The sequence below is a fragment of the Miscanthus floridulus genome, chromosome 1 (genome assembly GCF_019320115.1).
Source record: "Miscanthus floridulus cultivar M001 chromosome 1, ASM1932011v1, whole genome shotgun sequence".
NCBI classification, from domain to species: domain Eukaryota; kingdom Viridiplantae; phylum Streptophyta; class Magnoliopsida; order Poales; family Poaceae; genus Miscanthus; species Miscanthus floridulus.
The window spans coordinates 5,274,433-5,398,962 of record NC_089580.1 but is presented as its reverse complement, the minus strand read 5'-3'; the positions used below and the strand labels follow the sequence as shown (position 1 = coordinate 5,398,962).

At 47.3% G+C, this 124,530-nt stretch overlaps 8 protein-coding genes across 9 annotated transcripts; 3 read left to right on the top strand and 5 right to left on the bottom strand.

Moving 5' to 3' along the window:
• Window positions 1-30,623: 30,623 nt before the first annotated feature.
• On the bottom strand, window positions 30,624-34,472 carry LOC136471573 (metal transporter Nramp6-like). The gene is made up of 4 exons (XM_066469322.1): window positions 33,835-34,472; window positions 32,860-32,996; window positions 32,013-32,665; window positions 30,624-30,953 (listed from the first exon to the last, which is right to left on the bottom strand). The coding sequence occupies exons 1-4, from the start codon at window positions 34,470-34,472 to the stop codon at window positions 30,741-30,743; spliced, it is 1,641 nt and encodes a 546-aa protein (XP_066325419.1). The 3' UTR covers window positions 30,624-30,740.
• Window positions 34,473-38,504: 4,032 nt separating this feature from the next.
• LOC136525511 (uncharacterized) lies at window positions 38,505-46,424 on the top strand. The gene is made up of 6 exons (XM_066518675.1): window positions 38,505-38,850; window positions 42,076-42,281; window positions 43,178-43,466; window positions 45,289-45,396; window positions 45,567-45,817; window positions 45,898-46,424. The coding sequence occupies exons 1-6, from the start codon at window positions 38,641-38,643 to the stop codon at window positions 46,013-46,015; spliced, it is 1,182 nt and encodes a 393-aa protein (XP_066374772.1). The 5' UTR covers window positions 38,505-38,640; the 3' UTR covers window positions 46,016-46,424.
• A 5,473-nt stretch (window positions 46,425-51,897) lies between these two features.
• LOC136451433 (leucine-rich repeat receptor-like protein FASCIATED EAR2) lies at window positions 51,898-54,428 on the bottom strand. The gene is made up of 2 exons (XM_066452140.1): window positions 54,133-54,428; window positions 51,898-52,396 (listed from the first exon to the last, which is right to left on the bottom strand). Exons 1-2 carry the CDS (start codon window positions 54,426-54,428, stop codon window positions 51,898-51,900), a joined length of 795 nt encoding a protein of 264 aa, XP_066308237.1.
• Window positions 54,429-55,306: 878 nt separating this feature from the next.
• LOC136471564 (cyclin-A3-1-like) lies at window positions 55,307-57,724 on the top strand. Its single transcript, XM_066469314.1, has 7 exons — window positions 55,307-56,246; window positions 56,339-56,414; window positions 56,520-56,596; window positions 56,699-56,735; window positions 56,850-56,999; window positions 57,087-57,221; window positions 57,315-57,724. The coding sequence occupies exons 1-7, from the start codon at window positions 55,663-55,665 to the stop codon at window positions 57,399-57,401; spliced, it is 1,146 nt and encodes a 381-aa protein (XP_066325411.1). The 5' UTR covers window positions 55,307-55,662; the 3' UTR covers window positions 57,402-57,724.
• A 16,392-nt stretch (window positions 57,725-74,116) lies between these two features.
• Window positions 74,117-75,249, bottom strand: LOC136471554 (zinc finger protein 7-like). Its single transcript, XM_066469304.1, has one exon. It carries the CDS (start codon window positions 75,010-75,012, stop codon window positions 74,242-74,244), a length of 771 nt encoding a protein of 256 aa, XP_066325401.1. The 5' UTR covers window positions 75,013-75,249; the 3' UTR covers window positions 74,117-74,241.
• A 6,325-nt stretch (window positions 75,250-81,574) lies between these two features.
• LOC136451422 (uncharacterized) lies at window positions 81,575-83,538 on the top strand. The gene is made up of 2 exons (XM_066452131.1): window positions 81,575-81,670; window positions 82,897-83,538. Exons 1-2 carry the CDS (start codon window positions 81,575-81,577, stop codon window positions 83,536-83,538), a joined length of 738 nt encoding a protein of 245 aa, XP_066308228.1.
• An 11,130-nt stretch (window positions 83,539-94,668) lies between these two features.
• On the bottom strand, window positions 94,669-96,633 carry LOC136451405 (uncharacterized). Its single transcript, XM_066452110.1, has 2 exons — window positions 95,761-96,633; window positions 94,669-95,046 (listed from the first exon to the last, which is right to left on the bottom strand). Exons 1-2 carry the CDS (start codon window positions 96,631-96,633, stop codon window positions 94,669-94,671), a joined length of 1,251 nt encoding a protein of 416 aa, XP_066308207.1.
• Window positions 96,634-115,277: 18,644 nt separating this feature from the next.
• Window positions 115,278-119,161, bottom strand: LOC136471541 (WD40 repeat-containing protein HOS15-like). 2 transcript variants are annotated; one of them, XM_066469283.1, is made up of 4 exons: window positions 118,935-119,161; window positions 117,680-117,793; window positions 116,123-116,256; window positions 115,278-116,037 (listed from the first exon to the last, which is right to left on the bottom strand). In XM_066469283.1, the coding sequence occupies exons 2-4, from the start codon at window positions 117,753-117,755 to the stop codon at window positions 115,621-115,623; spliced, it is 627 nt and encodes a 208-aa protein (XP_066325380.1). In that variant the 5' UTR covers window positions 117,756-117,793; window positions 118,935-119,161; the 3' UTR covers window positions 115,278-115,620. The 2 variants fall into 2 exon arrangements, with proteins under 2 accessions (XP_066325380.1, XP_066325386.1); XM_066469289.1 differs by lacking the exon at window positions 118,935-119,161 and adding an exon at window positions 118,182-118,307.
• Window positions 119,162-124,530: the final 5,369 nt, after the last annotated feature.

Here is a 124,530-nt window from a genome sequence, read left to right as displayed (position 1 = left end):
CGGCAATTTCACTTTCCATACCAAATCTCCTTCAAACAATTGCTTATTCTTGACCCTTTTATTGTAATATTTTGCAACCCTCAGTTTATTGGCTTTAATATTTTCGAGAGCGCGTAGCTGAAGGCAACTCAAGTCTTCTAAGTCGTCCATCATAAGATTTTTGTAGACTTCAGCTGTCAAATCATTCTGTAACATAACACGCCTCGATCCGGTCTGAACTTCCCAAGGAAGGACTATGTTATGGCCATACACAAGCTCATAAGGTGATGTTTTAATTGATCCATGATAGGCCATCATGTATGCCCATAGTGCCTCATTAAGCGTCGAATGCCACTTCCTGAGTTGTTCCTCAATTTTATTCTTGATCAGCTTAATCATAATCTGATTGGACGCCTCTGCCTGACCATTAGCCTGAGCATAGAAAGGAGATGAATTTAGCAGCTTGATCCCCATACTGGCAGCAAAATCTTCGAATTCCTCTGATGTGAACATGGTCCCTTGATCGATAGTGATGGTTTGAGAAATTCCAAAACGATACACAATATGCTCCTTGACAAATCAACCATGTTTTTTGAAGTTACTGTTTTCAAGGGGATCGCTTCAACCCACTTGGTGAAGTAATCTGTTGCTACCAATATGAACTTATGTCCTTTGCTCGAGGGCGGAAAGATCTGGCCAATTAAATCAATTCCCCAGCCTCGAAACGGCCATGCCTTGATTATTAGGTTCATGGCCGATGCAGGCGACTTCTGGATATTACCAAAACGTTGACAGTCTTGGCATCCCTTGTAATATTCAAAACAATCTTCTAATATTGTTGGCTAGAAATATCCAGTTCTGCGGATAATCTATTTCATCTTATAAGCCGATTGATGAGCTCCACATATCCCTTCATGCACCTCGCCCATCAACACCTTGGCCTCTTCTTGATTTAGGCATTTGAGTAAGGCCCCATCGATCATTTTGTAATACAGCTGATCATCCAGCAAAACGTATTTAGTCGATTTATACCTTAGCTTTCTGGTAACTTTTCGTTATGGATTTCTAAGGTAGTCGACTATTTCAACTCTCCAATCATTATCCAAGGTTTCATTGCTCAAGATTTCTTGAATTACTCGATAACCTGATGCACTTTGAGCCAAACGGTTAGCTTCTTGATTCTGTGCCCTCGGAATGTGCTGAAATGAGACATGAGGAAACTCTTTGAGCAACCTCTGACACTCGTCATAATATCTCCTCAAAGTGTCTTCTTTGCACTCATATAGGCCGATCAACTGATTAATAATTAACAGTGAGTCTCTAAATATTTCAATTGCTTCGGCCTTTACCTCATGAAGAAGTTGAATCCCTCTTAGAATAGCCTCATATTCTGCTTGATTGTTGGTAACCATTGGCTCGGTTGAAAAGGCAAACTCAAAATTTGCCCCCGAGGCGAAATAATAACAATACCAATGCCACCACCTTGCTTGCAAAATGATCCATCAAAGAGTAACGTCCAAGGCACCGGCTCTACATAATTCATGCTTGGTTTATGATGCTAGGTGACAAAATCGGCTATTACTTGCCCTTTGACTGCTTTAGCCGATTCGTACCTCAAGTCAAACTCTGATAATGCGAGAATCCATTTTCCCACTCTCCCATTTAGTATCGGCATCGATAACATGTGCTTGATTACGTCAGCCTTGGAAACAACCGTACATTCGGCCGACAATAAGTAATGCCTCAACTTGGTGCAAGAGAAATATAAGCACAAGCATAACTTTTTGGTGGGAGAATATCTTGTTTCTGAATCTAGAAGTCTCCTGCTTAAATAGAAAACCACTCGCTCCTTTCCTTCAAACTCTTGTATCAGGGCCGATCCAATTGTTTTGTCATCGGCCGATATGTACAACTTATAAGGCTTACCCTGCTGAGGAGGAACTAGCACGGGTGGACGCTTCATATACTCTTTTATCTCTTCAAACGCCTTCTGTTGTACGTCACTCCATCTGAATTCTTGATCGTTCTTTAATTTCAACAAGGGAGAAAACAGAAGAACCCTTTCTGACAAATTTGAAATAAACCTTCTGATGAAATTAATCTTGCCAAGCAAAGATTGCAACTCTGTCTTAGTGGTCGGGGGCACCTCATCGTCAATTGCTTTCATGCTCTTCTGACTGACCTCAATCCCCTCTCGTGGACCATAAAACCCAAGAATTGCCCAGCTGATACTCCAAAGGCACACTTATTAGGATTCATCTTCAGACCATGCTTTCTTGTGCATTCCAGAGTCTCCCTCAAATCAGCTAGATGCTCTTTGTACCCTATTGATTTTATCATCACATCATCAATGTAGATTTTGACAATCCTGCCAATCAACTTATGAAAGATATAATTCATTGCCCTTTGATAAGTGGCACCAGCATTCTTTAGACCAAAGGTCATCACAACCCACTCGAACAAGTCAATCACGTCGGGGCACCTGAAAGCGGTCTTCGCTATGTCCTCTTCAGCCATGAAAATTTGGTTATACCCTGCATTGCCGTCCATGAAGCTAATAACCTTGTGCCCGGCTGCTGCATCTACTAACATATCGGCTATTGGCATCGGATAACCATCCATGGGTGTGGCTTTGTTCAGATCCCTAAAATCAATGCAAACCCTCAATTTTCCATTCTTCTTGTATACAGGGACAACGTTCGATATCCACTCTGCATATCGGCATGGTCGGATGAACTTCGCCTCCAGTAGCCTCTCAGTCGCCTTTTTAATATCATCAAGCACATTCGGATTGAATCTCCTTGGGGCTTGCTTGAATGGCCGATATCCAGGTTTGATTGGCAACTGATGTTCAACAATTGACCGGTCTAAACAGGCATCTCATAGTATTCCTAAGCAAAGCAGTCTTTAAATTCCTTCAATAAATTAGTTAATTCCCGCCTATACTCTGGACCCAATTTAGCACTTACGTACGTCGGCCTAGGTCTGTCTCCAGAACCAATATCCACTTCTTCCAATTCATCAGCCGATGTGAAACCGTGCCCTAGTTTACCATCTGTACCATCTATTGGATTATCTATTAACATAAATTTTCAAAGCCGTCTGCTTGAATCGGCTGTGGGCTTTCACCATTGATTCTGAATTCTGATGGCAACAGAAAAGCCATTTGGATACTAGCCGATGGTTGCTTTCTATCGACTGTTTGTTTGGTACGCCATACTTGAGTTTTACTGGATGCCTGAGCCTGTTCCATCTCTTTATTCCTTAGGCGTTGTACCCTTCTCTTCTGGCTTCTTGTCAATCCTCTAGGGCACCATTGGCCCTCTTACTAGACATGTTCCCTCTGGTTGCTTCCTTCTTCATGATCAGCCCAGTCTTGGTCAACAACTCTTTTTCCCAGCCGATCATGAATACTTTTATTTTTTAAGCGCTGATCCATGCTATTATGACGATATGCATCCTGGGCATGGATAGATCGGCGGTTGATTTGAGATTGCCTAAACTCCCAATATTGATTGCTGTATTCTGGACAATCATGTCTGGTAGGTAATTTCAAACCTTTGTTCCAGCAGTATCTGAAGAAAGGACAATTTCAGTGCGATTCAGCTTGCTTCCTTTCATACCTTTCTTCTTCCAATTGATGCTGGTATTCTTGATCCTCTAGCCATCACTGATAATCTTTTCCTTTCTGTCGCCGCCACTTATTCAACAGGATCCGAGACGTGACTCGCAGCTTCGTTGCTTCATCCTTTGATGTTTCCCCCTGCTCATATCGGCTCTTCTGTTGATCACGATGTTTTCTAATCTCTTTATATTCGTCAGCCGATATTTGCATCTTGGGATCAACTGTTCTAGCTTCTCTCGATTTGGCCAATGTTAGGACCTTAGTCTTTCCTTTGAATATCCCAACATCAACCATATTTTGATCTCCTATGAAAGGATTATCATCAACTTTCATCTTTCAAGGCGTATCAAACTTGAGCCTCCCTTGTTGAATAGCCCTCTGTATGTGCTACCGGAAAATTCTACACTCATTAGTGGAATGAGAAGTAGCATTATGGAACTTGCTGAATTTCTTATTCTTCAACTGTTCAGGGGGTAACATAACATGATTGTTCAGCAATTTGATCTGGCCTTTCTCAAGTAAGAAGTCAAAGAGCTTGTCCAATTTTGTGACATCAAAGTCATAGCTCTCCTCGACTCCTCTTCCCTAAGGATTTGGCACCATCACTGTTTTCTTGCCCCAATTCCATTCAGCTGCAGCAACCCCCTCTTCTTCATCTTCATAGCTGTCTTCAATTGAGTATAGATCATAAGCTTCGGCTACTGTGGTGCTCTTTTGGAATCGGGTATCTCTGCGCATACTCTGGAATTGGCTATTGAGCGCTGCCACCCATTGAGTCAATTGTCCCAAGTTGTCAAACTCTTGTCCTAGCAGCTTTTCTTTTTACATTGGCAGCATTCCTTGGATGGCTAGAGCAGCTAGCTGATCATTGGCCAAGCTCAATGAGAAACACAAATTCTTAGTCTCTCGGAATCTCTAAAGAAACTCAGTGCCCGATTCATTAGTCCTCTGTCTCATGGTTGTCAAATCGATTATTTTCTTCTCTCTAGTCTCGGTGTAAAAATATGTATGAAATTTCTTCTCTAGGTTAGCCCAATTAGCAATGGAGTTGACTGGTAGTGACGAGAACCAAGTGAAGGCCGGCCCTAACAGGGTCAAGGAGAAGAAATGAACCCGATGGGCATCCTCAACTAATGCTTCGCCCAATTATGTAAGATACCAACTGACATGTTCTCTTGTGCTTGTACTGTCTTGACTAGTGAACTTGGAGAATTCTGGGATCCTGTAATTTGTAGGAAGAGCGACTAAATTATACCATTCTAGATATGGGCGTTTGTACGAAAAAGTCATTCCTTTTGGCTTCAGACCGAACTGATTCTTCATCATCTCGGTCACCTTGAGCAGCAACTCGTCAGCTTGTGGATTTGGATTTCTCAGTACTTGCTGACCCATCTGTGGATTGAAATCCCGCATGCCTTGATATCCTGGATTTGCTATCATGTGGAGGGTGTTATAATCTGTGCCATAGTGATAGCCTTGTGGAAGCTCAATCTGTTGGGTCCTTTGCTGGCTTGCTGCTCGAAGTCTCTGATTATAGACATAAGGATCTATATCTCTATGGATCCTTTGAACTGATGGTGCTATCTTCTGAGCCGACGATGGTATGTGGCCTGATGTGCCAAAATTGATCATCTGGTTTTGACTTTGCCTCGTCGGCTATTGCACATGATGTATTGACGGTCCAGGATTGTACTGTATCTAATTTGTAGTAGTACCTGAAGTTTGTTCAGATGAACCTTGAAGTGTTCGGACATCACCATTACTAGCTGGTGCTGCCTCTTGATGGCTGGTATCGACTTGATTAGTCCCTTGAGTCGATGGATCTAGAATATTATACTAAGTCGATCCAACCTGACCAACTGAAATTCCATAAATCGCCTCTTTCATGGCTGTGGCAGAACCACCCAAAATAGCGTACTTACGGAGGCGCTCATCTTCCATCAGACACTAAGCACCCCGAAAGTAACTACAGCGAGCGGTGTCCGTCGGGCACACCCCAAGGGAGAACCCGAAGGATCCACGTTTTTCCCAAGGATCCAACAATGAAAATGAATTACAACACAAGTTCATTTCATACATTAGAGTTTCTTGAAAAGTACATTATTACAATACCAAATACAGAGTGCGAAATGATAAATAGCAGAATATTAAAAGATGACATCTAGCGATAAGATAACGAGGATTGCGTCTGAGCCCACCAGAAGAATCCTCCACACAAGGTACTCCTCAAGCATCACCTGCAACAGGGGTAAATAAACCCTGAGTACACAATGTACTCGCAAGACTTAACCGACCAGTGGGAATACCTTCCCGACTCCAAGGAATATGCAAGGCTTTATGGTTTGCTGGTTCTCTTTTAGCAAAAAGCAATACTAATAGTGAGTCCTTATTGATACATTATTATCATCAGCCGTATTAAGTTTTCAGCTAGTCAATCTATATAAGCACCTGTTCTACTTTCAAGCAAGGGTTGAGCAATCGATACTGTTCCTTCTCTTTTCCACTTCTAGTTCTTACTATGATGCTAAACAGCAGACAAGCCATACCGGATAACCCGGCGATTCGCGAATCAATGTGCCCAGCTGGGTGCCCCGAAGACACACGCCCCGCTTGTACCCTAGGCACAAGCAAGACTAACCCACCACTCTCCTGTCCTGGGTGTCCAGGCCCCCGTCCAAACTTGGACTCCAAGCCCTCGCCTCTGAGTCCCAGACTCAGTGCGGTGCAAGGACCTCCACCACCTCCTCTTCCCATCAGTCGATCCAGAAAGAGCCGGATCCACGACAAGAGAGCAGCAAGCCTTCCCTGCGCCCATACCCAAGTATGTGCTCAGGACAATAATCTGTGACTTGCCTAGAGTCATATGCAACGACCGGTCCTTAATTGACACAGATAGGGAAAAAGTGTAACCGGGCTATGCCCTGTTGGCCACAGGACACAACCCCTCACACCCACCAGTACCACAATCCACATCCCTATCTGGTCACCATTTTCCTTTCCATTATTTCATCATGATATCGTATTTCATCATGATATCGGCTTTCCACAATGCTTAGGAGAACATGGCGAGTCTGTGGTTGCACCGAATCGCCACGAGGTGTACTGAGGAACTGGCACGCCGCTGGAGGGCGTCGGCTCGACCTTATGGAGCCGGTGACGTGGAATTATGAAATTCCGGTCATGTGCAAGGACCCCCAAAGTAAGGTGGGGACGGGGCGCAGCCAGACGCCTAACGGAGCCGTGCCTAAGGCGAATTGAGACCTACGGCTATGGTTAAGGCGAATTGGGGAAAATCGCTTCGGCGACAAGGAGACAGTGGAGACAGGGGAGATCCTGGCGCGGCATGGCTCGGACCAGCGGTGGTCGGCAATGCAATTACTGACCTGCACGGCCATGGGGAAGCAGTAGGGCGTGGCTCCAGGCGCCAGCCTGTAAGGCGTGGTAGCAAGCCGACAAAGCAACGGTATGGCGACGCAGCGGGCTGCGTCCGACAAGGTACACAGCGCGAGTGCGACGCGAGGTGACGGTGGGCAGACTGTCATCCAACGAACAAACAACCAAGGCGATGTCAACGGCGCAGAACCACCGTGGCGACGGGCGACGTGCAGCGTGGGACCGGCGCGCCCCCGGCCAAAGCAGCGCAGAGCAAGACGTGTGCGTCGCGTCCCGATGGCAAGGAAAGCGTGGCCTGAGCCGGCGTGCTGGGCGAGCCAGACGTGGCGGCAGGCGAGCAGCAGCGGGGCAGAGCGCGCAGGTGCGCAGCAGCGAGCAGGTGGCCAGGACGCATGGGTCATGCGCGTGCACGGTGTAGCGAGCGTAGCCGGGCGCGGCAGTGGGCTCTGGCCCACGCGGCAGAGCGCGCTGGCAAGCCAACCAGGGTGGTGACTGCGCCCAGAGCTCAGCCAGGTGGCATGCACGATTTTTAAAGCAGCTAGAAAATGCGTACGCCATGTTCCAAACGCTAAGCTAATTGCTCGATGCGAAAAGGGGTACACCGAGCCATCACCCTCAGTCACGACATTGCGCTACTTCTTAAGCCAATTGTTCTACAACTAATGCCAAGATGGCTTCGTCGACCACTTCAAAGACTTACGCGAAGGACGTCGATTTGAATGGTTTCACGTTGAAACCCCAAACCCAACCCCCGGGACGTACGCGCTAGCCATCCATGTCATCGACCGCACCTTTTTATCGCCATTCGCAAAACATTTTATAACATTTTGCGTTAACAAGAATTTGATTAAGATAATAAACACGTTATGTGACACGAAACATAACCTTTTGCTTTCCTGTTTCGTAAAAATGTTTCAATGCCCCACACTGATTATAAAGCCTATCATACACAAATGCACATAAATCAGATGCTTACGAAATGTTTCAGCAAAACATTACAATGTAACACTAGGGTGTTACAAATCTACCCCCCTAAAACAAAATCTCGACCCGAGATTTCATATGCCTAGTGTGAGAAAGAGGTAGGGAGTACATTATGTGCAAAACTAAATATCCGACCTAGAGAGGAGATGGGGGTAATGCTTTGATAAGTAGCTCTCTTGCTCCCAAGTGGCTTCGTCCTCTGAATGGTTTTGCCATTGTACCTTATAAAACTTTATCACCCTGTTCCTGGTCACTCTCTCCTTCTCATCCAAGATTTTTATAGGATGCTCCACATAGGACAGATCAGGTTGGAGCGGAAGTCCTTCTATTTCCACCAATTCTTTAGGAACTCATAGGCATTTCTTCAGTTGTGAGACGTGAAATACATTGTGAACTGCCGAGAGAATTTCAGGGAGTTGGAGACGATAAGCAACGGGGCCACACTGCTGCAACACCTTGTATGGACGCACATACCGAGGGGCTAACTTGCCATGGACACCAAACCGATGTACCCCTCTCATAGGAGATACCTTGAGATACACATAATCTCCAGCTGCAAATTCTAAAGGCCTTCTTCGCTTGTCTGCGTAAGCCTTCTGTCGACTCTGAGCTGACTTCAAGTGTTCACGAATTATATTTACTTTCTCTCGAGCCTCCTTTATGAAATCAGGCCTGAAGTACCCACGGTCTCCTACTTCAACCCAGTTTAGTGGCGTCCTACACTTCTGCCCATATAAAGCTTCAAATGGTGCCATCGGATACTCTCCTGATAGCTGTTATTATAAGAAAATTCGGCCAGTTTCAAACACTGATCCCACTTCTTAGGAAAAGAGATTGTACAAGCCCGCAGCATATCCTCGAGCACCTAGTTCACCCTTTCAATCTGACCATCAGTCTGTGGGTGGTATGCCGAGCTTCTGAGAAGACGAGTACCCAAGCACTCCTGGAGCTTCTCCCAGAAACGAGAGACAAAAACTGACCCTCTATCAGAGATGATGGTGAGAGGAACCCCATGTAGGGTCACAATCCGATTAAAGTATAACTCCGCATACTTCTTGGCATTGTATCTAGTGTCCACCGAAAGAAAATGGGCAAACTTGGTGAGACAGTCCACAATGACCCAAATAGAATCATAGCCCGAAGAGGTGCGGGGTAAACCCACAACGAAATCCAGGGAAATATCCTCCCATTTCCAAACAGGAATAGGCAAGGGCTGTAGATACCCAGGAGTACGCATATGATCTGCCTTGATTCTACCACAAGTGTCACACTCTACAACGAACTGGGTGATATCTTGCTTCATGTAAGACCACCAGTATAGTTGGCGTAGATCATGGTACATCTTGTTGCTACCAGGGTGGATAGACAGCTTGGAATGATGGGCTTCTTCTAAATCTTACTTTTTAGCTCTTCTTTAGACGGAACCACCAGTCTATTCTTGTATCTCACAACTCCCAGCTCATCAATGCTAAAATGAGGTCCACGTCCTTCAGCTAGCAACTTCTTGATGTGAGGAATCTCTTCGGGGTCTTCCTTTTGTTCCCGAATAATTTGCTCCAGCAGCTCTGAGGCTAAAGCAATCTGAGCTAGCACCTCTGTGTGGTGAAGTGACAAGGGTATTTCCTCAACCTGATGCGACTTACGACTTAAGGCATCAGCTACCACATTGGCTTTTCCTGGATGATAGTGGACTTCCAAATTATAATCCTTGATCAACTCTAACCATCTCCTTTGCCTCATGTTCAACTCAGACTGAGTGAAAATATACTTAAGGCTCTTGTGGTCAGTGAAGATATGTACTTTGTTGCCCAACAAATAATGCCTCCAAATCTTCAGAGAGTGAACTACAGCCACTAGCTCTAAATCATGGGTAGGGTAGTTCACCTCGTGCTTCTTCAGTTGGTGCGAAGCATAAGCTATCACACGCCCCTCTTGCATAAGCACACACTCCAATCCTGTCTTCGAGGCATCACAGTAAACATCAAAGGGCCTCTCAATATCAGGTTGAGCCAATATAGGAGCAGTGGTCAGAAAAGTCTTCAGGGACTGAAAAGCTTCTTCACAAGCTGGACTCCAAACAAACTTAGCTTCTTTCTGGAGCAGCTTAGTCATGGGCTGGGCTATCTTGGAGAAATTAGGAATGAAACATTGATAGTATCTAGCTAGTCCAAGGAACTGACAGATCTGGTGCACAGACCTAGGAGACTTCCAATCTAATACATCTTGCACCTTGCTGGGCTCCACAGAAACGCCCTCAGGTGTCAACACATGTCCCAAAAACTGCACTCGATCAAGCCAAAACTCACACTTGCTGAATTTGGCATATAGCTGGTGCTCTCTGAGTCGAGTCAGTATTATCTGGAGGTGACGGGCATGCTCTTCCTCATTCTTGGAATAGATTAAGATGTCATCAATGAAAACTACCACAAACTTATCCAGCTCCAGCATGAAAACCGAGTTCATTAGGTACATGAAGAAAGCTGGGGCATTGGTGAGACCGAAAGACATCACTAGGTACTCATACAACCCATACCTAGTAGAAAAAGCTGTCCTTGGTATATCTTATGGCCTGATCTTGATCTGATGGTAGCCCGAGCGGAGATCTATCTTCAAGAACACCTTGGCACCAACTAACTGATCAAACAAAGTATCTATGCGGGGCAAGGGATACTTGTTCTTGACTGTTACCGCATTGAGGGGGCGGTAATCCACACACATCCATAGAGTACCATCCTTCTTCTTCATGAAAATCGCTGGGCAACCCCATGGTGAAGAACTTGGGCGGATGAAACCCTTGTCCATCAACTCCTCCAGTTGCTTCTTCATTTCTGCCAGTTCTCTCGGAGCCATGCGGTACAGACGCCTGGAGATAGGAGCAGTACCAGGCTCAAGCTCAATGGAGAATTCTACCTCACGGTCCGGTGGCAATCTAGGAAGATCTTCAGGGAAAACATCTGGGAACTCACATACTACTAGAATGGAGGTAAGATCAGGAACGGCTTCAGCATGGGCAGCAACAGGTAAGACTGGTTCTGAGGGTATGATGAGGGACATCCTATCCTCAGAAGACGGAAGCCGTAACTCTACACTTCTTCTCTTCATATCCAATACTACCCCATACACCCGCAACCAGTTCATTCCAAGAATAACATCAATGCCTTGCCCAGGCATTATCATGAACTGTAGACGATAAGTGTGGGTGGCTAATACCAAACTTACTGTATCCGTGCGGGTATTGATGAACATCTGAGAACCCACAGTACGGATCTTATAGGCATACGGTATAGCCACTAGTGATAAGTTGTGCCGCTCTACAAACCCCATGCTCATAAAGGAATGCGATGCACCAGAATCAAACAACACCAAAGCTGGATGGGATTCGATGGTAAACATACCAGCCATAACTGTCTCCTGCTGCACAACCTGCTGAGCATCCGTGAAGTGCACCTGACCAGATCTGCTGGGCACCTTCCTCTTGATGAAAGTCCTTTTAATGAGCCTGGAATTTGCAGACGACTGAGACGACTGAGTTGCCTGCTGCTGAGGACACTCCCTGGCATAGTGGCCATCCTTGCCACACTTGAAACAAGCACCAGGCTTGTTCCCGAATCCCTAATGGGGTGGGACCTGCTGTCCCTGAGCCTGCTGGGGCTGCACCTGCTGTGGAGGTGCCTTGTACTGAGTAGCGGAAGTCTGTGATGTCTGCTGGGGTGACCAGAATGGAGGCCCGCCGGATGGTTGATAGGGCCCCCACCTAACAATCTGCACCTTCTGAGTATGGGGATGGCTGGAGGATCTAGCTGCCACCTGCTTCCGCTTCCAATCTGCCTGAGATGCCCACTAAAAACCCTCAAGAGCAATGGCGGCGTTCATCAGTGCCCCAAAGGTCAGATAGTTCCCCAGGTATAGTTTCTCCTAAAGAGCAGGAGTGAGACCGCGAAAGAAGCGATCCCTCTTCTTGTCATCCGTGTCCACCTGACTACCAGCATACTGAGCCAAGTGGTTAAACTGGGTCACATACTCCATGACCGTCCTGCTCCCCTGACACAGCTCCATAAACTCGGTCAGCTTCTGGTGGATAACACCAGCAGGTATGAAGAACTCGCGGAAGGCAGTGGAGAACTCCTACCATGTCATCGGGTGATTCGACAGCTCCGTGGCCTAGAAAGTCTCCCACCAGGCACCTGCGGACCCCAAAAGCTGCTGGGACGCAAAGTGCACCTTCTGCTCATCGGCCACTCCGAGCAGCCGAAACTTCTGCTCCAGCGTGTGAAGCCAGTGCTCTGCCTCCAACGGATTGTCCGACGGTGTGAACGTGGGCGGGTGGGTCTTGAGGAAGTCCTGGTAAGAGGACTGTCCATCAGGACGGCGAGCACCACCCCCATTCCCACCGTTGCCTCCGGGGCCTCCATGGGCGAGACCCATGACGGCCTATGCCATAATCTCTAAGGCACGAGCAGTCTCCTAACGAGCAGTGGCTGACTCCTGACGAGCAGCCAACAACTCTACCATAACCTCCGTGGCGGACAGCAGTGGAGGCGGTGGCGGCGGCTGAAAAGGCTGAGGAACCAAGGGTGGAACCTCACGAGCTCCTTCGTTGTCATGCTCAAAGGCCCGAGCACTGTCACCATGGCCCTCGTTGGCCGCTCCCGAACTGGTGCTCCCACGTCCGGACCTCAGATTCATCTGTAAGAGAGACGAACCATCCATTAGGACACCCTTTGATCAGAATCCAGGGCTTAAAGAGATGGCAGCACATTTATTAAAGCATTCATTAAGTTAGTCCTGCCAATTTACTACTTTCATTATACATGAAGGGGGATTCCTAGTGCAGGTAAGATGCTATAATATGATGCATGCTTCGACCTATACGTTCACTCAAGCCGGAATATAGCGGCGTTCGTAAAATTCTCGGCACATCGTACACTCACTTTCCGTATACTAAGCGATTTCGTACGCAACGTAAGTCAGTGTACCTGTAGAAAACTGATTAGATAAAACCAGTGCCGCTATCCTAGATATACCATATAGCTAGGGCTGATACTTATATAATTTACTTAATCGCATCCTACTTTTCGCAAACTTTTGTTGGTCAACTTTTAGTTTTGTAAAAGAGTGAGGAACTCGTGACCATTATTGGCTCTGGTACCAACTGTGGTAGAACCACCCGAAATAGCGTACTTACGGAGGCGCTCGTCTTCCATCAGACACTAAGCACCCCGAAAGTAACTACAGCGAGCGGTGTCCGTCGGGCACACCCCAAGGGAGAACCCGAAGGATCCACATTTTTCCCAAGGATCCAATAATGAAAACGAATTACAACACAAGTCCATTTCATACATTAGAGTTTCTTGAAAAGTACATTATTACAATACCAAATACAGAGTGCGAAATGATAAACAGCGGAATATTAAAAGATGACATCTAGCAATAAGATAACGAGGATTGCGTCTGAGCCCACCAGAAGAATCCTCCACACAAGGTACTCCTCAAGCATCACCTGCAACAGGGGTAAATAAACCCTGAGTACACAATGTACTCGCAAGACTTAACCGACCAGTGGGAATACCTTCCCGACTCCAAAGAATATGCAAGGCTTTATGGTTTGCTGGTTCTCTTTTAGCAAAAAGCAATACTAATAGTGAGTCCTTATTGATACATTATTATCATCAGCCATATTAAGTTTTTAGCTAGTCAATCTATATAAGCACCTGTTCTACTTTCAAGCAAGGGTTGAGCAATCGATATTGTTCCTTCTCTTTTCCACTTCTAGTTCTTACTACGGTGCTAAACCGCAGACAAGCCGTACCGGATAACCCGGCGATTCGCGAATCAATGTGCCCAGCTGGGTGCCCCGAAGACACACGCCCCGCTTGTACCCCAGGCACAAGCAGGACTAACCCACCACTCTCCTATCCCGGGTGTCTAGGTCCCCGTCCAAACTTGGACTCCAAGCCCCCGCCTCTGAGTCCCGGACTCAATGCGGTGCAAGGACCTCCACCACCTCCTCTTCCCATCAGTCAGTCCGGAAAGAGCCAGATCTGTGACAAGAGAGCAGCAAGCCTTCCCTGCGCCCATACCCAAGTATGTGCTCGGGAGAATAATCTATGACTTGCCTAGAGTCATATGCAACGACCGATCCTTAATCGACATGGATAGGGAAAAAGTGTAACCGGGCTATGCCCTGTTGGCCGTAGGACACAACCCCTCACACCCACCAGTATCACAATCCACATCCCTGTCCAGTCACCATTTTCATTTCCATTATTTCATCATGATATCGTAGTTTAATCACCTATTTGCGGGTAACGACAGGTTACTCACGCTACCGACATCCTGAGCATGGTAGCTACTCGACCTGTACTAGTAGGACTCATGGTGGATATATTTATGCATGTAGTTTCCATAAAATGCCTGTAACATAAATGCATATCATATAAATATATTCAGTGATCATTTTAAAAATAGGGGTTATGCACCGGGGCTTGCCTTGGGCAGGTGTCGAGTCAGCAAAGTCAGTACCAACAGGCTCCTGGGCTCCCTCCTGTGCAAAAAGCTCCTCCTCATACTCCTCGATCACCTCGTCGTACTCCGGATCACCGACGGGTACGAAGTCTACCTGTTTGTGATCTACATGAAATGACGGTGCAATGATTAACACTATGGCAACAGAAATTCTTAATGCAAGAATACCTCTATTAACTTACTAAGCGAGGTCTACCCACTAAAGTCTAAGCTACATACCAGTACTACTAACAAGTATGAACGTGTCCTACATTCTTACGATGACTACGGATAGTCATACTCCTAATGCCAGTTTACGATACATACTGGAAAGCAAGGATAATAACTACGCCATTAAATGACTCATTCTATGGTTACCATTTTACAGCAAGTATATAAATGCCTAAGGAACCTACTGTAACGATTTCAAAGCTAAAGCTATTGTCGGTTTACCACAACAATTCCTGCAATTAAAGCTCGATATACCGCTAAGCTCTCTACTTCAACCTTATGAGCCTACCATCCTAACAGCTAATGGTGAACTAACTGTACTAACAGGTAGATGACATTTTTGCGAACCTAACAAACTTAGTTTTGCTATTTTTGGACAAACACGAAATTTACTACTAATTATCGAAGTTCAGTTCATAACCTAAATAGATAAACAATTTCTAATACACTGAAATAGAGAAAACTGAAACTGGTTCGCGGCCCAAAACGCGTGGCCTCGGCCCACGACTGCACGGCGCACACACCCGAGCAGCACGGCCCATGCGTGCACGTGTGGCCCATGCGCGCACGCGCGGCCCAGCCGGCCATGGCCCGCGACGGGAGAGGCCCGCGCGCGATGGAGGTTATGCACGGACACCCCCATTCTACAACGAATTTGCAACAAGCTCTAGGTCCCTATTTCAGCAGTCTACGTTTTTACAATAGCACCCTCCGACTTCTATGTCTTCCCCGCGGCGAAGTCCCTGGCCACCCATGGCGCGCACCGACGCGACAGCGCGGCAATGGGCGACTACGTCGGCCTCACTCGAACCTCTACGGTCTACCTAAGGGGTCAATAGGTACCTTGACGACAAGCCGAAACTACCGGAGACGACACGGCAAGCAGAGGCGCAGTGATGAACCCCCTCCCCGGCGGTGACTCCCGACCTGCAAGGGCGACCTCGTTCCCGTGAGCAGCAGCGAAAGAGAGGCCAGCACCTAAGCGCGCGAGCACCAGGGAGTACTCACCGACCTCAAGGCGCCGACGGTTAGGTTGGGGCGGACTGAGCAATTCTGGCCACGTGAGCTCGCGGTGGTGAGGTGGTGCCCGACGGTGGCACTACCGCGGCAATGGGGCTAGCCTGCTGCGACGCTACGGCTGCGGGGCGCAAAATGCTCAGGAGAACATGGTGAGTCTGTGGTTGCACCGAATCGCCACGAGGTGTACTGAGGAACTGGCACGCCGCTGGAGGGCGTCGGCTCGGCCTTATGGAGCCGGTGACGCGGAATTATGAAATTCCGGTCATGTGCAAGGACACCCACAGTAAGGTGGGGACGGGGCGTAGCCAGACGCCTAACGGAGTCGTGCCTAAGGCGAATTGAGACCTATGGCTATGGTTTAGGCGAATTGGGGAAAATCGCTTCGGCGGCAAGGAGACAGTGGAGATAGGGGAGATCCTGGCACGGCATGGCTCGGACCTGCGGTGGTCGGCAATGCAATTACTGACCTGCATGGCCATGGGGAAGCAGTAGGGCGTGGCTCTAGGCGCCAGCCAGCAAGGCGTGGCAACAAGCCGACGAAGCAACGGTATGGCGACGCAGCGGGCAGCATCCGACAAGGTACACAGCACGAGTGCGACGCGAGGTGATGGCGGGTAGACTGTCGTCCAATGCACAAACAGCCAAGGCGATGTCAATGGCGTAGAACAGTCGTGGCGACAGGCGACGTGCAGCGTGGGACTGGCACGCTCCTGGCCAAAGCAGCGCAAAGCAAGACGTGCGCGTCGCGTCCCGGTGGCAAGGAAAATGTGGCCTGAGCCGGCGCGCAGGGCGAGCCAGACGTGGCGACAGGTGAGCAGCAGCGGGGCAGAGCGCGCAGGTGGGCAGCAGCGAGCAGGTGGCCAGGACGCGCGGGTCGTGCGCGTGCACGGTATAGCGAGCGCATCCGGGCGCGGCAGTGGGCTCTAGCCCGTGCGGCAGAGCACGCTGGCAAGCCAACCGGGGTGGTGACCGCGCCCAGAGCTCAGCCAGGTGGCGTGCATGATTTTTAAAGCAGCTAGAAAATGCGTACGCCATGTTCCAAACGCTAAGCTAATTGCTCGATGTGAAAAGGGGTACACCGAGCCATCACCCTCAGTCGCGACATTGCGCTACTTCTTAAGCCAATTGTTCTACAACTAATGCCAAAGATGGCTTCATCGACCACTTCAAAGACTTACGCAGAGGACGTTGATTTGAATGGTTTCGCGTTGAAACCCCAAACCCGACCCCCGGGACGTACGCGCTAGCCATCCATGTCATCGACCGCACCTTTTTATCACCATTCGCAAAACATTTTATAACATTTTGCGTTAACAAGAATTCGATTAAGATAATAAACGCGTTATGTGACACGAAACATAACCTTTTGCTTTCCCGTTTCGTAAAAATGTTTCAATGCCCCACATTGATTATAAAGCCTATCATACACAAATGCACATAAATCAGATGCTTACGAAATGTTTCAGCAAAACATTACAATGTAACACCAGGGTGTTACAATGGCGTTGTGAAATGTGTCAACGAAAGCTTCATTGCGGCTTGATATGGCATCACAAACAAACTTGTCTATAGCTTTCGTAAAGAAACGCCCGTCTTTAGCTTCGACCGTATCTGTCTGCCCGTCTATTAGAACTCTTGGTAGTGGAAATTTCTGAATAATTGTACTGTCACATGTTTTGGTGTAGGACAACAAACACTTCTTCTAAAATTCTTCTATAGCCTTGTTGATGGTATCCTTATCTTTGTCAGGTAGGTCTTCATAATGTACCATAAGGATGTTGTTATTGTTGTGAACCACCATGACGATTATGGGGTCCCACCGGGCGTGCCAGAAACATGTGTCGCCATAAAATTTTCGTCTCTATGCCAAGGACACACGCGGCAAGCCAGAAGGGTCCGCTCGATGGAGTAGATCCGCCTAGCTTCAGCGCAAGGGTGGTTGATCCTGCGCAATCCTCCCAAGACGTGCCAGTCAATTTGACCCTGCAATTGATAAGAAGAGAAAGCTCATCAGTAATTAAGGATGAAATGTGCTGGTGTTGACAGACAGTCCTGAATGTGCGGCTCTGAGGGCCGATATGAGAGGAGATCGACTAAATAGTCGATCCCAGCATATTTACAAGAATGAATCGGTTAAAGCTCATGGGGTTGTATAAGAAGAATTGGTTATCATTCAAGATAAATGTTTTTAAGCAAATATTAATCAATGGCAATAAGGTATCAGCGGTGATCGGTTTGTACTGAGCCAATGATTATAAGTAACCGAACTTCTTTTATATAAAGAAACAATTCAACATCACTTAACCATTTAATAAAGATGAATCTAATGAACATGTTAGATCTCATCTATCGTCATGACCAGTGGGGCATGAGACAAAATCATGTAGGCCGTAGAAACAACAATAGACTCGATGACCCTAACTCATTACTAATATCAGTGGGGCATGAGGCAGAATCATGCAGGCCATAATACAATAACAAGATCATGGGGCTAACATATCTTTCAACTTATCTCTACTTCAACGATCTCGTAATGTGAACTGTTCGTGAAAGCATTCGATATCGGCTAAACAGCCAATTCAGGCATAGTGCACAGTTAAGGTCTTGCCTTCTCAGGAACGGGTCTACCAACTAACGATCCCCGCTCCACGGTGCCAACAGTGGGGTGAGAGGCAGAATCCCATAGGCCATGATGACGGGCCATGGAACGGTTTTTATTCGCTAATAGATCTACTCAAGATCGAACATGCCTTAACCGCACGCTATGCACGATTAAGATTGACGCAAAACAGCCAATAAAAACATAACTCATCGCTTAAGATGTAGATTAGATCAGTTTTAAATTAGCAAACAATGAGTTAAACAAGATGTAAGGCCGATCCAGATCAATCTCAATCGGGCATAATGATATTGTTGTAATTAGATAAACAATGAAAGTAATAAGCAATATCGGTAACTTAATGAATCTACCAAAGATTGCCATGCTAAGCTAGAGCCAATAACTTGACCTTGATCTAATTCAAGTAGTGGGGTGTGAGGCAGAATCACACAGGCCATACTTGAATTAGACAAGAGTCGATAACTAGCCTATACCAGAGTCGCTGTGGGGGTCGACCGGATCGATGCAGCCATACGAACAGAGGTATAAACCATGACGGTACTTACAGACAAGTAGTGGAGGTCGACCGGATCGATGTAGCCGTACTTGCTGAAGAACTCACCGAGATCTACTCTACTCCTACTCCTAAGGGGTGGCCGGAGTCGAAAAAAGTAATTGACTTTATATTTGATTGGTTGATGCCTTTACAATAGCCGGGATTTGATATTTATACCCGGAGTCTAAACACGAACCTTACTCGAGTATGACTCAATACAATCTTTGGCATAATGAAAACATTCCTAATTTAAGATAACTTGGACTCTAATCTTTCCCTTTTTGTAGAGTCCAGTATGTCTCGTCCCAACGCCGATCGTAGCCTCTGTCGTCATCTGCTGGCGCTATCTGAAGAAAGCCGATTCTGGTGCATCCGAATCAACTAGCTCCGATCTCCACACAGCTGATTCCTTGATGACATGATTTTTGGGAGCTTCCAAATCCCTGCAACTCTTCTTCCAAATTCTGGTGTAAACACCCGTGTTTGTCTCGTCCGTGACCTACGCGTTCGATTGATTTCCCGAGTCGGCATCGGGTGACCTGAGCCCCTGAGCCCCATTGGGATCAGTAGAGGTCGGTATAGTTCCGTGCGTTACCCCATCCGTGGTTTCTACAACTGGAGGGGCTGAGCTAACGTCGTTTGCCTCGATGGCTCGAGTGACGCGCTCGGTGAGCTCACTAACAGGCGTGTTTGAACAGAATTCAGGTCCGTCGTTCGTAACGGGGTCGGCATAGCCCTCATGTGGCATTCCACTGCTCCTTAACCCGCCTCCCGGTAGATGCCTGGGTCGTTCCAGAGACTGACTCAGGTGGCCCACTGGCCTTCCCTCGATGGGGATTCTATGGGCAAAACTCGAGGTTAGGATCGAACGAGAAGGTTGAGAAGACCCCGTTTGCTTCTGAGCATACCGAGCGAGGGCCACTGGGGCTTATCTGTGTTTTCTCCCCTAGCTCTATTTGACGTGAGGCGGCCTCGAGCCCTTCGCGGGCTGGCCTTCAAACCCCGGTCGGTCGTCGCTCCTGTCAAATGAGGCGATTACCGCTTCGTGACGCAACACAAAGCGTTGTGATGCATCAATTGCATATGCAATGTTGTGGATGTATGGGATGAATGAATGATTGCATGGATGAATGCGTGAATGTGTGTATGATTGCATGGATGAATGTGTGAATGTGTGTATGATGAAGGATGAATGAATGATCATGCATCAGAAAATAAAGTAAGACGGTTTGGTAAAGTTACCTTGATGACTTGAGTGACGGGTTTGAGGAGCTCTTATCAGATATGCCCGAATGGGATCCTGCGTCCGTCGTTCATGATGGAGACGGCATGGCCCGCACGGGGCATCCTACTACTCCTTACCTATCCCTCGGTAGTCACCTGAGCCGTCCGATCAACTCAGGAAGCTCATCGGTCTCTCCTTGATGGAGATCCTATTGTTGGGCCCTTCCAAGCCCTGCCTGGGAAGGCAGAGGGCCGTTTGTGTGCGGTTGCGCCTTGTTTCCTATGCCTAATGTGCGGTAGTGGTGGGCCATGCCCACGCCATGTCCTATTTAACCAGGCGTTGTTTCATTGGGCAGGGTGCGTCCTATTAGTTAGGACGCGTCCCACCGCATCCCATCCGCATTAAATAGGGGAAGGGAGAGGGTTTTTCACCCCAATACTTTGCCTTTCTCCAACTGCTGCCTTTCCTCCTTGAATAGGGGAAGGGAGAGGATTTTCGTCCCATTCCTTCGCCTATTCTCCAACTGTTGTCTCTCCTCCTTCTTCCTTTTTTGCCAAGCGCGTTCGTGCGCCGTGGCGGTTTCTAAGTGAGAGAGGGTAAAGCGAGGGAGAGAACTCACAGATTTGTTCGTGAATCTAGAGCAAGATGTCGAACTGGAGGCCATCCAATGTGGAGCAAGGGAGTGGAGAACTCACAAATTTGTTTGCCGAGAAGGGGCTGCTTTTGCCTAAGGCGGTGGCGCACTAGAGGGCTCCTGCGCGGGAGGAGGCTGTTCCATGACCTCGGGCCAACGAGGTTGTCTCCTTCCTCGCCTTCCACAAGCGTGGGTTAGTATATCCCACGCACTGGTTCTTGTGCTGGCTCCTCAATGAGTGGGGCCTGGAGCTACAACACCTCAATTCGACTGGGGTGCTGCACATTATTGGTTTTGTGACCGTCTGTGAGGCCTTTCTTGGGATAGAGCCGCACGTGGACTTCTTTCGGTGGATCTTCATTGGGCGAGCCTTGTCGGAGGGGAATCCGCCCAGGACCACACCGGTTGGGGGCTTTGCATTGTAGAAGAAGCCGAGGTCACCGGGCTCCTACCCCATGCACTCCCCCTATGACTCCAATCGGGGGTGGCATGGGGAGTGGTTCTATATTAGGAACCCAGCGGAGGCGCTGTTCACTGGAAGGAGGCCGGAGAGGTGGGAGAGCTGGTCGTGGGGGCCCTCTAGTCGGCAGAACAAGCTAGAGGTCATCGAGGAGGAGCTCCAGAAGTTGGTGCGGCATGGCCTTGACAGGCTGTGGGTGTTCCACACCTTCTTCTACCATCGAGTCACCCCACTGGTAGAGAGGGGGTGGCCGATGTGGAACTACTTGGGCCCGATAGATCCCGACCGTGCATCGCTGAAGGAGTTGGCGAAGGATGAGGTCTGGAGCCAGCTCGACCGGGTGCTGCAATTGAGGGCCCAAGAGTCCCTCAAAGGAAAGCCCAGACCCCTCCATGCCATGAAGTTGTCCACCCTGGTACGCTCCCCTCTCCTTATTCCATGTCTTTTTCCCTTTTGCTCTCCTGTATTTTGACTTCGAGTCATCCATTTCATAGGGACTCGCCGGTTACAAATCATGGTCGCATCTTCTGAGGGGGCCGGAGGGCGTAGCTCGACAAGCTGCCCTGAAGGAGGCGGCAGATGCTAAGAAGAAGAAGAGAGCTGAGAAGGCTCAGAGGAGGCATGAGAAGGAGAAGGAGATCGCTCGGCGGGTGCAGGCCGGAGAAAATCGGAGCGACGTGGAGGCAGAGCTCGAGTCAGAGGAGCCCATGGAGATGGGTGGCGACACGAGCACCTTTGAGGACCACGAAGACCGGGGCATTGTTATGGCCTCAATGGAGTGTGGTGCACCTGCAACCACATCTGTCGGCGGTGGGTGGGATGCGGAGAGGCACGACGACATTCCTACGTCAAGGAAGTGCGTCGTGAGCTCGAACGCCGCTATCGAGAGAGAGGTAAAGCGAGCGCAGGCGCCGCGCCCTTCGGAGGCATCGTTGGCTTCGCCCCCCATTACTCTAAGCGTGGCGGGGCACGCTGGCAGTCGGAGGAGCGTGCTTGCACCCCCACATCTTCGGGGTCAGTGCGTGTGCATGACCCCACAATAGGGAGACGCCCCATCAGTCGCCTCGACAAGTGCCCCACGAGCCAGCGATCACGGTGACTCGTAGGCCAATCGAGAATTGGTCGGGTCAGCTCCTCCCTCGGTTGATGTGAGGGGCATGGGTCACGACCTATGAGCAGTCCTCGTCCAGCGGGCTCATTGCCAGTGGGTTGGGGCTTTAGGGCCCTGCCCCTTTCGTCTAGGTATGTACCTATGTTTCTTTTGACCTCATAGTTGAGTTCTTTGAGCGCGACTAACCTGTACTTTTTTGACAGCGGCTAGGGATTGATGGGATCGAGCATCGCCAAGCCTCCCATGTGGGAGGAGTGGAGACCCAGCTTGTAGCGAGTTGCGACGAGCGGCGGGGAAAGCAGGCTAGCGGCAGTGCGACCTTCCCTTCTGGGGGTTGTGCCCTCTCGGGCGGTCACGAGCACGGCTGTAGTGGCAGCAGCGGTGATGGCATCGATCCCCATGGCAACAATGGAGGTAGGGTCAGAGGTGACCCTTGTGATCCCTCCCACACCAGCTGTGGCGGAGGAGAGGAGGGAGACCGGGCTCCCTACCTCGCCCGATGGAGGGATGCACGTCTCACCCTCCTGGTCAGAGCTGGAGGTGTCGGGAGGTGACGCAGCTAGTTTAGAGGCAGAACATCCGCCAGCGTACCGCAGGGTCGAGGTAGTGGAGATCCCCTACTCCGGCGAGGTAGGCGCTAGGGTGGAGCCGCTGGCCATCCCACCGTCGTAGGAGCTGGTGGTGGTCTGGTCGTCGCATGATGCTGTGACAACTAGATCTTCTAGTGGGTTGGGGTGACCTGTGAGCTAGTGTGGCCCTGCCCTGACAACCCGAGGAAGGCTTGGTTCGTCCTTCATGATGGGGAGGAGGTGGCGCTCTAGCACTTCCTGGAGGAGAGCAGACTATGGATAGAGTCCGACCTTGCCCAAACCAAGGCGAAGCTCAAGGAGGCCTTGGAGTGGGTTCAGCTCATCCATTAGGCAGTCTCAGTTGACCTGCCGCACGTCGTCGAGGTAAGCCTTCTGTGTTTTTAGTGTTTGTCCTCAACTCCTTGGTCTTCCACTGGTTGTCTCAGTGTGCTTGCTTCTTGCTTTACAGGAGTTAGAGGCGACGTCGATCCGCAAGTCATGTTTCCTTCGAGAGGAGCATGGTCGGATGGAGCGGGAAGCCATGATGTCATGGTGGGCCGATGAGCTCGAGCGCCAGCTAGAGTCCACCCACCGTGAGTCCCAAGACTGGGTGGCCGAGGCAACGAGAGCATGAGCGGTGGAACTGCTTGTGGTGGAACGAGCGACTGTCGCCAAGCAGGGACTCAACATGGCGAAGGTCCACTAGGTGGAGACCGAGGCGGTGCTCCAGAAGTCCTTGGAGGCTCTAGAGACGGAGCGAAAGGCCCGGTCAGAGGCCGATCGAGAAGTGCTTGTGCTCTAGGGGCGGGTGTTTGGGACGGAGGAGTTGAGCGCTCGGCTGCTTAAGAAGGTGACCTAGCAAGAGGAAGGACTCTCCATCCTTGAGAACACCCACCTCGGTATGTACCTATTACGCCTTTGGTTGATGTCTTGCTTTTTCCTTTCCCTTGCTTCTGAACTTGTCATGCTTTTTCTAGAACTTGGTGGAAGAATCGGTTCTCTGGAGCGGGAGCTAGAGACAGCCAAGGTGGCGATCGATCGGAGCACGGAGGCGTTGGCCAAGTCCCTCGAAGAGCGATGTGCTCTCGAGCGGGAGCTCGACCAGATCCACAATGTTGCCCAAGTGGTTGTGTTCGAGGTGTTAGGGTTGGTGCCGAGCACCAGCACACCCGCCATCCAGCTGGCGGAGGTCCTGAATGAGGTTCGGGTGCTCATCTCCAATAGGATGTTCTATGGGACATCAAGGGTGCTGACATCAGTGGAGACGCACCACCCAGGCCTAGACTTCGCTGCCTCTGTAGGGGGTACGCCAACGGCTAGAGCGCGGATGCCATCCATGCGCTCAGGGAGAGCTTGGTGGCATACGCATAGATGGTTGCTGAGCAAGTCTCCATGTAGTGGGTGATGGAGGCTCGCCATGCGAGCATGGCTGAGTCGTGCATCATGAAGATGTCATCTAGTCTATGGATGGAGTGGAGGCCGAGTCAGAAGCGAGAGTCATCCTGCCTCTGACCGAACTGAACGTTGCCCCGTCAGAGAGCGAGCAACCCTTATCTTCGTCGGTCGCGCCATCAGCCGATGCCACCGGGTGGCCATAATAGAATTTAGGGCAGAAACAGTCAACAAATGTAAAGGTTAAGTTCATGGGGGAGCCCCCGTATGAACAATTGTTTGTATTTATGAATACATTAGTTTTGTTTTGTGATGGAATCACTTATAAGGGGAAGCAAGTCCCATCTGTTCTTTGTTTTTATCCTAGCATAGCTTTGTTTTTTATCCTTTCTTTTTCGCACCTACCTGTTTGACCTATAGGCTACAACCTTAAGAACTCGGGCGTGGCCCGCGAGGCTTAGCTGCTCGTAACTATAGGTCATGGCAGGGTGTGATCGGTCGGGAATTTAAAACAAAGTTACGTAGGGTAATTAAAGGAACGGGCTACCCTTTTGTTCGGGTAAAAAGTATTTACTCTATGATAGTAAAAAAGAGAGGTGGTATCTCACCCTCGTGGAGCCCCTGAGCGACCCAGGCTGAAAGTGTTCGGGCTAGGGTGCTTGTAGGAGCAAACGTTGAATGAAAGAAAGCGGTAAGACCGAATTTTTAGGGGAAGAAACGACGTAACTGTTCGATGTTCCAAGTGTTGGTGAGAACATTGCCATTATCGTCCTTCAATTGGTAGGTGCCCGATCAAATCACCTCGGTTACCATATAGGGGCCTTCCCATGGGGGAGAGAGTTTGTGTTTCTCCTTGGTTGACTGGGTTCTTCGGAGTACGAGGTCTCCAATCTCGAGGATCCTCCCTCTGATTTTCCTTTCATGGTACCTACAGAGAGTTTGCTGGTAGCGAGCGGAACGGATGACGGCCGTCTCATGAGCCTCCTTGAGCAGGTCAACCGCGTCCTGCTAAGCCTCCGCGACTCGGTCGCGGTCGAAGGCCTTCACTCTTGGGGCACCGTGGTCGAGGTCGGAGGGCAGCACTGCCTCAGCTCCGTAGGCCAGAAAGAAGGGTGTGAACCTTGTGGATCGGTTCAGGGTCATTCTCAGGCTCCAAAGGATCGCTGGGACCTCTGCAACCCATCGCCCAACATACTTATTGAGTCAGTCGAAAATGCGAAGCTTGAGTCCTTAGAGGACCATGTCATTGTCCTGCTCGACCTGACCGTTAGTACGTGGATGTCCGACCGAGGCGCAATAGATCCTGATGTCGTATCCATCACAGAAGTCTAGGAACTTTTTTTTGGTGAAGTTAGTTCTGTGGTCAGTGATGATACAGTTAGGAAGACCAAAACAGTAGACGATGTTGACGAAGAACTTGACCGCCTCTTCTGAATGAATGTTGGTGATGGGCTTCACCTCTATCCACTTGGTGAATTTGTCCACTGCTACGAGTAGGTGAGTGAAGCCGCCTGGGCCCTTTTTGAGGGGTCCTACCATGTTGAGGCCCCAGACCGTGAATGGCTAGGTGATGGGGATGGTTTGAAGCTCTTGTGTTGGCAAATGAGTTTGTCTGGCGTAGAACTAGCATCCCACACACCTATGGATGACCTCCTCTACATCTTATAGCATGGTGGGCTAGTAAAAACCTTGGCGAAAGGCTTTTCCAACCAGTGACCTCTGGGCTATGTGATGTTCGTAGATTTTGGCATGGACCTCAAGGAGGAGCTATTTCCCTTGGTTGGTAGGGATGCACTTCATGAGTATTCCTGACGGACTTTGCTTGTAAAGTTTGGTACCGAATGTGATGAACATCTTGGCATGTCGAGTGATCCATCGCGCTTCAGTCCTTTTGGGTGGAAGAACCTCCTCGAGGAGGTAGGTGAGTAGCGGCACTCGCCAGTCGGCTTGATCGAGTGCTACCATGGTGACATTGGCGGGTGATGTCGTCATGGAGGCACCGAGGTTGGAGCCCCTGAGCGCTAGGTTGGCATCGGGGTGTGTCTAGATAGGAGCTCATAGGGTGTGGGTGGATGGCTTGTCAAGGTTGTTGATGAAGACCCCATCCGGAGAAGGAACCCGCCTGGCAGCCAATTTTGCGAGAAAATCAACGGCATCATTGTCCTTTCGGGGGACATGATGTAGTTCGATCCCTTAGAATTTGTACTCGAGCTTGTGCACCTCCTGGCAGTATGCTGCCATGAGGGGGCTTTTGCAAGAGGACTCCTTCATGACTTGGTAGATGACCAACTTCAAGTTGCCGCGGACATAGAGCCGCGTGGCGCCGAGCTCGATGGCGATGCGCAGTCCATTGATGAGGGCCTCGTATTCCATGGCATTATTTGAGGTCAAAAATGGAGGTGGATCGTATAGTGGAGTCTGCTCTCATCTGGGGAGATCAGAACCACTCTAGCCCCCGAGCTGGGCGCCATTACAGACCCATCGAAGTACATCGTCTAGTACTCGTGGGTGACATCTAGGGTCGAGAGCTGGACCTCCGTCCATTCGGTGACAAAGTCCACGAGAGCCTAAGACTTAATAGCGGTGTGGAGGATATCCCTGATGTTGTGGCCCATTAGTTCGAGTGTCCACTTGGAGATCCATCCCGCGGCATCACGGTTGCGGATGATGTCTCCCAGCGGGAATGAAGTGATGACCATGACTTCATGCTCGGTGAAGTAGTGTAGGAGCTTCTGGGTCACCATCAGCACGATGTATAGAAGTTTCTGCACCTGGGGGTACTGAACCTTGGCATCGATGAGTACCTCATCGATGAAGTATACGGGTCGCTGGACCTTAAGGTGGTGTCCCAGCTCCTCCCTTTCGACGACTAGGGCGGCGCTCACCACGTGGTTGCTTGCTGTGATATAGAGGAGGAGGGGTTCTTCCCGTTTGGAGCGAAGAGAATTGGGGATGACGTCAGTGATGCTTTGAGGCTCTCCAAAGCCTGTTGTGCTTCCTCAGTCTAGACAAAAGCATTAGTCTTTTTGACAAGCTTGTAGACAGGGTTGTTCTAATGTCTACAACCTCTACTTTCGCATTTTCCTTTATAGCAGAGATTGTTGTATTAAATTTGCTCCTTCTCTAACAACATTTGTTTTCCCGTTTTGATTCGTATTTCCCTGTGCCATTTGTTCACAGGAGTGGATTGGTTTGATGCATGTTCCTGTTACAGAGCTTTTGCAGCCTACGTTCTTTTTGGTGCCTAATTTGTACCATTTCCAGTTATATTTATGCTCTTTGGTTAATATTCTGTTAATGTTGACCGCTCATAAATCGTAGATTCAAACATAATATCAAACCTACATGTGCAAGGACAACCACCAGCAACTAAACCTCCAACGTGCAGCAGGAGCAATAGACAGAACCAGGGTAACCGAGAAGAAAAGGTAACCTTGCATCGATTACTACAAATTGCCCTGGCCACCTCCAATGCATATTCATGTGTCACTCTTATCTAATTTTCGATTCAGTGGTCAAACATATGTTGTCTATAATTAGAATATTAAAATATATGCATATAACCTCTGAACTTTTTACATATTACACACATGCTGCTCTAGGACTCTGTAAAATTACTACTAAACATATAGATGCTCTGCCTGAGACAAATAGGATGCCTTTTCTTGCAGAACCCTTGTCCTTGCAATGCAAAGGAAGATGGAAAAAACCTATATTCTTCATAGCCACTTCAGTTTTGACCATACGTAGTTTTCTTCTGCTACAATATAGGTCCAACACTATCTAATAGGAAGTCCTTGTTTTTATGCAGGTGTCATAAACTATGCTATATAGTCCCTATTTTTAGTCACCTATGTTTTTACTCAGCCACTGAGGTGCAGCTCTATTATTGCATCTATATCGGTGCTTTGGCCCCGTTCAGCTTGCTGAATCTCGGCTGAAACTGGCTAAAAAACATTGTTCTGGCTGAATTGTTGTGAGAGAAAAATACTGTTCCGGCTGAAAAAACAAGCTGAATAGTGTTGTTTTTAAGGTAAGCCGAACGGGGCCTTTGTACTTAGGTAATACTGAGATTTGTTCCATGCTACATCGCTACATGCATGAGTTTCTTCCTTTGTAAGACTCAGCTCTGAGCATGATCGTGGATTTCAAACTATGCAGAGGCACCTTCTTTGCACATGTTTACAACCAAACACAATTCTAAATCTAGATTGAATAACTTCTTTGTGAGTTCTCATCATCCCACAGCTGATGTAATATAAACCTATACACATCCTCGATGTATATCTACCTACCTTATTACTTATATTGCAGTCTATATATTCTCCATATTTGAAATCTTTCATGTGCCCACCTACGCGCGCGATGGCGCGCGCCCTATACTAGTATATACTTACAGACGTCAAAACATATGCCACACATCATCTAAGGGTATATTAGGCCATTCAAGGAAAAACTTCTATTTTGGAGCTGGAGCTAGACTGTGTGGCAAACAATACACCTGCTCCACAAACACCATAGTGGAGCTGCTCTATAGTGGAGTTGGTGGAGCGGAGCTACAAAAACAGGAGCGAAGTAGTCCCAAACACGTCTTATATAACTTGGTTTATGTTTTTCAAAAAACATTCTTTCCCACTAGATCTTCGATTAGTATGTAGTCTCTCTATTTCAAATTATAAGACGTTTTGAGTATTCGAAATATATAGTTTTTGTTATGCACTTAAATATAGACTATGGCTACATACGTAATAAAAAATATCTAGAAAAACTAAAATATTTTATAATTCGAAATGGAGGGAATAGTATTTCTGTTCCAAATCGTATGTCGTTTATCTTTGTCCTAAGTCTTGTCCAACTTTTATCAAATTGATAGAAAAAATACATTAACATCTACAATATCAAACAAGTGCATTATCAAAATATATTGTCCGTTGTATCTACTTAACCTAATTTTATGTTGTAGTTGTTTGTGCATTTTCTGTAAACTTGATCAAAACTATAGAAGTTTGACGTGGAATAAAGCTAAATGACTTACAGTTTGGAATGTAAGGATTGTCGGACAAAAACACTATCTTGTTAAGACTTTGTTTAGGGCAAAGCCCAAGGGGCGAGCAGAAGAAAGAAAGTCACAACAAGGAGGGTGGCGGCTGAGATAGAAAAGGTTGTCCCTAACAGCCATTGATTGCAATCGCCAAGTGCGGACAAATTCATGTCAGCTTGATTGCTCCATGGGAAGGGGATTTTTACCACTACATTATTTGAAGTGGGGCAAGGAAGTGCTTCCTATATATAAGATTCATGTACACGTGAGAGAGATAACTGTTTGGTAGGATTTCCTTTGAAGATAAACAAGTTTTAATAGAAAGAACGCATATCTATTGGGCATGTGACCATTTACTTGTTTGTATGAAAAATTGTTTTCTCTTTTCCAATTAAATTATAGGGTCAATTTGTTAATGGTTCTTGTTTAAAATCCCACAATGATCTGATTTGCACATAGATATTGAATGCCATAGCCAACACTTTTATTATTGGCACTATCACATATTACAACAGCAAAAAACACGGGTTTTAGTTCTTTCAATGATTTATTGAGGCACTATCAAAAGCCAATGGTCCGCAAGCATTTTGGAGCAAAAGTTAAAAAAAAAGTATAGCTCTTTTAAGCAAAACTAATGCATCTAATCATGCAAGTATATGCAACATTACTAGAGCAATAGTAATAGTTCGTTTCAAATATTCGGGACAAGCTAGCTAAATGAACCAACCAATATTATTGGATACAATGTCACGGCCATACATTTGAAAATCTTACTCTTTTGACCAACTCATATTCAACTGAACATAATTTGAGCAAAACAAAACTAAATGAATTTCTTTCCACCACATTCAAAATTTTGATTCCTTTTCGAAAGAAGAGAACATGCGGTCACTTAGACCAGTGATGGTGATGACATTCTACTGGCTAAAGATTAAGACACAACTCTGCAGTTCATATACCTATATCAAGCCTATTAAGTGTGTTTGCATTGCTCCACTGGTCCTGACCAGCAGAGAATGGGCATGTCCATCCAAATAAAGAATCGTTGGTGTTTTAGTCACATGAACATTTTCACAGCATAATCTCGAATCTCATTGTACACCAACATGAGTACCAACAATCTACCTTTGATACCTGGTGTCTTGTTGTGTTTCTCTCACTATTTGTCATTTCCACGTACCACGAAATAAGAAGATATTGTTAGGAAATTTAGGTATAGACACAGAGGTTGTTCTTCTCCCATGATAATTTTTTCAATCGTAGTCAAAGGTCTTTATATAAACCATACAACAGACTTAGTAATTCTTCACAACAACTGAAACTTTGTTTTCCTCTATACAATGGGCACTGCATTTTTGTGACCTTCCTAAAAATGTCAATAAGCTACCATACAACAATATTGTTCATCCCATTTTCACTATATGGAACTCTTCTTGTGTAATGTTGTTGCGAGATAGTTGGGAAATTCTATGCCTCGAAAAATAAGATATAGTATGAACATAGAATAAGTCGCCACAGCCACACATAGAGCTGAGCTATACAACACGCCTCCCATTTCTGAAGAGAAGAAGTCCAACAACATATAGCTATTGATTAGGATCGGCAGGGAAGCAACTGTCCAGGTTGCAATCTGCATCGAGATGCCGAGGTCAGTTGATAATGCTATATAGTGAATTTGCAATTTGACAGAACTACAACAACTAAGACATTTGAATACCCATCATTCAAGGATAAGATCAAATTCAGACTTCCTAAACAATTAGAGCACACATTTTGAAAGATAATATGTCGTTTAACACATAATATGTTTGTGTTTGTCTGTATTTGGTAGATAGGAATGTAACCCAGTATCACCGTATGTAACTAGAGACGTGTATTGCCTCCCGAGTCTATACTCTATTTATACCCTCTAAGAGGCTCAATGTAATACATCTGCATGCAATCTTCTACTTATAGTTAGAATCAAAATGGATTCGCCCAAGAGGCTCAACGCAATACATCCACACATTGTATGCAATCTCACTGCTTATAGTTAGAACCTAACTGCTTTATATGGGAAGAAACCATACAGTGACAATATAACATTGATAAGAAGACAATTTTTAAGAAACCAAGAAATTTTGACACCTTTACATGAGAAACTCTGAAATCGCTAAATTGGGCTATCATTAAGAAAACGAACAACCAATTATATTTTTAGGTAATAGGACACCGATGATATATGCAAGCTATGCCTACCAATGTTTGCAATAGAACCAACGATATTTTAGCGCAACAATATCTACCACCTATTAATAATCACTAGCAATACTGCAAAGGTATGTAAGCTTATGCACATGTCCCAAATAGGTATGATCATAAAGTAAAGCACCTATCAGCATCATAATGCTCCTAGATGCTAGTTCTAGATGATAGTTTTTTTTAGAATGTGCCTTAGCATGAGTTAATTATTGGGTAATCTTTACAAACAGTATTTAAACGTGAAGTAAGAAACACACACGACTAGGTTTGTCACAAGGCGTAGTTTGGTAAGAAATTTGAGCTTGGTCTTGGAATGGTAAATGAGTGAGCTCATGCACCAAAGCTCATCAAGCTTCATGAGCTAAGATCAAGCAGTTTGGGAAAGGGTTGAATTTAATCAAACCAATATAAGCTTATCAAGTTTACATTATCAATAACCATTACTTACTTTCATTCTTGGACCTATCTTGTACACCCCCATGACTTTCTCCTTGGAAACCAATGTTATTAGTGGGATGAGAGAAAAGGGGATCTGAATTGACTGGAGCACGTTGAGCCACTCATTGAGAGCATCCAACTCATAGCCAGATTTGTTGAAGAATAAAGCAACGATTATAGTTGGCACAATTGCAAAGCTTCTAGTGATCAATGCTCTGATCCATTTTTTCAACCGCCAATTCAGAAATCCACCCATTATAAATTGTCCAGCGTAAGTTCCAGTTATGGTACTACTAGTGCCAGCGGCTAACAATCCAACACCCCAGATATAAAGGATTGGGAAAAAGTCCCCCCCAAACTTCTCTTGTAGATATTTTCCAGCATTCTCAAGACCGATATTATCTGCTTCCTTGGTACCATGAAATCCTTTTGCAAAAATTGTTGTGACAAATAGATTTATCATGAAGGGCACTACCAATGCCAGGGTCGATTCAATGGAATAGTACCTCAACGCTTCACGAACTTCATATTCCTTGTCTGGGTCAATTTTTCTTGATTGCACAAGAGCAGAATGGAGGAACACATTATGGGGTGTGATAACACCTCCAACAAGACCAACGGCTTGCTTTATTGATCTTGAGCTTAGTTTTGGAACCAGAATACCTATTGTATAGAAATTACAATGTGATCAACTGAAGATAATATCACATCAAATGGCTATGTAGTAGAGTCACTTGTTGCACAGATGCTCACCACCACCATGGCTTAAACCTCGACCTAACCATCTCACTTTTGATTGTGAGCTCTTTTACAAATTTTGAATGAAAAAAGGAGGTTAAGAAGAAATAGACACTCACCGATTAATAGATCTTTGCCACTAGGCTCAGTCTCTACAAACATCCATGCGAAAGAACACGCCATTGTTGTAATTAGAACCACAAACAGAGCTTCCAACTTTCTCACCCCATAGTTCTCCAGGGAAAGAAACATAAAGCTGATGAAAACAATATTATGGTAAGTAGGGTGCAAGTACAACCTTTCAACCATTTAAGCAATAAATACAACAAAATCAGTGCTCACGAGTCATGATGTTAACAATAAACTTTGTAAGGTCGTATAAAAACATAAGCTCTGTTTTACATGTCACTCTTATACTACTTATATTGTTGGAGACACATTGGAACATGTGCACCATATGTCCATACTAGATTAAAACCCTTCTTCAGATGGTAATACATAAAAGAAGTCCCGAATAAGAGCACTATCGCCTATGCTAAATATTGGAGAAAAATATCATGCGCTTGTGTTGTTATTGCTCTTTGGACGCAACATAAATAGAATAACTAAACATGGTAAAGTTTGTTGATCAGTTCTTCTAGGTCACCATGTTAATACCATCAACATTTATTTATCTCATGTGCATACAAGTGCTTTGTTAAACCATATGCAATAAATCACTAATAATCTACCACCTGGCTAGATAAAAAAATAGAATATTTATCACATTTTTAATACTTTATACAACAAATATTAGAATATAATTGGATATGATCTTTCAAGACACGTGTATGGGAAGAACCATAGGGTCAGAGAGACAAATTTTACTACCCGTATGCTACTCTATCTAAGAAAATTAAAATGGCAAGAAGATTATCTAGCCGATGTCCACCGGTCTCCAAAAAACATTGTAGTGACAAGGCCTAAATACCCCGATCTAAAAGCAGCTTAAGATCTAGCATCAAAATTGCTCAACCATTCATCATATAGGTGAAATGACTATCGGGATTTGACAACATTACATATACCAAGAAGACACAACCAAAGATGCTTACCAATCCAAAGCGGTAATGACAACACCGGCCCAGAGTGGCAATAGGCCGTGGCTGAGGATCTTGATCGCAATGGCGCTTCCAATGACCTCCTGAATGTCGGCGCTGACCAAGGCAACCTCAGCCATCAACCAAAGTGTGTGGCGTGCCCAGTCCGGGTACTCATCACGGCATAACTCAGCAAGGTGCCTCCCCGTGGCCACCCCGAGGCGCGCAGCGTGAAGCTGCACGAGTAGGCCCATGGCTGTGGCCCACAGGAGCACCCAAAGTAGTGTGTGGCCTGCCATGGCACCAGCCTGCAGGTCACCCTCGATGTTTCCTGGGTCCACGAATGCGATGCTCATCAAGAAGCCAGGCCCCGAGAATAGCCACAACTTGCGCCATGAGAAGGGTGGCATGCAGCCCCCCGAGGCATAGAAGGCACCCTCTTCATTGGCGTTGCCTTTGTGGTCGCCAGAGACGGAAACAATGACCTTCTCAGATGGCTCAAACGCACGCTCCTCACATCCTTCGTTGCTATTTGAGATGGCAGAGATGAACGACGATGGTCGAAGGAGGGCACGGTGCTCGGCTTCATAGGCGGGCGGAGAGGCACTCACGGTAGGCTCTCTAGCGGCATCCGCATTGTGGTTGTCGGCCATCAAGAGGTGGGATTAGGAAGATACGCAAATTAATGCTAGTGGTCCCGCATGGTTCGTGGTGAAAACAACCGATGTTTGTTGCCGCGCATCTTAGGGACTCCTATATTTAGAGCCTATGGGACATGAGGCTATGGAAAACTAACGTGAAGAACGCTAGAAATGAGAGGACGCCGACTTAGAAAGGCGGTAGAGTAGCAAAACAACACTTATAAGCAACATAGAGAGGCTAATACAGAAAAATGCAAATCTGTATTTTTTATTTACAATCAGGCCCTAATTTTCTAAAATAAAGGCGTGCTTGTTTTATACTTACATGCTTATTGATCATAGATTGAGAATTTGGAAAACATAAATTCTATTTTTAAAACCATTGATTATTGAATCCTAATTGTTGATCACTGAGGCTATTTGGTATTCTACAATTTGACCATATACTAAGGAAAAATGAAACACCATCATTCTTATAAGGGTGCTAGATGAAATGACCGACGACATGAGGTGAATAATGATAGTGTTTAGCAATCTATAATATCATCTATCTACAAACTACACTGATCAAATTGTGTTGCTAGTTGTATGAATTTATTCAAGTTGAGTTATGGGAAGGTTGTCTTACTTGGTGAGTCCAATAAATAGCAAGCGGTGCATCGTGAAACCATGTTGGTGCATCCGCGTGACGGTTCATACAAATGGGTAAGAGCTAGGGATGGTAACTGGGCGGATTTGGGTTGGGCAAAGTCTCCACAGACTCAAACTTGAAACCCGAACTCAAACCCGAAACTGCCCTAACACCGACTCAGGTGAAAGTCCACCCCGCCATCAAACCCGATGGATCCCAAAACCCAAAACCCACAACTATATGGCAGTACAATAAAAACAACAAGGATTTTTTGGAAACATATGCATGCTATATATAACATATTCACATGTATAAACAATAGTAAAGAAATAGCACACAATTCCATGACTCAACTTAGAACAAACCTAATAGCTTGCAGAAATAATTTATTAATTAAGGCCATGAGTTTTTATTCAAAATGATATATTTTGGATCTCCATTGGGTTTTCGTGGGTGGAAACCAAAACCCAAAACCTAACCCGATAAGTTTGGGTCCCTGTATCCGAAGAATGCAGGAGGGGGGGGGCTCACCCGCGCCCGCAATTGATGGACCCAAAACTCGCGGGCCTCAACCCAAAACTGCCCACTGCCATCCCTAGTAAGAACAATGGCAAAAATAAGAGATGTGTGTGATATTGTAACATGCAACATTTTAAATTGTCATAATTTAAAATATCTACCATTGAGTTCATCCTATATTAATTTTTCTTCTTATTCGCTTGTTTGGAAAAGCTCTCAAGTAGGATAAATGATTGTAAGTGGTTAAGAGACTTAATTTTGGTTTTGAATTGAGCTAAGAGCATGACAAGTGAAGGGGTACAAGTCCATTTAGTTATGGAGTGTATTTGGCACACATTTAGTACTCCAAATTGAAGATCAACACGAAGCTCAAGATAAAGATGAAGTTTGAGTTCAAATGATGATCAAGATCGATTGGAAGAAAGAAAAGACTCAAACAAGAAGAAAGAAAAATGACTCAAATAAGGAATCAAGGATCAAAATTGGAAACAAATTGAGTTCATCATACAACACCATCAATCAAACAAGTTATCATATTTCAATTGGTATCAATTGGTGGTCCTTTGGTGACCGGCCGACTTCGCCCTAGTGCTCGAGTTGTTGTGCATGCGAGGCTATTGGGTGCCTGAGCTTTTGTGCTGATGACGCTAGTGAAGTGGTGATCTAAAAGGACATTAGTGGTATCGCATTGAAGAATCAAAAAATTGATCAAGAGCAAGCAAGTTACCCCAGAGAAAGCAAACTTTGGAGAATAAAGAAAGTGATCATTCCTACAAATGGTATTACCGTCGCAAGTGATATCATGACCAACAATAGTTCTCACAACATGTGGTATCTTTCAAGAATCGCAAGCCAACCGCAACAAGAAGAGAAGCACTTGATCATTAGTGGTGTTTACTTCATATGGGTGAAGAATAGATTTCAATATTGATGATTGGTCTTCACCAAACTATTAATGGACTTTACACTGGTATTGGAGAAATGAAATCGGAATCTACCCCTTCTTCAACATTACAAATGTTTCATTGTAATATGTATGATCATTTCATCCCTTACTAGTATGTGGTTGGTGCATATAGAAACATGCTTATTAGGGTCATGCATAACAAATGAAAAGTTTAAATTCATGCTCTATTACTATAGCTTGAATTGAATGTTTCATCTAGTGGTATTATATGAATTTGTTAATAAGATATTGAACCCAAGTACTTGATCTGTTTTGGATTCCTATACTCAAGAATTAAATATAAAAATAATTTAACCTCAGTTTGAGCCTTCATCCATCCATTTCTTGTCACATTGACCATGCATATTTGAGGGTCTTCATCACTTCATACTTTGAGCATGTCAACCTAGCTTGAGCTTGTGGCTGAATCAATTCACCTTGGTTATCAGCCATAGACTTCATGTCACTTACTTCTATAGATCCAACAATGATTTATCCTCCACAACGATATGGCTTCATAGATTGACTAGTACCTTAACTAAGTGCAAGTACTCTCTTCTTCGACCTAGCTAGAGTGAAGATAGTAGGAAAATGAGTGAATATCAAGAAAATTTTCAAAACTAAAAGCGTTTAAAAACTTTTTACGATAAAAAACATAAGACACAAACCAACACAAAATGCATGGTATGAAAATGCATTCATATATCATATTTTTGTTCCATACAACATCTGTAAAGCTCGTTTAGACATCGACTAGAATGTTTTTGAGAATTTCCTAGATTATTTTGATATTTTCTCATTTTCTTAGATTTGAGGTTATAGAGATATTCTCATGAGCACTAAATATTTTATTTAAATTCTTCATATCCAAATATATCTCTATATTTTCTCAAAATTGTTAGTAGCTTAGATATTTTTTAAAAACCTTGTGAAGTATTTATCGAACCTTTTAACTAAAACACTAAAAACCGAAAAACCACTTCAAACCAGGATAGAAAGGTGATTTGAATGGTTTCGAGAGTTCAAAAGATAAGATGTCTAGTTTTAAAGTTTGAAAATTAAAATTAGACTACAGTCTATTGGCAATAGCTCAGGTTAAGGCCCTGTTTGGCTGCGCCTACGAGTGCCGAGCCGCATCAGGGGCAGCACGGAAAGCGCGGCGTCCGATTTCTGCTATGTTTATTTCCTCAGGACAAAAGTTTAGCCCTGACACATTAAATATTTGAATACATGCATGGAGTATTAATTATAGATTAATTACGAAACTAAATGTACAGATTGAGACTAATTTGTGAGATAAATTTTTATGCCTAATTAGTCCATGATTTGACAATGTGGTGCTACAGTAAACACGTACTAATGACAGATTAATTAGACTTAATAAATTTATCTCACAAATTATTGAGGACTTCTGTAATTTGTTTTATTATAACTATCAAACATTCGATGTGACGCCCCAACTTTAGTCATGGATTCAAACACCCCCTCGTCGCCAGATTTTTGGCGAGTTCAGGCGTGGAAAATTACTTACGTGCAGTTGAGAACCTGTGGTGGCGTCAGACGGCCGGGAAATAACCAAACAGCAGCCGAAAGTGCAGCATGGGAGGAGCGGCCAACTCTGGCGACCAAACACGCCGGTAAGAAACGTGTCACCACTCACCACTCACCACTCACCAGCACACGCGCTTGCGTGAGATTAAAAAAAAAAGCACACGCCGGCAGACGTTATTGGGCCGTACCGCGCTGTTTGGGCGGCACACAACAGCAGGCCCATAACTCACGTGGACGAGCAGCAGACGTGGGTGTCATCCACGCAATTCCACCCACCCGGGTCCAACCGCGGCCGTCCACGAGTTCCCCGGCCGGACCCGCCCCGTCAGCGACCCAATCTCCCCGCGAGTATCCGGGCGCGGCTTGGCTATCGAGGGAGACCGAGCGAGACAGCCAGCCAGCGGGGCAGCTGAGGGAGAAGCCTATCTTCTATCACCACCACCTCGGGGCCCCGAGGGGAAGAGGAAGCGGAGGGGAGGCAGGAATCGCCCCGCCCGCGCCCCCCCATCCGTCCGCCTTCGGCGACGGCCCACATGCCGACCGCCTACAGCCTCCGCGCGCCGCCCTCCGCCGCGCAGCAGCGCCTCAGGCTGCCCCTACCGCCGCCCCCGCCGCAGCTGCCGTTTGCCCCGGCGGGTGGAGGGGCCGCCCGCCGGAGGAGGGTTGTCGGGGTGGCGGCCGCGTCCGCGTCGCCCTTCGACGAGCTGCACGCGCGGGGGAGGCCCGTACATGGACACTCCAAGGTGAGCCTTCGCCTACCTCGGGGACATCGCCCGAACGACCAGCCTCTTTTTCCCCCAAAATTAGTATAGTTGGTGGTAGTATCGATCGAATACTACTGCATGATTAGCGTCCGTGGATTTCGTTGGCCCCGATTTTGAGGTTTCTATGCTGGAAAGCCGCTACCCGTAATCATTTCCTGTTTGAAATTTGATGTCTCATGAAATTCCAGGCCTTTGGGACTTGGGTCAGGAATAAGATCTGCGTTCCAGCAAACGGTTCATATTGTGATGACTACCTCCTGTGATAGATCATCGCTCGCAGCTCATGGTCGTCTGTTAATTGAATAGAATACCCGCAAATAAGGTGGCAACGTTACTGCCAAGTAGTCTAATACACGACACGAGGTGCTTAGAAGCGGCTATTTGTTAGCTGCGTTCACTGGTCATCAAGAGAAACAAGAATTCGATGCTCGTGCAATTCTAGTTATTGTCGAGGTTTAGTTTCTGTACATAAAGTTGTGGTTTGCGCCACTCAGAAGGGGGAGGGGGTTCTGTAAGAGTGTTGTCGGTGTTTTGGACCGGCGGGCCCGCAACCAACTAGTGAAAATGTACTGCGTGTCCCTAATCCCGGATGGTGATGCAAAGAGACACAAGGTTTATACTGGTTCAGGCAATAGGTGCCCTACGTCCAGTCTGAGAGATCTATCTTGTATTCCTTGCACCGAAGTGCTTGTAGTAGGGGGTTACAAGCAGGGCGAGAGAGGGAGCTATTCCCAGGTCTCTGCGTGGAGCGGTGTGGGTTGCTTGAGATGTTGATCTCAAGCAGCGGGGAAGCGTGCGGATCACAGAGTGTTGAGCGTGTGTTCGTCTGAGCGTCTATGCGTGAGTTCGTGAACCCGTGAGTTCGCGTGCTCGTCTGTCTACCTCTATGTGTCTCGTGAGTGTTTGTCTGTGTTTTTCCCCGTCTGTCCGTCCGTGTCTAGAAACGGCCCCGGTCTCTCCCTTTTATAGTTGAAGGGGGGACAGGGGTGATACATGTGTTTGCTACGCGGCGTCCTGTGAGCGGAGGTGGCGTTTCCGTGGTCGACGGAGCGGTCCTGTCCTTGATGCACTAGAGCAACGCGCCGGTCACACCCGATCCTGTGCGACGTGGGAGCTCCAGTGATAGCTTGACGCAGGGCATGGCGGACGACGTGTCGGTCGTTGTGTGTTGACAGTGTAAAAAGCCGAGGCTCAGTTGGTGCCGAGGCCGAGCCATCGTGGGGGGCTCGGCGGGCGCGAATCCCGAGGCTGCCGAGACCCTGAAGTGGATCGCCGAGGCTCGGAGGGAGCAGTTGGTCCTGTACGCTGATTCCGAGGCTACAGGGACCCGAACTTGACTCCCCACGCCGCGCTGTCCTCGGAGCAGTTGGGGTTAGGCAGCACAATGCAGCATGAGCGTCAGTCGTGGGCACAGTACCGAGCACAGCGGCCGGTAACCCCCGCCCCGTCTCGTCCCGGACGACATGGTGTTGATGCGACTCCCATTTCGTCTGTCGTTCTGCTGTGTCGAGCCGTCGTCCGGCTGACGTCGCGGGAGTGGTTGGTCGCATTAGTGGGACGTGACGTTCTGTCAGGGAAGTCGGTCGAGGCGGAGGCACCGGGGTTGTTGCCGAGCCGGCCTCGAGTGAGGCGGAGAATCGGCACCTTGTCCGAGGCCTTACGTGCGGGGCCTCGAGCGAGACGGAGAATCAGTTCCCCGTCCGAGGCCTTACGTGCGGGGCCTCGAGCGAGACGGAGAATCGGTTCCCCGTCCGAGGCCTTACGTGCGGGGCCTCGAGCGAGACGGAGAATCCGTTCCCCGTCCGAGGCCTTACGTGCGGGGCCTCGAGCGAGGCGGAGAATCGGTTCCCCGTCCGAGGCCTTACGTGCGAGGCCTCAAGCGAGACAGATAATCGGTACCCCGTCCGAGGCCTTACGTGCGGGGCCTCGAGCGAGACGGAGAATCGGTTCCCCGTCCGAGGCCTTACGTGCGGGGCCTCGAGCGAGACGGAGAATCCGTTCCCCGTCCGAGGCCTTACGTGCGAGGCCTCGAGCGAGGCGGAGAATCGGTAGCCTCGGACAAGGTGGGGGTTAGCCGGTAGTTGTCTCTTGGCTTTGATTATTACAGGGTCTAAGCGATTTTTTCGGTTTTTGCTTAGGGGACCCCTTTTTATGGTACCCGACAAGTGTACACTGTGAAGCAATGGAGGTTTAGCTGCATCTGCATGGACATAACTTTAGGCTTGGTAAACGTCAGCAACAATGGTCCTTTAGACATATGTTGGTTGTAAGATGCCTGCCTGGATCATGAGGCTGATGACAAATTTTTTGTTTTGAGCTCCATTTTTCACTTTCTTTTTGAGGTCAAGGTTGTGATTTAGGAAGAATGATTGCTTACTAACAGCCTGCTGTCATAGGGGTCATATAGCATTGCAAAAATAAAAAAAAAACTGTTTTGTGAGCCCCATGTGACATGAGGAACCATGGCGCTTAAGGATTCAGTGTTCCACCACTGTTTTTGTTTATTGCTAGGTCGAAACATTATATACTGCTAACTATCTTAGCAGTAACGTTGGTACTACTGGCTAATACTGAGCTAAGTGGTCCTTAACATAGCAAACTCTTTATTTGTAATTCGTACTCACTGAGCTAATTTTTGGACTGAAGACTTATGACCTTAAACTTTAATATCAAAGTTCTTTTGGATAGCTCAAGATGATTTGTCCATATTGAGCTGGGTCATTCTCAGCATTGCGGCGTACTATGTTTCTGTAGACGTTTGCTTCTGTATATCAGTTCACAATGTATTTGTCAGATGGAGCAACCTGTGACCCGTCATCTATTCTAGCTAAATGTAGCAGCCGTTGTTATGACCATTAATAATTTTTCTAAGTAATTTTGAAATACTGTTTGCCCATGGATCATTTCTTAATGAAATTGTGGGATTCTTTGGGGAGGATTTTTTACTGATTAGCAGCTATTTGTCTTGTAGGGATTAATTGCATGTAATACATTCTGACTAAATGATTTTGAGCATTTGTTTATAGACACTTGCTAGGGGTGACAATAATACATATGTTCAGAACTATTATATAAAGTGCCTATAAACTTCCTTGATATAACTACTATATGGACATTCATTACTTTTTCATCTATTAAAAGACACTTGGACATTGTTTTGGTCATGCTGTAAAGTTGGCTTATGATGTGTTTGGTTCTCTGTAGAAATCCATGCTCTGGAACTTGATCCAGGATATAGAGCCCCTGGACCTAAGTGTCATTCAGAAAGATGTTGCTCCTGAAACAGTTGATGCAATGAAGAGGACTATTTCTGGCATGTTGGGTCTGCTTCCATCTGATCAGTTCCGTGTCATTGTAGAAGCCCTTTGGAATCCCTTCTTCAAGTTATTGGTATCTTCAATTATGACTGGGTATGTTTTATAGTCCATAGCTTTTTCTATGATGGTGATTATGAAAAGTATTTCTGAGACTTGGTTGCATAATTAGGCACATGCTTGTTTGAACTGTTGTTGAATTTGGAATTCTGAGTCAACATCCGTTACCTTTCAATGTGTATCAGTCAATTAAATGACATGTGAAACTGATGGCAATTGACAACTCTTGCAGTCTTGCTATTTATTAGTTCAGCAGGACAGCATGGACCTAGAAATGATGAACAATTGTGTCATGCCTTTCTGACATGTTTTGTATGAGAAAGAGGCCTGTCGTTATCAGATGATTAAAATATGGTAACATTCTAGTGATGTTTAGTAGTTTCCATGGTAGTGACATTTCTTCTGCTTGTACCACTTGTTGGTGGTTGCTGGTTCTTTCGCTTCTTTTAGGTCAAGTAGAGAGTTGGAGCATATTCTGCTGTCTGGAGTCAAGTCATTCTGCTTGTGTGGCTTCCTTTTTCCATAAGAGTTTGTGTGGTATGGTTTAAATATGTTGATCTGGCTAGTTTTCCTAGGCTAATAGTCACATCACAAAGTTAGCTGCGCTTGATAGCTGCTTCCGAATTAACTGTTAGTTTCTTTTTTCCACTTTCCCAAAACAAAGAAATGAAAATTCCTGCTCAATAGTTTAGTTAATTCTGAATATTAGCTCTAATAAACTCTGTCCGAGATCCTGTCTTATTAAACATATGAACCTACTTCCCATTCCCATGTGATAACTCTTATTATATTATTTTCTGTAATAGCTACAGCTATGTAATTTATTAATTGAAAAGGTGAGATAACAAGAAGCAATGCCTTGTTTCATGGAAATACAGTTCACATGTATACATTGTACGAAACTTAAATCTCTACTTTGTTTTTGTGTCCAGGTATACTCTGCGAAATGCTGAATACAGGCTTTCTTTTGAAAGAAATCTAGAACTGTCTGAAGAAGTTGCAGAATGCCCAAAAAGTGACGTCACTGAAGATAATCATCATAACATCAATTTGGGTAGACCTGTCACTATTTTTAGATTATCAGAAGACATGCCCCAGGACCCTGGAAAAACTGATGAAGGATCATCATTTGAAAATATGGGAGAAGAGCTCGGCGACTTAACACCACAGGCAGAAGAGTACATTATTCAGATGCAATATCGTTTGGATGCCATGAAAAAGGTAACTACAGTCTGTTGCTTTATTAGCCAAACCATTTCATTTACTACTTGGTTCATTATTTGGCATTATATCTACTGCAGTCATGCATTTATTAGTTCATAAATATGGGTGATGCATATATATACCATAAGAGGAAGATCAGAAATAACATGGAAGTTATACACAGGCTTACTTCTGTAATCCAGTTGAACTTACCCACTATATGTTTGTAGTTTGTACTTCTATCTGAACTTGTGAACGTCACCTTTGTGAGATTTATGGAACACATCGATAGGTTGTTGAGAATATTTTGCATACCGTACATACAATTTTGTTTTCTTTGCCATCATTTATTTCACTTGTTCTTGCAAATATGTTGTAATGCTTACGGAAATCATAGTTTATTGATTGTATCTAACGAATCCATAGCTTGCTCCCAGCAAAATAAGCAATGTAGATTATTTCTCTCTCGGTCATGAGATTATATGGTAGAATTTTATTTGATTGATCAACTTGCTACTAGAGAAGCCAAGCTCAAAGTGCCATAGCTCGTCTTGAGCTCAGCACTAGTTTTGGTTGAATCGAACACAAGTTTGAGCTGAGCTGAAGCAAGCCTAGGTTGGTGTTCAAGCTTTGTGCGCTCAAGATCAGCTCTGTCAACGCTGGAGCTCAACTCAAGCATGGGTAGGACATGTATCTTGTTACTCTTGTACAGTTGCACATCATAAATGGGAACAAAAGTCCAAGCAGGGCACTAGTAAGCTCAGTGTGCAAGCTTGGTACCAATACCATAGATTGGGTTAGTCTTTGGCAAACTGCTCAATCTTCGCAGCCTTCTTGCAGGCCCAAGCTTCCCTCAATGAACAAATTGAGCAAGGGCAAGGGTCAAGCCGAGCTGGAATATCTTGTTGAGCTAGACAATATTTTTCCAGCTCAACAAAAATATATTAAAAAAATAATGTCATCTTAGTTCACTTGTTGAAAACGTTATCTTTTATGGTCAATAAGGTTTCATTTGGGATCTATTCAGTTGGATATCACTGATTCAATCTGTGCATCTTTTCTCTCCAATAGATTGAATAGGACTATGTATACGGATGGTCTTGGTTATTAATATGGCAATCTAATCCAATATAGTAGCATACATATAGGCTTTCCAGCAAACAAAGAGACCAAGACTATAACATTACTTAACCAATTTTACATGTCCAAAACGCACCGACAAATAGGGCGTACCTAGTGCAGAGAGCTCCCGCTCTGTGCGGGGTCTGGAGAAGGGTGTCAGTGGCAAGCCTTACCCTCGCCTGTGCAATGCGAGAAGACCGCGACTCGAACCCGGGACCTTCCGGTCACAGGCGGTAAGACACTACCGCTTGCACCAGGCCCGGCCTTCAAAACACACCGACAAATGGTTTACCATAATTATCAGCTTGAAGTCACATACTGGAAGCTACCATATATTTATGATTTCTCTGATTTCAAGTTTGCAAGACAAGGGTACAAAGAAATATCTCAGATGTGGCAATATCCAAATAACCATGATCTCATAGTTTGTACATATCCTGTGAGATCCCCAAACCAATGGTTTCCGAGGGACACTTACCCACTATATCTGACTCATAAAAAATGCACTCCAGTTTCTAATCCGACAAGTATCAAGGCAGACGTTTAGACGCACTCTGGGCTGAACAATCGTGGATGAAAAAAAAAATCTAAACCAATTGTACCTCTATATTGTGTGTAGTTGGACCTGTAAAAAAGGATTTATCATTTTGAATCTGACAACCTGTGTTGTGTCATATATTTGAACTTGCCAGGCTTATTGCTTTTGTTGACATTGCAGGAGTTACATGATCTCAGGAGAAAGAATTCTGCCCTACAGATGCAACAGTTTGTTGGGGAGGAAAAAAATGACTTGCTGGACTATTTAAGGTCACTAACACCAGAGAAGGTATGTTCTAAATGGAGATCTCATGGCTCATGAGAAGGGTCATTTTTTCGATACATTTCATCTGCTTAATGAATCAATTATGACCAAATAGTCTAACACAAATCCCAAGTGCAAAACATAATTAGAAAGTTCTCTCCTGCTCAGTTGCCTAACCTAGCTGCTTTGAACAGGTTGCTGAACTATCAGAGTCTACATGTCCCGGCGTGCAAGAAGCAATTCATTCTGTGGTTCATGGTCTGCTTGCCACTCTTTCTCCCAAGATACACTCGAAGGCCCCTCCACTGCTAGATAACACTTCTGGGGGTGTCCTAAACCTTCGGGGCGAGGATGATGACCGTGCAGAACTTGTTGAGAATGCTTCCCTCCCATTTCAGCCCCTAATATCTGTTCCCCGTGATTATCTTGCACGTTTGTTGTTCTGGTAATGTGAAGCTGACTTACTAGGCATTCTTTGTTCTTATACCATGTAGCAACTTACCACCTATTTTTTCTATTGTTTAGGTGCATGCTGCTGGGTCACTACATCCGGGGTTTGGAGTACCGGTTAGAGCTTGCTCAGCTTCTGCGAATATCCAGCGACGTGGGTTCTTTCTCTGGTGGTGATGATCATGTTGTTTGAGGGTTCCACGTTTACTGATATTCCTCACCGGGAAGAATGGAAAGACCTGGTCAAGGAATGGGCCAAAATGGCAGAGCCGCAGAGGTGACCGTTACACTGCGTTCCCTGTCAAAGGATGCCCTAATACAGGGGGCACTGCTGAGCTATATAGTTGTAGTTCCTGTAAATTCAGCAAACAGTCACTCGGGTGTAAAGCTAGTGTTACATTTGCACGCGAACTACTTTCTTTTTCTTCCTTTGATGTTGTGCCATACAAAAAAGAATTTGGTGGTTCGTTGGTGTTTTTCTCGTGGTAGCATGATAGGCATCCTTGTATTCTAGTTGTAATGTATCTGGTGGTTGTGATTGTTGTCCAATGTCCATTTAGTTCTTGTGTCTCTTCTTGGTTCGAATAAAGCCTAACTTCTCATGTTTTGGAGGTCACAAGTTCATACGTTCATTGGAATTGTATTTAGACTAGTAACATGGCCCCTTGAGTGAAATGAAAGTTGCAACTAGTTCGGATAAGGAAATTGCTCGTACTTTCTCTGATCAAATATGGAGCGTATTTATTAGGTATATAAGTCTGTTAGGCTTGTACTAAGTCAAAAGAGGCCTATTTTCCTGTAAAAATAAATTGATTCATGTGAAATTCTTATATGATTACTGTGAAATTCCTACGCTCTAAAGAGGCTCTAACGTGACTTGAGAACTCATACAAATCAGAACAGAGGCAGATTTAAAAAGGCTGTACTTGCAACTGTTGATCCGGACAACAATTCTATCATACCATAGGGAAATATGTGATGGAAACTATATCTTTGGATGGGCTATAGAAAACGACTCTTTATTGGCCCTTATATGGAGCGCACTCGATCGATCACATGCCGCTTTAATTTCCACATCAGAAGCGAAAACGAAAGCGAAACTTGGATGAGGTCATCAGCTGCTGAAAGCCTGCTCATGCTGCACAGACGTTGGGTGCTGATGAGCCTGCAGCTGGTTGTAGCATCCACCGGCCTGGTGGTCTTCAGCTTAGGGGTGCTCCGGCGCCAGCACGTATGGGGACGGCAGATAGCACTCTCCTGAGGTCTGAGGATAAGCAAACGGCTTGCGCCAGCAAGTGGTGCCGGGGTCGTGCTCGTGCATGGCTTCCGGAGGGAGGAGGTCTCCGGTTGTAGAGGTCATAGAGCGGCAACAGCGCAGGTGACGGCCACAGTGTGTTGTGCAACGATGGCGAATCCAGAGGCTGAAAAATGGAATAGACTTAGGTTCCACCACGTGGTGTCGTAGACGAGCGGTGGTGAGAGAGCCACGATACGTAAAATCATATTTATACTTCATTTTCACGGTGACTTAGTCGGACACAATGAGAAATATCGAGCATACTACATGGCCTTCGGTGGTATTGTGAGCTTCCTTAAACCGCCACCGCGAGATACGGCCGTCCCCAAAACCTGTTAGTAGATATCTAACCTAGAAAAAAAACTAGACGCTTTTTTAATAAAAAGAATATACATCTAAATTAAATTAAAGTTGAAGAGGACTTGAAGTTCATTTACTATAGCACAAGTAAAATCTGGTAGTCAAATAAGAAAGTAAAGGTGTTAGTAGATATAAATGATTTTTTTTCAAAATGGTGGTATTACTAAATTTGTTTTAGATGAAAAACTTTGCTCATTGTGAAAATAATGAGTCTGTTTGGTTGTATGTCTAACCCCTATCTAGGAGGGCCACTTTTGGTATGTTTGTTACTTGGTTGGACTCCTTAGCCAACGTAGCATGGCAAGACTGAAATGACCCGCTCGTTTCCCACTAGCCAGGTCTAGCTAGTATTCCACTCACCTCTTGGTCTCTCCCTCTTCACTCCTATCACCGCTCGCCACCGCGCCTCCCGCCCTTCTCTTCCTCCTTGTTTCCGGGCCCTCCACGTGACCTCTGTCGGGCCAAAGAGCCCCACACGAGCTCAACCGGACACCCCGCACACGCACACGCGAGCTCTGTAGGGATGGCCCCGCACGAGCTCCGCCCTCCACCAGCCCTCCCGGTGCGCATGCTCTGTCGGGCTTGGGCCCCACGCTGTCGTCTCATGTGCAAGTGGACAACCAAAGAAGCAAGGAAGGAGTAGCAGAGCAGCTGGAAGGTGTGCTCAAGGAAGATGGTGGCAGAGGTGGGAGGTGATGGAGCTGAAAATCACCCTCACAAAAGATGAGGTGATTCTACCAAGACCATACAGAAGACCAACCACGAAGGTAATATAGGTAAACCAAACAGCACAACTTGCGTTACCCTATGTTGGCTTAGGTTAACCAAGTTTGATAGAGAAACACAACCAAATAGACCCAATGTATATACCAATATTAAGCTAACCAAATAGACCCGTCGTTAGCTCCCGTCCGCGCTACACAGCCCTGCCACCATCCGCTCCCTCCATCCGCGCGTGTGCCCCCATCCCGCACCGCGCCGCTCCCTCATCCCTTGCCGCGCCACGTCCCCTGCAGTGCCGCGCCCCCACTCCGCCTCACGGCCTTCTGAAAGCTCTAGTTTGGTTTTGGTGAATTGATGAACACCTAAGTGCTAACCTAGTTCATCAAAGTGATTATGAGATAGGTAGCACTACTCCAAGTGATTAAGCATATGAAGATCATGACATGATGATGGTGATGGCATGATGATGATTAAATGCTTGGACTTGGAAAAGAAGAAAGAAAAACAAAAAGCTCAAGGCAAAGGTGAAATTGATAGGAGCTTTTTGGTTTAGTGATCAAGACACTTAGAGAGTGTGATCATATTTAGGATCGATAGCCGTACTATTAAGAGGGAGTGAACCTCGTATCCAAATGCGGTTATCAAAGTGCCACTAGATGCTCTAACTCATTGCATATGCATTTAGAATCTAGCGGAGTGCTAACACTCTTCAAAATGTTTGTGAAAATATGCTAACACACATGCACAAAGGTGATACCCATTGTGTTTAGCACTTGGGAGCAAGGGTTCAAAACTTCATCGGTGCCCTGTATAGAAAAGACAGGGTTTCACATAATGCACCGGACGCTGGTCACGTGGTGATCGGATGCTATGGTCCTACGTCTGGTCAGTGGCGCGCAGTGAAAGCCGCCCTCGGTCTCTTGACCGGACGCAGGCTAAACACTGTTCAGCATCCGGTCGTGCTAATGTGATGGCGCACAGAGGAGACAGTGAGTGACCGGACGCTGGGCGAGTCCAGTCGCTGGTGACCGGACGCATCCGGTCACGAGTGGAACCTTAATAGAAACGACCGGACGCTGGGGTCCTACGTCCGGTCACTTTGAGCAGCGCGTCTGGTCACAACTTAAATGCTCTGATGACCGTTGAGATCGGGTGATCAACATTTGAAGCAGGGGACACGTGGCATACATCACGCGACTGGACGCTGGGGTCCTACGTTCGATCGATCTGACTAATGTGTCTGGTCACCCCGACTTTTCAGTGAACAGAGAGCCAACGACTCTATTCGTGGGGGCTCTCTATTTAAGCCCCATGGTCGGCTCAAGCTCACTCTCTTGGTCATTTGCATTGACATAGCAACCTTGTGAACTTAGCCAAAGCCCCCCCACTCATCTCCATCATTGATTCATCATCTTTATGAGATTAGGAGATAATCTAAGTGCATTGCTTGAGTGATTGCATCTAGAGGCACTTGGTGTTCGTGTTTCGCTGTGAGATTTGCTTGTTGCTCTTGGTGGTTACCACCACCTAGACGGTTTGGTGCAGCGGAGGAGGATTGGCACGAGTTGGTGATTGTTCGTGGCCATCTCCGGTGATTGTGAGGGGATTTATGCCTTTCCCGATGGAGCGCCGAAAGGTAACCCTAGTGGATTGCTCGTGTCATTGAGTTACCTCACTTGTGGGTAGGTTCTTGTGGTGTCCAATTATGTGGATAAGGTTCGTGAAATGCCTCTTAGCCGTCGAACTGCCAAGTGTTGGTCGACACAACGGGGACGTAGCGTGTTGGCAAGCACGTGAATCTCGGGAGAAAATTGGTTGTCTCTTGCCCTTTGGTATTCTCCCGGTGATTGAGTTATTATTCATCTTGTGATTGGTTCACTCCTCTACGCGGTGGTATAATCACCTTACTTACTCATTTACATACACATAAACTAGTTGTAGTAAGCTCTTTAGTGTAGCTAGAATTGAGAGCTTGCTTTGTAGCTTAAGTTCATCTAGTGGAGCTCTTTAGTGTAACAAGTGTGAGAGCTCTTAGTGAGTAGTGACTTAGTAAATTATGTGTCTAGTGATCATAGTAACTAGAATTGTTGGATAGATGGCTTGCAACCCTTTATAGAGCTAGAGCAAGTTTGATTTACGCTATTTGTCATACTAATCAAATTGCTCTTGTTGGTTCGTAGATTTTCAAATAGGCTATTCACCCCCCTCTCTAGCCATATTAGGACCTTTCACCTTCTTCACCGGAGCAACCCACCGTGGCCTTGTCCATCGGAGCGGCAAGCTCTACACCGGTGAACTTCGTACGCCGACGAGCCTCCATTCCCAAGCAGCAAGGAGATGTTGCGCTAAAAGCGCATGTTGCAAACATATGTTTTAGGTGTTTCAGAGGTATGTTGCAAGTGTTTTGCAACGGGTTTGCAAAAGTAGATTGAGATGTTGCACATGTTGCGATGGTTATGCATGTATGTTTCAAGTGTATGTTCAAAATATTTCATCTGTATCGGACATATGTTGCAAGTGTTTTTATCTAGATGTTGCAAAAGTATATCTAGATGTTGCATATACATGCATGTTGCAAGTGTATGTTTCAAGTGTTTTATATGTCTGTTGCAAGTGTTTCATCTGGATGTTGCATATGTTTTGTAATGGTTTTCATGTGTTTTCAGGTGTTTTTGCAAGTGTTTCAGACGTATGTTTCAAGTGTTTCATTTGTCTTCTTTTGTATGTTGCAACTGTTGCATCTAGATGTTTCAAAAGTTGATTGGGTGTTGCATAGGGGATGCGTGTGGGAAGTGGCTAGCGGTGTGGGTCCGCTGCTGGGGCGCTCGCTCGCAAGCCCGACGCGTGGGGTGCTCGCTCGCTCGCTGGGCGGGTACCGTTTGACGCTAGCGCCCCAGATCGGACATATGGGCGCTAGCAAGTCCGATAACTAATATCATTAGATAAGCCGCTGAATATATTTAATAAAGAGTAAATTACACGACTGGTCTTTAAAGTATTAGGCGGATTTCGTCTAGGTCCACAAACTATGAAATCGCACGTTTAGTTCCCTAATGTATTTAAGTGATCTCACCCAAGTCCAAAATAAACACGAGGAGGGTTAGAAGCTAACGTGGTCGTCCATGTGGACATGATTTAAGCATGGACATGGCGTATGGGGGCAGGAGAGCTGGCGGACGATGGCTGGCTTGGCCATCGCGTCGCGTGGCCATGTCATCGTCGAAGCGGTGGACGTCTTCCTCCGACATGGAGCTGCCAGGCCGGTTGTCGCCGCTCCCCGCCTCCACGCTCTCGCTAGTCCACCAGAGTGCTCGGCGCCGAGTCTCCTGATTGGAACCAGCCACAACAACATCCCCCATCACCGTCTCACTCGCTCGCACGCTCTGGCCACCCTCCTCCACCGACAACAATAGTGGCAAGAGCAAGGCCCCGCCTGCACCGCCGTCTCCCTTGTCCTCTGCACCACCACTGTAGTCATCCACATCCATGGCCACACTTGCAGACCACCTCGTCAGAGATGATGCGCCACGGGCTCTCTCCCGACAGCACAGCTGCACCGAGCTCTCGTGCTTCGTCGACACAGACGTGGAGGCCAGGAAGATCAGGAAGCCATCGAGGATGAAGGGTGGCGCCGGCCATGTGTTCGGTCGCTCCATGCGCTTCCTCCCGTCCACAAGGCTTACGGCCCGTGACGCTCATGTTAGGCCACGTCGCGCCGTCAGACCTCCGTAGGCTCGCCAACGCAGCGCCAGGTGTGCGAGCGCAGCGCCTAGGACCACGTCAGACACCACATTGCCTATGAGGTCCAGCACCCGCACCACGGGGAGCGCGGCCAGCATCGCGGTGCTCAACGGCCTAGAGAAGGAGTTGTTGCGCGCCGCGACGGGCCAGATCGACGGCGGCAGCGTCCTCGGCACGTCGAGCAACGAGCCCGATAGCGCGTTGCCGCTCACGCCGAGGTGGACCAGCGAGCGCATTACGCCCAGCCTCAGCAGGGCCCCCACGAGAGCGTTGTGCTGCAGCTCGAGCCGTGTCAGGGCGCCCAAGAGCGCCAGTTGCGACGGTACCCCAGCGGAGAAGCCGTTGCGGGAGAGGTAGAGCTCCTGTAGCGCGGAGGGGCGGTGAACAGGGACCCCGGGATGGCTGAAAGCTCTAGTCTGGTTTTGGTTAATTGATGAAACCCTAAGTGCTAACCTAGTTTATCAAAGTGATTATGAGATAGGTAGCACTATTTCAAGTGGTGAAGCAAATAAAGATCATGATATGATGATGGTGATTCTATGGTGATGATCAAGTGCTTGGACATGGAAAAGGAGAAAGGAAAACAAAAGGCTCAAGACAAAGGTATAAGTGGTAGGAGCCTTTTCGTTTTGGTGATCAAGACACTTAGCGAGTGTGATCGCATTTAGGTTCGATAGCCGTACTATTAAGAGGGGTGAAACTCGTATTGGAATGCGGTTATCAAAGTGCCACTAGATGTTCTAACTCATTGCATATGCATTTAGGATCTAGTGGAGTGCTAACACCCTTGAAAATGTTTGTGCGGACAGTCCGACGGTGCCACCGGCGCCCTATATAGAAAAGATAGATTTTCACAGAGTGCACCGGACGCTGGGTCCTGCGTCCGGTCAATGGAAGTAGTGATGACGCTAGCATCGGTCTTTCGATCGGACGTTGGGTCACTTCATGACCGGACGCTGGCTGAGTGTGTCCGGTCCCATTAACGTGGCTGCACAGAGGAGACGTTGAGTGACCGGACGCTGGGTGAGTCCGGTCGGGCGAATGGAACCTTACTGGAAATGACCGGACGCTGAGGTCCTACGTCCGGTCACTTCAAAGCAGCGCGTTCGGTCATAACTTAAATGTACTGATGACCGTTGGGATCAGACGATCAACGTTTGAAGCAGGGGCCATGTGGCACGCATCGCGTGACCGGACGCTAGGGTCTAGCGTCCGGTCGCCCCGTTTTTTAGTGGACTGAGGAGCCAACGACTCTATTTTGTGGGGGCTTCTATTTAAGCTCCATGGCCGGCTCAAGCTCACTCTCTTGGCCATTTGCATTGACATAGCAACCTTGTGAGCTTAGCCAAAGCCCTCCCACTCATCTCCACCATTGATTCATCATCTTTGTGAGATTGGGAGAGAATCTAAGTGCATTGCTTGAGTGATTGCATCTAGAGGCACTTGGTGTTCGTGTTTTTGCTGTGGGATTCGCTTGTTGCTCTTGGTGGTTGCCACCACCTAGACGGTTTGGAGCAGCGGAGGAGGATTGGCATAAGTTGGTGATTGTTCGTGGCCATCTCTGGTGATTGTGAGGGGATTTGTACCTTCCCCGGTGGAGCGACGAAAGGTAACTCTAGTGGATTGCTCGTGTTATTGAGTTACCTCACTTGTGGGTAGGTTCTTGCGGTGTCCAATTGTGTGGACGAGGTTTGTGTAACACCTCTTAGGCGTCGAACCACCAAGTGTTGGTCGACATAACGGGGATGTAGCGTGTTGTCAAGCATGTGAACCTCGAGAAAAATTGGTTGTCTCTTGCCCTTTGGTATTCTCCCGGTGATTGATAAAGTATTCATCTTGTGATTGGTTCACTCCTCTACGCGATGGTAATCACCTCACTTACTCATTTATATTCCCACAAACTAGCTATAGCAAGCTCTTTAGTGTAGCTAAAATTGAGAGCTTGCTTTGTAGATTAAGTTCATATAGTGGAGATCTTTAGTGTAGAAATTATGAGAGCTCTCAGTGAGTAGTGCCTAGTGAATTGTGTGCCTAGTAATCATAACAACTATAATTATTGGATAAGTGGCTTGCAACCCTTGTAGAGCTAGAGCAAGTTTGTATTTCGCTATTTGTTATACTAATCAAATTGCTCTAGTTGATTTGTAGATTTTAAATAGGCTATTCACCCCCTCTAGCCATATTAGGACCTTACAATGGCGCCGGAGAAGGCGTTGCCAGAGAGGTCGAGGATGCGGAGGCTCAGCGGCAGCGGGACCCCCGTGGGGAGCTCGCCGTGGAACCGGTTGTCGGCGAGGGACAACGACGCGAGGAAGGGGAGCGAGGACAGAAGGGCCGCGGGGAGCGCACCAGAGTAACCTGCGGGGTCGAGCGCGACGCCGGTGACGCGGAGGTAGGAGTTGGTTGTGTCGACGGCGGCGCGGGCCAGCGTGGCCTGAGCCAGCGGGAGGCGCAGCAGCTTGTCCATGGCGGCGTCATTCGTCATTGCTGGCGACGAGAGCACTCGTGCAGCATTGCTATGGCAGAGCGAGAGCGAGGCGCGACCGCGGATGCTTCTACTGCCTAGGGTGACCCCGAATAGAGAGAGAGAGAGGCAGGGCAGAGCGAGATCAAGGGAGGGCGACCACGCGCGAGCATGTGTCCGGCGACCATGGCGGCTGTCGCTCTGAGATTTGGCCCGAGGGGCCTCTACCTTGGATGAGCAGCGGCGCAATCTGATGGAGAGGATGGAGTGACACAGCTGGAGTGGAGGGGAACCAGACAATGGCAAGACGACGGCGTCCGTGCGCCAGCGTCCTCCTCCGGCTCCGTGCGCCAGCAGCTGCACGGCACGTCAAATCATGTCCACATGACGACCACGTCAGCTTCTAACACTCCTCGCGTCTAACTTGAACTTAGATGAGATTACTTAAATACATTAGAGAGCCAAACGTGCGATTTCGTAGTTTGAGGGCCCAGATAAAACCCTCCAATACTTTGAGGACCGATCGTGTAATTTACTTGTTAATAAACTTATTTGAGCAAATATTGCTAATATTTTTTCTATAAATATAATCAAACTTAAGAAATTTTGATCAGTACAAATCTCATAGCATAACTCCTTTTAGGACTGTACAACATTAGTCCTACAGCTCATTTACCTGCAAGCAGCGGTAAAAAAAACAGAGAGGGAAACAAAAACAATAAAAAGAACAGAGAAATAAAGTCCCGCGTGCCGGGTCAACCACGAGGCCTGCGGCGTGACGCCGAATCCCCAGCCAGGCAGCCAGAGCCGAAAAAAGAGCATAGCGCCCGCGTCACTCTCTGACAGCCCCCAAAAGTCCCGCGCTCCGAATTTTAAAAAAGGAAAAAACTCCCCAATCTTTCCCTCGCTCCCAACACGGGCGGCGTGTCGCTGCCAAAACTCGAACGGATTTCCAAATCGAGGCCGCGGCGATCGAAACCGGGAACCCAAGCCACCCGAGGCTGCGCGGAGGGCTTCCCTCCAACTGGAGCTCTCCGAAATCCTCCGAATCCAAAAATAATGGCGGCCTCCTCTCCCACCCATTCCCACCGCCCCGCCCGCTACTTAACCGCTCGCCCACCACTCCTCCACCAGTCCACCCTGCTCCGCCCTCCGTGCTCCGGCGCCTAGCAGCCTGCTCCTGCCCCCCGCCGCCACCGCCGCCGTGCAGGGACAGCCGGAGCAGGAGCAGCGCCGCCCGCCTTTACCTTCGCCCATGGCCGACAAGGAGAACTCCGCCGCCGCCGTCGCCGCCGCACCGCCGCGCCTCACCCGCGCCGCAGCCAAGCGCGCCGCCGCCGTCACATTCGTGGCCGTCGCCGCCAAGCGCAAGCGCCTCGCGCTCACCCAGCTGCCCACGCACCCCAACGCCGTGCACGACGACGAGGACGGCTACGATAAGCCCGCCAGGAAGCAGCAGCACCTCCTCCTCCCCGCCGCCGAGCCCAAGCCTAAGGCAGCGCCCGCGACTGCCGCCGCCAACGCCTCTGATGACGAGGAGGGGGAGGATCCGCAGCTCTGCAAGCCCTACGCGTCCGACATCTACTCCTACCTCCGCTCCATGGAGTCGCAGGCCAAGCGCCGCCCCGCCACGGACTACATCGCGGCGGTGCAGTTCGACGTCTCGCCCAACATGCGCGCCATCCTCGTCGACTGGCTCGTCGAGGTCGCCGAGGAGTACAAGCTCGTCTCCGACACGCTCTACCTCACCGTCTCCTACATCGACCGCTTCCTCTCCGCCAACGCACTGAACAGGCAGAGGCTGCAGCTCCTCGGCGTCTCCGCCATGCTCGTCGCATCGTAAGCAACCGATCCGTTAAAATCTCATTCTTCCACAGTTCAAGAACCGAGCTCCATTTCTCATGTGCTGGGTCCGATTCGAATCGATGCAGCAAGTATGAGGAGATCAACCCGCCCAACGTGGAGGATTTCTGCTACATCACCGATAACACCTACACCAAGCAGGAGGTGTGTGTGCTCGTCTTCTCTGTATGATTTGAAAGCGATTTGTCTCCGGATCTTGCCACTGATTTATCGCAAAATGTTAATTGATCTGTGCTTCGGGATCTGTAGGTAGTTAAGATGGAGAGTGATATACTGAATGTCCTCAAGTTTGAGGTGGGCAATCCTACTCCCAAGACGTTTCTGAGGTAGATCACAAACCAAATCAATCTGAAGTGCTATCCCAATCCTTGTTTGCCAGAATGAATCTGTTTCTAAATTTTGTGTGCCCTTTACTTTCTGTTTCCTAGGATGTTCATCAGATCTGTCCAAGAAGACAACAATAAGGTACTTTCACCTGTGAGATTTGTTGCATTTCAACAATAAAGTCTGTTTCCGTTCGAATACCCGCTGCTTGTGTACGTCGTTGTCTGATCCATTATGTTGTGATTCATATTGCAGTATACTAGCCTCCAGCTGGAGTTCCTGGGTGGCTACCTTTGTGAGCTGAGCTTGCTGGACTACAGTTTGCTTCGCTTCTTGCCATCACTTGTTGCAGCCTCGGTGGTGTTTGTTGCAAGGCTCACCCTTGATCCACACACCCATCCCTGGGTATGATATTGATCTGCTCGATCCAAATCATTCATGTCTCATTGGTTACCAAACACCACCAACTCATTTTGTTATGTACGGTTGCAGAGCAGGAAGATGCAGACGCTAACCGGCTACAAGCCATCTGAGTTGAAGGACTGTGTTGCTGTCATCCACCATTTGCAGCTCAACCGGAAATTTTCATCCATGATGGCGATCCGGGAAAAATACAAGCAACACAGGGTAAGCATGGGCCTTGACAGCCGCACATGGTTTTACTGTCAGATCGTTTGCAAAATTCTAGTGTCCTAACTGTGGAATAAATCTCTTGAACAGTTCAAGGGTGTATCAGCTTTGCTACCTCCTGTTGAGATCCCAGCATCATACTTAGAAGAAACTGAAGGAGTAGGTGTTCCTGGATAATCTAGTGGAGTAAAGCCAAGCACACAGCTTTCCTCAAGCAAGATGTGCAATGGCTACTGTTTGGCTGATATATAAGTCGGCTGATAATTCGGCTGAAGTTGTTTTGTTGTGAGAGAAAAACACTGTAGATTTTAGTTGATAGGCTGGTTGATAAGTTCAAGCGAACAGCTGCGATCTAAGCTCGGGTAGGAGCATTCAGAGTTGATTTGTTTGAAGTTCAAGCGCAATATAAGGCTAGGCGTGTCACATTTTGTACTTGTGTATCATAATTATACATTACAACCAGGTGCCTTTATTTGTTGGGGGCACAATTGCAACATTTTCATTTATTGGCTCTTGCTCCATTTTCTCCTCTTATTCATATAGTTCTAGTACAGAACAAAGTATCTAGTGGTCAGTTATATCAGAGGGTAGCTTATGGATGTATTAGACCTTGCCATCTTGGTAAACACATGCAGAAAGCCAGAAAGTGATATGCTCTTGACACAAGAAATGTGTCCTGGTAGACCTGGAACAGCTGTGAATGATCACAATGTGCACCTTTACTGTTAATTGGCCACACATGTGAATGATCAAAATTTCTAACACAATGCACCTTCACTATTGTTACTAGGAAAAATGGTCACATCTGAATGTTGGAATTCTGAATGTCTTGACATGCTTGTTGCCATTCATGATTAGCACATACAGTTCTTTAGGTTAGTATTACTTTGCTATATAGTATGCTTATTTCGGATGCAGTAACCAGTAAGTGATCAGTAATTAACAAAATCTAAAAGTTGAGTGTTTATCCTCTTTAGCCTGATTGCAGCAGCTTTCTTAACTATGTGGCTTTATCAAGTGGCTACTTAACATATTCACCCTGTTCGTTTGGGCTGGTTTGGCTTATAAGCCATGGCTGAAAGTACTGTTGGTTGGTTTGGTGTGAGAGAAAAATACTGTTTGTTGGCTGATAAGTCATGGCTTATAAGCAAAATACGACCAAGCGAACAGGCTGATTGTTGACTTCAATTAAAACACATTACATGGTTAGATGTTTGGGTAATGAAGTTTGATAAAATTGTCAATTTCTTAATTTCAATGATTCCACTTTTGTTTTTTTTCCGTGAATGTGCTGTGGATGCAGCCCCTGCGTGGATGCTTCCATTTTCATGTTAGGTAATTCTACTTCTGTGGTTCCATTTGTGTATTGGGCTATTGGCACTATCCATCAAACAAAAGTACAACATATCTGCTCAACTGCATAGTGAAATCAACAGTTTGGTTATTTGTATAGTGTAATCAACAGTCTTCACACTGATCTCTGAATTCTTACCAATATGCTTTGTTACCAAGGGAAGCTGTTGAAAATGTTGCTTGATCACCCAGAGTGATCTCTCTCTCTCTCTCTCTCTCTGTAAATAATACAAACTTCTAAGCATAATCGATTTCACACTGGATGTAGTAGTTTCAACATTAATGATATTAATACACCCTTTCCATTTTTTATGCCACCTACAGCTTACTACGTGATCTGCATGCGTCCACTTAGTCTTACTAAGCTTTTGGAAATTGGAATTCTTATCAAGTCCATTCATGCTTAATGTAGCTTACTTCAATACAAGCTTAATTCATCAAGTAATTGCTTAGTTAGGCTACCTCAATATAGACTCTTGTGCTAGCTCAATTATCTCCCATAGAACCTCAAGTCTTGAACCTCCCATCCCATGTCACACTACGTTGCTTGAAAAGTTCATATGATTGTGATATACAGTGATTTTAAAAATAATAATTCCAGAATATATCAGGACACTCCCTCTAATCGTAAATAAGTGAAGCTTTGGGCCACAAATACATCACAGTTCTGCAATTTGTGTTTACATTAGAGAAGCAAAAGATAGAACACTAGCTATCGTGTACCCCTACATCTGCTCCGGGCAACCGATCTCCCCTACAGGTTTGCTTCTCGCCAACATTCAACACTACTTGCCCCCCTGCCAAATTCAGATTTCAAAGGCAATATTTTCTGAAGCAAACTTTATTCCTGCCATCATGTACTTGATACCCATCCATGAATCCATCCACCTGCAAAGTTTCTTTTCTAATTTGGTTTTCCCTTTTCATATATTTTTTCTTTCGCTCAACACTGTGGCTTTGATCTTGAGAGAAAAGTACAATATGCAGAATTTCTGTAGCACCATGTCCCTCCAGTCGTCAGTTTTCCCTGTATCCCATTTCTGTAGCACAATGTGCTCTGGACATTTCAGTTATCCACAAGATTCTATCCAAAAAGTTCACCAAATTTACCAAAGCCATGAGTTAACTTCTAGTATCAACATTTATTCGTGCTTTGGATTTGCCTTCATAGTTCAAATATGAAAAATATACTCCTATGGAATCTGCCGAAGCGGAGCGGCTCTGCCCCCGCGTCGCTCCCACGCGGGCGACACGGGCGGCCCTCCCCCGTCACCTAGCCGCCGCCGCCTCCTGCTGCGCCGCCGCCGGAGCTGGCCGCCGGCAAGGCCTCTCGGCCGGCCGGGATAGAGGCGGCGTGGCCTTTCCCTCCCTCGGCGGCGCGTGCAACAGCAGGGTCGGCGGTCCTTTCCCCCGCGCGAGCTGCGTGGGGTTCGGCGGGGAAGGTCGCGGTGGCTGTGACCGCTGTCGATACGGGACCCACAGGATACCCCATAAAGGAGAGAGAAGATCTAGTCTAACTAGGATTCTTCCCTTGTAATCCTAGTAGTAGTACTATTCAGTAATCCTACTAGTAACTCTCATTATAAACCGACTAGGACTCTGGCCTCCTGACTATATAAAGGAGGGCAGGGCTCCTGGACGAGGAGGACGACAATTGTACAACACAACATATCATAATTAATCCAACGCAAAGGCTAACGCCGACTGGACGTAGGGTTATTACTCGATCTACGATCGAGGGCCTGAACCAGGATAAATCGACCGTCTCTTGCGTTAACCGTCGAGTTCTGCATACGCCGAAGCCCGAACATACTGTCCCGGGGATCCCCGGGGCAGGCTATCGGTGGTAAAACATCGACAGCTGGCGCGCCAGGTAGGGGATTCGGCGACTTTGCATCCGAGAGCTCGATGGACCTGATAACATGATCTTCCCGACGGGATCAACTTTCATCTTCGGCTCATGGATCTGCGAGGCAGACAACTATGGCAAGCTTCAAAGCCGTCTCCTCGAAGATCCGGATCATCATGAAGAAATTCCTATTTCGACAACTACGACGGATCAGCTCACCAGAAGATTCGCGCAGCTCATAATATCCGATTCAAATAAGATTTCACGGCTACGCGCATCCGACTCGAATTCAAGCTCCGTATCCAAGGTGAAGTCTAACTCGAGTGCTTTCGAGAAACTGAGTTCTTTTTTGGCAGGATTCCAGAGCACAACCCAAAACAACTCGGATTACCCTCAGAGTTCTTTCAAAAAGTCGAGTTCTTTTCCATTTGGGCTCGACAACACGGCAAAATCCTATCAGGGACAGTTCGAAAGGTCTTTCAATCCAATGCTTGGGATACCACTGACAGAAGCCCAGGAGGGTCTCGTGCTAACAATAACATCGCAAGACTGTATCATCCACTGGCCAGGTTCCATTCCTGAAGATAGCGGAACCCAACTAGTCGGCACAACAACAACAACTATTCTACCTTACCAAGAAGGAGACTCGATCTGCGACATCGAGGCGTCTACTGAAGTCATCAGCAACTCTGACAGTATGAAAACTAACACCAATAACAGAACGGCTCACGCACGGGAAGTGCTCATGGTTCGACGTCCTCGGTCACTATTAAACCCCCCCAGAAGCACCCGATGTCAGGTCATCAGATGAATCAGAATCCAACATATCACCCTTTGCCCAGGGCTACGATGGAGAAACCGAGAGTCAGAGATAGGCTAGAAAAAGGAAATCACAAAACTGATGGCAGCCGGATTCATTAGAGAAATCCTTCATACAGACTGGCTAGCAAACCCGGTCCTTGTGCAGAAGAAGAACACAGACGAGTGGCGTATGTGCGTCGACTACACAGATCTCAACAAACATTGCCCAAAAGATCTGTTCGGGCTACCACGCATTGACCAGATAGTCGACTCAACAGCAGGGTCTGCACTGTTATCCTTTCTCGATTGCTATTCAGGGTATCACCAGATCGCATTAAAAGAACAAGACCAGAGCAAGACATCTTTTATTACTCCGTTCGGTGCTTACTGTTACAAGACCATGTCGTTTGGACTAAAGAACACCGGCGCCACATACCAAAGAGCTATCCAAACTTGCCTTGGGGATCAAATCGGTGAAAATGTGGAGGCATACGTGGATGATGTAGTGGTGAAAACGAAGAACCCAGACACTATGATTGAAGATTTAGAGCAAACATTCAAAAACTTGAAGAGATGGAGATGGAAGTTGAACCCAAATAAATGTGTATTCGGAGTTCCTTCAGGACAACTACTCGGATTTTTGGTCAGTCAGCGCGGGATTGAAGCCAGCACCAAGCAAATTCGAGCTATAACAGAAATGGGCCCACCTAGAAGTATCAAAGATGTGCAGAAACTAACAGGATGCATGGCGGCCCTCAACCATTTCATATCAAGACTTGGCGAAAAGGGGTTACCTTTCTTTAAACTACTAAAGAAGACAGACAAGTTTGAGTGGACAAAGGAGGCCGACGAAGCCTTCAAGAAACTTAAGGCATACCTCACATCCTCACCAATTCTCACACCCCCAAGGAAAGACGAAGACATGATGTTATACATTGCGGCGACTACTGCTGTGGTCAGCACGACAGTAGTCATAGAAAGAGAAGAAGAAGAACGCGTGTATAAAGTACAACGACCCGTATACTACATCAGCAAAGTATTATCTGAATCAAAAATACGGTACCCGTATGTACAAAAACTACTCTACGCCCTATTGATCACTTCACGCAAGCTTCGCCACTATTTTGAAAGCCACCAGATCACAGTAGTGACAGACTTCCCGCTCGGAGACATCTTACACAATAGAGATGAAACGGGACGCATATCAAAGTGGGCAGTCGAACTCAGAGCTCTTAACATCAATTTCACCCCGCGGAAGGCAATCAAATCTCAAGCCCTTGCCGATTTTGTGGCCGAGTGGACAGAGATTCAACAGCCTTTATCAGATACAATCCTTGACCACTGGAAGATGTACTTTGATGGGTCACTCAAACTAGGCGAAGCCGGTGCAGGCGTCCTCCTCATTTCTCCAGAAGGAAAACAACTCAAGTACGTCCTTCAGATATTATGGCAAGCTACAAATAACGAAGCAGAATATGAAGCCCTCATCCACGGGCTACGAGTGGCAATTACCCTCGGAATAAAAAGATTACTCGTATACGGCGATTCAGCAGTAGTCATCAACCAAGTCAACAAAGATTGGGATTGCACCAAAGAAAACATGGGTGCTTACTGTGCTGAAATACGGAAACTTGAAAAACATTTCCAAGGATTAGAAATTTTACACGTCCTGCGTGATTCCAACATTACAGCAGATGTCCTTGCCAAGCTCGGATCAGACAGAGCGAAGGTTCCACCCGGCGTATTCATAGAAGAGCTATCAGTTCCCTCTATCAAACAACCCGGTGAAACAACCCATGAAATTCAGGCTAAAAGCGTTCAGATCTTGGTAATCAACACTTCATGGAGCTAAGTTTTCATCGACTATATCAAAGAAAATAAATTGCCAGCAGATAAAGCAGAAGCCACCCAAGTTGTTCGCAGAAGCAAAAACTACGTTCTAGTAGGAGATAGACTTTACAGAAGAGCAGCATTATCAGGAGTACTCCTAAAATGTGTCTCATTTGAAGAAGGCAAAGAGATCCTAGACGAAATACACTCAGGTTGTTGTGGAAATCATGCCGCCTCAAGGACACTGGTTGGCAAAGCATTTCGCACCGGATTCTACTGGTCAACCGCTTTTAAAGACACAGAAGAACTTGTCAGAAAATGCAAAGGTTGCCAAATGTTTGCAAGACAAGCCCATGTACCAGCTCACAATCTTATCTGCATCCCACCCGCTTGGCCTTTTTCCTGCTGGGGGCTGGATCAAGTAGGACCCCTGAAGAAAGCAAAAGGCGGCTTCGAGTACATCTTTGTAGCAATCGACAAGTTCACCAAGTGGATTGAGTACAAACCACTCGTGAAGTACAGCGCAACCAAAGCAGTCGAGTTCATCCAAGACATTACACACCGCTTCGGCATGCCCAATCGAATCATCATAGATCTAGGCTTCCCCTTCACAGCTACAGAATTCAAAAGCTAGGCACAAGACTGTGGTTTCAGTATAGACTATGCGTCTGTTGCACATCCAGAAGCCAACGGACAAGTAGAAAGGGCTAATGGACTCATACTAGCCGGATTAAAACCAAGGTTATACGAAGAACTAGTGGACTATGGGTCCAAATGGATTGAAGAATTACCGAAAGTAGTATGGGGCCTACGAACTCAAATAAGCAGAGCAACAGGCTACTCACCCTTCTTCCTAGTTTACGGGTCAGAGGCCGTACTGCCTGCCGACTTGATCTGGACATCACCAAAGATAGAACAATACGATGAAGGAGAAGCAGAACACACAAGAAGATTAGAACTCGACAGCTCAGAAGAAGTCAAAATAAACGCTACCCTCCAATCAGCCAGATACCTACAAGGTTTAAGACGACACTACAACAAGAGTACCCATCCTCGATCATTACAAGTCAGAGACTTAGTGCTAAGAAGGATACAAAAGACTGACGGACGACATAAGCTGCTCAGTCCATGGGAAGGTCCGTTCATTGTCACAAAAGTCACCGGACCAGGCACATACAAGTTAATAACCGAAGATGGAAGAGAAGTCAGCAATACATGGCACATCAGCCAGCTAAGAAGATTCTACGCATAAAAGCAACTCAAGAAAAACAGATATGCAAGCCACAAGGAACCAACGTTCACAATCGACAAAGGACAAATATTCTTCGACAACATATGTATTAGTTTATATTCATGATCAATAAAGATAATATTCATCCACAGCATGTCTTGTCATGACTTTCAACGAGTTGTTTTCACGAAACAAAAAGCAAAATGGCTGAAAACATGCCTGAGCATCCCGACCGAGAGCAAAATAGCTGAAAACACGCTTAAGCCCGCCGATGAGGGTAGCTAAAAGCTAACACCCGAAACAAAAAGCAAAATGGCTGAAAACATGCCTGAGCATCACGGCCGAGAGCAAAATAGCTGAAAAGACGCTTGAGCCCGCCGATGAGGGTAGCTAAAAGCTAACACCCGAAACAAAAAGCAAAATGGCTGAAAACATGCCTGAGCATCCCGGCCGAGAGAAAAATAGCTGAAAACACGCTTGAGCCCGCCGATGAGGGTAGCTAAAAGCTAACACCCGAAACAAAAAGCAAAATGGCTGAAAACATGCCTGAGCATCCCGGCCGAGAGCAAAATAGCTGAAAACACGCTTGAGCCCACCGATGAGGGTAGCTAAAAGCTAACACCCGAAACAAAAAGCAAAATGGTGGAAAACATGCGTGAGCATCCCAGCCGAGAGCAAAATAGCTGAAAAGACGCTTGAGCACACCGATGAGGGTAGCTAAAAGCTAACACCTAAAACTAGTCGACCGAAATTGAACTTCAAAAGACCCTCCAGCTCTTCGTTCTGAAAAGCAAGAGGCTCGGGGGCTACATCCAGATAGGAATACTTTTTCTTCAAAAAAAGGTACACACCACCCGAAGATCTCACGAAGCGCTACACGGTTTCGCTCAAGAAAGCACTCGGACGACGCTTGTTCCTACTCGACAAGACCTGAAGGAACAAGACGAGGCTTCCAGAGCTCAACCATGAAGTGCTCGGGGGCTTATCGATGCGGGACCCACGGGTTACCCCTCAAGGAAGGGAGAAGATCTAGTCTAACTAGGATTATTTTCATGTAATCTTAGTAGTAGTATTATTCTGTAATCCTACTAGGAACTCTTATTATAAACTGACTTGGACTCTGGCCTCCTGACTATATAAAGGAGGGCAGAGTTCCTAGAGAAGGGAGTTAGAGACAACACTTGACAATCAATCCAACGCAAAAAGGCTAACACCGACTGGACGTAGAGGGTAGCTAAAAGCTAACACCTAAAACTAGTCGACCGAAATTGAACTTCAAAAGACCCTCTAGCTCTTCGTTCTGAAAAGCAAGAGGCTCGGGGGCTACATCCAGATAGGAATACTTTTTCCTCAGAAAAACACAAGCGCCACTCAAAAAAGCATTCGGATGCCGAAGTTCGTCAAGGCAACATTCTATGCCGAGTCGTTTTTACATAGCGCGGACGAAAGGTTGTCAACACAAAGATTTACATCTAACAAGTCATAGCATGGACAAAGCACTCGACGGATCACAAAAGAGGAAGAAAAGAAAAGTACTCGACAAATCAAGGGGTTTCATCAGGATAACGCACAGAGTTGTTTGCGGAGCAGAGACGAAAATAGGACAAAGTACTCAGCAAGTCAAGTAACTTCGACCACACCCAGGCAAAGAATACATCAATGAAAATAAATAGTCTTCATTTAAAGAGGAGTGTAATATTACAAGGGGCTGGTCAATCGGTTCAGGCATTGTCATCAGGAAGGGAAATGTCAATATTTAGACTGTCTACAACCCTACTGGCTAAACCTTCGACCTCAGGCTCCATCCTCTCAACGGCATTAAGGTATTCTTGGCTATCAGCTTCCTCTGCTATCTTGGACAGAGGCGCCTCTGGAGCAAGGACCCGGACCTGGGCCAGCACATTCTTGGTACATACTTGAGCACACTTCTTCGTGAACTCTTGGAAACGAGTCGGAATCCGGGGAATGAACTGCGCCCAAGATTGCCCGTCATCCGCTGGAGTCCAGAGAACATCAGCTACTGAACGAAAAGATTTCCACAAAACGTTCCAATTTTTAGTAGCCGTCGCCAGCTTCCCGGACAAGCCTTCAATAGTTTTTTGGGCCTGCACAAGATCTCTGTCAGCTCCACGCCTAATCAGCTTAGCAAGGGCGAGTTCTTCCTCAGCATGAGTAATTACCTCCTCAGCCTTATTATGACTAGAGCGGACAAGAGCCTTCATTTCATCGATACTCTCCGAGAGCTTCTGCTTCTCAACTCGGAGAACTAGACAAGACACCAAAGAACAAGTCAGCGAAAAAAGAAGTCAAAATACAAGAAGAAACAGGCAGAACCCGCGGTGCCTTTGCATTCATTCTTCGTAGACTCCACCGCGGCATCTCTCTGCTTCTCCGTCTCCACTACCCGGGCACGAAGGGTCTTCTCCTCCTTTTGGTGCATTTGACGCTCTGTCTCCAACTCAGCCCGGAGGAGGTCGAGATCGGCTTTCAAAGCGTCCACCTTAGAAGACAACTTTCTCTCATTTTCAGATGAGAAAAAGAAGCCAGAATGATCACGAGAGAAAGACTGAGCAAAAAGAGGCAAAGAGAAACAAGGCGTAAGGACAGAAGAAAAACAAGCATGCAAAAGAGGAGTGGCAGTAAAACCTACCTGGAGCTTTTCACCAAAAGAAGTCGCGAGGGTCGACAAGCTCCCCCAGGCTGCGGTCAACTCCGATAACCGATGGGTGGCATCGAACTGTTGCACCACGTCACTAGAAAAAGAGGGACCGTCGGAAGCAAGAGAAGGGGAAGGAGAGGCCGGCTGGGGCGAAGAAGGAACGACCAAAGCAACCTCCAGGGAAGCCGGAGCCAAACCCTCAGAAGGACCCGGTGCGACGGCCACAGTCACCTCCGGAGCGGCCAAGTCCGCAACTTTGCCAGGTAGCTCCGAAGCCCCCGCAGCAACTTCATCAACAGAATGTTGTGAGTCCTAAGGCTCGGAACTCGTTGGCACGGCGGGAGGCAGAGAAGAAGTCGATGAAGAAACGAGAGAAGACGAAACACTGAAAAGTGATAAAAGGAAGCACCGATAAGAACCAGAAGAAGGAAGATAGAAGCCAAAAAGATAAAAGCCAGAATCTACTCACCCAACCACTTTCTTCTTCGCGAAGCCAAAAGAAGGCCTCGCAGGGGGAACCACGACGACGAAAATGTCCCCGCCACCCGGCGACGAGAGCGGGATAGCCGACAACAGAGCCGCGGAAGAAGCCAGGAAGAACTCCGCACTGGAGGAGCGGTAGAGCTCAATACCGAGGCTACCAAAGAACTCGACATCGGAGCTTCAGAAGAAGTCGGCGCGGGAGCCTCGGAAGAACTCACACCCGACCTCCGATTACTTCAAAAAGTTCAAGACTAAAAGTCAAGACAAAGAAGAGAAATTCAATGCAACAGGAATATGAAAAACAACTCACCGCCGCATGATGAGGGGTACTTCATCATCCTCTTCTCCCTCAGCCAAGGAAACCAGAGCACCTGCTGAAAAAAGGATAAAAAGTACTCGGTTCAAGAGAGAAACAGGAAAACAAAGGAACAAAGAGTATTAAATGTGCTCACCTAAGAGCATGCTAGCAACAACTGGAGTACCTGAGGGAGTACTTGGTTTGCGAGGCTTCTTGGAGACAGGCAGGCCAGATGAAGACCCATCCATTCGCCCCCTCTTCGGGACACTGCGAGGACTGCGAGGGACTAGACGAGGAACATATTCTTCATATACATCAACAAATCCGGAAGAAACCCCAGGAAGGGCGGTAGAGGTTTGGGACTTACTAGTTGCAGAAGTTCCAGCAAGTTTATCCCCAGTCTCCGCCACGGCGGGGAGAACATCAAGAGGGATCGGGTCGACAAAGTTCCGCCCAAGCTCCTGCGAAAAAGGATAAAACACCGAGACAAAGAAAAGCTAAGCAAAAATGGATGCAGCAAGAGTACATAAAGTACTCAAACAAAAAGATAGACAACTCACAACTGGGGGCGGGTTGTTGGCTGAGAACTCGGAGACAGCAGGAGGAATGACGCTCACTCCTTTCAGCATCTTCTGGAGACGCTCGAGTACCTCCTCACCGGTCAGCTCAAGAGCTGGGACCATGCGTGAAGGATCCTCGGCCCCAGAATACTCGAAGCCAAAGTGCTCCCGCTCTTTCAAAGGCTGAACCCGACGACGAAGAAAGCTCGAAACAATACCAAAGCCAGTCAAACCCTGCTGTTTCAGCATACTAATCCTATCAAGGAGTGGCTGGATCACTTGAATCTCAGCAGGTGACTCAAGTTTCTTGTCCCATCAGTCATTCACCATAGGACCAGATCCAGAGTGAACGACAAGGGAAGGGATCAAATTGGCAGCATAAAACCACTCGGCACGCCAATCTTTTACAGAATCGACCAGGTCATAGTCAAAAAACTTAATCTTGAGACCCTGGCGAAACTGAATCCCGCAACCGCCAAGAACGCTGGTTTCTTCACGGCGGGGTTGAGGTTTCAGACGAAAGAAAAAGCGAAAAAGAGATAGAGAAGGAGGGATTCCAAGGAAAGCTTCACAAAGATGAACGAAAACAGAAAGATGGAGAGCGGCATTAGGGGTTAGATGGTTCAGACTAACCCCGAAATAACCAAGAAACTGATGAAGGAAGGCAGAAGCAGGAAGGCAAAGTCCGGTGCGGACAAAGGAAACGAAGAGGACAATCTCACCAGGACCCGGAGCTAGAACCCGGTGCTCGCCCGGAACTCTCCATTCAGCGATGACTTTGCTTTGGATCAAGCCGTCGCTAACGAGCTCGCGCAGCTGGTCTTCGCTTGTTGTTGGAGCCGGCCAAACCTTCTGAGCAGCCCTCATGGCCACGAACTCCTGGTTTTCGATCAAAGAAAGGGATGACTCCTCGTCCATGAAGGTCGCCTGGGACTTGCTTGCGGTTTTCTTCTTTCCCATGAACTGGCAGAAGCAAAAAAGGCACTAGGGAAGATGAAGCTAGGATGATGGTGCTCGGGTGACAGCGACGATGACGGCGGTGGATTTCTGAAAGCTAGGGTTTAAAGGCAAGAGCTGGGCAGCAAGGGAAAGGAAGATAAAAGGTCTTTAAATAGATTTTTCAGTAATAAAAACGGCCCACAAGCCCCGTTAAAACACAGTGTGAGAACGCAACGGTCCATTTACCGACGCAGCTAAAACGACGGAGGGCACAAATCCACACAACGGTACAAACCAACGGGCAGATTTCAGACTTATCCGTCCAACACCACGGCAGGGCTATCAGATCGTTACAAGAACAACTCGTCGAACCAAGAAGAAAGAAAGGGCTACCTCACAAGGAACAAAGGAACCCGGTTATTTAAGAAAGAACTCGGTAATCTTATGAACGAACAGGGATCACAGCAGAAAAGTAAAAGACAACTCAGAAGACAAGATTCGTTCCATTACAAGTGGCTTCAAAAACAGAAGATTACAAATCTTACAAGACCCAACGAACTCGGTACCACAAAAAGCAAAATAGCAAAGAGGAACACAGACACGGCTAGGCTCTAGAATGACTACGTGTCCCAAATTGCTACTCGGAAGGACAAACCGCCGTCAGCTGCACTGTTTTCTTCAAAGGACGGACGCAGTGCATCCAAGGCGGAAATCGGCAGCACGGCAGGGCAACATGGAGCAGAGAAGGCCAGTGGGCATCTGTTTACCCAAGACTGATGTGATGCTGGATATGGTGTTGATCTGCACCGGACAGTCTCAAGATAGGCGACGAGGATCAACCCAGAACTACCAGATGAGGGAACGAAGCCCACATCACAAGACTTCCTCCAACTACCGCCACGTACATCCTGGCACAATGCTATCGTGGGATTAGCCTACCTATAATCCCTATCACAAGACTTCCTCCAACTACGACAAGACGCAAAGGAACTACAAAATATGCCCGGGGGCTGCTCTACTTCACAAACTACCATGTTCATGACCACGAAGGTTTAAACAGAATGTCCAATGGATGAAAACAAGCACTCCGGGATAGTATTTATAGATCAAAGGAGCGGCGCACATGGACTAGGAGTACCAACAAAATAAGCCTAACAAAGGACATAGTGAAAAAAAAACAGGACTCAATAATAGATGACTCAGGCGAGAGGGAACATTACTCGAAGACAGGCATATTCGGAAGAATATACCAGCACAGTTCAACCCGTGAACAAAAGACATTTACACTCAACCACCACCATACAACTACCTCTGACAACAGCAGACTATCAAAGAATACGTCAAGACCTCGCATCCGAGTTCTTCCGGAACAAAACAACAAGGATATACGCTCGGAGGCTGCATGCTGCGAAACTACTCGGATGATGGTTTAATCCAAGACTAAAGGGCTGCCTCGAAAAGATGCCGCAAAACTACTCAAATGATGACATAACCCAACTCTCAGGAACTACTTCAGAACATAAATTTTCAAACAACATAAAGATTCAAGACCCTCCAACTTTTTGTTCCAAATAGCAAGAGGCTCGGGGGCTACACTCAGTGAGTGCACTTTTTCTTCGAAAAAGCGCACGTCACCAAAAGACTTCCTCAACGCAGACCACTTCAAGACATTACGACAAAAAGAACCCGGAACAAGCCATATTCGAGTTCTTTTTGATAAAACTTCAACGAACAAACAGAGCAACTTCAAGACAAGATCCTCCAGCTACTTGTTCCAAATAGCAAGAGGCTCAGGGGCTACAACCAGATGGACATACTTTTTCTTCAAAAAAGCACTCACCACTCGAAGGTCCCAAGAAGCGCTACAAGGTTTCACTCCAGAAAGCACTCGGATGACGTTTGTTACTACTCATCAAGACCTGAAAGAGCAAAACGAGACTTTCAGAGCTCAACCATGAAGTGCTCGGGGGCTTGTCGATACGGGACCCACAGGATACCCCACAAAGGAGAGAGAAGATCTAGTCTAACTAGGATTCTTCCCTTGTAATCCTAGTAGTAGTACTATTCAGTAATCCTACTAGTAACTCTCATTATAAACCGACTAGGACTCTGGCCTCCTGACTATATAAAGGAGGGCAGGGCTCCTGGACGAGGAGGACGACAATTGTACAACACAACATATCACAATTAATCCAACGCAAAGGCTAACGCCGACTGGACGTAGGGTTATTACTCGATCTACGATCGAGGGCCTGAACCAGGATAAATCGACTGTCTCTTGCATTAACCGTCGAGTTCTGCATACGCCGAAGCCCGAACATACTGTCCCGGGGATCCCCGGGGCAGGCTATCGGTGGTAAAACATCGACAACCGCGTCGGCCGGTGTCCATGCCGGCGCAAGGGGATGGCGGCGGGGCTCCTTCTCCCTCACCTCCGTTCCTCCCCTCCTCCAGTCTTGAAGATGGCGGCGCAGGTGGGTGCGGCCGGTCCGATGGCCGGACGGCCGGATCCGGTGGCTAGACGACAGGATCCATGGCCGGGCGGCGTGGTGGCCGGCGGCGGCAGGTCCCTTTCCTCTCCTCCGCCCGCCCCCTCACTTCACGGCCGTGCCTGGGCCGGCTGTGGCTCGGGCGACGGCTGTCCGACAGTGGCCGAGGTTCGTGCAGGCGCTGGGGGGCGGCGCTCTCTCCTCTGCCCACCCCTCCCCTCACGACCTTGGCTGCTGCGGCAGCTGGCCTGCACTGCTACGGCGGTGGCCGTGCCTGGCTAAGGTGGCTGTGGCAGGGGCAGCTTCTGCGCAGCCTGGGCGACGGGCCGGCTCAGGTACCTGCGGTTGTGGTTGGAGGCGTCGGCGTTGGCAAGGGGCGCTGAGTTCAGGGCCTGGCGTCCGGATCCGGCGGCCCTAGGTCACGGGGCGGCACCCGAGTTAGTGAGGGCACACGCCATGTGGCTGCTCACGACGATGGTCAATGGCGGCCTCGGCGTGCGGCAGTGTGACGCAAGCGGCGGAGTCAGGTTCGGCTCTACATGGCCCGGTTGGAGGGGGGCAGCGGTGGACGCAGCTGAGCGGCTGCTGCGTGCAGCCGTTGCGTCGATGCCCCTTCGAAGGGGCTTGGGGCGGCGGGACAGTGGCAGTGGCGGTGAAGGCTGGCAAGGGGTCCGGCTTCGCGCCCTGATGTTCGTGCTAGAGGGTTCTTGGGCGAAAGCCTTGGTGACGGCGACGCCGTTAGGCGCCGCTCCCGTGTTGAGGGCGTCATGTTTCCCATGTCTTCCAAGGGTGAAAACCCGGTCCACGTTGGACGTTCGACGGTGGCGCCATCGGCTTCATTCCCTTCCTAAAGGCGTCGCATTTGGATTTTCGTCGCCGCTTCGAAGCAATGCGAGAGTTTGCGGTTGGAAGTCGGAGCTGCTCTTCGGTGTTTGAGCTTGGCAACGATGACCGATGGCGGCCTCAGCTTCGGACTCGTCAGGGGTGGCTAGTGGGTGGCCTGCCATAGGAAGTCGGAGCTGCTGGCAGCTTGGCTTCCACGCTTGGCAACAATGATCTATGTCAGTGTGTCGTGTTTGTGCTCAGTCGCGTTGCATGGGGTGGTTAACCCTTGGAGTGCCTTTTTTGTATTAGTCTGGCTAACCTTTTTGTACATGATATTCTTTCGTCTTAATTGAGCGGCAGAGTTCCTGCCTTTGTTAAAAAAAAAACTCATAAAGAGAAACAGAGCACAAGTTCTCTTCGTGTACAGAAACAGAAGGCAACATTCTCGGAATAGATAATTGGCAATTTCTCACGTTGAAAATCACGCATCAGGTTCTTTGTCACGAATAAAAAAATTTCTGAACATTGCATATTCTTTTGCAATGTGCGGATGTGCTAAATTCTTTTGGTATAGTAGCTAAAAATAATGAACTAGGTTGCTTTTCTTCTGATCTTTCTCTATCTTATCTTTGTGCTGAGTGGAATAGCACATTGGCACCTGGAACCGCAACTTGCTGAATAGGAGCAGGAGGGAATGAATAGCTGACGACTGCATTTTCCATGTCAGGTTTGCGTCCGGACAAATTCAGCTGTCAAAGGAACAATTTCTGAAGCAAACTTTATTCCTGCCAACAAGTTGTTGATACCGGTCCATCCGCCTGCAAAGTTTCTTTTCTAGGCCATGTTTAGATTGTAAAAAATTTCAACCCGATGAATAGTAGCACTTTTGTCTTATTTGGTAAATATTATCTAATCGTGAACCAACTAAGCTCAAAAGATTCATCTCGTGATTTCGAACTAAACTGTGCAATTAGTTATTTTTTTTACCTATATTTAATGCTCCATGCAAGCGGCTAAAAATTGATGTGATGGAGAGAGAGTGAAAAAACTTGGAATTTAGAGGTGATCTAAACAAGGCCCTAATTTGTTTTTCCCTTTTCATATTTCTTTCTTTGTTTCTTTCGCTGAACACAACTGTGGCTTTGATCTTTAGAGAAAAGTACAATATGCACACTACAGTTTTATAAATCCTTCAAATTTGTTTGCTTCCTAGGATAGTATATTAATGTAGTGCTATCTTGCCTTTTCGCCGAAAGCTCTGTTGACAAAAGGGCATAATAAAATGCATATACATATTAGGAGTATCAGTAGGCAGTTAGAAATGCACTGTTCTCCTGTGATCCGATCTCATGACAAAATTTGGCACACACATGAACATCCTACATCTTTAGGAGTGAGTCATAATAAAAACAGTCTGAGCATGCACTCAAAACGGATTTCGCATCTATTTGAAAGAATTCAGAAAACGATTACTGCCTGCTCATCTGCGATGAAATCTGAAGATGTAGTCGAACTGATGGTTTCCATAATTTCCTTCCAAAATCATTCGTTATTCAGAAGGCGGCACAAACTCGAGGAATTAAACAGTTCATAAATAACTATATACCGGTGAAAATCGAAACTGATTAAAAATCAAAGTACAGCTCGCTAGCTCCTCTCTCTACACGTATGTAAGTTGTAACTACGATTCAGTTTCAGTTTCACAGCCTGAGATCCAAGTCTATCTTCTTACTCTGCTCCGACGCCTGCTGCTCTGAGCTCGGCGGCTCAGGCTGCGCTCTCATCCGGAAGCTCCCGGGCCACGTCGAGCTGACCGGCTCCTCGTAGAGCAGCGCCGGCGACCACGGTTTGGCAGCCGTGGAAGCATTGCTACTGTCGCCGTCGTGGAACCTGGGCGCCGTGCTCGAGGCCGCGGCACCGGCACCGGCGGCAGCCGCCCGCGCCGCGGCGAGGTCCTGGCTGGCGCTGGCGGCCTTGTGGATGACCGTGCTGGCCGGGCTGACCCGCAGCGCGGCGCTCACCAGGGCAGCGTGCGCCTCGAGCGGCAGGCCCGCCATGAGCATCCGCTGCTGCGCGTGGAGGTGGTGGTGGTGGTACGCCGACGTGTAGCGCTTGGCCGCGCTGCGCTCCCGCTTGTGCGCGTTCTGGTGCCCGCCCAGCGCCTGCGAGCTGAAGAACTTGCGCATGCAGAAGTTGCACGAGAACACCTTGTGCGGCACGGGCGCGGCAGGAGGAGGAGAAGGAGACGCGGGCTTGGCCGTCGGCTCGCCGTCTGAGACGGCGGACGAGGACTCCCCCGCGTCCGTCGCCGGGAGCTGCTCGTCGAGAGAGGCGTTCACGGCCAGCGTGAGGTCGAGCCACGCCATGGCGCCGCTGCCGCCGGCCACCACGGACGGCTGCGGCCGCTCCGCGCTCTGCTCGTTCACCGACGACGCCTCGTCCGTTTGATCCATGCCCAATAAATCTTGCATGCGAACTGAAGCTAGCTAGCTGCTGTCTGCTGCTGTTTCTTGGCTCTGGATCGCCGCTTGCAGTTGCAGTTGCAGGTGATGATCGGCCACCAGGGCAGCTACTACCACGCCTGCTTTCAGGTTTGCAGTTTGCTTTATAGAGAGCGAGAGGAGCCGAGGCCGGCCGGGGACACGTTTAACGTTGGGATTGGACAGAGCGAGAGAGAATGGTTTTGGGTAATGGAGGGTAGGCTTGTGGAGGGTGTCTGCGCCTGCGCGGAATCAGGAGGTAGAGAGAGAAAGAGAAGCTTCTCTCTCCCCCTATGCACTCCACTACTGTAGTTATCAGTGGATAATCTTAGGCGAATCCCGCTTACTTTACCCGCTCATCTCTTCTTCCTCCCTCTCCTTAGACCACCACCAATAGTGACTAACACTTTTAGTGGCTCTAGGATAATAAAATGATTCACGTAAACTCAGAAATATTAAGACTACTATTCACACAATGTAAACTATCACTACTTGTGTTTTGTAAAGAAACTTTTTTCTCTCATCATATCTCAACTTTATTTCTTCTCATCATTCTTTTTTAGCATTGATCACCTTCTCTCTCCCTAAATATATGTAGCTTCTGTTACTTTTTTATCTGATCCTAAGTGACACCTAGCGCTACTATGAAAAAAAAAGCGTTGGGAAGCCCTAGCTTTCCCATCTCTGGATCTGTCCCATGTCACTGGAGCAGCAACGCCTCCTCACGTCACCATCCCCATCTCATGGTTCTCATCCATGCTCATCTGCAGGTTCTGTAGCAACTGTAGCTTACTACAACTTAACCGTCCACGAAAACGGCAATGGACACGCGTCGTTTTACCAGTGGCGCAGGGTGCGGTGAAAGTGATCTACTTCACGTAATCTGACAAAGAAAAAAACATGCATGCGTGAATGAACACAAGACAACTACGATTTCTTCTGGAATTTAGCTGTCCAAACTCCAGACTTACAGTTGAAGGAACGGTCGGGTTCATGTCACAGTCAGAAAGCCATGCACGATGTAATCCTGTCCCTGCAGATTGGCGCAGCAATCACGGCATATACACGTGTTCGGCTGGGGCTGGCCAGCCCCCTCACATAGACACTGTTCCAACGAACCGGCCAACAGTACTTCTCTCTCACGTAAACAAATCAGCAACGATACGAATCAGCCAACCGAACGTGCTGCGATGGGCACCCTACTGAAGTTACATGCTTTACACATCTCGCAAACCTTTAGTTTGTCTGGAGATTAGCATTTACGCCCAAACACGACAGACTGAGACGCACCCACCCACCGCCTGACGTTAACTGCACCCTGTTCTCTCTGATAAGCTCCAGTTTAGCACCCATGATTTCCTTTTTGTAGTGTTTATTCACTGGTTAGTAGTCCCTAGTCCGTACTATTTAGGGCCTATTTGGATGGCCAATTTGGTATGACTGGGGTGGATGTTCGCTGGCCTGGGCATCATCTAGTCCCAGGCTAGTGTAGGAACTAAACAGCCCCTTTAGTTCGCGCTGGAAACATTTCCTGGCCGAACCAGGCCAAGCGCTGTCGCTTTCGGTACCATCACTAGAGCTGACTGGTATGAACACACTAACAGCTCAGAGTTTAGACTAAATCTCTATGACTCGCTAGCTGGTTCATGAACCTTTGCTTTGTCCCATGCGTGTGCAGGCATTTTGTATTCTTGTTATTCCTCCTCTTCCTCCTCCTCAAGTAGTGGCAAGTGGCAGCTCTAGTAATGGGATTGTACAATGATGCCTCCCCTCCAGCCTCTACAGTCCGCCACACCACAGGGTTTCAATCCTTTTGGTAGCGGGAGACTGTTGCCGTCACAGCACAAGTCCACAGCAAGTGCGCTGGTATTGGTACATAGAGGAGGAGGACGACTACCATGTTGGCCCCTGGATCTTCCACATGGATGAGCCTGAATGCTCACCGGTGTTTTCGATCATACACTATGACTAAAGGTAGAAGAAGAGAGGACGAACAGAGCGCGTGCACACAGCACAAGTACCAGTATTGGTCGGAGCTCTGTAGAGAAGATGGCAAAACTAAACTTCGCTCTCTTTACTGAGTTGCAGTGGGAAGCTATAAATACAACTCTACCCATCTAATTCTAGTACACAGACATGCCAGGCTGTCATGCTGCTACAGTGACTAGATGTGACAGCAGGGCTGACTTTGGTGCCTGCCCCTGCTGTGGCTATAGTGCGGCAGGAGAGCCTTTCGGTGCCTGCCCCTGCCGCGGCTACAGTGCAGCAACAGGAGAGCCCTTTCGGCGTCTGCCCCAACTGCATGTTCACACATGGGAGAGCAACATATTACTTTACAATTCTTCCCTAATCCTGCTGCTAACCCTAGAACCTTGTGGGTGGTACGACCCCGGATACCCACGACAGACTACATGGGCTGCGCTGCCAGGAGTTGTCCAGCCTACAAGACGAAGACCTACGGTGCACGGCACTGCTTAGCGTGTACCGCAAGGCATCAAGGGCGATATCCTAAAGATGCTGCGAGATCTGTTAGGATACGTTCGATCCCATGATTTCTGTAATCTATTATTCCTTTCCGGTTATCTCTTAGATCTAACCGACTTGTAACCCTGCCCCCCAGACTATATAAGACGGGCAGGGACCCCCTCAAAATACACACAATATCATACGATAGCTAATACAAATCAACATACCACAGGAGTAGGGTATTACATCGTGCTGACGGCCTAAACCTGTCTAACTCTTGTGTCTCTGTTGCCTTCTTGTTCTTGATTACGCGCACCTCCGCCGATCAATCTACCTTCGTGGGATACCCCTCGGAGGACTGCCGAGCATCTTTTGTCGATAGTTGGTGCGCCAGGTAGGGGTGTGCGTGCTGTTTCTATGACGAACAAGATGGTACGTTTTGCAGGTTATCCGTCCTCTCCAAAGCTCGGCCAGATCTTTACAGTCAGATCGATCTCCTAGGTCATCAATGCTGGCGGAGATAGAGAGATCATTGAGCTAGTGCAGATCAATTCTGCGCCGACCACACCAACACCTGCAACAGCAGATCCGATCTTAGAACCACCTCCGAGGTCGTCTTCACCAACAACTCGCCGCTTGCTTCCTCGCTACCCGAGGAAGCATATCAACAATGACGATCTAATCGTATCCATCGATCAGGTTGGCCTGAAGCTCGCCGACTGCCTCTCCATCGTAGAATCGCCCTGACCACTCTAGTTCAGCGCTGACCACCCTCTGATTCTAATCTATCGGAGGCTGATTAGGAAACTCTAAGGGTTACGACCACTATCCATCAGGATGCTCTAAGGAGCAAATTTGCCGACCAGGTGGGAAACATCTATCCTCTTACCGATCAGCCCTCGCCAACTATCAATATGCTGCAAATCAGCCGGCGTCCCAAAGCATCCCTCCATACCATCCTAGAGGAAAATCCAGACTCTGAGTCCCAGGGCTCTACGGAGATTGTCGCCAAAACCACCACCGTCCAACCTCCTTTTCCACCCTTCTGAGGAGGCAGGGGTTTTTAATGTCAGCATCGACAGCCCTCCACGGGATGGAGAAACCAATGAAGACCGCGTAGCTCGTGTCAACAGAAACGCCAACCATGCGCAGCGCCGGGTGAATGAGGCCGCCATTGTGCTAGCCAAGGCTGCTCGCAACGGAGAACAGCTCGACTCGCAAGGGAGACCACGCCCACTCCGCCACAACCTCGACGATGAGTACGTCCGTGTCGACGGCCATGATGTCTATAAGACCCCAAGCGCCAACTTGGCCGTGGTCGCTAATGAGCTCGTCTGGCTCGAGCAAATGCCAGAGGCCGCCAAGGTCGCCGCAATGCTTAAAGCTGCACACTGCTAGGTCAATGAGATTTGCCAGGATCAGGGACCTTCCTACTCGACAAGCTCAAATCGCCGATCCACTGCGCCAAGATCCAATCGCCACCCCTGGTAGAAGCCGTTTCGCCGACCAGCATCATGATGATGGACGACCCCTCTAGGGGGAGCTAGGGGGAACCGCATCGACTACCCTCACCAACATGACCAAGAAGTCGACCAAGATGTCCGAGCGCACATCAATAATCTCTAAGATGCACGATGTCATAATGACGAGCACCGTTTCTCTCGCCATGAAGAGGAAGTACGCCGGCGTCAAGAATACGAGCAAGAGTTTGGTAATCCAGACATAGCCCTCCAGCCACTTAGCACCGACAATGCTACAGATCCCTGACAGTGACGATCCCGAGGGGCCCTGAGCATTCACGAGAGCACTCCGAAACACTCTAGTGGCCCCCCAGTGGTTTCAAAATCATGAAGGGAGGATGAACCCCACACAGTGGCTATAAGCTTATGCCACTGCCAGTGCGAGCCATCGAGGGAGATACCAGTGTCATGGTGAACTATCTTCCCATCATGCTTACGCCAACCAGTGATGAACTGGCTCATGAGCCTCGCCTCGGATTCCATCGGATCTTGGGAACAGTTGAAGAAGGTCTTCACCGATAATTACATGGCTACATGTACTCAGCCAGGCACCAAGCACTGATCTGAATCTCATCTATTAGAAACCTGTCTGAGCTCCTCCGTAGCTATATTAGACGAATTTCTAAGATGAGGAATTCTATTCCCAATATCACGGAAGCAGAAGTCATCACCGCCTTTGTTCGAGGACTCCATCACTGCAACCTCCGCTCCAAGTTCAATCGTAAGCCGCCAAAGGGGATTGGCGAGATGATCATGACCGCCGATCAGTACGCCGATGCTGAAGAGGCCAAAGTTTGCTTCAACAAGGATGCGAGCACTCACCACCCAACCCGCCATAGCGACGAGTGCCCCTAATGAACGACGCCACGGTGACCACCGCTGATGAGGACATGACACCCATGCATATGACCATGTTTGGCGAATGGTATGGAGGGGTAGGAGGCCAGCAAGGGTGTCCAAGTCAAGAAGGAGGCCCGAGGCTAATTTGGTTCGAGTCCCCATGGTGGAGGCCCAAATTAACTCAAGTTCGAGTCTGCCTCGGCCTCCAGGATCAGTCTGCCTTAAACTGGTCACCCAGGACACATCCAAACTCCATTTTTTGGATGATCCACATATGGTTGGAAAGCTAATTTGATAAGGAAGCCAATCCAAGTGGTCTCACATCAAAAGCCCTTCAGAATCAATGGGAATTATTGAAACAAGTCAGCGTCCAGAATCTACCAGGGTGCTGCGACACCATCTTTTGGTCTAGTGGACGCTAACTTGTTTCGATGATTCCCATTGATTCTGAAGGGCTTTTGATGTGAGACCACTTGGATTGGCTTTCTTATCAAATTATTTTTTCCAACCATATGTGGATCGTCGAAAACAGGAGTTTGGATACATCCTAGATGACCTAGTTTAAGGCAGACTGGTCCTGGAGGCCGAGGCAGTCTTGAACTTGAGTTGCTTTGGGCCTCCACCTCGGGGACTCGAACCGAATTAGCCTCAGGCCTCCTTCTTGACTTGACACCCTTGCTAGCCTCCTACCCCTCCATACCATGCGCCAAACATGGTCATATGCATGGGTGTCATGTCCTCATCAGCCACTACGACGACCGCGGCCACCATCTGGACAGTGGCCATGATCGGCCAGAAGGGTCCAAAGCTGGTCAATATCTCCGCCGTCGACCAGACCACATCATCACCACCAGTTGATGAACCCTACGCTAAGCGTAACTACGACGAGTAGTACAAGAAGATCCTCAAAGGACTATGCCGCCTCCATAAGAATAGCAAGCACAAGATGAATGACTGCCTTGGCTTGGCTAAGGAGTTCCTAGACCAAAAAGAAGGACGGCGACAACTGACGACGGTGCTAGAGGTCGCCGACCACCTAGGGACAACAACAACGCCTTCCAAGATCACGACAAAGTGGTCGCCAGTATCTTCGGGGGCCCCGCCACCACCGAGGGTAGAAGAGATCGAAAGCTCACCGCGCCGCCGGGTGCTCGCCGTCAACACAGAGGATGCTATCGCCAACCCTAGCTATCGCCCCTAGTCTAAGGTCCCCATCACCTTCAGCAGGGCTGACCAATGGGCGGACATCCCTTACACAGGGCGTTTCCTCCTTGTTCTCTATGCAACCATCAAGAAAGTACTGTTTAGGAAAGTGCTCATCGACGGCAAAAGTGCCCTAAACCTCCTCTTCGCCGGAGCCCTAATGGAGCTGGGCCTTGGAATAGAAGACCTCACTCCCTCTGACTCCTTCTAGGGCGTGGTACCTGGCCGGACATCCAAACCGCTTAGAGAGATCACCCTCCCGGTACAATTTGGCACGACTAGCAACTTCCGTGTCGAGCACATCAACTTCTACGTCGCCGACTTCAACACCGCCTACCACGCCATACTTAGTCGGCCAGCTCTGGCTGAGTTCATGGCTAACCGCACTAGGCCTATCTGGTATTGAAGATGCCTTCGCTTGCAGAAGTTCTGGCTCTATGGGCCAACCTCTCCATCTCCTATGCCTACGAAATAGAGAGTCTCTCCCTCACCAAAGCCACAACCTCTCCATCCAGATGGCCAGCATGGTCAACGATGCCAAGACAGTGCCCGCTGATGACCTAGAGATCCTAGCGCTGGAGCCTCCTCGTGCCTCCGCCAAGTCCAAGGAAACAAAGGAGGTCAGTCTCGGCCTCGATGACTCTACCAAGACCATCAAGATTGGGGCACTTCTCGACCCCAAATAGGAAAGCACGCTCGTCTCCTTCCTATGTGCCAACACTGATGTGTTTGCTTAGAAACCTATAGACATGCCGGGGGTACCACGAGAGAAGATCAAGCACTCCTTGAATGTCTGGCCGACCACCAAGCTGATCAAGAAGAAACTCCGATGATTCACGCCAGACAAGAAGGAGGCTATTAGGGTAGAAATAAAATGGCTCCTAGCAGTTGGATTTATTAAAGAAGTGTATCATCCTGAGTGGCTGGCAAACCCAGTCCTCATTCAAAAGAAGAATAAAGAATGGAGGATGTGCGTTGATTACACTGCCCTCAACAAACACTGCCCTAAAGACCCCATCGGTCTGCCTCGGATAGACGAGGTTGTAGACTCCACCGTTGGCTGCGAACTCCTCTCCTTCCTCGACTGTTACTCCGGCTATCACTAGATATCCCTCAAAGAGGACGACCAGATTAAAATGTCGTTCATCACGCCTTTTGGTGCGTATTGCTATACCACCATGTCCTTCGGACTCAAAAACGCTGGGGCAACCTACCAAAAAGACATCCAGACATGCATTGACTAACAGATAGGCTGGAACATCGGAGCTTACATCGACGATGTGGTCGTCAAATCCAAAACCACTAATAATCTCATTGCTGACCTCGAAGAAACTTTTGCCAACCTAAAAAGATACAGATGGAAGTTGAACCCTTCAAAGTGCATCTTTGGAGTTCCATCCGGCATACTCCTGGGCTACATTGTCAGCGCCCGTGGTATCGAACTCAACCCCGACAAGGTCTCCGCCATTACCAATATGAAATGACCAACCTACGTAAAGGATATACAAAAACTCACAGGGTGCATGGCTACTCTTAGCCGCTTTATATCACGCCTCGACAAAAAGGGGCTACCGTTCTTCAAACTACTCAAGGCCTCCAAGCGTTTTCCTAGTCGGAGGAGGCTGATACGGCCTTCGAGCAGCTCAAGTTGTTTCTAACAAAGCCTCTGACCATGACGGCGCCCCAACCAGACAAAACCCTATTGATCTACATCGCCGCCACTTCTCATGTCATTAGCACAACTATCATCGTCGAGCACGAGGAGTTCGGGCATGCCTATAAGGTGCAACATCCGGTCTACTTTATCAATGAGGTTCTTAACGAGTCTAAAACTCATTACCCTTAGGTTCAAAAGATGTTATACGCCATTTTGGCCACGTCACGCAAGCTCCGCCATTACTTCGAGTACTACAAGATCGCCGTGGTCACCGAGTTCCCTCTAGGGGACATCCTCCACAACAAAGAGGCCAATGACCACATCATCAAGTGGGCAGTCGAGCTTGACACTTATTCTATAGAATTAAGAAGCAGGCACACCATTAAGTCACATGCGCTGGCTGACTTCGTCGCTGAGTGGACCGAGATCCAAGAGCCCATCCCCGTTGCTTGCCCCGAGCACAAGGTGATGTATTTCGATGGCGCCCTCAATATCAACGGTGCTGGTGATGGCATTTTATTCATTACTCCAACTGAGGACAAGCTCCATTACGTCCTCCGAATTCATTTTCTAGCTTCCAACAACGCCGTGGAGTATGAAGCATGTCTCCACAGACTCCGTATAGCCATCGAGCTCAGCATCAAACACCTCATGGTATACAGAGACTCTGCGCTGGTCATCAACCAAGTCAACAAAGATTGGTCCTACTCCAATGAGAAGATGGACGCATACTGCACCGAGATTAGAAAACTCGAAAGAAAGTTCTATGGTATCGAGTACCACCACGTGGTACAAGATCAAAATCAACTCGCCGACCACCTATCTAGATAGGCTCTTCTCACGTTGCAATTCCGCCTGGGTTCTTCGTTCAAGACCTCTTTATGCCGTTTAGTAAAGAAGAGAAGGAAGTTCAAGAAATTCCCCCCACCGAGCAGCTAGTACTTGAAGTACCTTCGTTGGCCGTAGATTGGAGGGAACAGTTCATCAAGTACCTCATCAGCGCTGATGTACCCATCGATAAGACTAAAACTGAATGCCTCATCTATCGCAGCAAGCGTTACGTGCTAGTAGACGAGAACTTGATGAGGAAAAGCGCCAAGGAAGGGATACTGTAGAAATGCATCACCCGAGAAGAGGGTGTAAAACTACTCCTTGAAATACACGCTGGCTCCTATGGTAATCACATGGCCTCCAAAAACTTGGTCGGCAAAGCTTTCCGAGCTGGTTTTTACTGGCCCACGGCCATCTCTGACGCAGAAGACCTCGTCCTACGTTGTGAAGGATGTCAATTTTTTGAACGGTCGATCATCTTCTTTAGCTCTATGAATCGAAAACGGCCGAGCGACTTTGTGAGGATGTCTGTGAGTTGTCGACCAGTTTCGACAAACTCGATGATGATCTGCCCTCCATCGATATAGTCCCTAAGGAAGTGAAACTTGATGTCGATGTGCTTGCTTCGATCATGGAGAACTAGATTCTTCGTGGGGGCGATGGCAGGCTGGTTATCTACCATTAGTGCTGGTGGATGAGCTTCCACACTGGTCAGCTCGCCCAGTAGCTGGCACAGCCACACAGCTTGGCATGCCGCTGTGGCCACCGCCACGTACTCTGCCTTGCACATGGACAGCGCCACCACCTTATGTTTCAGCGACAACCATGAGATTGGAGCCGACCTAAGGAAGACAAGCACGCTAGAGGTGCTCTGCCTTTCGTCAATGTCCCCCACCATGTCTACATCGCTGAACACAGTGAGCTGTAGCCCACTTCCACCGGTCTTGGGGGGAGACGATCCCCTGATCCATCGTCCCCTTGGCATAGCGCAGTAGCCGCTTCACCGCGGCCCAGTGATCCTCTTGGGGATCCTCCATGAAGTGGCTGACATAGCCCATGGCGAACGCAATGTCTAGCCTCGTGTGGACTAGGTAGCGTAGACTACCGATGATGCTCTGGTAGAGTGTTGCATCTACCTTCGCTGTGGTACTAGCCTTTATTAGCTTTAGCCGCTCCTCCATCGGAGTCACGCATAGCTTGCACTCAACCATGCCGCTCCGCTCTAACAGCTTCGAGGCGTAAACGCTCTGACCGAGCATGAGCATCTCCTTTCCCTATCTCACCTCGATGCCAAGGTAGTAGGAGAGCATGTCGAGATCACTCATTCAAAAACAAGCCGCCATCTCACGCTTGAAGTTGTCGATGTCCTCCACACTAGTAGGAGAGCGCGCCGAGATCGCTCATTCGAAAATAAGCCACCATCTCGCGCTTGAAGCTGTCGATGTCCTCCGCGCGCGGGCCGATGATGATCAAGTTGTCCACATACATGCTGACAATGAGCTCCTCCTTCCCCATCACCGTGTGTAGAGCACATGGTCGGTTGCGCACCTCATGAATTCAAGCTCGCCCAGCGTGGCGTCAAGCATGGTGTTCCACGCTCATGAGGTCTACCGTAGCCCATAGAGCGCTTTACACAGTCGGAGCATCCTGTGCTCTGCTCCTTTGATGGCAAAATCCAAAGGTTGCCTGACGAAGACCGTCTCCGCTAGCTCACCGTTGAGGAAGGCTGATTTTATGTCTAGGCGATGGACGCGCCAGTCCTTCGCTGCTGCCAAAGCCAGCAGCAGTCGGATAGTGACGAGGACATGACCTCCATATATATGACCATGCTTGGAGAACCATATAGAGATCGAGGAGATCAACAAGGGTGTCCTAACTAAGAAGGAGGCCCAAAGCTCATCCGGTTCGAGTCACCAAGGTGGAGGCCCAAATCAAGTTTGAGTCCATCTCGGGTTCTGTGACTAGTCTGTCATAAAATTGGTCACACGGGCGCATCTGGGCTCCATTTTCGATGATCCACATATGGATGGAAATCTAATTAGATAAGGAAGCCAATGCAAGTGGTCTCACATCAAAATCCCATCAGAATCAGTGGGAATCGACAAAACAATTTAGCGTCCAGAATCTACCAGGGTGCTACGACACCGTCTTTTGGTCCGTTGGACCATGTATCGTGTTTGGGCCCATTAGGGGGCGCTCCAGGGGGTGACGCCCAAGACTCTATAATTAGCAGCCATCGCTCTCCTTAGGGTTTGGGTTTTGTTTAGTTCTTGATTTCCTTATAAAATAGACGTCGTTTTGCTGCAACTGTGCCGTCAAGATCGCTTGCTGTGAACCAGGGCCCTAGTTCTTGATCTTTTTTGCCTGTGGCAATTAGTTCTTTTGAATAAAGACTTGAACTCCTTCTCGTTATCATAAGCCTCATATTTATTTGCAATTTTAGATTGCATTCATCCTATTCTTGCTTGTGTTCTCGATTCGCTTGTAGGAAAGCCTTCTCGGTGAGGTCAATCGCGTTCGTGTGGTTGATAACTAACGGAGCAGTGGTGTAACGGTTGTGGGGGTCCGAATCAATGTTGGTTCAAAGCCTAGATCGTGAACATCGAGTCTCCACCAATCGACGCTATCGTACCTATTAGAAGATCAGGCCTTGTCTACATCAAGTGGTATCAGAGATCTTGTTGCCCGTTAGGTATAACTTTGTTTTCCCCTTTAGATTGTTACTGTTTTGGCATTACCTATAGTCCACAAAAAGCAAAAAAAATATACACCGCCACATATTCGCTGTCCTATAGCCTCGTTGTGCCGTGCAATTTCATCTCTATTTTGTGTTGTTGAGTTTATATCCTAGGGCAAGTTCTGGTTGCTGGTTTTAGATCGTTTTTGAGTCCAGTTTGAGTCTTTCCCTTTGTTTTTTCATCATAATCCGTGACACCTTCAAGTCTTGCTGTGTGTCCTTTGTATCCATCAAACCCTAGTCCACGCCATCTAATTTGTTACACTTGTCTTCACTGTTTGCATCTATCCATAGCCACCGCAACAACTTTTGCGCGCATTGTTCCTGTTTTATCCTCTAATTCGGAGTCAGTTCTTAAAACTAGTCTAGTTTTCACATACGAACTCAGATTTCGACGTTCCATATATCAAAATTGATCTAAAAATTTCAGATCCGTCCGTCCCCCACTTTGCCGGGTTCAGAAAATTTTATTTTGGCCAAAAACTGGTCATAAGATCCTCTTTTCGTGGTCACAAGCTTTTTGTCAATTTTGAGCACGTCTTCTGAATTTTCCACAGGCCACACCTTTCACTTGTTTAAGCTCATATTTTCTGTGGTTACTTCTTTTGTGCTCCTAAGTGAAAAAATATCAAAAAAATAAAAATAAAAAGTCAAAGAATCCCAAAAATACAATGATAGCCCCAAAAATAGGGAAAAAAAGAGAGGGGCAAAAGTGGAACAATATCTAGAGGAGCACATAGAGTGCGCCATTTGAGCTGTGTTTGTGTGCTGATTTCCACCATGTTCCTAATCATATTCCTGCTGTTCACATCACTTGATATATCTGGTACTTGGAACGTGAGTAGACCAGCAACTAAGACAAGTACTCGGGATACTTGTTTAGCTTTGCTATTCAGTTGCGAATATTGCTATTCCTTGTTACTATATTGTGCCTGTTCAAGCTCCACTTTCTTCTAACCAAGTACAGGTTCACCTTGCAACTGTTACACTCAAGCTACAGTGGTATCACAGTCACTGACTGATTGTACCGCCTATTGCTTTGGTAAGAACACTTGTAAGACCATGGTAAGACGCTTGAGAGTGTGTGACTTTACTCCTTGACCACATCCTATAGTAGCTGATAGGAAAATACATACTTGTGTGTTTTCTTGTTTGATTCTAACAATGACATGTTGTTCGTATCCACCGACTTATGATGGTATAGGTGCCGATGAGTACATGGAGTGGGAATTTACCATAGATAACATATTTGCTACTCGCTTTATGTGTCCAAGGAGGAAGGTAAAAAATACAGCTAGTGTTTTGCGATATTCTGCTTTATCTTGGTGGGAGTCTTTAGATCCTTCTGATAAACCTCAAACTTGGAATGATATGAAACTCCTTATGCATGAAACCTTTGTTAATCCACCTCCTGTTTTGACTTCATATGCTGAGGTGCACTATTTAGAGGAAGAGTATGTTATTATTCCTCTTGCTATGACTAACCTTCTGTAGGATAATGTACATAAGCGAGAGGATAACATGGAAGAAAATGAGGATCTCACAACCTCATGCAAATTTAGAACCATCACTTCATTATGCACCTATTACTTCTGCTGAGAACACAGGTAATGCCCATGGTACTATACTCACGGAAGGTGAGAATTGTTTTAATGTACTAAATTTTTCCACAAACCATGCTATCATAGAGCAATTGTTAGTGGAACCCTCTCTTGATTTATCTTTGTCCTATGATAATTTGCTTGATGTTCCTTGTGATAAAGATGAATTGGTTGATGATGCTTCAGTTTTACATGTTTTGGAACCAACCACTTATGCTAAAAATAAACACGTTATTCATATTGCTACTAAAATTGATGAGCTCAAACTGTTGTCTTCTTTACATACTTTGGGTTACATTGAATTTGATGTTTTGTGTAACCTAGATTGTTTGGAGGAGAGCCTTTTTAAATATGTTGATTTGCCTTGGTTTTCTAAACATACATATCATGTTATTGGCAAATATAGCAACAAAGGATAATATATGATACATCGAGTATACGTTCGTAGTAATATGAATTCTCCTTTTGTTGTGCAAAGTAATGATCAACTAGAGGATAGTAAAATCAATACTGTTGTTATGTCATATTCCTCTAGTTTTGCTTTTCGAACACAAGTGGAATCCAAAGAAAGGGAGCATATGTTTCTTGTTAGTACTAATCTTTTGTAGGATAGTATTGGCAAAGATCGTGTTTTTTTTCTATCGAGCAGACTACATGTCTGTAGGACAAGACATGCTACAAACCTAAACATGTGGTCATATTCTTTCTCACAACATTATCCATTCCCATTATTTTGTAAACCTCGTTTGTCCTCATGTTGTGCAGGATCGACTTCAAACAAAATCGACGCCGAGGACGACTTTTTGTCAAGAAAGGGTGGATGATGAGGACATGACCTCCATACATATGACCATGCTTGGAGAACCATATGGAGACCAAGGAGATCAGCGAGGGTGTCCTAACCAAGAAGGAGGCCCAAAGCTCATCCAGTTCGAGTCACCAAGGTGGAGGCCCAAATCAAGTTCGAGTCCATCTCGCGTTGCAGGACCAGTCTATCATAAAACTGGTCACACGGGCGCGTCCGGGCTCTATTTTCGACAATCCACATATGAATGGAAAGATAATTAGATAAGGAAGCCAATGCAAGTGGTGTCACATCAAAATCCCTTTGGAATCAGCGGGAATCGTCGAAATAAGTCAGCATCAAGAATCTGCCAGGGTGCTACGACATCGTCTTTTGTTTCGTTGGACCGTGTATTGTGTTTGGGCCCATTAGGGGGCACGTCCAGGGGGTGACGCCCAAGACTCTATAATTAGCATCCGTTGCTCTCCTTAGGGTTTGGGTTTTGTTTAGTTCTTGATTTCCTTGTGAAACAAATGTCATTTTGCTGCAACTGTGCCGCCAAGGTCGCTTGTTGTGAACCAGAGCCCCAGTTCTTGATCTTGTTTGCCTGTGGTGATTAGTCCTTTTGAATAAAGACTTGAACTCCTTCTTGTTATCATAAGCCTCATATTTATTTGCAATTTTAGATTGCGTTCATCCCATTCTTGCTTGTGTTCTTGATTCGCCTGCAGGAAAGCCTTCTCAGCGAGGTCAATCGTGTTCGCGTGGTTGATAACCAATGGAGCAGTGGTGTAATGGTTGCAGGGGTCTGAATCAATCTTGGTTTGAAGCCTAGATCATGAATGTCGAGTCTCCACCAATCGACGCTATCGTACCTATCAGAAGATCATGCCTTATCTACATCAGATAGACTCCATGCGCGCTACCGGCGTAAAGACTTCCTCAAAGTCGATGCCCTCGCGCTGGACAAAGCCTTGAGCGATGAGGCTCACCTTGTGCTTGACAATGGTGCCATGCTCATCCCGCTTGGCCTTGTACACCCACTTTAGGCCGATCGAATGACATCCTAGAGGTTCCGTCGGGCGCACTCCGAGGGAGAACCCGAAAATCCACATTTTTCCATCAGGATCACAAATGAGAGAATAAAGCTTATATCATTCTTAACCATTTTTTACATCACTTTTAATACAACATCATAGTATAATATTTATTGTTATAACAGCGGAATGTAATCATATTATTAGAGTTATGAACAATTTAATTGAACAGCGGAATATAACACATGTGAACAGAGTTACAGCGGAATTAAACATCTATTTATGACATGATGAAATATTTATATATACACTACAACAACAGATTATAAAACTTTTGTTTATAAAAACATTTAGTGGGAGATATAAATAAAAACTATGATCGCAGCGTAAAGGAAATCCTCTCTGAGCCCACCAAGAGGAATCCACACACAAAGGTCAGCTCTAGGCTCCACCTGTCACCTATAATAGGGGGAAATAAAACCCTGAGTACTCAATTGTTCTCAGCAAGACTTACTCGATAGGAGGAAAGAAAAGACTTCAAGGATATGCAAGGCTATCTGGCTTGTGGGTTTATTGCATCTGTAATAGCATTACTAAAAGTGTGTTCTTATATTCGATTTTTATTAGCAGTGCATTAGTTCATTAACTAACCATTCTATGTAAGCACCTGTGCTACTTTCAAGCAGGTGGTAAGCAATCGGATTTCCTTTTTCCATCTTTCATCTTTCAGTTCTTACTACGATGCTAAACCATAGACAAGCCATACCGGATCGCCCGGTGATTCACGAATCAATACCCCCAGCTGGGTACCCCAAAAACACACGCCCCGCTTGTACCCTAGGCACAAGCAGAACCAACCCACTATCCTCCTATCATGGGGTCTAGGTCCCCATCCAAACTAGGACTCTAAGCTCCCACCCCTGAGTTCCAGACTCAGTGCGGTGCAAGGACCTCCTAACCCAAAAACCACCCTGACAGTCGGTCCAGAAAGAGCCAGAACCCATGACAAGAGAGTAACAAGTCTTCCAAGTGCCCATACACAAGTATGTGCTCGGGATAATAAGTCTGTGACTTTCCTAGAGCCTTATGCAATAGCCGGTCCTTAACCGACACAGACACGGAAAGCAGTGTAACCAAGCTATGCCCCGTGGCTGCAGGACACAACTTCTTACACCCACCAATACCCAAACCATATCCCTGCCCGGTCACCATTTTCCTTTCCACCATTTATATTTTCTAGGTGATAATAATATAGTAATATATTTCCTATATCTCGCGAGTGACAGGCAATCACTCGACTTCTACCGGAGTCCCATAGCATGGCAATCTACACGATCCTATCATACTAGTAAGATTCATAGGATAAAGATATATATGCAAGTGGGTTTCATTCAACTCCTTAAAACTTAATGCACAAATATAATTTAAAGTGCAGAAAAGTATGGGTTATGCACCGGGGCTTGCCTGGGTAAGATTTAATCAAAAGTTAGTATCTGCATCTTCAGATCATCCACCATCAACTGAATAGAAAGCCCATTGCATCATCTCCTAGAGAGAATACAATTACACCATCTTCGAATTTCCAATCATCCTTCAATTGATCTGTTGATCCATTATCGTACCTATATGATATGCATTGATGCGAATGCATAGATGTAAATAATCAACGACAGCCGAAATGCTTAGAAATCCGATCATGCCTCACAAGCTAACGAGCTAGTTCTAATGACGACCATACTTAGGCTACATATCAATGTTATCGAATAAGGCGTTATTTCCCAACAATTGTTTTAGTTATACAAACCCAAGTTGTTTCTTTATTTCATTCTATCGATTTAATCATTATTCAAAATATGGCATCATTATCTATCTAGCAAACTAATTATTCTTGAGCTACAACAATTACAACGAGTACCTAATATTGCTAGGAACCTACTGTAGAAATTTTTATAGCTAACACTATCACCGATTTATCACGGAAATTCCTATAAGTTCACATTTTAACAATACTAAGCATTTTAAAATAATTAGAGCAACCCTAAAACAACACCAACTAGATGAACCAATTACGCTAATAGATAGATCATGATTTTAGGAACTTAACAAAATTAGTTTCATAATTTTTGGATTCCTCTACTATTTTATATTGATTTTACAAGTTAACTAGAAACCTATATTAGAAAAGCATTTAGAAAAATAGAAAGATCGGCGGCAACCAAATCGGCCCAGCGGCCCATGATAATGACGTGGCTAGCCCAGCACAGCGTGCACACGCGGCCCAACGTAGGTGGATCTAGTCCGGCCCAGGAGGGCGAGGCGCGAACAGCAGCCCAGGCGCGCAGACACAAGCCGGTCCAGGCGTGCGCGTGGCCGATGGCCCAGGCCATGGCCCGTGGCACGGTGAACCCAGGTGGGGCACGCGAGCGGCCCACCAGCCAGCCAACACGGCCAAGGCAGGATGGCCCAGCGCGGGCAGGTGGCGCGGCACATTTGTGAATCAGCCCCTGTATTTTCCTTAAACTAACCCGCGGTACTCTAGACACTATTCAACCCTATTAACATGAGTCACGTATTGTGCAATGAGGACCCCGTATTAGTTTCTATTCGCATTAAGGTCCTTCTTCTACCTTTTCATGAGCAGAGCAGAGGAATATGCGTCGGGCCTCACCGACGGTCGGTCCGGCAGGGAAGGGCGCCACGACAATGATAGAACGGCTGGCTCCCAGCACGGGTCCCTCCGTGACCCCAAGGTGGCCGCGGCATGGCTAAAGGCAGTGCCAAGCATCGGGACCACACACCACGATGGCCGTAGAGCAGAGGAGCGCCGGGGCGAGATCAATTCCAGCAGGGGTGGCTACCAACGGCGTCGGCCCCACCCATACCTAGCCCCAGCCCGGCAGCGGTGGCTTGCGATGGCTCGGCCATGGCCACTGGTGGCACCCAACCCCTGCGCGTCACGCAGCAGGCGGCGGTAGCCAGCCAGCCCGATGCAACCATGGCCAGCTGATAGGGCGGCAAGTCGCCTGACCGGACAGCCAGGGTGGGCATGAGCGAGGTGTAGAGGTACGGGAGGCGGCTACGGTGGTGGTGGGCTCGGGCTCATGATGGACGGCAGGGGCGAAACAGCTCAGTAGCGGGGCGCTTCAGAGCGTGGCACGGAGGTGGAGACACGCGCGACGCCGTTGAGCTGCGGCATGCGGAGGCAGCGAGAACGCGGCCGCTCCTGAGTGTAGGGCTCACGCAGCGGCCTCAGCGGCAGAGGAAAAAGGGAGAAAGGGAGAAGTAGGGACGGTGGCCCGGCGACGGCGCTCCTAGGCTGGGGCGCCTCCTCCTCGGCACAGCAGGAAAGAAGAGGGAGGGGAAAAGCAACGCGAGGCTCGGTCTCCACTTGAACACGAACGCAGGGCAGACAAGGATAAGACCATGGCAGCAGAGACAAGCAAGGCAAGCAATGGCAGCAGAGGCATTCATGGTGCCACAGAGATGACGCGACAGAACTGGCAGTGAGACAGAGAAAGACAGTGGCGCAGGCAATAGAGACAAGACAAGAGGCATTGAAAAACAGGCGCGCGAGAGAGAGCGGGGAAAAGAAAAATGACCTTCTGCTGCTTGAATGCTCGGTGCGACTAGCGCTCACATAAAAATATCGGACACGACGCAAGCGAGGGAGAGAAGGACAGGGCACGGGCAAACAGACACGCTGGGGTGCAGAGCAATGCAGAGGCATGACAAGAAATGTGATAGTGAATAATTGCCATGCAACGAGTATGCTGTACGTCGTGCCAGGAAAAGTAAATGAAGCCTGCAGAGCTGATGCGCTATCGCTCGTCTGTTACGTGCTTCTCAAAATAAACACATGAGTATATATATATATATCGTCCTATTTATTTATGGATTTTATTTTATTCATAAAAGTTACTTTTCATGCTTAATCTAATAGAATAAACCGTTCGCTATCTATTGACTAGAATCGTCGTTCGACATTTCTAAATATCTTTACGCACTGAGTAATTTAACTTGGACGTTTATTTGAGTTCACAAAACCGAGTCACACAGAATTCTCATATCGCATCAATTATATTTTAAATAAAAAATTGTGAGAAACTCGTTTCGAAAATTTATCTTAGGCCTAAATCACGATGCTAAACGGGCTCGTAACACCAGAGGTGTTACAGCTAGGAGGTGAGGCAAACTCGATCGGCGTCGATGGAGTCCCCTATTTCGTCGGAGTGCTCGGCACCCTGGCCGCAGTGCTCGGCATTACTCCTAGACCGCTCGTCACCACTCCTAGAGTGGTTGGCACCACTGTAGGAGTGCTTGGCACTAGCTTGGAGTGGTCGGCACCACTGCAAGACATCTCAACTCCGCTACGGGAGCGTTCGGCACCCGTCCTAGAGTGGTCGGCACCACTGCAGGACCGTTCAGCACCAATCGTAGAGTGCTCGGCACCCCACCCGGAGTGTTCGGCACTGCCCCAGGAGCGCTCGGCTCTGTTGCCGGAGTGGTCGGCACCTCCTCTCCAGCATCTCCACCACCGTGGATGACTAAGTGCTCGATGACGAAGGTGCTGGTGAAGCCGCCAGCTCCCCCCGTGCTAGGACTGTCCTAGTCCTAGGTCGCCTTCTAGTCAAACATGACGTCACGCGAGACAACCACCTTGCCTCCGTATGGGTCATAGAGCCGGTACGCCTTAGTACCTTCCTCGTAGCCTAGGAGCACCATCAGTGTGCTCCTATCCTCCAGCTTGGTGAAGACCCACTTCGTCTTCCTGACGTGGCCGATGCAACCGAATGTCCAGAGGAAAGACACGCTCGGCTTGGACCCACACCAAGATTCAAACGGCATCACGCCCTTTAGGGCCTTTGTGGGCGCGCGGTTGAGGATGAACACCGCTATGGTCACCGCCTCACCCCAGAACCTTGCCGGCATGCTCTTAGCATTCATCATGGATCGAGCCATGTCGACCACTGTCTAGTTCCGCAGCTCCACCATGCCATTCTGGTGTGGTGAGTATGGCGCGGTGTGGTGTCGCACCACACCCTGACCCACGCAGTACGTAGCAAACTCCACCGAAGTGAATTCGCCGCCGCGATCAGTCCACAGCACGCACAGGTTCTTGCCGCTCTCCGCCTCTGTGCGCGCCTTGAACTTCTTGATCGCCTCCGTAGCCTTGTCCTTGCTTGGTAGGAGTTGCAGCCACATATAGCGACTGCAATCATCCACGAGTAGGAGGAAGTACCACTGACCATCGTTTGTGGCTGGCATGATTGGCCCATAGAGATCGCCGTGGATGAGCTCGAGAGCGTCCGCCGCATGATACTTGGCCGCCTTTGGGAACGATAGCCTCCTCTACTCTCCGACCAGGCAGCTGTCACATAGCTCACCTGCTTGCTTGATGTGGGGCAGCCCTTGGACCATCTTCTCCAGCCAACCAAGCGCATCGAAGCTGAGATGGCCGAACCGGGCATGCCATAGCCATGGCTCCTCGGTGTGCCGTGCTACTAGGCACATTGGCTGCTCCACCTTCAAGTCGAGCAGGTATAGCCGGTTCTAGGACCTCTTCACCTTGGCAAGAAGGCGCTGCTCCTAGTCCCTAATCTTGAGGATGCCATCCTTGATCAGTACCTTGCTGTCGCGCTCATCCAGCTGGCCAATGCTGATGATGCTTGAACGTAGTTGCAGCATGTAGTTTACATCTGTCAGCGTGCGGTGCTCACCGTTCTAGCACCTAAAGATGATGGTGCTACGCCCTCGGATCGCCACCCTTGAGTCGTCACCGAACTTCACCGTGCCGGTCACGTTGCCGTCGAGCTCGGAGAAGGCTTCCTTGGAGCCTGTCATGTGGTTGCTGACGCTGGAGTCCAGGTACCACCGCTGCTCCTATCCGCCGCCCACACGTCCGAGATGGACTTGGGCGTGCGGTTCGTCGATGTTGACAGCCTTTAGAGCCTTGCTGTGCCCTTCCACCACCATCACCTCTCCCTTCTCTTTCACCTCAACGTCGTGCAGTGCACAAAACGTCGCCATCAGGAGAGTGGCCTCATCATCCTCATCAGCCTGCACTAAATGAGCCTCAGCCTTCTTCTCCTGCTTGCGATTTGGGCACTTCTTTGCCCAATGGCCCGTCTTCTCGCAGCGCCGACAGGCGTTAGGGTCGACCTTCTTCTTCTTCTTCTCCAAAGAAGTCTTGACGCGGCACTTGCCATCGCCACCGTGGCTGGAGGAGGCTTCCCCGAACTTCTTCATCCGGGCAGCCCACTCCTCCTCTATCAGCAGCAGCTTGTCACTGTCCATCGTTGCTGTGGTCTGCTCCATGTGCTCATCCATCTCCCACAGACGGCCTGTCACATCCTCAATAGTGAGGGTGGACAAGTCCAGTATCGTCTCTATGGAGAGAGCAATCTGGATGTACTTCACCGGTACGGAGTGGATGTACTTGGAGACCGCCTCGTCTTCATTGATGGTGATGCCATGGTTCCTCAGCTTACTGATGAGCGACTGCATGCAGAGGGAGAAGTCCTCCACCGACTCATCATCCTTGAACTTGAGGGTGGCGTACTCCTGCTTCAGCAGCTGGGCCGTCGCCTTCTTTGCCCGGTCGGAGCTGACGCGCATCGCTGCAATGACCTCCCACGTCTTCTTAGCAGAGTTCTTCGCCCCCAATGGCTCCCTGTACTCCGCTGGCACAACAGCGATGATTGCCTCCAACGCTAACATGTCTTCTTTGTTGGCGGTGCCCTTGTCAATAGTATTCCAAAGCCGTTGGGCTCTGAGCTTGATCTTCATGGTCACCGCCCACTCGCCATAGTTGGTGCGAGTCAGCGTTGGCCAACTAGTGCCGCCAACCTCCGGCACCATGCGCACGACGACCTCCTGTCGTGGCTGGGCAGCCACAGCAGCGCCGCTGCTGTCGCCCATCTCCAAACTGTCCGTCATCGCTAGCGGTTAGTCCGGTGATGGCGCTTGTACGGCTCTGATACCACTTGTTGGTCCTTGGATCTTCCACACGGGTGAGCCGATCGCTCACCGGCGTTGCCGACCACACACTATGGCTAGAGATAGAAGAAGGGAGGAAGCATAGCGCACACACACAACACAAGCATCAGCGTTGGCCGGAGCTCTGCAGAGGAGATGGCAAAACTGAACTCGCTCTCTATGCTGAGTTGTAGTGGGAAGCTATAAATACAACTCTACCCATCTAATCCTAGTACACAGACATGCCAGACTACCATGCTGCTACAGTGACTAGATATGACAGCAGAGCTGACTTTGGCGTCTGCCCCTACTGTGGCTACAATGCGGCAGGGGAGCCTTTCGACGCCTACCCCTGCCGTGGCTATAGTGCAGCCGCAAGGAGTCCTTTCGGCGTCTGCTCCTGCCGCGCGTTCAGGAGAGCCGCAGATTACTTTACACATCAGCTGTACTTTTTGGGTGGTCTTCGCTTGTGTTCTGCAGCTGGGACTGGGAGCTAGCCGATGCATGGAGCTGACGAGTTCTCTTGTGAAAGCAGATTGCAGTGTAGTGTGTGATGATGTTAGCATTTGGAGGTGTCCTGAGTCAACTTGATCAGGCTGGCTTGAGGATAGATAGAAAAGGAGAGGCACCTGGCTTCCTTCCACACACTTAACACCATGCTTTTAGCATATCTGCCGGGGGGGGGGGGGGGGGGGGGGGGGGGGGCATCTCCAACATGCGTCGCTTTCGGTTAGATTTGCAGATCCACATGCATTTCTTCTCTCTGCTCTCCAGCACGATCGATCCGTCCGGGACCCAGTGGATCCATCGGAGCCGCGGCATCTAGTTCCACGTAGAGCCACCCTCCATCGTATGCTTCCGATCGATCCATTTCTCTTTTAATTGCTGATGAGGAAGAAGCCGCTTTCTTTTCCGGCTTCAACAGGAAGGATATGTATGATCGCAATACTCCTAGTTCGGTTTCGCCGGCTGTTGCAAGTGCTTCCTGTCATCATGTTATTTAGGTATGGTAGAATACTTGTCAAATCGTGAGCCCCTGAATCCGTGGTCCAGCTCGATCAGCTGTTGTGTTTGACCTGTGTGTGCTCTGAAACTTCTCTTCTTTTGAGGGGCAGTGGGGGTCCAATAATCTCAACATCATAATGGGAGATCCTTCATCAGTTTCGTAATGGAGACGGCAATACGTAGTACGAGTCGTCCAAATTTTTCAACGTGATTAGATAGGCGGCTACTATAAGCCATGCAGTGTTACTCAGAAATGACCAATAATCAGCAACACACGCAACTAGGCCTGGCCTGGCCTGGAGTCGCAACCTACAAGACATCAACTGATGTCACTTGACTAGTTCACTATGCATGGAAGAACGAAGAAGTTGCCTTCGGTCCTGACGTCCTGTACTTGCAACAACCTTGGTAATCGCTCCATCCGCCTTGAGAGGTGACGGTGAGACTTGGATGTGCAGAGACAGAGCGATGATTGCTTGCTTCCTGAAGAAATAGATAAATTTCTAGCCTGATGCATGATGTGTTGAGAATAAGCAGTCATCTGATACCCATGTGATAAATGAGCAGGAGCTAGGCCGGACTCTTCCTAACTCGATCGAACCACACACAGCCACACAGGTGAGGTGAGCTAGGTGAGTGAGATTAGTTCAACTTGTCCAAAAGGCAACCGCACTTTTCCATGGGGACTGAAGGCTACCCTTGTCTGCCACTTTGCATGCTTCTAGTTCTACCACCAGATGGATGAATGGCCTGGCCGGCCCATGGAAAACACGAGAGGGCAAAATACTTTTCATCCCTGGCAGCTGCACCTAGGGACTCATGTTACATTCACTCAGGGATATCACGGTGCTGCTGAAGCCTCCAAAAATCTTCTACAGTACTGTACTATATATCAAGTGCATGTAGACATGTTGATTCCTTGGACGATGCATGTTTGGCAGCCATGGAAGCCATGCATGGGGGCTGTATCCCAAGCCCCTACAGTGCTGTCTACAAGCCAAAAGGCAACGGGCGAGAGTGACATGTGTTTGTACACTGTAGTATGAGATGAGAGCAGAATTAGAGGGGGTTACGTTTCAGATGGATACGGTCTCAATCTCATCTCATGCAGTGCGACAAGAATATTGGGGACCTGATCGATCCAAGACACACTTTACTGACAACCAAGCAGCTTGTGTGCTCCAATCGGGCACGTCTCTCTTGTCTGTCCTCACATCATTGTTCCCCAATCGCGTTGCGACAGAGACAGGCTCTGATGAACTGCACCTGTCGACGATGAGCGAGGCGATATGCATGAACACTGGACAGCAACCTTTCAGTACCAGCTAGCACCTTGTGAGCTGCGACTTTGTTAAAGCATGCATCTGACACGTGACAAGGTTTGTTTGATGAGCCTGACTGAACTGAACCAGCGCACAGGGTGGAAATCAGGTGCTTGTTTCGTGGCGGGAGTTGTGCATGCCATGCATGCATGATGTGGGAGATTCGTCGTCGTCGATTAGTACCGGTAGCTTGATTGATTAGCCGCCATGGGAATGAGTTTGCTGGGACTGCTGCTTCGTCTGCTTGGCATCTTCCTGACTTTTTATCCTGTTTTGCTTTAGCAAACACGCTATCTTTCCTTTATGTCCCATGTCTTCGATACGTACTGCAGTATTGTACGGTTCATGAATTTGCTTTGCTACATTTGGCAAAAGTAAATCAGAAACCGAAGGTCTGAGTTGATCCATCCATGGAACATGGAAGGTCTCTAGCAGAGAATTTTTGTTTTCTGTAAAAATTATCTGTGATGGTAATATTTATATCAGGAAATACTAGTAAGTGAAGTTAAGGAATCAAACAAATCTAGTATCAGTTTAGTTGCTCTAGATTGGGTCCAACAAATTCACTAGCATAAAGAATTTAATGTCCTCTTGTGTCTTGTCTATTAGCTGAGAATTTTGCTTAGTTATTTAATGCCTCTCTCTCTCAAATCTTGTATGCCAAAGACCCTTGCATACAATGCTAATATGATGTTCAGTTGACCTTGCGCTTGCCACAGTTCCTCGCCAATCAAAAAAAAAAGAGAAAGAATGCTCTTGTCCAACACGTGTGACTGTGTGAGTTCAGAAAATTATTCCAGAGCCTACAGAAGTGCGTTAAGAAAGTGAAACGGAAACATTTAAAAAAGAGCGCTCGAGGAAAAGGAGCAAAGCAATGCGAAATCATGGAACTCTAATTTGTACTGGCATTGAAACTGAAGACATGTGACGTGCTAGAGAAAGTAGTGCAACTGCTGTTCGAAAGGGCCATGCAACTTTATCTCATATATAGGTACGGTACTGCCTAATCATGCCGACACTATGCAACACCCTACAACTACAAGAAGTAGGATAAATTTTGAATATTAATCGCTAGACACTGAGCCTTATGTTATGGACAATGCAAAGGCATAAAGAGGAGGCTAGTAATGCAGTCGAAACACTTACTTGCCAACTAGTGTCATCAAGATCTCCCAACTCTTAAAATACATATTGGGCTCCCAATTCCCAAACTTACTAATTCTTCATATGAGATCCAAATCTCTAACTCGTGCTAAATGGGCAAATAAAATGCACTTGCGGACATTAAATTTAGCTATATAAGTGTCATCTAGGTTCCTAAACTCTTAAAATACATGTTGTGATCTGGACTAAAGACACGGGAGAACGTGGCGGCCGTCTTGTTCTACCTATCGTCTTGACGCTGGCACAACTTATCCTCAACCACTACCAGAGGCGGCTTCTTTGCCGAGTGCCTGAGGCACTCGGCAAAGGCCGATATACACTCATCATATACATGTCTCAGTTAGCTACACCAAAATATATTGCAATTTGCAAGTATCACAAATCTATACATCAAGTTCTAGTCACAAAGTCCATACGCAAGTTGTAACCACACAAGTCCATACATCAATTTTGACAATAACTATCCGAGCTCCATATCCCTAGACAAGGTGAAATTGCCACCCTATGTCACTACCATCTATAATGAACACGTTGAGTTGCTCTTGGAGTGCGAATAACTCAGATAGAAGCAACTCCCTAGTGGGTAAACAAATCTACCATAGAAACAATAGAAGTTTTAAAATCTAACCACAATTCCATACAACAATTTAAACCTACTATCATATGATAACATAAATCATACAAATCTCACCATTCCCAATAAGGTTCACGTCATCTCCGGTGCATGTGTGAAAGAAACTCACTACATAGAACCCACAATGATCATTGCCACATGAAAGAAACTCACTATATAGAACCGACTATGATCGTTGGCAAGTAAAAGTTCCATATGAGTGCCCATAAAAGGGTTGAATTGGTTATTATGAAACATCGGTAATGACGATATGGTGGAGGGCCAAGACAACCCCCACATCATACAGTTCCATTTAAATTTGACTATATTTTGAGATAAAATTGTACAGTTGCCCCCCTCAATCAAAAGAAAAATTGCATTTCTGGTTCTGCCTCTAACATGTGTTAGCATAGAGCCTAAAAGCCTTATTATATTGGCCATGCAAACCCACCCCCTCCCCCCCTCAAAGCAGGGCCTAACATCCTCATCTACCTAAGAACCCATGGTACAATCGAGTAAACGGCTAGGGAACATTTCCACTTGGCACATGTACAGCATATGGACATGCCATGTGCCTCTGGCGCCCATGTCACTACCGAAGGCGGCTTCTTTGCCGAGTGCCTGAGGCACTCGGCAAAGGCCGATATACACTCGACAAAGCCTTTGCCGAGTGTTACACTCGGCAAAGGGCGCTCGGTGAACAGTTTATCGGCAAAGACCTCTTTGCCGAGTGCACTTTATCGGGCACTCGGCAAAGGCTTTGCCGAGTGCCAATCCGACACTCGGCAAAGAAAAGTGGCCGTGACGGCGAGCGCCACCGTGATGACAGCTTTGCCGAGTGTCAAGGTCAAGCACTTGGCAAAGATACCCGCTTTGCCAAGCGTCGTTGACTTAGACACTCGGAAAAGGTGGCCACTGTGCCGAGTGCCGCCGACAAGACACTCGGCAAACAGGCGACCTTTGCCGAGTGCCTGGCCCGTGGCACTCGGTAAATCTATGATGTTTGCCAAGTGCAATGGCCATTGCACTCGACAAAGCATGTTCCCAGGTAGTCACTTTGCCGAGTGTCATGGCCATTGCACTCGACAAAGTGACTGAAAACAGCCTTTTTATTTGTTTTTTACATCCCATCCAAGCAAACAGAAGATATATATAACAAACATTACCAACATCACATATATATCATCAACAACACATATATATCACCAACACCACATATATATCACAAACATCACATATATATATCACAAACATCACATGTCTCTCAATATATCACAAATAAGTTCACAAGTAATCCAAGTGCTCCATCATCTTCAACCACAATTGCAAATAGAAGTACCATTAACAACCACAAGTATCATCATTGATTTGGTGAAGGATTCGCTGAAGCATGAGGATCGTTCGATGCCGCCGATTGATTCTGCACAAAGAAGAAGAGATTGCATGTGTGAGACAAGATAAATATATACCATACATGAATAAAACTTTCATACTCCACTAGGTTTGACCGTAAGCATGAACATACAAACTAAAACATTTATACTCACATGAGTAGAATATTGAGGAGGTGGAGGTGGAGGTGGAGCGAATAGTGAAGGTGGCGGAACTACACCCGTAGCGGCACCAAGACTTTGCATGTACTGAAGAATCTCCGCCATCCTCCGCTGCTCGGCCTCCACCCTCTCCATCCTCGCCTGCATCTGCTCCCATATCCTCCTCTCTTGTTCCAGCTAGGCCTACAATATATTCACCCCAATGTTACAATAATGCAAAGGAAAGGTATAAAAAACCAATGAACGATGAATAAACCAGAAATAACCTCGAGTGCCTCCACCCGGTGGTGTGAAGTGTCCTGCCGAGGTCGTATGGCCAGGCTCCTGCTCGTGCTGCTTGCTTGAATCTGGGAGAGACTGGGAGTAGTGGCCGAGTCGATTGTGCTGTCGCCAATCCAGTACCGCCCATGCTTCTTGCCTCCTCCCACCCTCATGACGACTTCTCCATCAAGGTCCTCGGTGCTCGGATCGTACTATGGCCCATGAACCTCCCTTGCCATCGATGTGTACTCACTGAGGCGGTTGTGGACGGTCGCATTGCTGTACGCCACGGGCCCGTCCTCCAGGTTATAGTCGACGCCGGACGTCGCCTTGCCCTTGTGGGCCATAGCAAATGCCTTGAAGATGGAGCAAGGCTGGCCACCATGTGACGCCGACTGCGAGAAAAACAGCAAGATGATTAGAAATCATGCAGAATTGAGCGTTAGAATAAATAAATGAATTCGCGTACCTATGTTTCTGCGTATCCGCTAAGGCTGCGGCTGCCTTGATGGTGTGCTACACCTGGCATCATCAAACGCCGCTCCCGTTACAAGTTGTGCGTCTCCTCCCACTCGCGTAAGCACCACTTGTCCACCATCTGTTCCCAGCACTGGGGATGCGCGGCACATCAATAAGGAATCATCTATAGGCCATCAAGTACATGACATATCAGAAGATGAAATTAAGCCTACTTAATCTTAAAAGGAATCAGTATTAATGTTCTGTATTTACCTGCAGGTACTGGTCCTGGGTCAGCGTCATGCTCCTTGCGTCCCTTTTGGTGACCTTCGTTCCAAGGACGGTCCCGTGGTAAGTTACGACGGCCTGGATGTGCGCCTCGTAATGCATGTCCACGACGAGTTTTTTGCAGCATTTGGTAGCCACCGCATCCGCCCTGGCCTCATGTCCGTCCTGGCATCTAAAGAAATTCTGCATACAAACACGATGTATCCATTCATTATTTCAAGAATATCCAATGAATGCGATGTATTGGGCAATATAGTGCGAGGAAGACTTACCCACAGCTCTTGCTTCACCCGCTCCGCCTTGTTGAATACCCTGCGGGCCCGATCTGCAGCATCGGGGGCGGCGGCGTAGTGGTCAAACGAGTAGGCCGGCCCTGTCACTCCGGCGTACTCAACCAGGCCAGGGAAGTGCTCCTTGCATAGAAGACCGAGGATGCCATTGACTTGGCATGTGTGACCACCTCCACTCGCCACAATCGTCCAGTTCCTGCCCAAGTGATTAAGAAAAATTGTTAGTTTCTATTTTGATTTTTAACATATCATATATTAGTTTCTAAAGTTACTTACTTTTCCCCCTCGGGTCGAATCAGCGGGCGTCTCTCACGAGGTATCGGTCGCTAAGGGAGGCTCGCGGGACCTCGCAAGTAGACGCTCGACGAACTAGAGGAAGCGGAACCTCTTGCTGTCGCCTCCTCCTCGTCGTCCTCCTGCGCGTCCTTGGCGTCCTCCTGGGGCACCTGCTCCTCCTCCTCCTCCTCACGCGACGGGGCGGCAGGCGACGGCTCCCTCGTGCGGCTGCTCCTCCTCCTCCTACTCTCACCGCCCACCATCTTGTAGTGTGCAAATGCTGAGATTCATGGGAATAATTCCTGAGTTGATCCACAATATTTCTATAGATAGCAGTTTTGACTAGAACTTATATATGTAGCATTCGTATCACTCCATAGATCGAAATCTAACTACTTGGTACACACATACACAAGATCAAAGACCAACAAGCTGCATTAATCTTGGATTCTTGGTATAACTCTGTCATTTGCCATTCAGCATACACACATACATGCATGATTTTTTAAAAAATTGTATTCCTGCTTCGATTGCATTAAACGTAAGGCTTTCTTTGACAAACCGCAAACATATTGAGAACAAGGGTACTGTGGTGTATTGCCTCTGATTGTAGATGAGGATTTGGCCTCCACCACTAGCATTCTAACGATGTTAGGCAGGGGTGGACGAGGAAAAACATAACATTCTGGAATTTGTGGTCCTGAATATGCATCTGATGACAGATTTGTGCTTAGATTACATACAAATTTAAATATAGGGAAATGAATGGGATCTCATATTTATGTAAATGTACTGGCAACTGTACTCGAATTTGTTTGCATATCAGTATATCACAAAGATACTATTAAAACATTTTATGCTGATTGGCGAACATTTTAGTTTTAAGATGTAATTTTTTCCTCTATCTCTTGTGTCAGCCTGCACACTGTACCTCATTTTATCATTTTTCTGGTAGCCGATCTATATATTCTGTAAGTATACACCATTTTCCTATTTAACTTTTAATTGCACATGCTGTTCTCTTATTATAGGTAAAGCAGATGAACTGTCTTTGCACAGAAAGCTTGGCTGCTCTGATTTTACATTGGCTTGTTTATTTGATTTTCCAAAATCTCCTGAAGGGGACGTTATGTCACCTTGTTTTCCCAGTCCAGCAGAAGTGATCAATCTAGTAAGGAGGTTTAGTAGTTTGATTATGTGTGGAAGAAATTTTGAGTGTGGACAGACTTTCTTGGGATACACAATTAATCAATCAGCTGTTCTCATCCGACGTGGTCAGTATGAAGCTGCTAAGGTACTATTTTATTTTTGGTTTAAAATTCATTAGAAACATACTTTGTTTTATTTGATGTTGCTTTATCTATATAGTATCAGCTATCAGATAAGCTCTCCTTATCCTCATTTTTATCTCTAACAGAATCTGCTGGGAATTCTGGAAACATACTTGGACAATGGAAAAGTATCCCATACTGGTCAAGATGCAGATACTGCATGTTCAGCATACCTTCATCTCAATGGATTTTGCCTTCTGATGCTTGCACATGACGAAGCAAACATTATTTTGAGAGAATCCAAGGTTCATGATGCTATCCGATGCTTTTTCAGGTACTACCTTTTCACTATGTGAACTTGTGGATTGAGCCTTTTTTATTATCATCAAACGACACATTTCTGGAAACCGTCTTTAGTGGCTGGGGACAGCAATGATTTATTTTCCTATTGTGATACTGGAGAAGAAATATATAACATAAACATATTTGTTACTGAGCTATTGAAAATAATAGGACTGCATCAGTCTAACTGGTTATTGAAAAGCCTAACTGACATACCAGGCGCTTGATCTACTTCTGCTGTTTAAGTTAAGTGGTAGCTGAGACATATGGTTCTCCGCCCTTAATCCCACATCTATGTATGAAAATCTTCTTTAATTAGACATAATTACTAGGCGCTTGATCTTTGTGCTAGCACCTTGCAATAAGTCTGATACTTGGTTTTTTGCATACTCAATTTTTTATAGAATTGTAAACACAAATGTAGTTGCACATTCCTTTATTAGAATTTAGAAATGACAAGTAACTGAGCAAGATTGCTATCAGCGTATCATCAGCACATTCCTTTATCAGTTACTACATGCATACCTCAATGTAGCCTCGATGGCGGCGGGGCGGCGGCGTACCAGTGGAAGGGCACCCCGCCGGACTCGATCCGCGCAACGTCCACGACGAGCTGCTGGTAGTGGCCGGGGCGCCTCCTCCTCCTCTTTCTTCTTTCTTCTTCCTCCTTCCTCCTTCCTCCTTCTTCCTCCTCCTCCTCCTCCTCTTCCGCCTTCTTCCTCCTCTCCTCCTCTCCTCCTCCTCTCTTTCTCCTCCTCCTCCGGCGGCGCAGCGCGGGGGCGGCGCGGGCGCGGCTACGGGCGGTGCTGGCGTGGGCGCGGCTACGGGCGGCGGCGGCGGCGCTGGCGCGGTTTGCCTGCGTGCGTGTGTGCGGTGTGTGTGGGCCGGCTCGGCCGAAGTGGTTAAATCCCGCCTTTGCAGAGTGTCCCCGATCTGGCACTCGGCAAACTATTTTTTTTTAATTTTTTTAAATTCTTTGCCGAGTGCCACACGGCCTGGCACTCGGTAAAGAGGGGTTTTTATTTTTTTTAAATTCTTTGCTGAGTGCCATAGGTCCTGACACTCGGCAAAGAGGCTCCTTTGCCGAGTGTCTTCTCCTGACACTCGGCAAAGTGGCTCCTTTGCCGAGTGTCATTTTTTGACACTCGACAAACCATATTTTTTTTTCACTTTTGACCTCCAAACTTTTTTTTGCAGTCCTCATACAATACCTGGTACTCCATGTTCCATTGTGGCACATTTCTCGGACTTTTTCTATATTTCTTTAATTTATTTCATTTAATTGAATTTTCTTGGATAATTCAAATTATAACTGCTAGTCATTCGAATAATAACAAAATGAATAGAAAAATAATATTCATGTTATTTAGTATAATGTGAGGTCGTATCTAGGAACAGACCACCAATTTCAAACATCTTGTTCACGAAACATGACCACAAACTTGCGGTCGAGTTGTTTTCAAATTCTATAAAAAGCAAACGAAGTCCGAAAATTATGAAACTTGTCAAGATGTCATGATATCATATGTGGAGGCCGTGATAAAAATTTGAGGTGGTTTCGCGTAAGTTGTCACGTACGATGCTTACCACCTCGTCGGCCTCTTCACGAAATCATCAAACTTCTTCGGAGATTTTTCGGTTTGCAAGCATCATACGTCACAACTTACGCGAAACCTTCTCAATTTTTTATCACAACCTCCACATATGATATCATGACATCTTGACAAGTTTCATGATTTTCGGACTTCGTTTGCTTTTTATAGAATTTTTTTACAACTCGATCGCAAGTTCGTGGTCATGTTTCGTGAACAAAATGTTTGAAATTGGTGGTCTGTTCCTGGATACGGCCTCACATTATACTAAATAACATTAATATCATTTTCCATTCATTTTTTTCATTATTCGAATGACTAGCAGTTATAATTTAAATTATCCAAGAAAATTCAATTAAATGAAATAAATTAAAGAAGTATAGAAAAAATCTGAGAAATATGCCACATTGGAACATGGAGTACCAGATATTGTATAAGGACCGCAGAAAAAGTTTGAAGGTCAAAAGTGAAAAAAAATATGGTTTGCCGAGTGTCAAAAAAAATGACACTAGGCAAAGGAGCTTCTTTGCCGAGTGTCAGGATAAGACACTTAGCAAAGGATTAACGACGTCTGCCGGCCGTTAACGGATGCGGTCCTTTGCCGAGTGTTCTGGTTTGCCGAGTGCCGAGCCGTCCTGACACTTGGCAAACCACCCATTTGCCGAGTGTTATTGTTTGCCGAGTGTTCGACACTCGGCAAACCACCTCTTTGCCGAGTGCCAGTTGTTTGCCGAGTGTTTTCTCTCTGGCACTCGACAAACAGCCTCTTTGCTGAGTGCCCGATAAAAAGCACTCGACAAAGTTTGGGACACTCAGCAAAGAAGCCGTCTCCGGTAGTAACAGCGTGTGCCCGTGTGTCATGGTCAGCCTCTATGGCAACCATAGCAAGGCCGTCCCCGTTAGCGCCAACGCCATTGCGAGTCTTGCGGGCCCTATTTGTTGACTAGGATGATCTTGCTAGCGACGCCATGGCCATGCTTGCCGCTTGCGAGTCTCAAGTAGCACCTGACGGGTGTGCAGGCCACGGCCGAGCTTCGTCATTATTAGCTGCGTTGTCGAGACACTCACTATGTCACTAACGGACCCGTTTGGACATGTGATGGAGCCCGGGCCTAGTTCCTATAGTTGGATCACACTCCCAACCAAGTCTAAGAACTATGACATGTATTTTATATATATGCATTTTGGGAGTTTAGAGACATACTAAACGACACTCCAAACCAAGGTTTAGTTCTGTCGGTGTATTTCTGTTATTATTATTACATTACATTATTCTGTTACACATAAAAAATATGAAGGGATTTCATCCAACTCCCTTGGTGCGCGCGCGACGTTCTTGGTTCCCTCCCTCGCGTGACGCGTCTAAAGGAGTTCGCTTAGGATCTGTCTGCGCCATAGAAGAATCGGTCCAAGAAGCGCCGCCCGCGCAAGGCCTCGTGCCTTGTGGACCTGCCAAGCGGGTTCGCTTTCATCGCCTCGACAGAGAAGGCGGGGGAGACCTACGCGCGACGGGCAGCTCCACTCGGCCACCTAGAGCGAGGTCGGCACTGCCTGGAGAGACACCCATGCGGTCGTCTGCCTCCAGACGCGCGGGCGCAGAGGCACGCGGACGGGCGATTGCGAGACCGTGAAGGAATTGAAGGAGTCCGCGTGTGGTGCTGTTCGAACCAGCGACAGTGACGCTTGGCCCAGCGCGCACCCAGGCGGCGGCGACGCTTGGCAGGCCGCAGCCGGACGCGTGGGCACGGAGCGACGCGGATGGGCGAGCGCAGATGCGCGCGACGGAGCCAATGTTAGGATCGGTGGCTCACCGTCCTAGGAACTCTCGGCTGCCGGCGATGCCCGGTGGTGTGCGATCACCACGGACTCGAACAGATCGAACAAAGTATAGAACGCAGAACACGGCGAGTTGGTTTACTGCGAATGGCGCAGCTTTCCCAGATGCACTTCATTGATTATTATACCGGCTCGATCCGACTTCCCCGCCACAGGTTGTTGCTGCATGATACGCCGTCATTTGCGAACGTCCATGCGACAAGCACGGCAGGCAACCCGTGGCGGAGTGAGCCTCCTGGTCGCGGTCACGGCGCAGGGACGTGCAAGTCTCCGCCTCTGCCCGCGATTCTACGCGTGTACAAAACATGTTCATGCACCGAACAAGCTAACTAATGCACCTAAGAATGATTACAAGTTCCTGTCACGATTACAGAGTACTGGACCCCAACAATTCACCCCCTAATCGTGACACACACCGATGACACCCAGCTTCTGACGCATCTCGATAAACTTCACTCTCCCCAACGGCTTTGTCAGAACATCTGCTAACTGTCGGTCAGTGCCAATGTGTTGAACCTCAGCAACACCATTACTAACACACTCTCTGATATAATGATACCGTGTGTCTATGTGTTTGCTTCGCTCATGATATACCGGATTCTTGCTCAACTCAATTGCTGACTTACTATCCATCAGGAGCTTGAACTTCTGAACTTTTTCACATGTCAGATCTGCTATCAGCCTGCTCAACCAAACACCTTGGCATGCAGCAGCAGCTGCTGCTATATATTCAGCTTCACAGCTTGACAGTGAAACAACCCTTTGTTTCTGTGACGTCCAAGTCACCACATTTTCATTCAGAAAGAACAGGATCCCTGTAGTGCTTTTCCTCTTCTCAAGGTCACCTGCATGGTCACTATCAGAATAACCCAACAGTTTCAGGCCTGAAATGGACTTCTTTTCATACTTGCAACCATATTCAGAAGTGCCAGCTACATATCTGACAATCCTTTTAACTGTTGCCCAATGTTCAGAAGTGGGAGACTCCATGAACCTGCTCACCATCCCAACTGCAAAAGCAATGTCAGGTCTGGTGTTCACCAGATATCTCAAGCTCCCTACTATACTTCTGTATTTGGTCACATCTTTCACAAGATCAGGCTTCCCAGGGAGTAGCTTGCAATTCTGCTCCATTGGAGTGTCAGCAGGATTGCAGCCTGTCATTCCACACTGATCAACAATCTTAGTGGCATATGCTCTCTGACAGATAGTGATCTGCCCAGGACTTTGTTTTACTTCCATCCCCAAGTAGTAACTCAACATGCCAAGATCACTCATACTGAATGTTCTGCACATTTCCTTTTTGAACTCAGCAATGTTGTTTTTGTCAGGCCCACAAATTATGAGGTCATCAACATATACACCAAGCAGCAACAGTGAACTGCCACTGCCTCTCTTGTACACTGCATGCTCCTCTTCACTCCTGACAAAACCCAACTTCTGCAATTCTTGATCTAACTTGGCATTCCAAGCCCTAGGTGCTTGTTTCAACCCATATAGGGCTTTTCTCAGCTTCAACACCTTGCTTGGATACTTGGGATTCTGAAATCCTGGTGGCTGATGGACATAGACCTCTTCTAGCAAATCTCCATTGAGGAATGCAGATTTCACATCCATGTGATGCACTTCCCAACCACCTTGAGTTGCCAGAGCCAGGATCAATCTTACTGTCTCCAGCCTAGCCACTGGAGCAAAGACCTCCTCATAGTCCACCCCCTGTTTCTGAGCATACCCCTTTGCCACTAATCTTGCCTTATGTTTGACAATATTTCCCTCAGGATCCCTTTTCACCTTATAAACCCATTTCAGTCCAATTGCTCGGTGTCCCTTTGGAAGACTTGCATAGCACCAAGTATCATTCTCCTGTATGGACAGCAATTCAGACTTCATAGCATCAATCCAGCACTGTTCTTCTAGTGCCTCATCCACACCATTTGGTTCATCTGCAGCCAACATACACAAGCCACTATACTCATAGTCAAGAACTTCTTCAGTGGAGTCAAACAGCTCATTCAGAGTTCTGTATCTAGGTGTTCTTTCCTCTGAACTGCCATCCCCCTGGCTCGATGGTGTTGCTAGGTTCTGATGTGGAGTCTGCATTGATTCTGGGGAGTTTTGTGGAGATGGTGTTGCTTCATGAGGAGCCACAATACCCTGTTGCCCAACAGAAGCCTCCCCCTCCTCTTCTGCTGCTGGCTGGGCACCTGCATCAGCTGTTGTCAGATTTTCATCAGACAACTCATAATGTACGATAAAGGTTTCAGTTTCTTCAGCTGTCTCATTTACTGCATTGGTCCAGTTCCAGGCCTGTCCTTCATCAAAAACAACATCTCTACTGACCACGAGTCGACCAGTAGTTTGATCAAATAGCCTGTACCCTTTGGTGCCCGACTCATAGCCAATAAACACCATTCTGGTTGATCTGTCTGACAGCTTGTTCAGACGAGGACCTGTATGCTTCACATATGCCATACAGCCAAATGTTCTGAGATGATTCACACTAGGCTTCCTTTTGTACCAAGCTTCAAATGGAGTGATGCCTTCTAGACTTTTTGTTGGTGACCTATTCAAAATGTACACTGCAGTCAGAACTGCCTCACCCCAAAATTTTGCAGGGACACCCATGGCCTTTAGCAAGCACCTGGCCATCTCTACCACAGTTTGGTTTCGATGCTCTACTACCCCATTTTGTTGAGGAGAATAGGGTGTAGTAGTGTAGTGCTTGATGCCCTGCTCATTGCAAAAGACTGAGAATAGATGAGATGTAAATTCTCCTCCCCTATCTGTTCTCAAAGCTTTTAGCCTTTTGTCAGATTCCAGCTCAGCTCTCTGTTTGATTTTTTTTAAACTTTCCAGTGCCTGATCCTTGCTTTTTAGCATCTCCACCCACATAAATCTACTGTGATCATCAACAACTAGTAGAAAATATGAGCACCCCCCTGGTGTCTTAGGAGTGATATGGCCACAAAGATCTGCATGAACTAGCTGCAAGCCCTGACTAGCTCTTGCTCCTGAAGCTTTAGGAAAAGGAACCCTGTGCTGCTTCCCAAGAACACACCCATCACAAATCTGCTCCACCTTGTTAATTATCGGCATACCAGTAACCATCCCTCTACTGCCCAGATCTCTTAGAGCTCTAAAGTTCAGGTGACCGTATCTAGCATGCCAACGCCAAGCTAACTCTTCAGACTTTGCTAACAGACATATTGGTTCAGTCAGATTCAACTTGACAGTATAGAGCCTGTTAGTGGTTCTAGGAGCAGAAATCAACAAAGCACGTCCTTGATCATACACACACATCTTGCCATTCTCCAGAACCACTTTGAAACCTTTCTCTTCTAATTGACCCAAACTGACTATATTACTTCTCAACTTAGGAATGTAATAAACGTCAGTTAATACCTTGTGAGATAGTTGATGGCGACCTTGAATCACCACTGAGCCGATCCCTTCAATTTCGACGCGGGAGCCATCACCAAAACGCACGGTGCCGCGAACAGATCGATCGAGCTGTGTCAGCGCTGATCGAGTCCCGGTCATATGGTTGCTAGCGCCGGTGTCAAGCACCCACACTCCATCAGGAACGTCGATGGGAATCACCTTCTCCATGAGATGCACGATCTGCGTCGGCTCATGCACGACGTCGCACGTGGCCAGCAGCAGAGCGCCACCATGTTCAGCTCCGCCGACAGCGATGTTCGCCTCCGGCTGTGCTGCCTCCTTCTTCTCCTTCTTCGGGCGTTTGCAGTCCTCCACCCAGTGACCGTAAATGCCACAATTGCGGCACCGGCCTTTCCTCCTTGGCGTGCCCATGGAGGTCAGTTTGACCTGATCCGGGGCACCACCGTCTGGGCGCGCCGCCGCCTTGCCCTTTGAAGACCCGGAGCCGAATTTACCTCCACCTTGCTTGGGCCCTGGGTGGAAGCGGTGCTTATGTTTCTCAAGCCAGTCATCCTCGGCGAGGAGAAGACGGCCAGCCTTGTCGACGATTTGTTCTACTTTGTCGTCAAACCTCTCTTCAGCTGCCCGTAGTCGCCCAACCAACTCCTCCACTGTCAACTCCTTGAGATTACAAAACATCTCTATGGACACCACCACTTGGGTGAACCGTGGCGGCACCACGCGCAAAAACTTCTTGACGACGCGGACATCGTCGATCGTCTCTCCCAGAGTCTTGAGGTTTCCGACGAGATTGGTGATTCGCATCCCAAAATCATCGACTGATTCCCCCTCCTTGAACTGGATGTTTTCGAACTCCTTCAAGAGTTTCTGGGCATTCACCTCTTTGACTCGATCGGCTCCAATCCGCATGGTTCTCACCGCCTCCCACGCCTCCTTCACCGTCTTCTTCCTCCCCAACGACTGCCACATCTCCTTTGGGACAGAACGCAAGAGCGCGCTCATGGCTTGACGATCTTGTGCACGCTTCGGATCGGTACCCGGGTCGATCACCCCCCAGATCTCCAATGCTTCGTAGTTGCACTGCATCAGCATCGCCCACTCGGTGTAATTGTCGCTGGTAAGCATCGGCCACATGAGCGAGCTCTCCTTCACGCCGGTGGAACTCGACGTGTCGCCCATGGCGTCTGACGGTGGTTGGCGGCGCAGCTTGCGATCTTCTTCTACGTCGGCTCTCTTGGTGGACCACTGGATCCACCGGAACTCTCAACTCTCGCTCTGATGCCAAATTGTTAGGATCGGTGGCTCACCGTCCTAGGAACTCTCGGCTGCCGGCGATGCCCGGTGGTGTGCGATCACCACGGACTCGAACAGATCGAACAAAGTATAGAACGCAGAACACGGCGAGTTGGTTTACTGCGAATGGCGCAGCTTTCCCAGATGCACTTCATTGATTATTATACCGGCTCGATCCGACTTCCCCGCCACAGGTTGTTGCTGCATGATACGCCGTCATTTGCGAACGTCCATGCGACAAGCACGGCAGGCAACCCGTGGCGGAGTGAGCCTCCTGGTCGCGGTCACGGCGCAGGGACGTGCAAGTCTCCGCCTCTGCCCGCGATTCTACGCGTGTACAAAACATGTTCATGCACCGAACAAGCTAACTAATGCACCTAAGAATGATTACAAGTTCCTGTCACGATTACAGAGTACTGGACCCCAACAGCCAAGGGCTGCGAGCCTGAAGGGAAGGAGTCCTCATGCGTGCTATTTGGATGTGCGTATACGTAGATGGACAAGATAGATAAGGAGAGAGAAACGGAAAAAGGTAAAATAAGTGAGAGAAAAAAATGAATGAAGAAAAAATAAAGAAAAAAATATAAAAGGGTACTAGAGACATTTCACTGCTTTCAACAGATGAAGCTATTTATCGAACTTTTTTCTAAGAAAGTTTCAACTGATGTACCAGTGAAGCTGCTCTACAACCCGAAGAAAAAAAAACTACTCTACCAGTGAAGCGGGTTGTACCAAACGCAATTATAAGAGTTCGTGTTTGTTTCTGTGCTTGCTTACGGGACAACATGCACAACAACTGCACTGAAATTTTAGGAGCTCGTTGAAGTATGATTAGTGTACAAAGTTGGTATGCAAAATTTTTGATTGGCCATTGAAGAAATTCGTGACTCCCGTACAAAGCATGGTCATATATCTAGTTACTCTAAAACATGTTTTCTCTTTTTTTTATATATATATAAGAAAACACGTTTCACTTTATTACTACGCTCACCGCAAACGAGGTAACAATTGGACACTGCTGGAGGTGAAAGATACCGACATGGATGGAGTGCCTGCTTATAGGGCCTGTTTGGATGCAGCAGCCTGTTTGGATGCAGCCCTGCTAGGTATTGCCGGCCAGGCAAATGCATCCTGGCCCTGACAAATGCATCCGATGCTGTTACATTCTCAATGACTGCAACCTACAGGATAAACACCATTCATGATCCGGATAAAACTGTGATTAATTTACCACCACTCATGCATTACACAGTTTTAGCTGGTTTTCAAATGTTTACAGAAAAAAATGGTCCAGCAGATTCTCATACTTAACTGATGGACTGTTCGCTTGATCGTTTCTGTGGCTTATAAGCCGGCTGATGCTGTTTTGTTGTGAGAGAAAAACATTGTATCATGGCTGATATGATCAAGCGAACAGGGTCTACTAAACCAGTATGGGGTCCTTTAATCACAAGAGACCCTATTACAGAACCAAAATTAAACGGGAAGCAGAAAACTGCTGTACCTTCGTTAGCATGACCATGAGCTGTTTGGTTGGCTGACATTCGAATCCGCAGCTTGAATATAATTTATGTTTACTTCTCACATTCAGCGAGCAAATAATAGACAGCAGATTTTGTGTTTTTGCTCAGTGGCACACAGTGTTGCAAAAATCAATACAATAGGTTATCCTAATATTTGTCAAAAGGCAACCTCATATGTCTAACTACTACAAAAGAGGGGAAAGGAAAACCTATCCGCTTTACAGAACCAGTGCACTAGAACTACCACATGATAAGTCATCTATCTAAAACTAACAATTTACAAGATATACGAGTTGTAAAACTGCCTGTATGAAAATGCAGCCATGCTTAGTAATTTCATATACTGCCTAGGAAATCAGAAACTGAATGGTATCTGTCATAAATTTTGTCAAATCTCCACACTCTGAATCAGCAATGGATTTGAATGTCTAACTTCAGTTTCTTCAATTGTCTAGCTTTCAATGCTTTCGTTTTCTGAGTCTAGGTTTCCTCCCTATCCACGAAAGATGGCACCCCAGTCCTGTGGTAGTCTCAACAGAACTGGTCTTTTGCACAGTCTCAGCAGAATTGATGTTTTGTGCCTTCGCATGCCTCACTGGCTCAGCTCTACGCATTGTAGCAATCTCATCAGGTTTGCTGTTCTGTGCAGCCTTTGTTTTCCGCATAGGCTGCTTCCTAAAAGTTGTGGTAGTCTCAGCAGAACCAATCTTCTGCTCTTTGTCAGTCTCAACTGAATCGATCTTCTGCTCTTTGTCGTTCTTGACAGAACTGTGCTTCCCACTGCTGGTAATTTTCTTCATCAGCTCATCTAAATCATTGGTAATTAGGTCCAGAGATTCAAAAAAGTGGTGCTCGTCATCACTGCCAATCTCAGACTACAGACACAAATAGAAGAAAACATGTTAGGAGTTGCCAACAGATAACACAGTGATCATCAACAAACTAGGTATATTAGCTTACATTTGCTTGAAGTTCAATGTACTGAAGACCTTTCTGCACGATTCTGATCAAGGCACCTTGTGGGATCATTCCCTGGATGTTGCCTTTTCCAATGCCTGCCTCATAGAAGAAATTGAATGCTGTATGCACAAATCCTGCGATTTCATATGGAACAAATAAAGCATTTAAACATGGAATACTTATTTTTCAGATTAGATCTTACAGTAATTTACATGCTTTAAGGCACAAAAACCTAAACAATCAGCTAGGTTCTAGTGAGCTCTTAGAGGTGCTAATTATTTAGTTAGAACCTGACAAAGTATTCAAGAAACAATTAAGCAATGCAGAAATAATTCCACAACCACTCAATGAAGGATAGTAGTACAAATGATGCCAATGTTTTATTACTACATTAGATACTGTTCTTTTCTTTAACTCTAAGTTGCCAGGAACTGTGCAGATCGGGCTGATTTCTGTTTCGGAACTGTGAGTTGTTCGGTTTTTTGGGTCCCTTTTTTCCCTAAAAATGGGCCAATTCATTTTCTTATAATAAATTATGCGGCAATGACCTTGTCGCCCTTTCGAGAAAAAATGTTGCCAGGAACCCAAGTGCTTTTAGCTATTTGCATAGACCAAATTATGGGACAACAAAAGAATAATTGCAGAATCAATCAATCAGGGGCGAAAAGTCCAATCTTAAATTATCATGTAAGCAGGCACGGTGGCATGAAAGAAGGAACGCTCCAACCAAGGAAGAAATATTGCCATTCATTAAGTAAGTTCTCCTACCAAGTTTGTATGTACAGTTGAAATCATCCATTTTTCTCTTCATATAAACAAAGCAACAGGCTAACAACACTTTATTATTGAATCCTAATTCCTAACTTATAAAGAATTGCTATGTGGCCACTGCTCAGTTAGTTGTTTGACTGTATAAACAAACATGAAGTAGATACATAAAGAACCCAAACAAACTTGTTAAATTGGCCCAAAGATGAACCAAGCAGCACATATCCTAATAAAGTAATAATCCCTTAAACAAAAGTTAATCATGATTTCTTTTCTTAACAAACCGTGTTCCATACTACAGAGCTCATAATGAACTGAGCACAATATTTTATCTAACCAGTGTTCCATACTTCTTCTAGTTACTTGCTAAGCAAGAAGAAGCTATACAAGGATGCACTACTGTTGTCTTGAAAACACTGAAAGGAATGAAGCACCGTTAAATTTTTAATTTTTATTTAAATTAGGAGTAAACTCTCTCCTGGTTCAGGTTTATAAAGAAATTAAGATGCACTAAGCAATTTGATGAAACCAACATGACAATGAATGACCCTGACCCGAGCCAACCAACCGAAATTTATGGAACAATGGTTACTATTTTTTTTTCTTTTTGTTCTCTCTAGACATAAATCTTCCAGTTTTTCACTCGAACTAAGCAAACCAACACTAATTCTGGTCATTACATAGATCCCTAACAACACAATGATCAGAATTTACCCATGAAAGAATTGACAAACATGTAATGCTAATACCCGACCGAGATGTGAGAGGATTAGATTATGGTTCTGAAACCTGATTCCTGGAGGTATCTGTACACGGCAGCATTCAGCTCAGTTCCTGTGAGGACCTGAGGCCCTTTTTTCTCCATTGGAGACCACACTGAAAGAACCAACCCTTTCTTGGAACCTAGCAAGGTAGTTACAAATTTGGTCACTGAAAATTTGGCAGCTACAATAGTAAAATAATGGTATCTTACCCAAACATTCAGGCAACAAAACAAGTTCTAGGCAATTCTTGTAAAATAATAAAAAAAATTAAAATTGGCTGCATCTGATCTCTATGCTGGAAATTCCATGAAGCCAGAAACATCAGAGTTCAGAGGTGCCAAATTTTTGCATTGACTAATCATAGCATTGCCAAAATTTGGTAACAGGCGCACTTGACAACGGTCAAGAATTGGCCAGACTAATTGTCTAATTATTAAGCCAACAGTAATACGAACATAACTTCCCAATTAAAGAAAATTCTGATGCAAGCAGCTACCTGGTGAACATGACCAACACTATGAATTTACCTAATAAGTAATAACTGGGCAATGTTGCAATAACAACCAACAGCTTGGACCTCGGAGAGTTTCATCCAGTCATAACTTCATAACTTCCATCTGGACTGAGCAAGCCGAAAGCGGAAGAAGTATTTATGTTTCATAGTTGAGGCTTAACGCGAACTCACAAGCTCCGAATCCTAACCAAAGCGAGGAGTTGACTAAGAAGGATAAAAAAATTAACATAATCCACTGTGCTTATTTACGAACAAACTACGAGAGCTCTGCTTGCTGTTCAAATCGAGAAGAGGAAACGAATGTTGATCAGATAAATGTTTTCTGGGAGAGGCACCAAGAACTCACGCCTTTATCTAGGTGATGAATTGGCATTGGTACAAAGGGATAACCAGTACTGATCTATCTGAGGAAAAGAGAATCCCATTCGTTGTTATCGAGCAATTCAACACTAAAAGCAAGAAAAGCCGATCCTTTTCTTTGTTCATCAGAATTAACCAAGAACCCACAATATATACAATCTATCCGGTTCGGGCAGTCCAAACACCATTAATAACCAAGAAAGAATGCCCAAATAAATAGTGCGAGAACCTAGCGCTCCGCCATTGGGATTTGGGAGACCAAGAACAAGTGCCTGGCATGCTCCGCGGGCCAATTCGATGAAACCCCAAAGCAAGGAACAAGAAAGCTGGAGTCTCCATCCAAGAAAGAAATAAAGAACCAAGCAACACGCAATTCCCACGGGCGGAGCGGGGCTTGAGGCCAAACCTGAGACGCTCTGGATGCAGCGGTGCACGGCGGCGGGCGCAGAGGTGGTCGTACGCGACGCGAGCGCCCGCGGCTTCGTCCGGCGGCTCAGGAGATCGTCCGACGGCGCGGCGCGGAGCGAGAGGAAGAGAGAAGTGGAGAAGGGGTTTGGGTATCTTGCCGGTTGCCGCTTGCCGACGAGAAATCTTGGCGGTGGCGCGGTGCGGGGGTTTGGTCTCTACTAGGCCGGGGAGAAGGCCAGAAGGGTAAAAATAAAAACTAAAAGGAGCTGCTGCGGAGGAAAAAGGTTTTATAAGCACGCCCTCGGTAAAAAATAAAAATAATTCTTGATTTTCGAAAGTCAAATAATTTAATCAAACATTATATAAAAAAAATACTAACATCTGTCTGATACCAAAAATTACCTGAACTCTGCATCTAAATTGCCACTATATTCTTTCCTCAAAAAAGGTTTAAATAACTATTTATATATCTTTTCTAAATCTTTTTTATTTCTATATTGTTATTAATAAAAAAATAACTTAAATTGTGGCTAGCGCGCGCCTGTCGTGCCTGCTGTGCATGGTGCTTCTGCCTGCTCCGCCTGCTGCACGCGCCCGCATCTGCTTGCTGCTACGCGCCTATCAATGCTGCCTTGCCTCGGGATGGAACGGGCATGCTCTACGGCCGAATTTTTTACTTTTTAGTTCTTTTTTCGAAAGTTTCTCACAAATAGATTTTTGGCGGAAAGAATTTAGAAAATGGACCCGAGCCTCTGGGTTGGAGCAAACTTACATGGAAGGAAGCTCGGCGCCGTAGATGCTGGCGCCGAGCTCGGCGCCGTTGACGCTGGCGCCGAGCATGCAGTACGACGTGCGTGAATAGCAAAGTATGATGTGCGTGATTTTACAGCAGAGGTCAGAGGGCCAGATTACGCCAGAGGGGGAGGAAGGAAAGAAGAATCCGCTGGATCAGGGACATGCAGCCGGGCGGGCAGGGCCAAGCCTTGCCGTCCGTCCGTGTGCCGTCCCAGACGGGTAGGGCTGAATACCAGACCAGTCTGTCGATGGATCGATTGATGCGCGAGCAGAAGTGAAATTTTTGTATTTTGGTCACTTTTGAAAACATTTTAACCTAGCCTGTTGCAGGTGCCGGGAGACCATTCAGAGCGGTAGAGACGATGCTACCAGAGGTAGTGCATGCCCGCTGCCTAGTCTGTTGCGGCAAGCCAAGGTAACGTCTCGGCGCCATAGATCATGGCGCCGACCACTAAATTTAACACCCTAGTTTTACCGTGAGATGGATATATAAAATTTTTGATTGGCCATTGAAGAAATTCGTGACTCCCGTACAAAGCATGGTCATATATCTAGTTACTCTAAATTCGTAACACCCTAAATTTACCATGACTTGGACATTGTTAAATTCTAAGTTGTCCATGAGATGGTAAATTTACCGTGAGATGGACAACTTAGAATTTGGCTAAGTCTTTAAATTTACCATGAGATGGACATGCTGAAATTTGTGGGACAGACATATGCAAAACTTTCTTAATTTTTTACCACGGCCTCCACATGTGATGACAACACAACTCGTCAAGTTTCGTCAATTTCGGACTTCGTTTGGATTTTATATAATTTTAAAACACTTTTCGCGCACGTAACTCGCCATGTTACGACACCAACATGGTCGTAATTTTATGCGAGGTCCTGGATACGGCCTCAACGTACTCCGAACATTATGAATACCATTTTTCGAATCAAAAAATTCCATTATTTCATGTACCTGCAGTTCAAATTTAGAGTTGCCGGAAAAATTCAAAGAAACAAAAATAATTAACGAAATATAGAAAAAAAACTCAAAATTGTCCCAGCTTTTGAAATTGGGTTGTATTTGGTGTAGGAAGGCACCAGAAAAAAACTGGGAAGAAAAAAACAAAAAAAAAATTATACTTTGCCGAGGGCCTCAGATGGCCCTCGGCAAAGAGCCTTTGCCGACGGCCAGACCACATGGCCGTCGGCAAAGGATTTAAAAAAAAAAATTTCTTTGCCGAGGGCCGTGAATCTGGGCCCTCGGCAAAGCCCACTAACCTAAAAGGCTGAAACGGCCCAGCTAGCCCGCGCCCTGCCTTATCTCGCCCACGCGCCCCTCCCTTCCCAAGCTCGCCGCCGCCAGGAGCCCTGCCCGTGCTCGCCGCCGCGCGCCACCTTCCCCGCCCGGAGCCGCGCTCGCCCCCGCTCCCTGCGTCGCGCCGCGCTCGCCCCCGCTCCCTGCGCCGCGCCGCGCCGACCACCACCGCCGCCGCCTGCCGCAGTGCGCTGCGCGGCGGCTGCCGCCACTCCGGCCGCCGCCAGTGCCTAGTGGCGACGACGGGCGATTGCGATCTGCGAGCCGCCGCCCTCGCGAATTTGGCCGTAGCGACTGCCGACTCATCTGGACATGTTATCCGGCTTGTGGACATGTATCGATGAATTTGAGGACCTTCATGTATGGATTCATGTTGAAACTGAATTTGATGCTGAAATGTGGTTTATATGTGATATTGTTGTGAATATATGTGATGAAATGTGGTTTAAATGCAAGAAAACAGAAAAAAACAAAATTTTTTTTACCCAGCTTTGCCGACGGCCAGCACTCGGTAAAGCTGGGCTTTTTTACCAGCACGGCCCAGCTTTGCCGAGGGCCGGCCTGGCACTCGACAAAGTGACCAGACCTTTGCCGAGTGCCGACCGTCGGCAAAGTCTTTTTTTATTTAAAAAAAATCAAAAAAAAAGAAAAAAAATTCTTTGCCGACGGCCTTCCACGTCGGCCGCCGGCAAAGAATTTTTCAAAAAAAAGGAAAAACTTTGCCGACGGCCTGACACGTCAGCCGTCGGCAAAGGCCTCCGTTAGGGTGACGACGCGTGGCGTCTTTGCCGAGGGCTGGCGTGGCCGTCGGCAAAGATGCCTTTGCCGAGCAATTTTTTGCCGACGGTGCTTTGCCGACGGCCAGAGTGGCAGGCCGCCGGCAAAGGCTTCGCCGACAACAGAACTGCCTTTGCCGACAGCTTCGGGCCGTCGGCAAAGGGGGCGGATCCGGTAGTGTCACGGGAGCAGCAAATGGCACATGCAGTGCTCATCTCACAAACTCCTAGCCTGGTCATTCTCCTCTTGTCACCGCACATGCATGGGCCCCAACACGCCACATGGCGTCACTGCATTTCCATATGCATAACACTGTCAGCACATCGCATGGAGAGGAGGCGGGTGGACCTCTTGCTATGCTCTTGTCCGAGATTATTAGGGGTGTTTGGTTTCTACGGGTCCTCCTAAAATTCTTATCACATCGAATGTTTAGACACATGTATGAAGTATTAAATATAGACTAATTACACAACTTGCGACTAATTTACGAGATGAATCTTTTAAGCCTAATTAGTCCATGATTTGACGACGTGTTGCTACAGTAAACATGTGCTAATGACAGATTAATTAGGTTTAAAAAAATTGTCTCGCAAATTAGCCTCTATCTATGTAATTGGTTTTATAATTAATCTATATTTAATGCTTTTTATTAATATCTAAACATTCGATTTGACATGAATTTTAGAAACGACTAAAGAACCAAACACCCCTTATACACTTTGGATGCTTGCTCGCGTGTCTCAAGACTGCACCCCGCACCGAATAGAGTGGTCGCACGTGCTCCCGTGCGCTGACTCGTGGAAAGGACGAGTGCGGGTCCTGTGACTGCAACACGCGCCCCTATTTTTTTTCATGGTCATCACGCCGTACGAGTAGGCCCGTCCGTCCATCTGAACGCCGTCAACCAAGCATTTCCGTCTTTTTTACTGTCAGCTCTTAAGGTTGTTCTAAGTTGATCATTGAATCGTGTGTTATTTGTTGCCTCTTATTTATACATGTGACTATATAATATATATCATGCATGTGTTTCAAAATTTCTCGTTGCTTTTATTGTATTGACAAATAGTGGTGGGTTTCGGGTTTCGGAGTACCAATCGGGCTTGGTGGCGGGGTGGATTTTCACCCAAATCAGTGTTCGAGCTAGGTGATTTCGAGTTTCAAGGAAGAGAAAATTAGTTTCTTGGCCCTAGAGAAAGTTGTGCTTAGTGTCTTGGCCATTTTTCTTTTGAACTTGCCTATTTGGCCCTAAAACAAATTCCGTTTAGTTTATTGGCCCTTCCGTTAGTTTGATGTTCTAACAGTGTTATCTGGTCCGTGAAATGACTCTTTTACCTTTGGAGCTGGCAGGCAACAGCCCAACAGCCTATAGTAGAGACAAACAGGCCTTTCAGGCTGCATACTATCAATAATTTTCCAAAATAAGGTACAAATTTTTTCATGCATAGAATCATTATTTTTATATATATTGTGCAAAGACATATATAAAAATATGATTTCATAGTTGAAAAAAATATTCTCAGAATTTTCTCGTACAAGTTATTTCACGTACAAGTAGAAGATTGTTGCCTTCGGCGCCAGGGTAAAAGAGTCATTTCGTGTACAAGTTAACACCATTAGACCATCATACAAGTTATAACGGAAGGGGCAAGAAACTAACCGAAATCCATTTTAGTGCCAAATAGGCAATTCAAAAGAAAAAAGGCCAAGAAACTACGCACAACTTTATTTAGGCCCAAGAAACTAATTTTCTCTTCAACGAACCAATCGGGTTTGGTGGTAGAGGGGTGAATTTTCATGTTTCTTGTCTGTGGAGACTCCACTTGACCTGAATCCGTCCCATTGCGATCCCTAGCCGGCGCCTCTCGGGTCGCCGTCTCGTGGGCAGCATGGACATCGTCATGGCCGTGTGGGGCAAGGGCGCTGCGCGGAGTGCTCGACCTCCTGCTGTGCTGTGTAGGATCAGGCACCAGTTCCCGCAACCCGGCCGCACTATAGTATTGTAACGTACGGCATCTCGGATGCTTGGAGGTCGTGGTTGCTCATGATACTTTTCTTACCATGCAGTAGAAAGAATGAACGTGCAGAGAGATCAAGCTTTGCTCAGTTGCTCACATTACAAGAAACAAAAGGTTGCGCATTCCTCAAATGGAACACGTACATATATCAACATATTTGTTGACATGATTTCCGGCTATCAGCAGATAATTTGGCTTGTTACACACTGATTATAACTATACTGAAATTAAACAACCATTACAAAAGTACCAAATCGATCAAAGCACACAATTCACAGAGTCGAAGAAGGCATTCTTATTATGAAATTAAAGACCGAGGCCAAGAAGCAGCCTCCCGGCTAAGCGGATGCCGGTGTCGAGCAGCCCTCGACCTCGGAAAAGCATCCGGTCGGCGAGGTCGTCGGCGCCGGACTCGGGCGCGGGCGCCAGCGCCGGGGCCATGCCGTCGTAGTCCACGGCGTACGCCATCGGAGCCGGAGGCATCGCCGCCGTGTCGTCATCGTAAAGCAGACGGCGTGCGTCGGCGGCGGCCGCCAGCAGACAGCCGACGAGAAGCACGGAGAGGACGCAGGCCGTGGCGAAGCTCCTGGCAGCGGCCATGGTTGGCTTAATTAGCTAGCTTGCGCTGGTTGCCTTCCCTAGATTCTTCACGTAGGTGCTAGCAGCTTGTTGTTTGTTATATGCTGGTGCTGCGCTGC

Coding starts and splice junctions, on each gene's coding strand:
- LOC136471573 (XM_066469322.1), bottom strand. CDS start 34,472: ATGGCCGACAACCACAATGCGGATGCCGCTAGAGAGCCTACCGTGAGT. Junction 32,997..33,834: donor GTCATTACCGCTTTGGATTG/GTAAGCATCTTT, acceptor TGTTTTCATCAG/CTTTATGTTTCTTTCCCTGG. Junction 32,666..32,859: donor TGGCAAAGATCTATTAATCG/GTGAGTGTCTAT, acceptor TCTATACAATAG/GTATTCTGGTTCCAAAACTA.
- LOC136525511 (XM_066518675.1), top strand. CDS start 38,641: ATGCCGACCGCCTACAGCCTCCGCGCGCCGCCCTCCGCCGCGCAGCAG. Junction 42,282..43,177: donor GTATCTTCAATTATGACTGG/GTATGTTTTATA, acceptor TTTTGTGTCCAG/GTATACTCTGCGAAATGCTG. Junction 45,397..45,566: donor GGTCACTAACACCAGAGAAG/GTATGTTCTAAA, acceptor TGCTTTGAACAG/GTTGCTGAACTATCAGAGTC.
- LOC136451433 (XM_066452140.1), bottom strand. CDS start 54,428: ATGACGAATGACGCCGCCATGGACAAGCTGCTGCGCCTCCCGCTGGCT. Junction 52,397..54,132: donor TTCTCCGGCGCCATTGTAAG/GTCCTAATATGG, acceptor TTGATAAACTAG/GTTAGCACTTAGGGTTTCAT.
- LOC136471564 (XM_066469314.1), top strand. CDS start 55,663: ATGGCCGACAAGGAGAACTCCGCCGCCGCCGTCGCCGCCGCACCGCCG. Junction 56,415..56,519: donor ACACCTACACCAAGCAGGAG/GTGTGTGTGCTC, acceptor CGGGATCTGTAG/GTAGTTAAGATGGAGAGTGA. Junction 57,000..57,086: donor ATCCACACACCCATCCCTGG/GTATGATATTGA, acceptor GTACGGTTGCAG/AGCAGGAAGATGCAGACGCT.
- LOC136471554 (XM_066469304.1), bottom strand. CDS start 75,012: ATGCAAGATTTATTGGGCATGGATCAAACGGACGAGGCGTCGTCGGTG.
- LOC136451422 (XM_066452131.1), top strand. CDS start 81,575: ATGGTCAACGATGCCAAGACAGTGCCCGCTGATGACCTAGAGATCCTA. Junction 81,671..82,896: donor AGTCCAAGGAAACAAAGGAG/GTCAGTCTCGGC, acceptor CATTACCCTTAG/GTTCAAAAGATGTTATACGC.
- LOC136451405 (XM_066452110.1), bottom strand. CDS start 96,633: ATGACGGACAGTTTGGAGATGGGCGACAGCAGCGGCGCTGCTGTGGCT. Junction 95,047..95,760: donor AGAAGGCTGAGGCTCATTTA/GTGCAGGCTGAT, acceptor GTCGGAGAGTAG/AGGAGGCTATCGTTCCCAAA.
- LOC136471541 (XM_066469283.1), bottom strand. CDS start 117,755: ATGGAGAAAAAAGGGCCTCAGGTCCTCACAGGAACTGAGCTGAATGCT. Junction 116,257..117,679: donor CAGATACCTCCAGGAATCAG/GTTTCAGAACCA, acceptor ATGAAATCGCAG/GATTTGTGCATACAGCATTC. Junction 116,038..116,122: donor ACATTGAACTTCAAGCAAAT/GTAAGCTAATAT, acceptor TTGTGTCTGTAG/TCTGAGATTGGCAGTGATGA.